The 125,295-nt window shown below is 38.6% G+C and overlaps 2 protein-coding genes across 4 annotated transcripts; one reads left to right on the top strand and one right to left on the bottom strand.

Moving 5' to 3' along the window:
• Window positions 1-12,811: 12,811 nt before the first annotated feature.
• LOC5571728 lies at window positions 12,812-97,129 on the bottom strand. Of its 3 annotated transcripts, none has more exons than XM_021845032.1 (16): window positions 96,983-97,129; window positions 59,708-59,944; window positions 45,175-45,407; window positions 44,943-45,110; window positions 44,462-44,883; window positions 44,286-44,396; window positions 44,070-44,222; window positions 23,410-23,798; window positions 23,246-23,351; window positions 22,793-23,182; window positions 22,523-22,727; window positions 15,155-15,362; window positions 14,550-15,092; window positions 14,171-14,491; window positions 13,776-14,113; window positions 12,812-13,713 (listed from the first exon to the last, which is right to left on the bottom strand). In XM_021845032.1, exons 2-16 carry the CDS (start codon window positions 59,773-59,775, stop codon window positions 13,364-13,366), a joined length of 4,005 nt encoding a protein of 1,334 aa, XP_021700724.1. In that variant the 5' UTR covers window positions 59,776-59,944; window positions 96,983-97,129; the 3' UTR covers window positions 12,812-13,363. The 3 variants fall into 3 exon arrangements, with proteins under 3 accessions (XP_021700724.1, XP_021700725.1, XP_021700726.1); XM_021845033.1 differs by lacking the exon at window positions 96,983-97,129 and adding an exon at window positions 72,155-72,351; XM_021845034.1 differs by lacking the exon at window positions 96,983-97,129 and adding an exon at window positions 61,941-61,961.
• A 17,556-nt stretch (window positions 97,130-114,685) lies between these two features.
• LOC5571726 (zinc finger protein 845) lies at window positions 114,686-121,420 on the top strand. Its single transcript, XM_001659822.2, has 3 exons — window positions 114,686-114,847; window positions 114,907-115,048; window positions 120,863-121,420. Exons 1-3 carry the CDS (start codon window positions 114,781-114,783, stop codon window positions 121,281-121,283), a joined length of 630 nt encoding a protein of 209 aa, XP_001659872.1. The 5' UTR covers window positions 114,686-114,780; the 3' UTR covers window positions 121,284-121,420.
• Window positions 121,421-125,295: the final 3,875 nt, after the last annotated feature.

Genomic DNA, 125,295 nt, shown 5'->3' on the forward strand with positions numbered 1-125,295 from the left:
CTAGGAAAATTGCAAACATCTATCTAACTTTACACCACACAAAAATACAAGCGACAGAAAAAATGACATTTGGACATGACCTCAGAAAATCCGGAACATCTCCGGTGTCCAGTGGCCAATATGCATGGTCAAGGAAGTTCCTAAAACTGGACCAAATTTGCCGTCGACTGCTTCCAGATGCATCCAATTTCATCCATTTTTCATAAAGTTATAAGCATTTGAATTTGGGCAAAATTTTGCCTATCTCAATCATTTTGCCTATCCCCTGTAGCTTCTGAGGACTGTAGGAACTTTCGAAAACTCTCAGGGTAACGATGAAAAGATGATAGTTTTTGGAAATTTTCTACCAAAGCATTTGCTATGTTTCCAGGATCTCGTGTTAACACAACATCTACTTTGACGCTCTTCTTTTCCCTTGGAGACAATTTATTCTTCTCCAGAGCTTTGCCGAAAAAGCAATCTTTTTGAGTAGTTAGACTTCAAAGATATCCGCAAATCAAAAGGTTCATGCCCACTAGCGCCAGCTGTTGACAAAATCTCGAAACTTTTGGCTCAAATAATGTTAGCTCTTGTGCTACTGAACAACTTTGCCGAAGACGCCATCTTTCTAAGTGGTCAGGCTACTGAGCTATCCGCAAATCAAAAATTTCATGCCCACTAGCGCCGCCTAGTGGAGAAAAATCGAAACTTTTGGCTCAAATAATATTAACCCTTGAGCTACTGAACAGCTTTGCCGAAGACGCCATCTTTCTAAGTGGTCAGGCTATTGAGCTATCCGCTCGCCATCTTTCTAAGTGGTCCGTATCAAAATGTTCACCGCAAGTCAGCCCTTGAGCTACTGAACAACTCTTCTGAAAATACCAACCTTCCAAAACATCAGGATCTAGAGATATCATATGTTGCAAAGTCTGCATTCTTATCCCTCAAGGTTCATATAATGCAAGCCAGAAAAAGCGCCCTTACCGTTCAAGCTCTCAACTAAAAAATGATCTTAAACTCCTAAAGTTAGATCATACTTACCTTACCAGTCAGGCTAAGGTCTGGGTGGCCTCTGCTGTGCGTAGGAGACGTCTCCATTCGACTCAGTTCATGGCTGCCCGTCGCCAGTCACGCATTCTGCGAAGGGTCCGCAGATCGTCCTCAACTTGATCGCTGCGCACCAAGTCGTCTTGTTCCGGTCGGATTATTTTCAAGAACCGGGTTCACCGGGTTCTTAATCGACATTCTGGTGACATGCCCGGCCCACCGCAACCTCCCAATTTTTGCGATACCAACCATCGTCCGGTTCTCCCAGCAGCTGGTGCAATTCATGGTTCATTCGCCTTCTCAACGTACCGTCTGCCATCTGCACTCCGCCGTAGACGGTCCGGACCTTTCGTTCAAAAACACCAAGTGTGCGTTGATCCTCTGCACGTAGGGTCCATGTTTCGTGCCCATTAGTGTGGGACAAAATTTAAATTCTCGCTCCAGTCCACTTTTTGGATCGCATTTAGGTCCCAAACAACTGTGCAAAATTTCAGCTTGATCGGAGAAACTATATTTTAGCGCCAGCCGTTCAAAGTTTGCTTGGGATTTACTATGGGAAAACTTACCTTTACAAAGAAAAATCGCCAGAGGTCACACATTGTCTTCTATAAAAATTCTGAACACAGACACTTCGTTTAAGGATGACGTCCGCACTGTGGGTGCCCTACATACCCGAAGCTCCTCTTCATTCTTCGTTGGCTGGCTTGTCAGGTGCCGAGGTCGGTCCGACGATTCCGGTTAGAGGTTAACTTTCGGATCATCGGCGCCCCGACGACCCAAGGCCATACCGCACTAATTTCTTCTTCTTCTTCTTCGTCTTTCTTCGTCAGGCTGATCTTTACGCTTCATGTCGTCAGGCTGATCTTTACGCTTCATGTCGCTGCTCTACTCTCCACTTCCGCTGTAGTGCCGACATTATCTGCGTTACTATCCTGTTCACCGCATTCCATTAATCCACGTCGTTGCACATCCGTTGGATGACATTGTCAACGTTTACATCTTCATCAAGAATGGCTTTCATCTCCTCTCGTTCCAGGCCGAACCGCGGGCATGCAAAAAATATATATTCCGCAGTTTCCTTCGTGTTGATGCATTCGGTACAGGATGACGAGCTTGTATGATCGAATCTGTGCAGATATTGTCTGAAACAACCATGTCCAGACAAAAACTGCGTCAGGTGAAAATTTACTTCACCATGTGGTCTTCTTATCCACATCGACAGACTTGGGATAAGACGATGTGTCCATCTGCCAGTCGTAGCTTGATCCCACTGGTGTTGCCATTTTCTGATGATGTCAGCACGTTCTCTTTCTCGGACTCCTCTTGTGTGGCGGTCCGTGTAGCACTCGCGATCTTCCTCGAGAAGAAGGCTGATAGGTATCATCCTTGCTATCACACAGACTGCCTCCGATGAAATGGTGCGGTACGAACTTGAAACCCGCATAGCCATCAACCTATACGTACTGCTCAGACGCGATCGATTTCTTTCGGTCTTCAGTGCAGTCACCCATGCTGGACCTGCATATCTGATGATCGATGTTGTGACGCTCGCTAGCAGCCGCTTCTTGCTGCTTTTAATCGCAGAGTCATTTGCCATGATCCGGGATAACGCCCCTATCGCCTTTGCTGCTTTTTCACATACATAGTCGATATGTTTGTTGTAGTTAAGTCGATCATCAATCATCACCCCCAGATGCTTAACTTCTCGCTTCGAGTCGATGATGCAATCACCAACCGTGATTCTTGCCTGCTGCACAACCTTACGATTGCTTATAATAACCACTTCCGTTTTGTGGTGAGCTATCGCCAGCTTTTTGTCCCGCATCCAATCTTCTACAGTCTCGATCGTCTCGGTGGCGAGTACCTCCACCTCCTCTCTTGACTCACCGACTACCAATAGCACCACGTCGTCCGCGAAGCCAACAATCTTTACGCCCCTGGGAAGATTTAATTTCAAGACACCATCGTACATAATATTCCACTGAGTCGGGCCAAGAATAAAGCCCTGAGGAACGCCCGCCGTAATTTGAATACTTTTTACTCCTAGGTGTGTTTCGTATATCAGTAACCGGTTCTGAAAATAGCTCTTCAGAATCCGGCATATATACTCAGGTATTCTCATGCTATGCAACGAATCGGTGATTGCTTTCCAGCTAGCGTAGTTGAAAGCGTTCTTCACGTCTAATGTGATCACCGCACAATAACGGTTTCCTCTCCTTTTCTGCTTCTGAGCTGCCTCCATGGTTTCCACAACTGTTTGGATGGCGTCTACAGTAGACCTTCCTTTCCGGAAGCCGAACTGCATATTCGACAGTCCGTTCTCGTTCTCCGCATGCTTCGTAAGCCTGTTCAGGATTACTCTCTCGAGCAGTTTGCTGGATGTATCCAGCAAGCATATCGGCCTATACGCTGAAGATTCGCCAAGCGGTTTACCCGGCTTTGGCAGCAACACCAACTTTTGTCGCTTCCAGGAGTCTGGAAAGCTGCCATCGTCAATTCAGTTCTGCAGTGTGGTCCTGAACATATCGGGATTCTCGAGGATCGCTGTTTTTAGAGCCAGATTTGGGATTCCATCTGGTCCTGGAGCCTTCTTTGTGTCCAAGGCTTTCGCCACACCGATCGACTCCTCGTTTGTTACTCGAGATTCTTCGTAGTCTCCATCCTGCACTCCGTAAGGAGTGGGCGGCCAGGTTGTGGCATCGTGCTGCGGGGACAGTCCGTCAATAATAACCTTCATTCTCTTCGGGCACTTTTCCGGTGGCATGGTTGGTCCTTTTAACCTCGCCATGGCTACTCTGTACGCGTCGCCCCACGGATTCGCGTTTGCTTTGTCGCAGAGTTCTTGAAGACAAGCTTTTTTGCTAAGCCTGATTTCGCTTTTCAGTACCACTCGTGTCTATTCCCGCTCTTCTTATCACACCCTCTTACGCAATGTTGAACAGTAAACACCTTGCCGTAACCCTCTGCAAGATTCGAAGGGACTCGAGAGTGTCCATGATACTCGGACTGCACACATTACTCGCTCCATCGTCGCTGTTCACGATCGATTGTATCATAGGACGATTTAAAATCCATGAATAAATGATGTGTGGGTACATTGTATTCGCGGCATTTCTGCAACAACTGGCGGATGGCGAATACTTGAAAGTAATATCGAACTGGGTGCTGAAACTCCGCTGAAGACAGTACTGTACTATCTCTTAACTCCAAATTAATGAAATTTCATAAACCCTGGGTCTCCTATATGTTCAATATGTTCAATCTAATCTAATTGAAAAATCGTGAATTTTGAGCCCTCGAAAGGTGTCAGTGCATGATTTTTAGGAAGTGGACCCTTAGGGTCCCTACAGGAACCGATATTGGGTGACCATGTTTCCTAAATAATCACAATAGTTTCCAAACTGAAATAGATGACATATTCTTTAGAATTGATCGACGTTCCATTATTGTTTAAATTTTGTTGATGAAATTTCCTTGCATTTTCTCCATGTTTTTCATTTTTAAATACCTCATGTCGGGACTTAAATCCGAAACCATTACTGAATTTAAAGTTTTTAACGCATTAATAAAAATATAACTCATTTGTGATTTTTTTTATGTATCAAAATCAATCGAACGATGGTGAAAATACAGAATTTTGAATCTTTGATGTCGGCACACAGTACTGTGAAGGTTAATCGCAATTTAAATGACTCAGACAATTTATTAAGGATAATTCGTCAAATGATTAAGGGCTAAAATACTCGCTAATAGTTGAACGCGCCATAAGGAATACATGGAATGTTCAACAATAGGCGATATTTCTAGCAGTTCAACAATAGGCGATAGGGTTACTCGCTATATAAGACATATTTCAAGGGATTTCTTTTTTAATCCTATTTCGAGGTTGCCGTAAAGATGGATGTGATCAGCAATAGAGATATCTATTTATGAACTTTTTTTTTGTTCAAGACAGGATCAAAGTTTCCTTTGTACCTTGATAACAGTGTGAAAGAGATTAACGGGTAAACAAATAAATAAGTTTCACCAAATTAGGATGACAGTGCTGCCTATCACTGAACACCTAAATATAAAAAAGAAATGAAATGTTTAAAATGATACTAAAAAAAAATCTTTTTAGACATAATGTTTTGAACAACGAATAGTTCAAAACACTACATGAAGAACAAAAATAAGCGGATTTAAACCGAAGGTCATGGATAATTTCACAACAAATAAAACTACAACATTCTGTCCAGTAGCATCAATAGCATTGTTGTTTGTATATATATTTTTCTCAGATTCTCTGTTTCTGTTTGTTTTTTTTTAATAATAATACACACATACAAATAAAAGTAACAAATACAATATGACTTAAAAGTTTTACATCAAAAATGGCATAGATTTTGAACGTTTCCCTCTTGCACAGTTTCAGCGTCAATCAATACTCCATTTTAATCTTTGGTATCCATTGTTCAATGTCATAGGGATCGTGATACTCGGTGATACTAATCCGTTGAGATAATCTACTGTATGAACATCGGTTTGGGATCTTGAATCTTACTGGCTGTTCCACACTCTATGAATGGCATGAGAACTGATCGTTTTGAGAAGGATTTAATTGAAAATTAAAGTTTCTGCTTCGATGTGGCCGATGCCAATACTCACCACTGTTTGAAGAACATGAACATTTCGGAGGAGTATGACACAGCCCTATAAAATTTGATCGTGCCTTTATCGAAGATTGAGAATTGAATATGATCAAGCTCTTGCTTTCAAGCTTCATGAATATGGCTTGATTGTGTAGCTATGGCGTTGGTCGATCCCTTTACCATCGTGATTTCACCATGATCTAAATTAATTAAAATGCTAAAGTCATTGTTGTTTTGCCTAACGATGTATGTTTTTGTTTCATTTCGGTTTTTAAAAGGACCAGCCTTATTCCTCATACCAGATGAGAGCTTCTACTAGATTTGTGGTTTCTTTGTTTGTTCGCTACTTGTTACAGTTGAAACTGCAACTAAGGTATGCTTTGGTATTTTCGGTTGCTTCATCAGTTTCATCTTTGTATTTGGATGCGATACATTTCTCCATTTTATGGATATTTGGATGGCGGAATAAATAAAATGACACTCACACAAATATACTTAATAACGGCAATCTACTGGTCTATCTAGTGGGAAATTACTTTCTGCGGTGTATTCAATCGTGTTGCAGATATCAATAGACGTTTTATCTCACACTTATCTTGTTGGATGCTGTGACACTCGTCGGTATTGCATTAACTGTTGATTATAGTGAGTGAGTAATGAATTGAATGTGACTCTGCTTTGAATATATAAGTTGAAAGATTAGTATAAAACAATGCACCGATTTGCAAAGATACAGTTAGCTTCAAAATAGCAGAAAATAGTCGTAAACTGATTGTACATTCTTTGTGCGACCTAATCTAACGAAATCTACTTAAAAGTAGACCATCACTAATCCAAAATGGAAGCCTAATCACAATAGACAACCTATGAGATAGAGGGAAGATAGTACAGGATTCAAGATTACACATGTTTTGCATGCTTGAGGAACAGAACAATTATGTGGCGTGAGCTCCTTCGCTTTCGATAGTGCGATTGATTCCATACGTATTGCTATGCAAGTATTCTTGAGAGTAAGGTTTGAGGGTATTTAAAATGACATGACTTCTTGCCTATTGCGATACGATACATTGGTACACTTCACAAATGCTCAAAATCTATAGCTCTGTCTAAGTCTAGATATAGATAGTGACTCCGTTTAAATGGCTTACAACTATAGTATCTGCTGTATAGTTGCTGGCTCGCCTTACTTGGTTCCATGCATACACCTAATAGTACAAGTTTTTCTTGCTTCCGTATTCTGCTTACCGATTAATGATTATGTTTTAGACGAATTCTCTATACGCTTAAGATTCTAAGATTTTATTCATGTGTTAATTTTCGAATTTAATGTAATTACAGTATCTAAGTAAAATGTTGCTTACAAACCATCGCTTGGCTGTTTCATGCTTGAGTCATCGCGCTATTGTTCCATAATTACACATACTGAGTGGAAGCTATTCACAGGACTCCGATTTACATGTACTTGATCGAAAAGAGCGTTTGGCGCATTTGCTAATGAATTCATGCTATCGCTATTATGTATCTAAATGTGATCAGCTATTCCTCCGATTTAGCAACAATTGCCGCATGTTATTCCAAAGTTGCGTGTTACGATATAAATCTACCCTTCCCACGTTACAAAGGTAGGAATTACGATATAATAAGAAAAAAAATTAAAAATAAATCAAGATAAGATTTTTAGTTCGAATTTAAGTTTGATTCATTCCTTTTTTACTGTTAACGCAGTTCAGTTACCCCATAAAGTCTGATCGCGATAAAAGGCAACTAAAGCACGAGTGCTCAGTTGAAAGCCATCTAGATAACTCCATTGCATTAGGCAGATCTTTTCACTCATGATCAATCCTTAGATTTTACATTTCAAAGAAGTGTGAAGAAATTAATAAAATCCATTTGAAGCGTAAACATTTTATTTTTCATTTGAAATTAAAGTAGCCTCCCCACATCTTGATATCGAAGAGACCATCGAGATAGGGTGATAGGTCCTCCTGCAATCTAGGGGGTTGTTGTCAGGGCCTGCTAGCCAGCCGTAAAAAATCAAGCAACGAATAATCAACGAAAGAAAAAGAACCGGGACAATCGACGAAGACTACAGGGACGTAAGGGACTAGCAATTGAAAGCTAGTGGAACTGTAAATCTCTCAACTTCATCGGTAGCACAAGCCTACTCACCGACGTACTGAAAGACTGCGGATTCGGCATCGTAGCGTTGCAGGAAGTGTGTTGAAAGGGATTAATGGTGTGAACGTTTAGAGGTAACCATACAATCTACCACACACGAGCTAGGAACAGCTTTTATTGTGATATGCAGAGTCAAGTAATCGGGTGGTGGCCGATCAATGAGAGAATGTGCAAGTTGAGGCTCAAAAGCCGGTTTTTCAACTTCAGCATAATAAACGTGCACAGCCCTCACTCCGAAAGCACTGAAATGATAAAAACGCTTTTTAAGCGCAGCTCGAACGCGAGTACGACCGCTGCCCAAGCCACGACGTCAAAATCGTCATAGGAGATCTAAACGATCAGGTTGGCCAGGAGGAGGAATTCAGACCGACTATTGGAATGTTTAGCGCTCACCGGCTGACAAACGAAAATTGTCTACAACTAATTGATTTGCCCGCCATTTGTAGCACCTACTTCCAGCACAGCCTTCCATACCGATACACCTGGAGATCACCACAGCAGACAGAATCACAAATCGACTACGGTCTGATTGATGGACGGCACTTCTCCGACATTATCGACGTCAGAACCTATCGTGACGCTAACATCGACTCTGACCACTATCTGGTGATGGTTAAACTGCGCCCAAAACTCTCCGTCGTCAACAACGTACGGTACCGACGGCCGCCCCGATATGATCTTAAGCGTCTTAAGGAACCGGATGTCACAACTGCGTACGCGCAGCACCTCGAGACCCCATTACCGGAAGAGGGTAAGCTGGATGAAACCCCTCTTGAGGACTGCTGGAGAACAGTGAAAGCAGCCATCAACAATGCAGCTGAGAGCAACGTCGGGTACGTGAGCCGGAGTCGACAGAACGATTGGTTCGACGAGGAATGTAGGCAGATTCTGGAGGAGAAGAATGCAGGTCGGGCGGTCATGCTGCAGCAAGGGACTCGCCAGAACGTGGAACGTTATAGACAGAAACGACAAAAGCAGACCCGCATCTTTCGGGAGATAAAACGCTACCTGGAGGAGACGGAGTGTGAGGAGATGGAACAGCTGTGCCGGTCTCAAGAAACACGTAAATTCTATCAGAAGCTCAACGCATCCCGCAACGGTTTCGTGCCGCGAGCCGAGATGTGCAGGGATAAGGATGGGAGCATTTTGACGGACGAGCGCTACTTTGAGGAAGGTTATGGATACCATTCACCAGCTCACGAACAATAAAGCTGCTGGTAATAATGGTATCAGAGCTGAACTCATAAAGATGGGCAAGAATAGACTGGCCATTTGTCTGCATCGGCTAATAGGTAAAAACTGAGAAACAGAACAGCTTTCAGAAGAGTGGAAGAAAGGGGTAATATGCCCCATGTACAAGAAAGGTGACTAGTTAGATTGTGAGAACTTCCTAGTGATCACCATTCTAAATGCGGCTTACAAAGTATTATGCCAGATCATCTTCCGTCGTCGGTCACCTGTAGCAAACGAGTTCGTGGGATGTTATCAAGCCGGTTTCGTTGACGACTGATCGACAACGGACCAAATCTTTACTGAACGGCAAATCCTTTAAAAATGTCGTGAATACCAGGTCCCATCGCATCACCTTTTAATCGTTTTCAGGGCAAAATACGATAGTATCGACCGCGTAGAGCTATGGAAAATCATGGACGAGAGAAGCTTTCCCGGGAAGCTCACGAGACTGATAAGAGCAAAAATTGTGTGAAGGTTTCAGGCGAACACTCCAGTTCATTTGGAACCCTCCGGGGATTACGACAAGGTGATGGACTCTAGTGTCTGTTGTTCAATATTGCGCTAGAATGTGTTATGTGGAGAGCCGGTGTACGATTTTTACGAGATCCAGTCAATTTGTTGTCAGCCAAACATTTGAAAAGGTGGCAGACCTGTACACATGCAAGCTGGTGGGACCAAGCGTGACAAGGCTCGCCTAGGTAGCAGTGTTACGATAGACGGGGATACTTTCGAGGTGGTCGACGAGTTCGTCTACCTTGGATCCTTGCTGACGGCTGACAATAATGTTAGCCGTGAAATACGAAGGCGCATCATCAGTGGAAATCAGGCCTACTATGGCCTCCACAAGAAGCTGCGGTCAAAAAAGATTCACACCCGTACCAAATGTACCATGTACAAAACGCTTATAAGGCCGGTAGTCCTCTACGGGCATGAAACGTGGACGATGCTCGAGGAAGATTTACAAGCACTTGGTGTCTTCGAACGTCGAGTGCTTAGGACGATCTTTGTTGATGTGCAGGAAAACGGTGTATGGTGGCGAAGGATGAACCACGAGCTCACCCAACGCTACGGCGAACCCTGTATCTAGAAAGTGACCAAAGCTGGAAGGATATGATGGGTAGGGCATGTTGTAAGAATGCCGGATAGCAATCCTGCAAAAATGGTTTTCGAGTCAGATCCGGTGGGTACAAGAAGGCATGAAGCGCAGCGAGCTCGGTGGGCGGATCAATTGCGCATCGATTTAGCGAGCGTAGGGCAAATCCGAGGATGGAGAGAAGCAGCCACGAACCGAATATTGTGGCATGAAATTGTTGATTCAGTCTTATCGGTTTAGATGTTAACTAAATAAATGAATGAATGGACACCTCGTGACAGGTTCAAGGACGATGCTCTTGTCATTGAAGCAAGCGAAAAGACAACCTACGCAGCAATTCTCAGGAGAATGAGGAAGGATCCAGAGCTGAAGATGCTGGTTGAAAGCGTGATGAGAATCAGGCGCACACAGAAAGGAGATATGCTCTTTAAGCTCAAAGATGATTCGTCGATCAAGAGTTCGGCCTATCGAGAGCTTGTCGCGAAATCGCAGGGCAACGAGGCAAGTTAGAAAGTCTTATCCCGTGGGAACAGAAGACGATGTGACACTGTTGTCTAAATGAAACCTGTATGGAGCACCGCAGTCTATCCGGCCGAGAAAAGCGTACGGGGGTACACAGCTAAAAATATGTTGTAGATTTTAGTTTATTTTCATGCACATATTTGGAGCTGTCAACGACAAATCGCTTATTTTTCAATCGAATGCACTTTAAATTTACACGATCATGTAACATTCAAGCATCTTTAGTTGAAAATTGAACGTGATGCTGTAACAATAGATGATTTTGGTTTACTTTTACTATACTGCTTCGCGACTAAAAATGGGTAAACCAACATGCGAAGTTCGATTTTTGACCAACTTCGCCGCGTCGCGAGTCGCTTCGCTATAGAGCGCATCTATGCCCTCCGCCGTGTGCATTATGCGCACTATTGAGAATCGAGCTGCGACGCGGCGAAGTTGGTCAAAAATCGAACTTCGCACGTTGGTTCACCCATTTTTAGTCGCGAAGCAGTATATCTTCTTCTGTTTACGCTACATTGAAATTTAAATATTTTTATCTGTGTATGCAAATAGTGAAGATCCGGTTAGGATTCTGCGATTAGTCGCAGCAGCAAAAAAACTCGAAGCTGGTAAAGTAAAGGTGGAATGATCGTTCTTTACTGTTTACTATCGCCCGCTAAAACTGATCATTCGGGAGATAAATTTGGCGGAAAGCAGCTTCAGATGCATGGATTTCGGCCACCGGACAATAAACTGCAAAGGCCCAGGCAGGTTCGAATACTGCAGGGAATGTGATGACGTTCGCAGGGACTGTCTGAAGACAACCAGGTGCATGCTGTGTAATGCAGAGGATGGTAAAATTACGATATCTGCCGAACAAAGCTCCCGGTCCAGGAGGTATCCCTAACGATGCGCTAAGGGCAACAATCTTGGCGTTCCAAGATACATTTAGGACAGCGTTGTAAAAGTGTCTACCGGAAGGCTGCTTCTCAGACAGATAGAAGGTGCAGAAGCTGATGTTGCTGTTAAAATCATGAAAACCATTATCAGAGGCGAATGAACCGGTCGATTTAAAACCTCTATAATAAATAAAAAAAATAAAACCATTATGAGATCCTTCTTCATATAGACCAATTCTTCTTCTTCTTTCTGGCGTTACGTCCCTACTGGGACAGAGCCTGCTTCTCAGCTTAGTGTTCTTATGAGTACTTCCACAGTTATTAACTGAGAGCTTACCATGCCAATGACCATTTTTGCATGCGTAATATCGTGTGGCAGGTACGATGATACTCTATGCCCTGGGAAGTCGAGAAAATTTCCAACCCGAAAAGATCCTCGACCGGTGGGATTCGAACCCACGACCCTCATATAGACCAATATGCTAGCTGGATAATCTTAGTAAACTTCTGGAGAAGGTCATCGTCGGTAGGCTGACGATCTACACGGAATGCGAAAACGAATTGTCGAAAAGCCAGTTACCTGACAGTATCCAGCTAGCATGTTGGTCAATATGAAGCAGGATCTCCTGGCGGTTTTTCCGGTTTAAGCAACTCCAGCTTCTGCGCCTTCCGTAAAAAGACTTCGATGATGAATGTTATTCAAACGGTCATCGCGTGCGCGGAGGAAGCGTCCAAGCAGAACAGGAGAGGCAATCGATATTGCGCAGTGGTAACGATAGATGTTAAGAACGTATTCTGCAGGGCCAATTGGGAGGCTATCGCTGTAGCCTTACACAGAATGCGTGTAAAGCTCAGCAAGCAACTTTCAGATCCGGGTACTGGTTTACGACACAAGCCAGGGACGAATGTCAGCCAAAATAACGGCGGATGTTCCACAGGGATTTATACTTGATCCAACACTGTGGAATATGATGCACGATGGAGTGCTTACACCTTGACACTGGCGAATTGATTCGAGATCGCCGGGTTCGCAGATGACGTCGTTCTTGCAATAACTGGTGACACTGTGGAGGAGGTGGAGATGCTGATGACGGAATCGCAAGACATCATTGAATCGTGGATGACTGGAGTCAAGCTGTAGTTGGCTCATCACAATACATAGGTGTTGCTGGTCAGCAATTGCAAGGCGGTTCAGCAGTTCGCAGTATCAACGTCGGAGGACACTTATCGAAGCGCTCTCTAAAGCACCTCAGATTAATGGTCGACGACAGGCTAAACATCAATAGCTACGTAGACTGGCCTGCGAAAAGACAGTGACAGCAGCTAACACGTCGATGCAAAGGAGATGGCTTGAAGACCCGATAGCACACATAACAAAAGAACTGTAACAAATGATTCTCTGAATAAGGTCTCAAACGGATCGAAACGTTGGACAAAATAAAATAACAGTTTTTAATTTTGTCAAGACTGAAAAGCCAATCCAACATCAACAAGAAACTACAGTCGAACAACCAACGACACATCCTTACGATCATAGTGCAAAGCAATGTACTATTACTTGCACATTTTTCTTCTTCTAACAATAGCAAGTCCTTTGGTCCTTTGATTGTGTGACCAAACTCAACTCAAACAGGATTCCTGTAAGGGACTCAAAAAAAAGAATGAAAAAAAGAGCATCACATAATCGATGGAGCAGTTATACCTAATCATACCTATGATATAGTATGGCAAAATGGTGGGCATAAAATCATACAGCAATAAATATGAAAAAAAAAGCATTCAAAATTTCAGACTCCGACGTCTTACTGCTTCAAATCGAACACTTTTCCACAGTTTTCCTGTTTTCCGTAAGCAATCGCTTCCATGGCTTTATCCGGTTCGGGAACGTTTCCTCCCCGCAACTTCAGCGTAATGACATTAGCCTTGTTCTCCAGTGCAATCGCCAAATACTGACCCCCTTTCAAGATTTCGCAAGTAGTGATCTTCTCTTCTGGAGTGTAGACGGCAAGTGACTTGCCACTGTCCAGCTCCCACAACCTGATGGACATGTCCCGTCCTTCCTTATCCTCGGACAGCAGTATTTTGCCTGTTGGATCGAGCTTCAACAATGTCACTGGTGCGCTGTGTCCAGTCAATGTGCATCGGCAGTTTCCTACGGAAAATAATGGATTTTATTGAAATTTGTAAAAAAATACAATGTTATTAGCACTTTACCTGTGACCAAGTCCCATATCAATATCCGGGCATCCTCCAAGCCAGCAATGACACACGTGTTCGTTTGGGAAATGGCTAACGAAACGGTGTTACAAGATGGTTTCCACTTTTTGAACAGCGTACCGCTTTGTAGATCGTACACCACAATGAAATTGGGACTGGGCTCGGCAAGTTCCTTGGCCACCACACATACGTACGATCCTTCATGTGTAATGGCCGACAATGAGGTGATGAAGTCATGATGGGGTATTCGAAGATCGTAGAGCAGCTTCTTTTGCGATAAGTGCCATACGAGTAACGGGAACGGCTTTTGAGTCTCATCGCCACACACCAGGATTCTGCATAATTATAGTGTTTAGTATGGAACATTCTTCAAAAATAAAACAAACATTTACCTGCCATCACCAGACACCAACAACGAGTTGAGGAACCTGTCCTCACCGGCCTTGAATGTCGTAACGCAATCTCCTGATTCTATGTTCATCAAATTAACATACATTCGATTTCTTGACAGGCACACCAGATGTGACGCGTCATGCAAGCCAAAGTACGGCATTTTTTGATTCATAACACCCTTTAGAGTGACCTTGAATTTTCCCTCGTCTAGATCAACGATCCTGATCTCCCGTTTGCACAATACAGCAACACCATTCTCGCCGACTGGACAAATCGCTGACGGCTGTGGCACTCCCAACAATGTGCGTACTTTACTGCACCTGCAATGTAAATCAGTATAAGATAATCCCTTAACTCGAAAATTTCTTCATAACTTACTTTGCAACATCCCATACACAAATCTCCTCTCTTTCAGTGCTTAGAGATATTACGAAGAATCCGTCAATATTCAGGTTCATTATCAGATCATATCCCACTGGAGCATCTGTCTTCTCAACTTCGCCTTCTTCCGTTACTGCACTCGGTTCACTGTATTCCAGCTTCTGTAGATAAGTTACTGGACTGGCATCGATGAACTGGCGCCACTTCTTCAACACTTCGTTCCCAGTCAAGCTCGGATCGACAGTCTCCATGTACACATACAACAAGGAAAACAACTGCTGGCCATCGTAGTTCAGAGCCTTGAAGTGAGTCTCCAAGAACTTTTTCAGCACCAGCAGATGGCCCAGCGCTGGATTGTCGCCATTTTCCGTTAAGTTAACTAAACAAATATCATTCAACAAATGAACACAGCCGGTAGCGGTTAGTTTTGCGTGAAGCCAGCTCAGATCGGTGAGGAAAGACGAAGAGGCAAAGGATGCTGCGCTGGCTTCTAGCTTGTACTTGTGGTATGGGAGTTCTATGAATTTCCTAATGTTGAAGCTGAAACGATAACCCACAGTTACGATAAACATCATAAAATGTAATTATAGTTCTTAAGTTACCTTTTTTCCTTTCCTTTCTTATCGGTATAGCAGTCCGGTTGCTTCTCGAAGTAGTCGTACAGTGTTTTGTGCGCGAGCTGGATGTCCTTCTCATATCGCTTCCTAGCTACTTCTCTGAGCGTTTTGTCCACAACGATAATATTCTTGTTGTGCAAAAATAATGGTCCCATTTTCCAGCAAAAATGTGTCCATAACTTAGTGGTGGACCCTGTGGATATGAAGGTTTTTTGGTAAATAATCATAAAGAAAAAAAAGTGAACCATGCAACAAAATATGCCTACAAAACAGCCCAAAATACATGAAATTTTGAAATCAATGCTTTGGATTTAAAGTTTCAACCCACCGCGGGGGTACAGGAGATATAACTTTATTTTTTTTTAATTGCTTTACAATAATGCCATCTAGAATTGAAAACATGAAACTGAAGATCTGCGGTTTCATGTTTTCAATTCAAGATGGCATTATTATAGAACAGTTAAAATTGCAAAAAAAAAAAACAGTTTGAAAGTTCCATCTCCCATACCTTACTTACTATTCTTATGAAGGAAACAAAATTCTTTCAAATGTTTAGCCGTTTTGATGAAGGATTTAAAGAGAGCCCATGAACATTTGCAGATTATATGAAAATTTTTAAGATGAACACTAAAATAATACTACTCAAACCGGTAGAACTATAATGTTTATATCAATTCATACTAGAATTCTTAAACCTTGTTAGGAACCGTTCAATTTTTTGTATGAAAGTTTCTTTGTCGAAAGGTTTTAGGATATATATTGAGTAATTGTGTACAACAAAGTGCAATTCAAAAGTAATTCCGCAATACCCTGATCACGGGACTCTGGAAAAGTACGTAAATCCGATAATTGCTATCCATACTACGTGACACATCAATCTTCAAGAGTAGCATTAATCAGATGATTGCAAACTATATCATGCACCACTACAATCTTCAAGATTTTACGCCGGAAGTACTTTATATAAGAGGGTCATTTAGAAGAACATACTTAGTACTTGTTAATGACTCTAAACTGCATGCAATTACTCAATTTGCATCATATTATACTCCCAACAATAAACCTTCAGGATGTATATGTCGCATGATATGGTTTGACATTGAATTTGAGTCCTTTTCCATGGTACCAGCATTGACTCCAGAACATCCTGGAAGTACTTGTAAATGACCCTATATTGCAAGAAATTACTTAATATGCTTCAAATTATACTCCTGGTGAAAAACCTTATGCATGGTATGGTTTGAAATCATCGGATTGACGTCCTTTTTCAGACATGTGAATGGCACTATTAATTCATTTATTTATGTGGTCCTTCATCAATCAACTTGTTAAAATCTCGCCAACAATAGGTATATAGTCAATTCACTCGGTTCATGGCCGCCTCTCTCCATCCTCGACTTCGGCCCACGCTCTCCAGGTCCTGTTGCACATGGTCAAACCACTTTACTGGCATAGTCTCACGCCTACTTGTTCCGATCGGATTTAAAGCGAACACCATCTTTACAGGGCTGTTATCGTTTATTATTAGGCCACCTTCTAGATACTGAGCTCGCCACAGAGTTGGGCGAGCTCGTGATTCATACTTCGCCGCCACACACCATTCTCCTGCGCGCCGCCGAAGATCATTCCAAACATTACATTTATTTCTTATATCTGAGTGTTCTGTGTTAGACAACACTATCATCCTAATTTAGTGAACAAGATGATGTTTTTTTTAACATTTTGTTAACATATATTACATTTCATTTGCCGTAGCAGTTCATATTTTTTACAGATGAGTTGATTTTACATGTTTATAAGAGAAAAAAAATGTTTCATTTTACCTCACCTAACTTAACCTAAATATACACGCATTAATCGTGGCAAAAGAAGATCGCAACGATTTTTGTCTAAAATTATTAATTATTTTATTTGACTATTGTTCCATTGTTTCAACATTCGATATTTTACGTAACTCATTGGTGGTAATGTACCAGGGAAGAAGCTTCAGAATCATTTTCGAAATTTTATTTCCTCTGCAGAGCTTTCTTCCTGGTATTAGAACCGATAGTCCATATTGGTACAGCATACAACATGGCTGGCCTGAAAATTTGCTTGAAGATCATAAGCTTGTTCTTAAGGACAAAATTTTAATTTTCTATTAATAAGGGGATAAAAACATTTTACATATTTGTTACATATGGCTTGAATGCCCTCAATGTGATTTTTGAAAGTTAAATTTTTATCTAGCATGAGCCGTAGATACTTAACTTCATCTGACCAATTTATAAGAACCTGAGAGAGACTCGCGAAGAGGAAAAATATTAACGTCAAGGAAAAATATAAAACGCCCAGATTCCGCTGTCACGAAACTTCAAATGCAGCCGGCCGTTTTTATAGCTGCAAAAGTGAAAAGTATTGTATTCACAATAAACTGGTATTAAAAACCTCAGTCGGATGAGCAGTTTTTTCCAAAGTTGCTGATAAAGCTAAACACAAGATTAGTTATATTTAATGCCTGCAACTTTTGCTGGCCTGAAATTTCACTCAAAAGGTTATATATGATTCGGTGTGATGCAAACGTAATCATTTTTTGCCGAGAGGTTCTATGAGGGTTTGAACGGCTTGCGCATGATTGGTATAAACATGAAGTGGAATAAGTAAAAAAAACTCAGCAATCACAGAAAAAGAAAACCGTCTTCGCGAGTCTCGTTTCAGACACGGTAAAAAGAAACAAGGTATTATACTCCGAAAAATGACATTTGGCAGTGACGTCATTCCTATTGCAAACTCGAACGAGTGCAAAAGAAAGCAAGGCCTGCTCTCCTTTACTATCCTCAAGGCCTCATGCTTGACGATAGGAATGACGACACATGTTTTGATGGAAAATCGTTGTTTACACGTGGGAATAGCCTACCTTGTTATGTCTACCGTGGTTTCAGATAAGAACCCCTCTCATCGTGACAACATGCCTACTTGAAAGTTTCAAATAAAGAGCTTTTGGTTAATGTGGGAATATTATAAGATAAGCTTTGGAAGCATTAGGAGAAATCTTCCATTTTTGCAAGTATAAAGAAAAACTATCCAAACTTTTATGCAATCTACTACAGATGACATGCAGGCTTCGTCCTTTGAATGAGAGGCCTGTGTCATCCGCAAGTCAAGAATTTTGACATCCCTGAGGTAACTCAGGTAAGCCAGATGTGAAAATATTGTATAATGTTGGTACCAAAATGCTTCCTTGAGGAACAGCTCTTACAGGAAGTCTTTCACACTTAGAGTTCTGATAATTAACCTGAAGTGTACGATTTGACAGATAAATTTGAATTATTCTAACAATTTATGTTGGAAAATTAATAGCACGGTAAATGGCTGGGCATGGCGTACCATTACCTCGCGTACCTGCAGGAATAAAATAGACCCCTTTGTGTGCTCCTTAGCCTCTTGCCAAGCAACTCCTATCCATACCTCCTCGTGGTACTGGCCGAGATACGAGTAAGTGTGAACTCTGGTCGTATGCTGACAGGGAAGGCGGGCGCCTCTTTTCTGAGGGTGTAGCTTATTAGAGCATCTGTTCCCCATGTCAGGGGCGGCTGATCATCGTCCGAGTGCCGGAGAAGAACTCTAAGCCAAATTGCGCACTATGGCCTTCCGAACATTTATGGGTAAATCTAGCGGGTCGGTGTCAGGCCCTGCAAGCCAGCCGTAAAAAAAATCAACCGACGAATAATCAACGAGAGAATACGAACCGGGACAATAGGCGAAGACCACAGTGACGTAAAGGAACTAGCGATTGGAAGCTCGGTACGTGGAACTGCAAATCTCTCAACTTCATAGGGAGCACAAGCATACTCGCCGACGTGCTGAAGGACCGTGGATTCAGCATCGCAGCGTTGCAGGAAGTGTGTTGGAAGGGATCAATGGTGCGAACATTAAGAGGTAACCATACCATCCACCAGAGCTGCGGCAACACACACAAGCGGGGAACAGCTTTTATAGTGATGGGTGATATGCAGAGGCGCGTGATCGGGTGGTGGCCGATCAATGAGAGAATGTGTAAGTTGAGGCTCAAAGACCGGTTCTTCAACTTCAGCATAATAAACGTGCACAGCCCTCTCTCCGAAAGCACTGATGATGATAAAGACGCATTTAACGCGCAGCTCGAACGCGAGTACGACAGCTGCCCAAGCCACGACGTCAAAATCATCATAGGAGATCTAAATGCTCAGGTTGGCCAGGAGGAGGAGTTCAGACCGACTATTGGAAAGTTCGGAGCCCACTGGCTGACGAACAAAAACAGCTAACGACTAATCGATTTCGCCGCCTCCAAGAATATGGCCTTTTGTAGCACCTACTTCCAGCACAGCCTTCCATACCGATACACCTGGAGATCACCAAAGCAGACAGAATCGCAAATTTCTTATTGATGGACGGCACTCCGACATTATCGACATCAGGACCTATCGTGGCGCTAACATCGACTCTATTCTTTATCTGGAGATGGTTAAACTGCGTTTAAAACTCTCCGTCGTCAACAACGTACGGTACCGACGGCCGCCCCGGTATGACCTAGAGCGGCTTAAGCAACCGGATGTCGGAACTGCGTACACGCAGCACCTTGAGGCTGCATTACCGGAAGAGGGTGAGCTGGATGAAACCCCTCTTGAGGACTGCTGGAGAACAGTGAAAGCAGCCATCATTAATGCAGCTGATAGCAACGTCGGGTACGTGGGACGGATTCGACGGAAAGATTGGTTTGACGAGGAATGTAGGCAGATTCTGGAGGAGAAGAACGCAGCGCGGGCGGTCATGCTGCAGCAAGGAACCCGGCAGAACGTAGATCGTTATAGACGGAAACGGCAACAGCACACCCGCATCTTTCGGGAGAAAAAAAACACCTCCTGGAGGAGACGGATTGCGAGGAAATGGAACAGCTGTGCCGGTCTCAAGAAACACGTAAGTTCTATCAGGAGCTCAACGCATCCCGCAATGGCTTCGTGCCGCGATCCGAGATATTCAGGGATAAGGATGGGAGCATTTTGACGGACGAGCGTGAGGTGATCGAAAGTTGGAAGTAGCACTTCGACGAACACCTGAATGGCTCTGAGAGCACAGGCAATGAAGAACGGAACAACGGAGGAAATGCCTTCGTCAGTACTGCGGGCGATGGAAACCAACCAGCCCCTACTTTGAGGGAGGTTAAGGATGCTATTTCCCAGTTCAAGAACAATAAAGCTGCTGGTAAGGATGGTATCGGAGATGAACTCATAAAGATGAGCCCGGAGAGGCTGGCCATTTGTCTGCACCGGCTGATAGGCACAATCTGGGAAACAGAACAGCTACCGGAGGAGTGGAAGGAAGGGCTTATATGGCCCATCTACAAGAAAGGCGACAAGTTAGATTGTGAGAACTTTCGAGCGATCACCATTCTAAATGCGGTCTACAAAATATTATCCCAGATCATCTTCCGTCGTCTGTCACCTGTAGTAAACGAGTTCGTGGGAAGTTATCAAGCCGGCTTCGTAGACGGCCAATCGACAACGGACCAGATCTTTACTGTACGGCAAATCCTCCAAAAATGTCGTGAATACCAGGTCCCAACGCATCACTTTTTCGTCGATTTCAAGACGGCATACAACAGTATCGACCGCGTAGAGCTATGGAAAATTATGGACGAGAATAGCTTTGCCGGGAAACTCACAAGACTGATAAGAGCGACGATGAAAGGTGTGCAAAATTGTGTAAAGGTTTCAGGCAAACATTCCAGTTCGTTTGGATCCCGCCGGGGACTACGACAAGGTGATGGACTTTTGTGTCTGTTGTTCAATATTGCGCTAGAAGGTGTTATGCGGAGAACCGGGCTCAACAGCCGGGGTACGATTTTTACGAGATCCAGTCAACTTGTTTGTTTCGCGGATGATATGGACATTGTCGGCCGAACATTTGAATAGGTGGCAGACCTGTACACCCGCCTGAAACGCGAGGCAGGAATGGTTGGACTGGTGGTGAATGCGGCCAAGACAAAGTACATGCTAGGTGGTGGGGCCGAGCGCGACAGGGCTCGCCTAGGTAGCAGTGTTACGATCGACGGGGATACGTTTGAGGTGGTCGACGAGTTCGTCTACCTTGGATCCTTGCTGACGGCTGACAATAACGTTAGCCGTGAAATACGGAGGCGCATCATCAGTGGAAGTCGGGCCTTCTATGGCCTCCACAAGAAGCTGCGGTCAAAAAAGATTCATACCCGCACCAAACGTATCATATAAAAATCGCTCATAAAGCCGGTAGTCCTCTACATGCATGAAACGTGGACGATGCTCCAGGAGGACCAGCAAACACTTGGAGTCTTCGAACGTCGGGTGCTTAGGACGGTCTTTGGCGGTGTGCAGGAAAACGGTGTGTGGCGGCGAAGGATGAAGCACGAGCTCGCCCAACTCCACGGCGAACCCAGTATCCAGAAGGTAGCCAAAGCTGGAAGGATACGATGGGCAGCAGCTGCAAAGATGGTGTTCGCTTCGAATCCGGTTGGTACAAGAAGGCGTGGAGTGCAGCGAGCTAGGTGGGCGGATCAAGTGCGTATCGATTTGGCGAGCGTAGGGCTTAACCAGCAGGGGGGTGAAATGAACCAATAATTAGCTACCCAACATTGATTCACCATGGCGTCCAGTGTCCAGTGTTTATGTTGATTCTTTTAGGACTGACAAAACATGTGATTTTTTGGAAAGGAGCCATCAATGATACCTCACTGATGCATAAAACATGCAATATTCATACAAAAAGCGTTACGAGGGGGTGGGTGGGTGTCAAAAATGACCATTTTTGGCGTTATGGAATTTATGAACAATCCCCATGGTTTATCGTGCGTCAACCGAACAACCATTCGTTGTCCCCCCTCAACAAATTTTGAGAAGTGAGTGAGAAAATTATTTAAAGATTTCAATTAATTATGATGGAGAGTTAGAAATTCAAGATTTATTACGGATTCACACAATTTGTGTGTTTGGTATCGCATGGGATGTAGTTGGTCAGCTTTAGACAAAGGCAATATTCTTAAAAACGAACAAGATTATGAGGTAATGCCATAATCCCACAATGAACCATCTTTGCATTTAAAAGTTTCCTATCAAGCCTGAACAGCTATTGCGTAGGATTTGATCACTTTTCATTGTTAAAGTCTTCAAAATTGATTCCATATAGGGGACACTTTCAGGAAATAAATATAGGTCCTACCTATCAAAAACTGTCATTCAAAGATGCAAGGTCTGTTATTCCAAACTTATCATATTTTTGATAAAATGCTGAGCTGTACTTATTCCAAATGTTTTTTTCTCTCCAATTAGTCAAAGGAATGTCCAAAAAATACCATTAGCTTACCTGTAACTAAACTAGAATTCCTAATAAGCGTAATAATCTCCGTTTCGAGTAGACCCTCGCGCGCCGCCAGCAGCACCGACATAATAAACCTGATAAAATCTCCAGTGAATTTTACCTCTAGAATCTCGAACACCTTCTCGCTGATGTGCGACACCGATGTATCCGCTAATTCTGTTACTCCAAGCCAAGCAAGCCACCAAAGAATCTGTATGCAAACAAGAAAAAATATTAATATTCTAATCCAGCACATAAAAACTTCCGGCGCCTAACCTTAGCTTGGACCGAGATTTTTTCATCAGACTTTTTCCAGCTATCAGGTAACTGTAGAGCGCCATTCGCCGAGTAGATGTCTCCTCCTCCGAAGCACAACACATCCTCCCACTGTTCCTGGGTGAAAGGCGTCAAATACAGAAAGCTTTCGGCATCGGCAATTTTCTCCTTCAACCGTTTCAGTACAGCGTCATCTGCTCCGAACTGGTCGTGACTGGTGCAGCTGGACGATACAGTCAGTACTAGTTTCACATTTTCCAATAGTTCGAGGGGCAACCAGTCCAGCTCGTCTAGATCCCGGAGACTATCTACGGAATCGATCAGAATTGTGATTTGCTGTTTCGTGCTCTCAATCAGTTGTTTAAGAGCATCCGAGTATGATTCAATGGTCTGGAAATTAAAGATGGGGATAAATAAATGTCTATCTGATTGTGTGAATGATTGTGTGCTTACATGATGGCAACGAGTTGGTACATTTTTCACTAGTACTGAAATTTGTTCCGTGATTGATCCTAATAGCGAAGTGACATCAGAACTCATAGCCGTCAGATTGGTGTATCTACAAATTATAGAAGTCAGAATTTGAATTATGACTAACAGAACCTTCATTCATCTACCTTAGAACTAAATGAGAATCCGGCAGCCACGTATGGATATTTTGGGAGATCTTCGCCACCAGAACGCTCTTCCCGGCACCGGTCTTGCCGTAAATCACCAACGGTTTCCGCCGTTTACTAGTGAGGTACTCCTTCACGCGGTCCGTAATGGAGAAATTGGCGCAGTTTTCGTTCAGAACACGTGAATGGCGGTTGACTTCTTCGATCTCACTCAACAGTCGGCGATCGACTCCGTACGTGCACATGGGAATCGAATACTTGCTCATGTGCTCTTCGACGATCAGGTCAATTTCGGTAGACAGACAGTTCTCCAGCAGTGTGGCAAACTGGTCCTGCTGCTGGGCTATGTTCGCCGGAATGCGAAGGATGTGTTTCTCGGTCAGGTGATTCTAAAAGGGTGGTAAGAAAAGAAAAAAAAGAGTTGTAATTCGCGTATTCCATACTCTTCTTGGGAACACTTTAAATCAAAAATATAGAAACGATAGGACACGTGTCAGCATTTGGGAATAATAATTTTTTATTTATAGCAAGAAGCAAATAACAAAATTCAACTTTGATTGTTTTAACCTGATTCTGTATGTAAAGAATAAGGAAAAACTTTTTGAAAAAAAGTCCGATCAGCGTTTGCGCGCCATCGAACAAAAATCTCTACATATGCTCTAAGGATGGTTCCTTTGTGTGTATGTAGGGAGATTAGGGGTATAATGGACACATTAAGCAATTACTTATTTTAAGACCATGAAATGGCAATACTTTTCAGTCACTTTCGGATGGTTTTAAAATTCGTAATTAGTACTACGTGCTGAATTAATTCATGATGAGAAAAACTATATCAAATTTCAGAAAAACGAGATGAAAAATTTGATCGAAAATATGGGTGGTAAAAAGGTATCGGGGCAAAATGAACACTTTTGTTGAATTTTGTAAAAACTTCATTAAGTCAAACGTTCTGATTGGTAAAATGGACCCACCCTCTATCATATAAGCAATAAAAAACTTCTCTAGATTACTTATTTTGCTCAAAAGTTGGATTTTCCCCACACCTTGCTTATAAATCAATTTGAAGCTGTGAAAAAATAAAGTCAAATATCAGAGGATAATTGTAGCAAAACAAAAATTTTTATACCGTCAAACAGCTAATATATACAACACAGATTTTATACAATGTATAAAATTTCAATGAAATATGCATATTCTCAGAGTGTCCATTTCGCCCCGTACATTCATTATGCCCCTAATCCCCCTAGATCTCAACAATTTGTCGACAGGGACCCAAATAGCCGTAACAATAAGCACGCAGACATTCAGCAAGACCAAGCTGATGGTTGTGGGTTTATATCCCACCGGTCGAGGATCTTTCCGGGTTGGAAATTTTTTCGACTTCTCAGCAGTGTTTGGATTTTGATTGGCGCACTTTTCTCTGATACTCTTGTTAGATTTTTGGCAATGTATTGCAATTTATTATGCAATACGTATTTATTCGACCAGGGAAACTACGGGGTGGTTGTGGAGGTCGAACTCAAAAATTGATATCAAATTTTTTGATTGATGCCTACACGCAAAAAAAAAAATTGCGGTAAAAACTACCATTTTACCCCTTAAGCGGCAATTTTCAGCAGAGCATAAATGCGCTTGATTTTACAATGTCTGTTGTCTAAATCAGGTTGTTGTAAATAATTTCTGTCAAATGTACCAGTAATGTGGTGGGATGTATCCTGCCGTTATACGCATAACTGTCCCATGTTCCAAAATATGCAATCGAGAAAAACGCGTTTGAAGATTTTAACACATTTAGGCCTCGTATTGACCAGGTGTGTGGTAAATTAAATTTAAATCATTACAATAGTATAAAGAATAGTGTGTTCATTAGAGTCAAGAGTTTGTATTATGGGAATAAAGTAAATTTAGCTACGAATTTCAAAGTGGGACTGTTATGCCTAGAAATACGAGGTTTTTGGCGAATTTCTACGCATAACAGTCCCACTGAAAGTAGTGACCAATTATGTGCTAAGCATACCCAGACAACCAAAATGTACGTATAACAATATCACCTGGAGGCTTTATATGTGCAAAATTTCACTTATAAGATGTCGCGAAAAGGCCTTCTACGTACAAAAGTGGAGGCGATATGCGTGCATATATTATGTGATGAATAATAACATACAATGCGAGTGTATAAATATTCTACCGAACTAACCTGTGATCTAATGCGACTTAACTTATGATAACAAATGTTGATTTGACAGCTGCTACGGATTGATTCGACTTACTTTGTACGAGTGTACGAGACGAAATAAAATGTTCAAATGAACTCAGAAAAGAAGTGGTTTATGCGAGGAAACTCATCAATCTGACGAGTTTATCCACGGTGTTGTGCGGGTTTGATGTAATTAGTATGAATAAACGAGTTGTAACGTGCACTTTCATGCGATTTCTGGTTGTCTGGGTACTGCTGTAGATTACCGTTCTTACGTATATATTGTACCAAATGTAGGGGACGTATAACTCAAGACTATGTTAAGGCGCCTAATGAAGGCTCAAGTGACATGTGCCAAACGGATCCACGTGTGGGGAAGTGAAGAAATACGATTTTATAGTATGGGATGGAAAGCAAAGTTTTCTGTATGTGTGATAATGAGAAAATGTATGGGTTAGTGACAGAAAGAGTGGATAAGTAAGTTAGAGTGTTTATAAGATGTAATAAATTCCTATATCGACTCTTCCAGCTACAGGCTTGACAGAAACTCATCTGCGAATTCAGGGTTATTCTGCGGAATTAATATTTAACTCAACATTCACGATACAAATCATCACACGATTTGACATTTCTTTGGACTAGGTTTGCAAAATCATGATATTAGATACATCGCAAATTAAGTTTAAGAACCGCCAACATATTTGCCACTTGCACCGAAGAACCAGTTATCCGTAATAACCCAGTATGTGGTCAGGTCATCTAAAACCTCTTGAACTATTCTTCTTTTGACTTGATTTGCAAATTCATCATGCTTGATATGTCGCAAGTCTCAGAACCGCCAATATAATAGCCACTTTCTCTGGGGAACAGGGTATCCAAAACAACCTGGCATGTTATAGTCATCCAAGAATTTTTGAGTTGCACTTCTTTAGCCTTGATTTGGGAATTTATGAAGTTTAATGTTGCCAACTAGATTTCAGAACCGACAGTTTAGTGGCCATTTCCCCCAGGGAACCGGCAATTCCGTACAATCCGACATGTGGTCAAGTCATTCAAATACATTTGAACCACCTTAAGACTTGATTTGAACCACCTTTGACATTGATATGTCGCAAAGTTTCAGATTTCAGGTACTTACTTACTTGCAGGTTTCAGATTCGCCAATATAATGGCAACTTCCACCAGTGAATCGGTATTCGGAACAACCCAGCATGTGGCCAAGTCATCCAATATCGGTCGAACTATTTTTATTTAGACTTCGTTTAGTAAATCATAAAGTTGGTTTATCACAAGCCAGCCACTTGAAATTAAAGTGGTTACTGATTCTTCACGTGGGATTATTTCAGTACTTCCCGTGATGAATCCAAAATTATGATAAATTTCTAATCGATGACCGCGGTTCCAAAAACTAGAAATTCTTTGAAAAACGGATATGAAATAATATTTTGATATTGAAAATTTCAATCAAATTTGACGTCAGGCTCGCATGAATGATGAATGCATCCCGATAATTCAAACACATAAAACGGGTTATGTTCCACATGGGGTGTAAAGCCAACATAAAAAGATGTTTAAAAGATTTTCCCAAATACCAGCTAATTCAAAACTGCCTACTGTATATTTTGCTCGAGTTTAGCGCAGCGAATTGTATAGTGTGACAGTTATGCGTAGAAATACAGTTGTGGGACAGTTATGCGTGAAAATTCAACAATGGGAAAAATGACTTGGCTTGCTTTTCATTGAGTTTCCGAACAAAGTTAATTTTTGGTGGGTGTTTTCTGAAACTATACGTAAAGATAAACTGTTTGATGACAAAAAGTCAAAATGCACAAAAAGTAACATGGGACAATTATGCGTATAACGGAAGTACCGTAAACATAGTAAATTGGTCTGAAATTCCATGGTAGTTTCAAGAATGGGCGTAATCAGCTAAAATAGTAATTTTTACCACTAAATTTGCTCCCGTGTAGGGGTTCCTGGGTCTGATTTCCTCCCGCTAGTTAGCAACTACTGGATTATATGCGAAAAGCATACAACTTATTTTGTTTCTGCAGCGAAATGATCCAATCGATTTTGGTCCAAATACACAGAGCTCTTTTGTAGAAATACCGTTTTGACTCATATTCTGAACACTTAAGGCCAGTGACTTTCAACGCATCTCATTTGCATAAATCAGATGATATTTGTGAAAATTTCAATTTTCTCGCAAAGTCTGACTGTTAGCTGTTGAGTGTGCCGATAAAAACGTGTATGAACTTGTTTAGTATTGTTTTTATGTCAAAGTATGAAACAATATTTTGATTCAAATGCCGAACACTGAGTTCATTCTGTCTCATATTCCGAACACCTTGATTCAAATTCCGAACAGCAGGGATAAATCGTATTCAAATGAATAATTTCGCAAATAAATTTATCTGAGCCAGTTCTACTGACCTTTAACTAGCGAATCATCACTTCTCCCGAAGTCTCAAATAGATTGGATTGTTTAAATTGAATTGCAATTGTCTGCCATTTCTTGTTAATTTGATGACATATTTCAGCGAAGCATTTCAACCAAATCGCCATACAAAAACCGAGTGTTCAGAATATGAGTCTGTTCGGAATTTGAGACAAAACGGTGATTAGGCATCTTTGAAGGTAGTCACACTATTTTGGGTCACCCACTATTATGGGTCATTCCCATTTAAATTGCACGCAAAACAAAGTGACTAATAATCGTGACAAGGTGACCCATAATAGTGTGACCACTTTAGTATTTTTGGGAATTGTTCCTAGGAACCATGTGGGAATTCTTTCAAACTTTTTTCTTGACGTACCAGTATCAGAGTTGCTCGCTGTCACTATCAATGCTTAAAATTTGCTGATTTGTACAGGCCAACTGCGATACAATTCGGATCAATCTACATAATATCAATGTCATGCTGTCTACTCCATAACAAGTGCATTGATGGCGATAGACTACACTGCGGAACACGTTTTTGTCTCCAGCACCAAAATACCGCTATTCACTTGATTAAGGGTTGCTGAATCCATTGCCGTTTTCAGAAATATCATAGCACGTCTAGTTTTTGAGGTATTGACTGTTGAAAATGCAAAAATTGACTATTTCAGCCAACTTGCATGCAAGTTTGCCAGCTTGTAAGGTAATATATTGGCTTAATTTGCCACAGAATTCAAACTTTATATGTATAACAATACTTATCATCAAATTTTGTATTACTTTCGATACGGAAAAGTTATTTTTTGATGGTTTAGAGAATTGTTGTATTTTTCCATATAGAAGAAACGAAGAATTTTGTATGGAGACTGCAAGCATGTTGAAAAAATCGAATTAATCGAAATTTAATCGCGCAATTTCAATCAAATTATGTCTGAAATGAAAGTTCAAGTTCTATTTTGCATGCATGGTGGATTAGATTACAAAAAATATGATAAATTGTACTTTAAATTTCATGTAAACATTAATAAAACCAGTGTTTTTTACAACTTTGGCGACCTGTAGCTGAAAATTGTGACGTGCTGGAACATTTCTGAGAATGGCACCAGATTCAGCAACCCCAAATCTACTAGAGACACATAATTTGATCCTTGAGACACGCACAAAAATGTCATTTTTGTTACGCTGTGCTATGGATATCACTGATGGGTTAAGTTAAGCCTTAAATTAAGCATTTAAAATGGCAATTTATCAGTACGATATTTTTGACAGTGTTGCAGATAAGTTGTTTGTTAATCACTGAAAAACAGTAATAGCATAGATAATTACCACGTGATCACTCATTCCGCAGTGATTATGATCTACAGTGCGATGTCGCATCACTGCTGCTGGTTGTCAAATCAAAGTGATATTGAAAGCTCGCAAGTGATAGTGATAGTTTTAGACCATCAGCCATCAGACCTGATATGATTGATATTAAGCAACTCTGACCAGTATATAATATCCTAGTAATACTTCTAGGCATTTCTACAGGTACCCTTTCTCTCTTAGGAATTCTTCATGAAATTACTTGAAACTTTTATTCAAATAAACTGCTTTAGGATTAGGAACTAAGCAAAGGTTTTCTCAAAGCAAATTTTCTAGGGTTCCATCAAGCATACATTTAACAATATCACACACGATACAGCCCTGAATTTCTCTAAAGGTCCATTAAAAAATCATATAAAATAATACTTCCCAAAATTATTAAATGAATACCACTGAAAAACATAAAGGATTACTTCGTAAAATTTTTCTTCAGTTCATGTTTATAAAAACAAACAACAATATATTGTTCTTAAGATTCCTCCAATATTTCATCAAAATATCCCTTACCCGTACCCGAGCTATTTTATATTTTCAAGCTCTAACCCTTCCCGAACCCGAAACAATATCTTAACACTAAGCCCAGACTCGACCCTAATCCGAAAAAAAATGTTGTTCAAACCCGAACCCGACCAGAAACCAGAAAATGTTTTGAAAGAATACCCCGAGTTAAACCCGAGTTGAAAAATGGCAAACTTATCATTTCTGATGAATATAGTTTGTTCACAATGCTCACTAAACCCGACGCAGACCCGACAAAACCTGACATTTTTCAAACTCGAACCCGACCCATAGCCGATAATCTTGTAACCTTTCAAACCCGATCAGAAAAATTTCTAATTTTCAAACAAAAACCAGCCGGATTCGGGTTCGGGTAGGGTTTTGAGTTTGAAAACCCATGGGCCGACCATCTCTAGTATGTACATTCCTGGTTGAGTGCTCGCCCGAGTCAGTCGACTATCGCGCTTTGTGACATACCGAAACCGAAGTTCACCAGTGTTTTTTCCAAGTATATGGTTTTTTTTCCTGGCTACGATTGGAAAGCATATTGCCGATAGTGCACCCGCACAAGGAGCAGCTACCATTGGCCGAGCCCAGTTTGGTAGACTGAACATCTTTAACCACATCACCACCAGCATTAATCGGTGGCAATAATACCACAAGAGGCACCATCTAATTCGCACCACGTGGCAGAACAAAGGCGATCGGCGTCATCGTTTCATCGCATCAAAACAAGCTGCAGAAATAGACGATCGCACCACGCCGGTACATCTGTCCTCGCAGCTAAAGCAGCAGAAAGGAGATTGTAGGTATTGTTCCTCTCCAGTTCCATACCATCCGCATTACTTGGTTGCTGTTAGTCCCCGTTGTTAGAGTGATATTCTCACAGTGGTCTCGAAGTGCTCAATTAATTGGCATATTTTTTGATAATTTTTTCAAAACATTTTGTTGGAGTAATATTTACACACCGTGTGACACAGTGGTCTCGGAGTGTTTTATTGCTCAATTAATTAGTTTTTTTTTCCGCTTTATTTTTTTTTTTTTTTTGTAAATAAATATATATATTTTTTTTCTCTTTTTTTATTATTACATTTTTTTTTTGTAAATACTTTTTTCGTTATTTTTTTTCTCTTCGTTAATTTTTTTTCTTGTTAATTTTTTTTTCGTTATATATTTTTTTTTCGTCAATATTTTTTTGTTTATTTTATTTTTTTTTTATTTTACACTATTAGGAATTTCTCGCCATACTAGTTATAGCACGTAAGTTGGTTTTTATTTAATTCCTTTGAAAACAGTGTGATTAAATTAAGTGAAGTTAGAGTTAGAGTTGCTCATTAGAGTGTTGACCTTCCTTTGCGGTAGAGCAAAAATTGCTCCGCAATGGAACCAAATGATACTGGCGGGGGCTCGCCGGAATATTTAGTCTCTTCTGACGATGAGTTAGTTTTGGGTCAGATAGCTCAAATTCTAAAAACCCAACATAGTGAGGCTATGGAGACCATCGATGATGATACTCCTTCTCCTCCTTTATCTCCCTCATCTGTGCCTCCAGTACACTCAGGTACTGCATTGTCAGGAGATGTTACGGTTAATCCCTCTCTTCATGATTTACCGCATTCGTCTCAAAAGCAAATGGTTACTAATTCTGGTCTGCCCGGCAGTTTAAGCCAATCCCATGCGTTTCTGGTTTCTGGTTCCTCCTCAAACCCGGCGCCCCCCCGCCATAAAGCTTACCCACCCGGATCTAAGGGTCCCTTTCTGGTTTTCTTTCGGCCCAAAGCGAATGGTAAACCATTGAACAAACTTCAAATTGAAAGGGATCTGGCAAAATCGTTTCGAGGTATCCTCGAGATAGATTCACCCAGCCGTGATAAGTTGCGTGTCACAGTCGGTGACCGCGACCAGGCGAATAAAATTGCTGCCTTTGAGCTCTTTTTGATGGAGTACAGAGTCTACATTCCCAGTCGAGAGGTCGAATGTTATGGAGTGGTCACGGAGCATAACTTGACTCGCGCAGACATCATGTCAGGAGCTGGTGGGTTTAAAAAATCGTGCCGTTCCGCTAGCCCCTGTTCTTGATGCAAATCAAATGAACAAAGTGTTCCCCGATGGCTCAAAACAGCCGTCAAATTCGTTTCGTGTGACCTTCTCCGGATCAGCCTTACCAAGCGTCCTTGTGATTGGGCGTCTTCGATTACCCGTCCGTCTCTACGTACCGACGGTTATGCACTGTGAAAAGTGCCAGCAGTTGGGCCACACTGCACCTTACTGCAGCAACAAACCACGCTGCGGTAAGTGTGGCGAACAACATGCCGATGGTTCCTGCAATATGGAGCCAAGATGTACCTCTTGTGGCCAAGCTCCTCACGAGCTCAGTGCATGCCCGAAGTACCTAGAGCGGGAGAAACATACCATAAACTCCCTGAAACAACGGTCTAGGCGATCTTATGCAGATATGCTGAAAAAGATCGCTCCGACTGTTGTTCCATCGGCCCACTCTATAACCAGTAACAATATCTTCGCATCCCTGCCGGATAATGATCAATGCGATGACTCTGAGGATGGGGAAGAGTATACCATAATTGAAACAGGAACGAAAAGGAAGCGTGCGGTTACAAAACGGCACTTGAAGCAACAGGCTTCTCAGAACGTTCCTGTTGTTCAAAACTCTCCTCAAAACCCTTTGGCAAAATCAAGAAATGGCGGAAATACCAAAAAATCCTCACCTCCAGGTTTCAAATTTTCAGCTGGAGAATTTCCGTCACTTCCGGGAACATCTAAAACCCCAGTTGCCCCAGTTTTTCGCCCAGAAACTCAACCAACTCGTCAGCAGGAGCCAAACAGTGCTTCCGGTAAACTGACTCTTTCTGGGATAGTGGATTTCATCTTCGAAATGTTTCAGATTTCACCCGAAACGAGAAACCTAATCAACATGGCACTTTCTTTGGTGAAACCTTTTCTAAAGCAAATAGCTTCAAAGTGGCCGATTCTTGACTCGTTCATATCTTTCGATGGCTAACTTATCCAATGAGGTCGGAGATATGATCGAAGTGCTACAGTGGAATTGTAGAAGTCTTATAAAAAATATGGAGGCGTTCAAATTTTAGTACACAGCACTCGCTGTGACATATTTGCTCTTTGTGAAACATGGCTAACTTCTGATAAAAATATCTCTTTCCACGATTTTAATATTATTCGTCTGGATCGAGGGGATGGATATGGAGGGGTGCTCTTGGGGATTAATAAGCTCCACTCCTTTTACAGAATCGACTTCCCCTCGATGACAGGCATTGAAGTAGTTGCATGTCATATCACAGCTCGAGGGAAAAGCCTCAGCATAGCCAGTGTATACATACCGCCAAATGCTAGAGTATCTCGCAGAGACCTTGCCGGCAATATGCGAAGCTATGCCTGCGCCATGGTTGATCCTAGGAGATTTTAATTCTCACGGTACAGCCTGGGGGTCACCGAGGGACGACAATCGCGCAACTTTAATATATGATCTTTGCGACTACTTCAATCTGACAATCTTGAACACTGGGGAAGCAACACGAATAAAACCTCCAGATCCCCCAAGTATGTTAGACCTCTCAATCTGTTCGAATTCATTATCATTGGACTGCATGTGGAAAGTAATTCAGGATCCCCATGGTAGTGATCACCTGCCTATCAAAATTTCAGTTACCAATAATTCGTGTCGAACACACCAGATCGACGTAGCGTATGACCTCACGAAGCATATCGACTGGGGAAAATACGCTGAAGCGATCTCCGTAGGTGAGCAATCGGTCGATATACTTCCACCGCTGGAAGAATATCAATTCTTATCCGCGTTGATTATAAACAGTGCTCTTCAAGCTCAGCGTAAACCGGTTCCAGGATCTTCAGTACGACGTCGGCCGCCCACCCCGTGGTGGGATGGCGAATGCACCGGAGTCTATTGCGAAAGATCAGATGCGTTTAAAGAATATCGGAAACGTGGTACGCGCGATAACTACGATCGGTATTGTTCTCTTGACCGCAAGTTCAAGAGCCTCGTGAAAGCGAAGAAACGCGGTTACTGGAGAAACTTCGTCAACGGATTATCACGGGAAACTTCGATGCGAACCTTGTGGACGGTCGGTAGAAGAATGCGGAACGTACAATCGGTAAACGAGGATCGTGAAAGCTCTTCTCGATGGATATTCGACTTCGCCAAGAAAGTTTGCCCGGATTCTGTCCAAGTGCAAACGATCACACGAGATTATCCAGACGAAAGGAATGAAATGGACTCAACCAGGCGTTGCAGAATTCGCTCTCATTTGAGAATGAAGCACGATCAAAGCAAGCAAAGAAAAACATCCCATCTGTTGCGGTCCACGATCGTCATTGTATCGCAAGGTGTAACAAGTCTGATAAATGGAAGCAGCGAGCGAGAGCCCCAACGAGAGAGCGATGATAAATCCATTTTTCTCGCTAGTTTACCGTTGGGGATAGTTGTTTTTCTTTACTGGCACGATATACAATCCACGAACTTCCAATAACAACAGTATCCCCCAGGCTTGGAGCATGTTTAGAGGGGTTTTATCATGCACTACTATCCCCCCAATCTGATCAAACTTGTAGTAGTATACGATAAACAGTCTCTCATAATGTGCAGCATGTTATGATAGTTACAGAGAGCGATACGTGAGAGATTCTCTCAATTTTCTCAGGATTCAATTCCTGGACTCAACTTTTTCGATGGCAGAATTCTCACTTGCTCTCCTTTCATGTAACAATTCTGCCCCAGGTATGGACAGGATTAATTTCAACTTGCTCAAAAACCTCCCAGACGTCGCAAAGAGACGCTTGTTGAACTTATTCAATGCATTCTTGGAGAGCAACATTGTTCCGGATGATTGGAGACAAGTGAGAGTTATTGCCATCCAAAAACCAGGAAAGCCTGCTTCGGACTACAACTCGTACCGTCCTATTGCGATGTTGTCGTGTCTTCGAAAGTTGTTAGAGAAGATGATTCTCTTTCGGCTGGACAAATGGGTTGAATCGAATGGCCTTCTCTCAGATACTCAATTTGGATTCCGCAGAGGCAAAGGAACGAGCGATTGTCTTGCGTTGCTTTCTACTGAAATTCAACTGGCCTATGCTCAAAAAGAACAAATGGGCTCAGTCTTTTTGGATATTAAGGGGGCTTTTGATGCAGTTTGCGTAGATGTCCTTTCAGACAAACTCCACGAGTGTGGACTTTCCCCGATTTTGAACAACTACTTGTACAATTTGCTGTCTGAGAAGCATATGTTTTTCTCACATGGAAACTCGACAACTTTGCGAATAAGTTACATGGGTCTCCCCCAGGGCTCGTGTTTAAGTCCTCTTCTTTACAATTTTTACGTAAGAGATATTGATGATTGTCTCATGAGAAATTGCTCGTTAAGACAGCTTGCGGATGACGCCGTTGTTTCTGTCACAGGACCAGAGGCGGACGATTTGCAAGGACCGTTGCAAGATACTCTGGACAATTTGTCTGCATGGGCTGTGAAGCTGGGTATCGAATTCTCTCCGGAGAAAACTGAGTTAGTTGTCTTTTCTAGGAAGCGTAATCCTGCGGATCTAGAGCTTCAATTCATGGGTAAGGAACTCTCTCAAGGTTTATCACATATGTATTTAGGGGTCTGGTTTGATTCTAAATGCACCTGGGGAAAACAAATTAGATATCTGTATCAGAAGTGCCAACAACGAATCAACTTCATGCGTACACTCACAGGAACATGGTGGGGAGCCCACCCGGATGATCTGATAAAGCTATATCGCACCACGATTCTGTCGGTTCTTGAATACGGTAGTTTTTGCTTCCAATCCGCCGCGAAAACACACATTCTGAAGCTCCAGCGTATTCAGTATCGCTGTCTTCGGATCGCTTTAGGCTGTATGAACTCGACTCATACCATGAGCTTAGAGGTGTTAGCAGGAATACTGTCTTTATCAGATCGGTTCGTGGAATTGTCGTTAAGGTTCCTCATCCGCTGTGAAGTGTTAAACCCGTTGGTAATTTAAAATTTTGAGAAGCTAATCGAACGAAATCCTCAAACAAGATTTATGACATTGTACTACGCGTACATGACTCTGGAGGTTAACCCTTCTTTGAATCTTTCCAATCACGGTTGCTTCCCTGACTTCTCAAGTTCCGCTGTAGTTTTTGATCTGACCATGAAGCAAGATATCCGTGGAATACCAGATCTGCCTCGTTCGGAGCAAATACCAAAAATTTTTGCAAGCAAGTTCGGTCACGTCAGCTGCGATAGAAGGTTTTACACAGACGGGTCAAAAACAAATGATTCCACTGGATTTGGTGTATATAACGAGTTTCATAGCGCCGCATATAAACTTCAGAACCCTTGCTCCGTGTATATCGCAGAATTAACGGCTATACATTACGCATTAGAGCGAATTGCCTCTCTTCCCTCTGATCAATATTTCATTTTTACGGATAGCCTTAGCTCCATAGAGGCTATTCGTTCAATGAGGCCGGTAAAGCACTCTCCGTATTTCCTCGGTGAAATACGATCTACATTGAGTGCTCTATCGAATGAATCATATACTATCACCTTGGCCTGGGTCCCTTCGCATTGCTGAATTCGCATTGCTCGATTCCGGGCAATGAGAAAGCGGACTCGCTTGCCAAGGTGGGCGCTATGGAAGGCGATATTTATGATCGACAAATTGCCTTCAATGAATTTTTTTCAATGGCTCGTCAACATGCATTGGTCAGCTGGCAACAAAAGTGGGATGCCGGAGAATTGGGCAGGTGGTTACATTCCATTCTCCCGCGGGTATCGAAGAAGCCGTGGTTCAAGGGGTTGGACTTAAGCCGAGACTTTATTAAGGTAATGTGTCGTCTTATGTCCAATCACTACTCTCTAGGCTCTCACTTCTATCGAATAGGGCTCACAGATAGCAATCACTGCAGCTGCGGTGCAGGTTACCAAGATATCAACCACGTAGTTTGGGAATGCCCCGAATACGGTTTTGCCAGATCTGATTTTTGTGCATCCCTCAGGGCCCAAGGGAAACCAGAAAAGGAAGACATTAGGGATGTGTTGGGTAAACTTGACTTTGTGTACATGAAGCTTATGTACAATTTTTTGAAACAAGCTAACATTCTTGTTTAACTCCCCTTCCTTGTCGGTCCACTTGTCCACCTTGTGTCCCCTCGAAACCCGTCTTTTTGTATCGTTACAGGTTGTCATTGTCCACTCAACGTTCGACCAGCAGCAAAGCAAACACGTCACACCTTAAAGCTGCTGAATGTCAACGGAACGATCCCATTGTCCTATCCCTTCCTTTAAATTATTGTTACCCCTAACCTCGACCAAACCGCGAGTTTTTCGGTTCCCCAAAACTAACATAGAAAATTAAGAAAACACCATGAATTTGTAAATAAAATCAAAAGAACTCGGCTCCGTAATGCCTAATGGCGCATGAGCCTAATAAATAAATGATCAAGTAAAAAAAAAAAATCTCTAGTATGTATGTAATGTAATGTAGACTATTATTGTCATCAAACTATTATTACCATCATACTACAGTGATCCATGATGAAATATTATGAAGTATTCCTGAAGATTCCATATGCATATTTGATGCCTGAGTTTTGCAAGGAACCTTCTAGAGAAATTTAGCGAAAAACTCAAATCATTCTCGATTTTTAATCCTTGTAGTAATTTTAGACAAATACCAAGTGATTATGAATTTGTACAGTCATTTTTGATTTAGAGCCTGTAGTGGCACAATTAAAATAGAATACATAGCGAAATACTTGAACAAGTTCATGTAAAATCCCCAGAATAATTGTAGAGGTGCTGGTTAAAATCTCAGATGAGTTTGGAAGAAATATTTTGAAAAAATATCTAGAACAGGGACATTTTTTAAATTTTCAAAGTTTTGTGAAACATCATTATGAAATTTCTTGAAAAAAATATTCAGGATTTAATAATGAGAATTACAGAGATTCCCTAAGTAATTCCTATAGAAATCCGTATGGTAAAATCTCTGAGTATCCATCTAAAAATCCATCGAGGAATTTCTACAGGATTTTTTTTTTAAATTTTCGTGGTGGATTCCTCTGGGATTTTCTTTAGTAAATTCGACTACAATTCCTTCAAAGATTGCTACAGGAATCCCTCAAGTATTCTCACGAGAATTCATTCACGGATTCCTACGAAAAAAAAAACGGACATTCCTCTGGGAAATTGCTACATCTGACAATTTCTCTGGGGATTCCTCCGAGAATTTTCTCTTCCGGGATTCTACCAGAAGTTGATTCCCTTTAGGTATCCCTTTAGGTATAACTCCTGGGGAACTCCTGGAGGAACTTCTGGTAGTATCTCTGGGAAAACTCCTGGAGGAATCCATGGAGGAAGCTTTGGAGAAATATTTAGAGGAATACATGGAGGACCTCCAGGAGGAATCCATGGTGGGAATTTCTCATGAAGGAGGAGAGATTTCTTATTCAATCCTCCAGATTACCAAGAGTTCCCGGAGAAATTCCTGTAAGAACTACAGGAGGAATTGCTAAAGGAATTCCTGGGCCAATTCTTGAATAAACTCCTTAAGGTTTTCTTGAAGAAACTCCTGAGAGATTACCTGGAGTACTTCCTGAAGGAACTTTATGAGGAATTCCTGAAGGATTTCTTGAAAGAATTTCTGAAGGAACACCAGGAAGAATTCCTAAAGGAGTTCGAGGAGGATTTCCTTAAGGAACTCCAGGAATTATTGCTGAAGAAACTCCTGCAAGACTTCTGAAAGAACTCCAGAAAAAAAAACTTCTGGAGGAGTTTCTTAAGGAACTTCTGGAGGAATTCCTGATAAAACTCCTGAAGGAACTTTTGGAGAAATTTCTGTAGGATTTCTTGGAGGAATTACTGAAAAACTCCTGGAGGAATTCCTTGACGAATTATTTAAAGGACTTTTGGAGGAATTTCTGAAGAAACTCCTTAAAGAATCCATAAAAGAAGCCTTAAGTAAAAGTGTTGCAACGATTTCTTACTTTCTGATAAGAAAATATCCGGAGTAATAATAATATGGTATTCTCAAAGATTTTTTCGGGATTTTTTTATGGGAAATTCCTCTAGGTATTTTTAAAGGTTTTTTTCTTATCATTTTTTCTCCAATAGTTTCTACAGCAGTTTCATTGAAAATTTCTTCCAAAGATTGCTACGTAAAAACCTTCAAAGATTCCTATGAGAATTCTACGAAAATTTGTGTACAGACATTCCTCCGGGAGTTCATTAAGAATTTCCTTCAAGGATACATCCCGAAATTCCTTCAGCCCTTCTTCGAGGAGTTTCTTCAGGGATTCCTCCAGGAGTTACTCAAGGAATTTCTTCAGGACTTCCTCTAAGAATTCCTTCAGGATTTGCTTTAGGGATTTCTTAAGGATATCTTCTGGGAAATCCTCCTGAATTTTCCTCAGGAAATTTAAGGAGTTCCTAAAGGTATTCCTCTCGGAATTACTTCAAGGGTCCATCCAGGATATCTTTACCAGATTTCCTTCTCAATACTTATGAGCAAAGTTCATAATATTTTTGATTCTCAGAAGTTATTTTTTGATGATTTAGAAAAGTATTGTATTTTGCCATAAAAAAGTTTTGTTTGGAGACTGTTAGTATGTTGAAAAAATTGATTTTATCGAAATTTAATCGTGTGATTTCAACCAAATTATATCTGAAATAAAAGTTAAAGGCCTATTTTGCATGCTTGATGGATTAGATCACGAAAAAAATTTGATAAATCATACTTCAAATTTCATGTAAACATTAATTAAACCAGTGTTTTATACAACTTTGGCGACCTGTAGCTAAAAATCCTTCTGAGAACGGCATTAAATTCAGCAACCCCAAATCTACTAGAGACACATAATTTGATCCTTGAGACACGCAAAAATGTCATATTTGTTGCGGTGTGTAATATACCCATGAGTGTTTTTCCGAATTCCCATCAGGGATTCCTTCATAAATTCTTCCAAAAATCTCATCACGAGTTTTCACAGGATTTCCTCTTGGGGATTTTTCAGTTATTCATTTAGGGATGTTTCCACTTATTTCACTTATACCTGAAGAGACTCTTGAAGGAATCTCCTAGTGCCAGTTGGACATCGTCCTGTAGATGGGCTACATCGAGCCCGAAATCGGTCGACGAAAAAGGTAAATGATTAAATCCTTTTTATGTTTGTAAGAACAATAAGTGTTGTGTCCAGTCCCGCGTCGCGTCTTGTGAGTACCCTGAAGGGTTTCCTAGAGGAACTCTTGTAGGAATTTCTGAAGGAACTTCTGGAACAATCCCTAAAGGAACTCCTGGAAAAATTTCTGAAGGAACTCCTGTAGAAATTCCTGAAGAAACACCTGAATAAACTTTAGGAGAAATTCCTGAAGCTACTGCTGGAGGAATTCCTGAAAATAACCCTGAAGGAATTCCCGAAGGAACTCCTGGAAGAATGTTTGGAGTAACATTTGAAGGAATATCTGGAGGAAATACTGGAAGAATTTCCGAAGAACTTGCAGGAGGAATTCCTAAAAGAACTCCTGGAAAACATCCTGAAGAATTCCTGGAGGAATCCCCAGGAAACACCTGGAGGAATTCCTGAAGGGTTTCCTACAGGAACTCTTGCAGGAATTCCTGAAGGAGGATATCCTGAAGTAAATCATCGAAGATATCTTGAAAGATTTCCTGGAGTAAATCCTGAAGGAACGCCTGGAAGAATTCTTGAAGGCAATCATGGAGGAATTCCTGGAGGAATTGGTGAATGAAACCCTGGAGGATTTCCTTAAAGATCTCCTTGAGGAATTCCTGAAGGAACTCATGGAAGTATATTTGGAGGAATTCTTGGATGAATACCTGGAAGAACTCCTGGACTAATCTCAGAAGAAACTCTTTCAGAAATTCTTGGAGGAACTCCTGAAGATATTACTGAAGGAACTCCGTGATGAATTCCTAGAGATACTCCTGGAGAGGTTCCTGAAGGTACTCTTGGAAGAATTTTTAAAGGAAATCATGGAAGAATCTCTGGAGGAATTGTTGAATGAAACTCTGGAGTATTTCCTTAAAGATTTCCTGGAGTAGTTCCTGAAGGAACTCTTGGAAGAATTATCGAATGAACTCATGGAGGAATTCCTGGAGGAGTTCTTGAAGGAAAATCCGGGGGATTTGCCGGAACATCTCCTAAAGGAGTTTCTGAAAGCGCTCATGGAGGAATTCTTGAAGATATTCCTAGAGGATTTTCTTGAAGGAACTTCTGGAGGAATTCCAAAAGAAACTCCTGTCAGAATTCCTGAAAGGAGGAGGAGGAACTTCTGCAGGAATTCCTAAAGGAATCCCTTAGTAACTCCTGGAGGATTTTCTGAAGCAATTCCTGCAGGATTCCCTAGAAAAGCTCCTGGAGGAATTCCTGAAGGAACTCTTGGAGGAAGTTTAGGAGTACTTCCTGGAGGAACTCTTAGAGGAATTCCTGAAAGAACTTCTGTAGCACTTCCTGAAGGAACTCCTGGGGGAATTTATGTAGGTAGTTCTGGAAGAATTCCTGAAAGAACTTCTGGAGTCTCAATCACTATTTTTGATAGTATTACCAGAGATCGAGATGGTTGAACAAAGGCCAGGTTTTCCAGAATCGATAACCCTGCAGCTAATCTTTAAATTGTCCGTATCAACTACATTCTCAAGGAATTTACAGCAGTCAGCCAAGCACGTCACTGTTTATCCATGGAATCCTCCAACAACCTAAATTTCCAGTACCGGTGATATATATATAGTCAAAAATTAAATGAGCATGAGCATAAATGACCGTACAATTCGTAGTTGCTACTCCGTGATTGACCAGAACAATCGAAGTAGCACAGAGATTTAAAAAATGGGGCTTGGGAATATGCACAAATCGAGAGCTTAAAATATTTAAAAGTCAATAATGGCGCCGGCCACGTCCTTACGGTCATCGGGCAAGGAAAGGAATGTGAGTGTGACTACCGTTGTTACTAGAGACCGACATCAACTCTGCATATCCACGGTTGTCATGGAAAGGATATTGGGTTAGTGGAATAAGGTAGAGATCTGGGAGTCACCAATGTTTGGTGATGCAATCCAAGATATAATTGCGTCTAACCAGATTCGCGATATTATTCGATACTCGCATGTACGCCAAACAAGTGTTCATCACTCGCCCCCACAAGAGCAAGCGACGCGATCAATAGATCAAACACTATTAACGATCCGCGGCGGTTTTTCATTTCCCTACGCGAACGACGCGTGGCATGTTCAATCCTGCCCTCATTGCTTGCCCCCGCAGGAGCAAGCATGAAGGTCGAAGGATCAAATACTACTGACACTCGCGGCATTTTTTTACTACTACGGAACGACGCGCGACATGCTTGATCCTGCCCTCGTCACCCGCCTCCTCAGGAGCAAGCATCAAGGTCGAAGGATCACACACTACTCATATATATTCAAAAATTAAATAGAAAAACTAAGAATTTCCCAAAAAATTTGTACCGGGTATTAGCATTAGATATTCCCAAAATTAAACCACCACTTAAAACATCCTTCAAGAGTATTTCAAAAGAAAATCTAGAGTTATTCTTGAAGGTGATTTATTTGATGAGTGCATGGAAGAAGGGGCCCAGATAGCCGTAGCGGTAAACGCGCAGCTATTCAGCAAGACCAAGCTGAGGGTCGTGGGTTCGAATCCCACCGGTCGAGGATCTTTTCGGGTTGGAAATTTTCTCGACTTCCAGGGGCATAGAGTATCTTCGTACCTGCCACACGATATACGCATGCAAAAAATGGTCATTGGCACAGTAAGCTCTCAGTTAACAACTGTGGAAGTGCTCATAAGAACACTAAGCTGAGAAGCAGGCTCTGTCCCAGTGGGGACGTTAATGCCAGAAAGAAGAAGATGGAAGAATGTTTGAAAATTTTGTGGAGAATAATTGTATATTCTGGGAATGTTCTCTAGACAATAAGGAAACCTTATGAAATTTCTATGGGAGATTCCACAAGAACAAGCAGAAGAATAATTCATAATTAATAATTCAGAAATTAATATTAATACAGAGATCCCATATAAAATTGCTAGTGGAATACTGAAGATTTCGTTGAATGAATCTTACGGAAAACCCCTCTGGAATCACCGGGAGAATTTTTGGCCGTTTTCTAATAATTCTGGAGACATTCCATTATGGAATTATTGAAGTTATGTGTAATACCCTAATATGATACGGTAATCGCATACCGCAAGGAACTTGATTCCTAAAAATGATTCAAAATGTTTTCTAATCCAAATTTCAACCGCAATGCCCACACCGTAGATGAAACTGATTTTGCACAAATTTTTCACAGATGGAAATAGAACCAACAAAACTTCGACTTGGTTGAATTTATTCAAATTTGCGCACTAGTGCACGCAGCAGGCTCTGTCCCTATAGAGTCGTTAAGTAAAAAAATGTTATCGCAAAAAAATCAAAACTGCGTTTCATCTTCTTCACAAACGTTGATAAATAACAAAAATAAAAACAAATCACCTCACAAGTCACCTCTCTTCATATTGGTAATGCACAGAGAACTCACACGCCAGCTGCCAGCCGTGCATCCACCGGAGAGTTCCAAATATCGTCGCCGACGATATTTTTTGACAGCTCGGTAACACCCCGGTTTGACCCCGGGCCAGGCACGGTAGCTTTGGTGTGAACGCTCGAATATAAAATACATACATGAAAGTCATTCAAAACATAACCCGGTCGGGCCCCGGACGAGTCCCGGCCCCGGCCCGGCACGGCGCAATGAGAATAGCCCTTTATGAAATATCGGCCCTTGAATTAAATTGCAGCCTTTTTTGCTTGCTCGTCACCCAAATTCCGTTATTGGGAGGAGTTTGATACGGATCTGCATTGATGGCAAGGGCGACGTTGATGTAGTAAACTGTCCAAACAGATGCTATCAGTGTCGCAATGGTTGAGATTCACCTGCATTATCTTCATTATCATCAAAAGTTAGTTACTGTGAAGTGGTCGTAGAACACTAAGCTGAAAAGCAAGCTTTGCCCCAGTCAAATTATAATTTGCAGTCTTAAATAGGGTAGTTTGAACTTTTCATAATATTTTAAATTCATTTTAGACTTGTACATTTTTTTCATCTTACCTTCAAATCACTCTGAATATTGGTCAATCTCCGAACCATTTCTACCTCGGCAGATGTTGAATTTTCAGTGACTTTCAATGGTGAGATCGAATTTTGGATCCATAAACACCGCTTAGAGAGCTCTTGGTTGATAAGAACCGTGTTGTTGATTTCCTACAAAATAATGTCATGCCATTAGCAGAGCATAACACATTCACATAAATCATAATGTATCACCTGTTCCACTACCGTAGTCAGATAGGAATCCCGCAGCTCTTTGGAAAAGACATCTATTAAAATTTTCAGCAACGCAGAGAGTTCCTTCTCCGATTCATCCGCCGTTAGATTCTAAAATCTCACAAAACAACGTTACAATCCGTAGGCCGAACACATTCTACCGATAAATCACTCACCGAGTTATTTTTGACATTCAAACGGTAGCACGCCGGCTGTGACTTGTCGTCCAATGTGTACCACTTCTCCAGAATGGCTCGGTCCTCTGCCTTCAATTCGGCCGTTTGCAGCACCGTGGCAAAGTCCTGACTTTCTATTGTCAGCGGAAGTAACGGGTCTCCCAAGGTAGAGCTCAGGAACAGAATAGGAATTAAGTAGGAATCGCACGACTGGCGCGCGATCTCAGCCAAACAGTTTGCCGCCAAATCGTGTCCGCCTTGCGCCTCCAGAGGACCACTGAGCCACTTGGTCACATTGAAACTGTTTCCCTTGGTTGGTTCCACGTGCAAATCCGAAACGTGCAGCTCAAAACCTCGACTTTGACACTTTTGGACCAAACCCTTGAACACATCGCGCATCACGGTCTTCTCGGTTTGATACGCTGAAACAAAAAGAATTGGTTAGTTAAATCATGCAACTGAGATACTCGGATAAACTTACCATCGTCGGCAGCCAGAATGTAGAGCACAATTTTCTTGTATTTATCCGTGCGGCGGCTAGAAGCTGGTTTCCCGTACAGTGGCGTCAAGCTCTGAGGAAGGTTCTGCTGCATCAACGCAATATCACAAGGTGGTGAGGCAGCCATTGGGCTATTGGACGTTGAATCAGCTGAGCAATAGAAATATAATTAACGCAATAGTTTTTCTACCTATTGTGCAACGTTGTTACTTACCAGAGAGTGTTACCGATTGTACATTCTGCAATGCCTTCAGTTGCGCTTTGCTTGCTTCCGTAGAGCCACCTGTTGCCGCCGGATTGGCCGCTCCTCCTACACTGGCAGTCGAGTTGTTTGATACCGGCCCCGTTCCGGACCCATCGGATGTTACCTCCGGTGCTGCTAGTGGAGCTTCCTTCGTATCGTTGGATTTGGTTTTGTTCTTTTCGGCCAGCTGGTACGATGGCGATCTGTAATATGGTGAAGAAAAATGTGAACTCAATTAATGTACTATAAAAACAAGCTGCTCATAATAAATGAAAACCTGTAATCAGAAAGTAAAGATATTATCAAAATGGCCTTTTTTACCATCCCCTAAAATATGCCTTGTCTCAAACAAAATGAGGATACCTAAAGCAATAAAATATAACCATTTGAATGATCCTTGATTTCTTATCCAGTAACTTCCATCCCTATTTCTTCGCAGTGCCAGCCGAAGCACGAGAAACCTAAAGTCTAGGAGCTTTGGCAGTTTGCTCACTAAGAATTAAATTTGTTTCTGCAAATCTGGAGCGTCTTTATCCCATGTCAGGAGTGGCTCACAATAGTTGTTCCCATGTCAGAGGTGATGAATCATAGTCCGAGTAAAACAGTTTCCCACGTCACATTGTCAAAATCATCATAGGAGATCTAAACGTGATTTCTTGCCCTATCAGAAAAAAACTGCTGTTGAAATTTTGACAAATGCTCCATTCTTACTAGAGTCTTAAGAACGTTAAGAACATGCCGGTGGTTATGCTGCAACAAGGAACCCACAAAACGTGGAACGTTATGACTGGTAACGAAGTTGAGGTGGGTGTAGGAAGTTGAGGTAAAAGCAGCAGAATTATATTGAGCTGTTTGGTAATCCAATCCGCATGGTTATGAAATTAATTAACTTATTACGCGTGGTAAAGATGGACAAATTTTGATGAAATTATGAAAAAAAACACGTGCTCGGCTGGGATTTGAACACAGGACTCTTGTATGTTAGACGAGCGCTTTACCAACACGTCTAGCATACAAGAGTCCTGGGTTCAAATCCCAGCCGAGCACGTGGATTTTTTCCATAATTTCACCCATAATTTATCCATCTTCACCACGCGTAATGAGTTAATTAATTTGTCTACGTCAATTTAACGGACGATGGAAACCATGGAAACTTTAAAGGAAAGTAAGGATAGTTGAGGAAGCAAAAGCCGGCCTGATGTGAAATGCACTTAAGACAAATAAAAGAAGCAATATTACGGGAGACGGGAATACTTTCGAACACTTTCCTCCAAAAACGAAAAGTGTAAATAAACAAACGTCAAAATGTGCTTCTCTTGAATAAAACCAACAAATCTTATCACGTTCTTCGAGAAGATCAGTTTGTCTTCATCAAGATCGCCTAAAGCCTAAGAATTCTTAAGTGATACTTATTGCACTTGCACGAGTTCAGCAATTTTTTGTTGATTACGACCAATCGCTAGAATTTCGCTGTTTTGATCACTAGATTTGTGCTTTTGAAAATTTAGAGGTGGTTTTAGTTCATCTTCACCTTATGATGTTTTTGACTTATAGTGGATGGCGAAACAGTTTTTAAAACTTCACATAGTGTCAAAATCTCAACCATTGTTGAACTTCCGTGTTCCTCTAATATTTTTAGGAAAGCGCTCAGCATTTGGGCTAACATTTTGTAATAGGGAGGTTAAAAATATTCTGTCGATGAAAGTTTCATACAACTTCGATAATAATCGAAAGTTTGGCACCGTGATACAGAATTGGGAATATTTTACCAGATTTATCAAAATTTTGAATATTTCCGAGAGTGGTGACAAAGGTGTAAAAAAGAATATTCCGCTACAGATACTCGGTCAGTTGTTCGAACTAAAACAAAAGTCGGAAAATTTTCCAACCAAAGTAATTCTTTCGTTTCCAAGCAAAATTTTGAAATATCAAATACAGTTCGTCTTCAAGCAAAGAATTTTAATATATTTGACAAAAAAAACATAGAGTTGCATTTAGATGAAAAATTGTCATAGTTTAACGTTGAAATAAATGTTTTGCTCAATCAAATAAAACAAATATTTTCAAATTAGAATAAAAATTTAAAAATTAAATCTAAATTATTGAAAGATTAACCCATACAAATCTTACTTCACGTTTTTCGTAGGAATGATTTAAGTGTGTAAAAACGAGATTTCAAACGGAGTAATGATGAAGGACAGGTGTTTCGCGCAACAATTTTATTCCAAAAAGTGCTCCGCGAGGTAAAAAGGCTGAAAACCACTGGCCTAGGCTACTTTAGCTACATGCGTTGTGCTGTATGCACTGGACTCTCCCCGAAAAAATACCGTAAGGGTGTTTCAGGGAGATAAGGGTCTGAGGTCAAGGGTAATGTCGGTGCACTGTACACCACTTGAGCAATTCAACAATAATTGCTCCTGCTTACAGAACGTTTGACACTGATAGCATAGCATAGACTGACTGTACATGTCAATGATTGCTACTCTGTGATTGATCGGAACTGGTAGGAATTGCACTTCGAACCAAATAAATAAGGAATGAGACTTTCCGCTTACTCTCGAAGTGCAAATATAAGAAGATCTCATATTATTGATCAATAACAGCGCCAGCCAAGTCCTCACAGTCAGTTGGGTTGGGGAAGGAATGTTAGGGTGTAATGATTGTTGTTTCTAGAAACCGAGAATACCTCTGCATCTCCACAATCGCCACGGGAAGGATTGTTATTAGTGAGGAAGGAAAAAGATCTGGGAGTCACCTTTGGTCGGTGATGCGATCCACGGATAAGGGGGAAATATACACTCTTAAAAATAATGAAAATTACTCAGGAAGGAATTCTGGTTATGACTGAATGACACATGATGTATGTGATGGAACGACACAAATGTAATGTGATGGAACGACAAAAAATGTAATTTAACATGTTAAAGGACACGAAAACGATGGAACTGTGGTCGACATTTCCCGAATCAGACACTAACGTATTTGAAATTCGAAACAAATTTACGTCATTCGGCTCGCTTCTTTTATGTGCATCCCAAAAGATGTAAATCACATTATTTTTTGGTACTGTGTACGAAAAAAAAAGCTTAATACTATTTTAGCATTTTTTCTCGCGGTGAAAATATAAAAGATTAAGTATATATGTCGATATTCGCAATATCGAACTAATCCTCCTTACAGAAAGTTTTACACTGATGGTTCAAAAACAAAAGATTTCACTGGGTTTGGTGTATATACCATCATCTTATTTTGGGTCCCTTCTCATTGCTCCATACCAAGCAATAAGAAAACGAACTCTCTTGCTAAGGTGGGCGCCATGAAAGGCGATATTTATGACAGAAACATCGCTTTCAACGTATTTTCCTCAATTGTTCGTCAACTTGCTTCGATCAGTTGGCAACAAAGATGGATAATAAGGGAGAATTAGACCGATGGTTACATTCCATTCTCAAACAGGTATCGAAAAAAACCATGATTCAAGGGGTTAGACCACAGTCGAGGTTTTATCAAGGTAATGTATCGACTGATGTCTAATCACTACGCTCTAGGCTCGCATTCCCATCGAATAGGCAGTGTCGTAGCGTGCGATTGGCCAGGTTGACCCCCGCCAAGAGTGCTAGCCTTTGGAGGGTTCTTCTTTTTCTTCTTGGCATTACGTTCTCACTGAGACAAAGCCTGCTTCTCAGCTTAGTGTTCTTATGAGCACTTCCACAGTTATTAACTGAGAGCTTTCGTTGTCAAATTTTGCCATTTATGCATTTGTATATCGTGTAGCAGGTACGACATTCGCACAGAGTCCTGTGGAAAATTTCAAAATATGTAATTTTAAATTCTCATAAAATCCTGGAAGCGAAGTCCTAAGTAGGTTCCACATATAATTTTATAACAGTAAGGTGCAGTTGAGTGAAAAGCATTGAATAATGATATCACTGTGGAACACGTTTTTGTCTCAAGCATCAAAATACCGCTATTTACTTAATTAGGTGTTACTTATTCCATTGCCGTTTTCAGAAATATCATAGCACGTCTTGTTTTTAATATATTGGCTGTTGAAAATGCAAAATTTGACTATATCATTTAACTTGCATGCAAGTTTTCCATCTTGTATAGCAATTTATTTTCCACAGCTTTATAGCTTGATTTGCTACAGAATTCAAACTTCATGTGTATAACAATACTTGTCAGCAAAGTTCATAATACAATCGATGCTCAAAAGTTATTTTTTGGTGTTTTAGAAAAGTATTGTATTTTGACATATAAGAGAAACGAGGAGTTTTGAATGGAGACTGTAGCATGTTGAAAAAATCGATTTATAAATTTATAAATTTTTGTGTATTTTTTCGTTATCCGGTACCAACTGAGCATATTTCTCCCTTATTAGAAATTCGAATTATCGATGTACACAAAGGTTTTGGACAATTTTTGAGGAAACTTAAAACTTGTAGGAAATACTTCAAATGTTATTTGATTGGTCTTAACCTGTCTTCAGAGAAATTTCCACAACAAAAACTTATGCAAAATTATAAAAAATGAAAACGAATACCCTGAAAACTTCTCTTTCCAAATTTAACTAATATTGCGCATTTCTTTAACCACTGGACTATCGCAGACGGTCTTACAAGTGCGAAGACGCTAAGAAAAGTGCGCGATTGCACAAAATCGAGTCGATGTCTTCAGCGGGTTTATTCTTCGCAATCCTAATAATAAGTGCTCTGGAGACACCAACAATATACGATGCAATCCCGCAACTATAGTCGCTTTTTCGCACTTATTAAGCCACACTTTGCAGTCCAGTAGTGAAAATAGTACACAATACTATTGTGAATTGTGAAATCATGCGGGTTTCCCAATCCCCAATCTTTTTTAAATTGGTCTTTCACCTTTTGCGACACAGCCCAGTCGAAAAATTGTTTGGCGTTATTAATTTCTGCTAACTTTCTAATACTAGCATCTCTAGCCATTCGCTTATTTTTGTTTTTCCGATGCTTCGATTGAAATATGGGTTTTCAAAGAAAAGGCTTATATGGTCATTTTTCACAAAATTGGCCATAACTCAAAAACGAAAAAAAAGTACATTTCACAAATTTCAGCGATTATTTTGAAATTACCTTCTCAAAAATATATTTTTGAAAGTTTTCCACTAATTGGAACATAGTTTTTCCAGCTTTTCTTTACAAGTTTTCTCAACGGTGAAAAATTTTGTGGAAAACTGTTTCCAGTTAATATATTTTTTTTATTCCTGAGAAAATTTGCTTTCATTTTCATAAAAAAAAACTTTGTTTCTACGATGCTTCTTTCTTGAGTTATTATTTTTCAAAGAAAGGCTCAAAATGGCACATTTGCACATTTTTTACAAAATTGGCCATAACTCAAAAACGAAAAATAAGTACATTTCAAAAATTTCGGTCGAAAGATAAAAGGTCGAAAGAACAAAAGGTCGAAAACGATTTGCATGGTGGGAAATTTTTCCTTCTTTGAAAAAAGATTTTCGACCTTTGGTCCCTTCTTTTTTGTTCTTCAACCTTTTGTAGGGAATATTACTCTGAGAAAAATGACTAGTAGATTCACTGAGTAGAAATAAGTGGTGACAATCTTATTTTATTATGGTTTTTACATTACCATAACAAGGAATACCTCTTTTGTAAAATGGTATAAACAATCTAGGCGTTGTGAAGCATTGCATTTGCCACCGAAAAGTGAATCTTGTAGGAGACTGTAGAAGAAGCCTAAGGTAACTTTACTCTTAAATATTCACTACAATAATGACTATGGAAAGTAAGACGCTGAAATTGATCATGATATCATGATCATGGTACACTTGCTAGTTTCGCGAAATTGTTGAACAGACAAGGAAAGTGACGTTTTTTAAGGATATATGAATGTAAACCCGACCAGACGGAAGAAACAAGATTATAACAAAATGTGTTTCCCTGATATGATTTTTTTATATCACCCGTTGTTATAAAACATGTACCGTTAGTAGTTAAAATAACAAAAATTCTAACAAAATTTGTACCAAATTAAACTAAAATGCAACAAACTCTGTTACAATTATATCAAAATTATTACAGAATGTGTTGCAAAAATGTTACAAAATAACAAAATTATTGCAAACTATGTTACTGTTTTTGACATTGGATGTTATTTGCAACAAACTTTTAAATGCGATGTCAAAAATATAACAAATGTTGTTATAAATGTGTTACTAAAAATATAACAAGATGAGAACAAAGCTATCTTGATAACAACATTTTATCAACTTCTGTTATTTTTAACTGCTGCTGATAGGAATGTGTTATAATCTTGTTATGTGGTTCTGGTCGGGAAGACCTGAAATTAACTAGAGCTACTACTAAACAGCCTAATTTTGTTAAGACTTGACGACAATTGACATTTAAGACTCTAATCTTACGTAAAAGACAGGAGTAATCAGAATAGCACTTAAATGACAAATTATTCAAAATCATTTCGACTAGACAGTATTAGTAATGACACTACAAAAAAATCTTATGGAGCTGCTGATTTTCACAATGCTTCCTTTTCTCAGAATCAAGGAAATATGGGTATTTAAACAAATTAAATATGGGTATTTTAAAAAAAAACTACCACTTCACAATACTAATAAAAAACAGTGTTCATGTGGGCACCATAGCCTAGTCCGTCTGAGTATTGGTCCTGGTAGAGGGGAAACTTGGTAAAAGCCAGACCGAGGGTTCAGCCTTGACAAGTTAAGCTGTCAGGCAGCTCCAACTAAAAACCATAAAAAAAAATGCTCAGAAAATTCGAAAATATGTAATATTTTATAAAACCACTTACATGTTCATCCAATAGTTCAATGTATTGAAAAAAATTGCCTTTGACAAATTCTTACAGAATAGATTTTCAATAAAACACTTTATATTTTTTTCTGATACAATTCTTGTAAACTCGTATAAAAAAAACCATAGTTGGTTATTGGCCAGAATAAGCCAGGGCACGGAGAGTTCGCCATGGGCACCCTGAAATCACGCTATGACCCTGCGAATAGGGCTCACAAATAGCAATAATTGTAGATGTGATGCAGGCTATCAAGATATCAATCACGTGGTGTGGGAATGCCCCAAATACGCCAAATCTTTTATTTTGTACACCTCCAGAATAGGAGTTAGAGTTGTTCTGGGTAAACTGGACCTCAAGTATATGGACCCGAGGAGGAACAAATAACTCCCCAATAACTTATGCATACCATGTTTTGGTATCATACCAAAATTAGGTATTGTTCAGTTGTCAATATCTCAATTTGGTATTATAATGGTATTGAAAAAAATCTGTGAAATAATTAAAAATACTTCATTGATGTATTAAACAGCTATTGAGGTCTGCTGGAGGTTTTGAAATACTAATGAAAAATTTCACTTTTATATGAAAATTCATCAAGTATTATTGAGCTATTACAATACCTGATTTAGTTATCAATTTGGTGTTCGTAGAATATGCTTGAGATATCATTTGAGGTATTTTACCTCTTATGCAGGGCTCATTCATACCTCATTCAGGTTGTAAGTATTGGAAATTATCTGGTATAGAATACCTTAGTTTGGTATTTAGAAGTTATTTTCTTCTGCTCGAGAGGCCTTGAAAATAAATGAAGAAGTAAGAACAAAAGGTGTTAACTCATTATATGCCATGGAAGGTCTGTTATATCTTGAGGCGTTCACCAGCATTCAATTTCCAATTGGTTCTAGTTTATTTGAAAAATGTTAATATCAATACAACTTCATACCGTACAAGATTACAGACGACAGAAAAAATATGATTTGGACATGTTCTCGGCAAATCCGGAACTTCTCCGGTATCCGGTAAGATACTGAAATTAAACCCAATTTTCCATCGAATGCTTGCAAATGCATCCAATTTCATCCATTTTGAAAAATTAATAAGCATTTGTCCATCCTCTGTATAGAGGTTTAAAAATAAATGATTTTTTTTTTTCAGATAAATTTAAGCAGATCAGTAATAAAACAGTCATGATAAAAAGGAAGCAATGACAAATTGTAACACTGCGGAACACGTTTTTGTCTCAAAATATCGCTATTTACTTAATTAAGGGTTGCTGAATCCATTGCCGTTTTCAGAAATACCATAGCACGTCTAATGTTCGAGATACTGGCTGTTGAAATGCAGAACTTTACTATTTCAGCCTACTTGCATGCAAATTTGCCACTATGTGTGGCAACAGATATGCGACAGATATTAAACTTCATGTGTTAAATAATGCTTATGCACAAAGTTCATAATATTTAAGATGCTTAAAGGTTTATGGTTTAGAAAGGTATCGTAGTTTCCTATATAAAAGAACAAAGAATTATTTATGGAGATAGCAAGCATGTTGAAAAAATCGATTTACCGTTTTGTCTCAAATTCCGAACAGACTCATATTCCGAACACTCAGTTTTTGTATGGCGATTTGGTTGAAATGTTTCGCTGAAATATGTCACCAAATAACAAGGAAATGGCGGTCTATTGAAATTTAATTTTACCGTCTCCAATATAATTTATACCGCGGGAGTAGTGATGATTCTCTAGTTTGAGACCAGTAGAACAAGCTCAGATAAATTTATTTGCGAAATTATTAATTTGAATACGATTTATTAGTGGTGTTCGGAATATGAATCAAAGTGTTCGGAATATGAGACAGAATGAACACAGTGTTCGGCATTTGAATCAAAATGTTGTTCCATACTTTTACGTAAAAACAATACTAAAACTCATTAAATCAACATTACTATTGTCACATCCAACAGCTAACAATTAGACTTTGCGAAGAAATTGGAATTTACACAAATATCAGCTAATTTATACCAATCAGATGCATTTGAAGTCACTGTTGGCCTTAAGTGTTCGGAATATGAGTCAAAACGGTATTCAAAATTAAACCTTGCCATTGAAACCAAATTATATCCTACATGTAAGTTGAAATCCTTCTCTGCATGCTAATAATAATTCTAAAAAAATGATAATTCATACTTCAAATTTCATGTAAACATCAATGCAACCAGTATTCTATACAACTTTGGTGAATGTAGCTCAACATGACATGGTGGAACAGTTCTGAGAACGGCATCAGATTCAGCGACCCATAATCTACAAGAGACATATAATTTGATGCTTGAGACACGCAAAAATTTCATTTGTATTACGCTGTATAAGCCTTAAAACTAAACCTTAAAAATCGTTTTCCATATAAAATTCAATAATTCACTCTACCCACTGTTGCTTACGCTTAAGTCCCAGTATCGACAGTGCTCCTCCACCAGGATGATAAATCACCAACCAGTGACAGTCATCCAAAGTATGGAAAAGTTAGAAAGCAAACAAGAAGCCAAAAACAACAGATGGCAGAGCTCGTTTGCTGCTGCAAGATGACTTCCCTCAAACTATAATTATGAACACACTGATCACATGGGCGTAGTTAAAATGGGTCTAGCTGCCGAATACGAAAACGTTGATGAAAAATGTGCAGGTTATACCTCAATAACCCCATGGAAAATACACTATCCGCCAGAAGTATGGAATCGCTTCACCGAGTACTGCAACATACAATTTGAATATTGCAACACCTTTCCAAAAGTTCGAAATTATAACTGCAGCCTATGCTTACCGGTGGTTCGAAAATGTTTGGGATGTTGCAATATTCAAAAAGAGTGTTGTAGATAATGTGATATCATACTTATGACGAGTAGTAAATATGCTGCAAAATAAAACTTACAATATGCTGCAAAATAGACTTACGGCTTCGGCACCATTCAAATATTATCGGCAACCAAATTTCAAACGCCAAATACACAGTATTTTTCTATCAAAACACACCAATGAAAACATTCAGATGATTCTTTGTTCTGTCAGCTTCCCGCTGATGAGATTTCAGACACGGATAAAACAATTTCGCCAGAGATGTCATCAATTCAAATGAACACGCCTCAAAATGCGACTGATTTGGAGCTGCCGAACAGATTCGCCTGCAGCTCTTTTGGGAAAGTTGCCGAAGAGAATGAGGCTGCCGACAATAGTCAAACTGACAAGAGATCAGCGTTGTAAAAACGTTTCCAGCAAGATTTTAACAAGTCTGTCGGTGTGAATCGATAACGGATTGAGCAGCGCATAAATGTAAACTGACAAACACGTAATTTGTCTGCTGATTTCCGAAAAAAAATACAATAGAAGCACGGCATCAGCTTAGCCTGCCGAGAATACGTAAGTTTGTTTATATGTATGCCAAAAAGAACATTTTTACATTGAAAAATAGGAGAAATGGAAGTTTCACATAAAGCAGTTTCATACAAGAACAGGTAGCTTTTTTCTCATTATGCCAAAATTATATCAAACGTCTGTATGTGAAATGTCCCACCTTCATGTTTGAACAGTAACAAAAAGCGGAAAAACGTTAAAAATCGATGAATTTCCTCAGATAACCAACCAAAACCACCACAAATATTGACATTGACGATATGACGTTGAAGATACGCCTGTTTACACCTATGCCGGGCCTTCGTAGATCGGTAGCAAGCGAAAAAAAACAATCTTGACGTCAACCCAGCGTACGTATAAACGCATGCACCCATTATAAGCTGGATAAGGTAAATAAACAAATAGAGGAGTGATATAAAATATTCATTTGCATTTCGTCCGTTGATGGAAAACGCCAATGAACGGTAATTTATAGGAGCGAACGGAAAATCATGATTACCCACAAGCCGGGCGGCTTTGGGTAGCTGTTGTTTTCCCCCTAATCATCAGGCTATCTCCTCCCATCGGTTTAATCGCTAATGCTTAGCCGGGTGTTATTCGGGGATAAGAATATTCACCCCCAACTCATCATCGATCGGGACGGGAAGTAAGCATTTGTTGATTGATGTTGCCGCAAGTAGGATATGTAAGTGCGAATTTAGCTGGGACGACGAAAGTGTGTCCAGCGATGAGCCATCAAACAGTTAGCCGACTTCGATATTTATGTGGAGTTTTGTGTAAATATATTCATTTCTATAATGAGATTCTCACTTACGATATCCAGATCATTTAGAATTTTAAAGAAATAATTTAGAGATAATAGACTCTAGAAACTTGTAACAACTTGTGTTCCTAACGGATGACTTCAAACGAGTTGTCGTACACTACGTAACAAAAGGCCTTCCGCCAATTGTGGGCAGTGATGCCAATGCTCATCACATCATCTGGGGCGGCTCAGGCCTGATGGAATACTTAAGTAGTACAGATCTTGGATTACTTAACATAGGCAATCGCCCAACCTTCATAGTATCTAATAAAAAAGAAATGTTAGCCATAACACGTATCAGATGAGGAATCATTATCTGATCATCGCTACATCTTCTTTGAACATTGAAATGTAACTGCGCAGACTTTGCGTTTTAGGAATCCCCGGCCAACAAACTGGGAACTCTACACTGAATTGATTGCGACCAATTTTCATGGATATTCTTCGACCATTAAAAATCCAAGTGATTTGGATAATGCCGTTGATACTACAACATCCGACATTATGGAAGCTTTTGAAGAAGCATGTCCTCTGCGGTCTGTGAGGACTACAAGAGGGACCCCATGGCGGAACACAAAACTGTGTACAGCCCCCTTTGCATAGAATCTGTGCTGCATGAAGAGAGGCCGATTTTGTGTACTCGGCACTCATTTTTGAGCGGATGAAGTTTAGCGTGTAAATCGTTTATACACTCCCGTGCAAATATTTGGGTTCACCCCCTCCAAAACATACAAAAGTGTTCTGTCCATATCTCTGTGATTACACGTCTAAGTGAAACTGTCTAGCCCGCATTTGAAAGGGAAAGAGTTATTCTAATATTGGTTGTATTTTTCCAAAAACATTCTTTGAACTTTGTATACCTAATTTTTACTTAAAGTTGTGACATTTTTCAAAAAACGCACTGAAAAATCATTGCCAATTTCCTCAGCATTGGATCGACCAAAATTTTAAAACAAGGTGTCATTAGAATCGTAATCTTATATTCTTTGAAGAGCACTCATGATTTTTTTTTGCGGAAAAATCTAAAAGCTATTCAAAATCAATGAAAGAGTCATTCAAATCATCGTGCAAAAGTTTGGGTTCACTCTTCAGTATGGTGTATTGTGCAAAAGTTTGGGTTCACCTGAACTTACTTAAAACACGAAAAATCTGTGAAATCTCAAACCAATCATGTACGCGCCATTATTTGCGCTCGAAAAAGCTTTAATCTATTAATATCGGTTGAAAAATGACATAGATACTGACAAAAATGATGTGCATGCGGCTCAGGTGAACCTAAACTTTTGCACGATGACTTGACTGACTGTTTCATTGATTTTGAATACTTTTCAGATTTTTCCGCCAAAATTTTGGGGGGTTTCTTCAAAGAATATAAGATAACGATTCTAATGACACTTTGATTTAAAATTTTGGTCGATCCAATGCTGAGGAAATTAGATATGATTTTTCAGTGTGTTTTTCGAAAAATGTCACAACTTTAAGTAAAAATTTTGTATACAAAATTCAGAAAACCCTTTATGGAAAAATAAATATAAAGTAAGGTTTACTCTTTGCCTTTCGAATGCGGCTTAAAGAGTTTAAATTGAACGTGTTATCACAGAGATATGGAGAGAACACTTGGACTGTTTTGGAGGGGTGAGCCCAAACTTTTGCACGGGAATGTATATATTCACTGCTGCTCAAACATGACGTTTAAATGGACTTTCTCACCCGTAAAGTTTACGTCATTGTTTAGAGTTCTGTTTGATCTTTCGACCTTGACGCTTGCTTTTGCCGGAGCGAGCCCCCTTACGGATCAAACATGTCGCGCGTCGATCTCGTAAGTGAAAAAGTGGCGTGATCGGGGAGTTCGGTTGGAGTAAGTTAAAAAGTGCCGCGATCGGTTCGTTCTTTTTGATCTTTCGACGACCTTGACGCTTGCTCCTAGGCAGTGCGTCAAGAAAGCCCGAGCTGTCGTCCGTGTTTTTTTTCGGGTCGCGCGCCTATTTTTTTTTTTTCTGAGTGCTAGCCGAGCAAACGAGTGAAGCTGAAAGTGGATTTTGGCTGCTCAGTCAAGGATAACGGATCAATTGGTGAGCTCGTTTCATGCTACTATTTCTAATCTATAAAATATGTATGACTGCACATTTAATCGTTACAATGGTGGGATGTAAATATGATGTTTCAACAAACTATGGATGGTTCGTCACTGTGAGTGTCGACACAAACTCTGATTCATGATTTATTTATGTTTAACATTTTTTTTTCAGAACACCCCTTATATACCTTTATTTTTGTAATTAAAAAAACTTTGAATGGTTCGACACTACAAGTGTAGACTTGCGAAAGGTTCACTTTATTCAACAAACTTTGGATGGTTCGCCACTGTAAGTGTCGGCATAAGAATAAGAGTGTTCTATGATGTCCCAACCAATTGAGTCTTTTGTTTCTTTTCAAATGAGTAAAATATAATAACACATGCTTTCGTACTGACAGCTGTAGGAATGTTACATTTAGGTATTTGTTCAACAAACTTTGAATGGTTCGTCACCTCAAGTGTCGGCATAATTTTCCTCTACATAGAAATTATATGAACAATTATATTTACGTATAAGCATGTATATATCTCACAAATCATTGTTTATCATGGTCTAATCGCTTATCAAAGTGAATCCTTTGACCCAACGATCCTCCCCATTAACAAACATCCCTCCCAGTAACCTTTGTGGAGATGCAGAGGCAAACACGGTCTCCAAATAGCAAAGGTTACACACTAACATTCCTTCCCTCAATCCCACCTGACTGCAAGGACGTGGCCGACGCCGTTATTGACCTTGTATAAATAGAGGCACTGAATTATGCACACTGAAGAAGATTATGGCCAATCCCAGCTGAACTTCTAGTTGATTCTTTGTGCATTTTCACTGACTTCGGTCAATCACGGAATAGCAACCATTGATATGTGTAGTCAGTCTAAGCTAAGCTAAGCGTAAAGTTTACGTCATTGTTTACTGGATTAATTGTTAAATTGGTGGGTCATTGAGTCAGGTCGGGTGGTTTTGTGTAAATGAAGGTAGGCAAATTTCAAGTCATTGAAAGTTTCCGGAATCGGTTATTATGTGACTACTATGTCGAAAAATTTTAAGAAAAACGCATCAGTGTGAATCTTTCGAGAAACGATTAAATTGGATAATAATGTTTTCTGCATTTAATTGATACTTTGAATGGCCATTTTTGGGTTCCGGGACACCTAGATATGTGTTCTCCCAAGTAACATTAGTAGGTGAACAACAGTTTGTTTAGTTGAAATAAGCTTAAGAAGGCTTTTTTGCTTTGTTGCTTTGTTTGCTCTTATTGAACAAAAATGTTTGTTGGGCTAGTATAATGACAAAAAAATATTGCATTCCGGTAAACATTCGTTGAGCGGTTCATTTTGCTTTCATTCAGGCCTATACGGGTTAATATAATTCAACTATAACAAATGATACTTACTCTTCCGACTTCTCCGAAGCATTGTCCTTATCCTTCTTTGTTTGACCCGAACTACAGTAGTTGCCCATTTTGCTGCGGCAGTCCGTAAGCCTAGCGCTATTGTGCAAACTGCCTAATCCTCTGAACTTTTACTTCCAACGATCGCAACTATGCGCAGCTTCCTCACTTTTTGATTTTCACCTTAATCACTATCATTGCATATTTTGTCACATTTCTTTAAAACCTGAAAGCTCTCATCTATGAAGTACCACCCAAAAAAAATAACATTAATCAGCAAACCCCGGTATAAAATTACAACCAAATAAGCACGTTCAATCCGGGAGCACGTCAATAAACTGGCTACAATCACCAAGTATCTTTGGACAGGTTCACGCTAGCTTCTCTTATCTTCCGGACCACTTCACTGCACTTGGCCCAACTTCCCTTATGGTCATCATTTATTTCTTCGACACTTCGCTCAATTTTCCGCTTCATCGATCCGCTCCAGATGGAGCACTAATGCTGCAACGTCAGATAACACGGTTTTCACTTCACATGGCCGTTTGCCGAGCCCTCTTCGTAGGCTTGATATGCCTCTCCGCACACACACGGTGCTCCCCAGACGGTTATCATCAGAAAAAAATCTACTGGAGATATTTTTGTGATACTGCACTGCACTGTAGTTGTTGAGAGTTAAACTATTTTCGATTTACTTGAAACAACCAATTGTGTTTGTTTAAAAGTGAAATTTACTCATCACTTTTTGTAAGTTTTTTTATCCATAGTTCTTTTGCCTGAAAATGTCAAATTCAATGCTGAAATTGACAGACATCTACTTTTTTGAAAAGTTATCCATAATAGTGCCCAGCAAACACATGATCGTATATGATAGGATATAAGAGTTCAAAGGTGGAGGCGATATACGTATACTTTGCATGCAGCCTTATGGCACATGTACGTATATCGCCTCCACATTTGTACTTTTATGCAACATTGTATACGAGTTTGTGTTTACTGGGTGGCAAACAATCAGCTCCTGGTGCATATTCTGGATCACTACTTCAAAGTGTTAATATTCATTGTTTAAAATCAACAATCGAAAAAAGTGTTGTCCAAAGATGAATTTATACTGAACCTAAGCGAACGAGTAGTGTTTTTTTATCATCTTTGAGAGCTTATGAATACTGATATGCCACTTCTTACAGAAAACGACGACATGTTGATAACTTTGTAATACCAACTTATATTTGTCAAAACACCATTATTTTGGGATTGAATGTTATGCTTAGCATTTCAAATAGTAGGAGAAAAATAATATGGCTTGGAAAAAATATGTTTTACGTCAACGTGTATATTTTGACCTAGTTATTTTGGTGTTGAACGCCAAATTGATCCATAACCGTGTGCTATCCGTAAGTATGTGAGCATGATGCATTAAACTTAAAAAAATGCTTCGGATTACGAGTCTTCGTAGTAAAGCTAAGGTTTTGAATTCCATGGAGTGTTTGAACACATTAACAGTTGATTAGCATAATTCTGAAAATGTGTTATTAAAAAAATGATAAAGCGCAGAATTTTTTGATATTTTATTTCAGAACATCTCCAAGATTGTTTCTTACAATAACGGTCTGGAAAGCACCGTGGCACAGGTTTTCTCACTCCCATACACTTTGATACTTTTCACGGTCCCTCAGCATTGAAGCATTCACTTTGATCCTCTATAGTAGAACCACCACCAACCAGCGACAGCCCCACACCACCCTCCACCAGGCTACAGCCCCCACGTCGAGACATGGCAATTAGTTGTCCCGTGGCACCGTTGTGGACCAATTTAGTTACTCCCCCCAATAAATCGAGGAAAAAACGATGTGCTGTATCTGTGTCCTTGATGGTGACGTCACATATTACTCGCCGCCGCCATATCGATGGGATTGGACGCTCATCGTTGTTCTTGTCGTCACATCGCATCGTATCGTGAGTATGATCAATTATCCGCTCATGTGCGATGAGGGCTTGCTTTGCTCAGTGGTCGAGGCTTTACATATTTACTGATTGATGGGGAGTATCGTGCTGGCGATGTTCCGCTTTGGACAGTCTGAATTGTTCTTTGAAAAAGACTAAATAAAAACTACAAAAAAATCATTCTTAATACAAAAATTTGATTACTCGAAATGTCCATACAAAATGTATGGGAGCCAAAAAACAAGCCAATCTTCTACGAATTAAGTTTCTTTCTGTTGGTTAGAAAATTCACCTTAAAATGCCGTTTGAAACCTTGGAAACAGTAGAATTTTTTATTATACTTAACTCATACCCAACAAAAATGTCACTTATCGGATTATAATTCAGATTCTGAGTATACTCTGAGCTCATTCGGGTGAAAACGGAGACTACAAAAGTCCTTCTGAGGGTTAAACTGATTCTGTTAGATACATTCATCACCTACAACATGGTCGAAGACCGTATTTAAATCGGACGTCTCAGTAACTAGTTATCGATTATTATCTGAATTTAAAATATTTGGCTTAAGTTATGATTATAATTATAGTTATTTTACCAAACACTGAGTCGTCTGATTTGAAAACGGTACAGCTCATATCGCGAATCCCCTTGAACAAATCTGAACAAGAAAACAAATCTGTTTGAAATTTTATTTGTACTACATTATGAAGCCCATGTATAATCTCAACGTGACTGCTATGCAGTTACATTTAGCAATGTGATAAAACAATTTAATACTTTTTTGTCATATTTTATAGAACGATTACTTAGATTTCATTAAGTTGGTCAAATGTATTTATGATTTAATGATGTTCAACGGTATTTACTCGAACTCGTCAAAAATGTGAATGTGACAAATGTGCAGCTAGTATAGTGTAGTTTGTTAAAACTGCACATAAAAATGAGTTGTTTGTGAAAATTCTTTCAGTTCGTCTATAAAGTCAAAATATGCTATTTACACTATGTAAATGTTATTTGAAAACTTTCTGAAGAATGTGTCACATTTCTTCAGAAAGTTTTCAAATAACATTTACATAGTGTAAATGTAAATATTCTCGAAGTTTTTCTATACGACCTACTAACTGAGTAAATGTTTTGGATAAGTAAAACGACATTTTATTTCTAGCAAATTATAACTTTTGACACCAATCGCAATTTTCAAACCTGCTCAAATAAAGCACCAGGCGTTCTTTTAGGAAAACCTCCACAGGTTTCTTCAAGAAACCTCTTCTACTCTAAATATCTCCAAACAACATTAACAGGGATTCCTTTAGTGATTTCGCAAGAAATTTCTGCAGGAATGTCTCTAGTGATTCCTCCAGTAAATTTTTTACTGGGATTCTTCCAAAAAATTTATCCCAGAAATCCTCCAAGAGCTGTTTCAGAAAAGCTATGGAATTGCTCCAGATAATTTTGAAGCGATTTCTTCTGGTATTTCTTCAGAGATTCTTCTAGAGTATCAAGGATTCTTGTAGGGAATCTTCAATGCTACACTTTTTTAATTTTATGGAGGGATTAGTATGATAATTAAGGATTTTTTTCAAGAGTTACATTACAGGATTACTCAAGATATTTTTTCAGTGATTTCTTCAGAATTTCCTCTACGGAAACATACAAAGATATTCCCAAGTAGTCCGCTCAAGCTTCTTCCAGAAATTATTTCGGTAATTTCTTCTGGGGTTCCTCCCCGCATCGCTCCAGCGATTCTACCAGAAATTCTTGCAAGTATTCCACAACTCACAAATTCCTCAAGAAATTCTTGCAGGAATTCTCCCAGAGCTACCACAAGAAAAATCGCGCCATGAACTATTTTAAAGATTACTCCAAATAATCCTCCAGGGATTCCCCAGGAGTTCTGAGCCTCCAATGAATCCTTTGGGGATTCCTCCAAGAGTTCTTCTTCAAATTCCTTCAGATATTCTCCTATGAATTTCTACAGGATTTCATCCAGAAATTATCCTGACAACTACGTCAGGGATTATTGTAGGAAAATCTCTACAAACATTCCTCCAGTAAATGCTCTACATGAATTCCTTTTCGAAAATCTCTTAATGTAATCCTCCAGAGATTCCTCCTGGGATTTCTCCAAGAATTATTCGAGGGATTTCTCCAGAAAAGTCTCTACAGGAGTTTTTTTTCAGGGATTTCTCTACAAATTCTACCAGCATATGCTCTACAGTGATTCTTCGTGGGATACCTCCAAGGATTCTGCAGAAATTCTTACAGAAGCCCTTCAGAAATTCCTACAGGAGTTTCTCTAGAGGCTCATCCAGGGATTCCTCTAGGAAAATCTTTACAGCGTTTCCTGCAGATTTCTTCAGCTTTTTCATCAGGAATTTCACAAAGGATTGCTTCATAAAAATCTCTCAATAATTTCCTTTAGAAATTATCCAGGGATTAGCTGGTAGACAATCAACTGCACATTTTAATGAAATATGCTTTTGTCGGCGCAGTCTTTATTATTAAAAAAAAAGTTTAAAAAAAGAATATAAAAAAGTCGTTGAAAAAAACAGCGTGGTCATAAAGAATATTCTATGTTCCAAGGATTTTTTCATGAATTCCTCCGGAGATTTCCTCAGGACTCCCTCGATAGGCTCCTGCAAGAATTACTTCACATATTTTTCCATATTCCTGGCGGGGATCACTCAAGGGGTTACTCTAGATTTTTTTCGACCAAGGATTGCGGGTTTGATTCCCGCTTCAGTTCGGGAAACTTTTCGCCAGGAACGTGTTTCGATTGCGAAATTAAGCGTTGCATGCTAGTCCGTTGGTTGGTAAATGGCTGGGCATGGCGTACCATTGGTACCTCGTGTACCTGAAGGAATAAAATAGACCCCTCTGTGCCTCTTGCCCAGCAACTCCTATCCCTATCTCCTCGCGGTACTGGCCGGGGTACGAGTAAGCTTAGGGAAGATGGGGTTTGGAACTTTGGTCGTATGCTGACAGGGAAGGAGGGGTTTGCTTTTGCTCTTGCTTCTGCAAACCTGGAGCATCTGTACTGCAGAAGAGGCTCACAACAGCGTCTGTTCCCCATGTCAGGGGCGACTGATCATCGACCGAGTGCCAGAGAAGGACTCTAAGCTAAACTGCGAACTATGGTCCTCCGAACATTTGGGGGGAATGGTCCTCCGGAAATCTAGGGGGTTGGTGTCAGGCCCTGCAAGCCAGTGGTGGCCGATCAATGAGAGAATTTGCAATTTGAGGCTCAAAGGCCGGTTCTTCAACTTCAGCATAATAAACGTGCACAGCCCTCACTCCGGAAGCACTGATGATGATAAAGACGCTTTTTACGCGCAGCTCGAACGCGAGTACGACAGCTGCCCAAGACGTAAAAATCATTATAGGAGATTTAAACGCTCAGGTTGGCCAGGAGGAGGAGTTCAGACCGACTATTGGAAAGTTCAACGCCCACCGACAGACGAACGAAAATGGCTTACGACTAATTGATTTCGTCGCCTCCAAGAATAAGGCCATCCGTAGCACCTACTTCCAGCACAGCCTTCCATACCGATACACCTGGAGATCACCACAGCACACAGTGCGTTGAATGTATGGAGATACGGGACAAAAATCAAAACTGGAAGATCAAGCCATTTGAGCACCTTGGTATGGAAGGGGAAGTTGTTTCTGGTCAAAAGAGCTACAATTTGCAAAAATGACATATAATATACGCATAATCGCAAAACTGTCCTAAGCGCCAATTTCGTTATTTTCCAAACAAAACCACATTTAAAATATGATATTTTAAGCATTAACTTGTTTTGGTGTAATGTCTGATTGAGCCAAGACCACATAGCGTTAAAAGATTTTCGTATTTTTTATCACAAACAACTCATTTTCATAATTGTGCTGGATAAGGAGTATATTTGAAAATAGTCAAAAACCTCGAAGAGTTGCAGGGAGTTGCAGCTGTATCTTTCAGACGTCTTAGGGGACACTCTAAGAAACATGTTTGTGCGTGATTTAGAGTGGAACTCGGAGGCACTTTTTTTGAATCGATAATCAAAATTACGTTTTAGCATTTCATAAGTTTGATTTCATAGCCAACTCAACCTGCCGAATTCTCATATTCAAAGTAAAAATTTATTGTTCTTCTTCTTCTTCTTTCTGGCGTTACATCCCCACTCGGACAGAGCCTGCTTCTCAGCTTAGTGTTCGTATGAGCACTTCCACAGTTATTAACTGAGAGCTTACTATGCCAATAACCATTTTTGCATGCGTAATATCGTGTGGCAGGTACGAAGATACTCTATGCCCTGGGAAGTCGAGAAAATTTCCAACCCGAAAAGATCCTCGACTGGTGGGATTCGAACCCACGACCCTCAGCTTGGTCTTGCTGAATAGCTGCGCGTTTACCGCTACGGCTATCTGGGCCCCTATTATATTTGGTGTTCTTATCACATCAAATATACTTCACCAACCTTCAGCCATGTTCTCTTTAGATTTTGATTGAATAGATTGGTTTCAATACTCCCGTGCTAGTTTAAAGGATTGCTGAAAACATGCGACAAAAACTAGTTTTTCTGCTACTCCGACAACTGTCACTTTCGACGCTTGTTGCAATAGTTTTAGTGCGTTGTATTGCTTCTTAATACTTGTTTCAATAAAGGATGCTATCTATAAATACTTGAGGATACTTATTATCGCCGAATAATACAACTTGAAATTTGATTTTTGTCTATGGAGCAACGCACTGTGCAGCAGACAGAATCACAAATCGACCACGTTCTGATTGATGGACGGCACTTCTCCGACATTATCGACGTCAGGACCTGGCGCTAACATCGACTCTGACCTCGATAGTTCTTGTGATGGTTAAACTGCGTCCAAAACTCTCCGTCGTTAACAACATATGGTACCGACGGCCGCCCGGTATGACCTAGAGCGACTCAAGCAACCGTATGTCGCAGCGGCATACGCGCAGCACCTCGAGGATGCATTACCGGAAGAGGGTGAGCTGGATAAAGCCCCTCTTGAGGACTGCTGGAGAACAGAGAAGGCAGCCATAAACAATGCAGCTGAGAGTACGTCGGGTACGTGGGACGGAGTCGATGGAACGATTGGTTCGACGAGGAATGTAGGCAGATTCTGGAGGAGAAGAACGCAGCGCGGGCGGTCATGCTGCAGCAAGGGACCCGGCAAAACGTGGAGCGTTATAGACGGAAACGGCAATAGCAGATGGAACGGCAACAGCAGATGGAACAGCTGTTCCGGTCTCAAGAAACACGTAAGTTCTATCAGAAGCTCAACGCATCCCGCAACGGCTTCGTGCCGCGAGCCGAGATGTGCAGGGATAAGGATGGGAGCATTTTGACGGAGCGTGAGGTGATCGAAAAGTGGAAGCAGCACTTCGACGAGCACCTGCATGGCGCTGAAAGCACAGGCAATGAAGGTCGAGACAACGCAGGATATGCCTTCGTCAGTACTGCGGGCGATGGAAACCAACCAGCCCCCACTTTGAGGGAGGTTAAGGATGCCATTCACCAGTTCAAGAAAAACAAAGCTACTGGTAAGGATGGTATCGGAGCTGAACTTATAAAGATGGGCCCGGAGCGGCTGACCATTTGTCTGCACCGGCTGATAGGCACAATCTGGGAAACAGAACAGCTACCAGAGCTACCAGAGGAGTAGAAGGAAGGGGTTATATGCCCCATCTACAAGAAAGACGACAAGTTAGATTGTGAGAAATTTCGAGCGATCACCATTCTAAATGCGGTCTACAAAGTATTATCCCAGATCATCTTCCGTCGTCTGTCACCTGTAGTAAACGAATTCGTGGGATGTTATCAAGCCGGCTTCGTTGACGGCCGATCGACGATGGAAGGTGTGCAAAATTGTGTAAAGGTTTCAGGCAAACATTCCAGTTCGTTTGGATCCCGCCGGGGACTATGACAAGGCGATGGACTGTCGTGCCTGTTGTTCAATATTGCGCTAGAAGTTGTTATGCGGAGAGCCGGGTTCAACAGCCGGGGTACGATTTTTACGAGATCCATTCAATTTGTTTGCTTCGCGGATGATATGGACATTGTCTGCCGAACATTTGAGAAGGTGGCAGACCTGTACACCCGCCTCAAATGCGAGGCAGCAAAAGTTGGACTGGTGGTGAATGCGTCCAAGACAAAGTACATGCTAGCTGGTGGGGCCGAGCGCCATGTACAAAACGCTCATAAGGCCGATAGTCCTCTATGGGCATGTTACGTGGACGATGCTCGAGGAGGACTTGCAAGCACTTTGAATCTTTGGCGGTGTGCAGGAAAACGGTGTGTGGCGGCGAAGGATGAACCACGAGCTCGCCCAACTCTACGGCGCACCTATTATTCAGAAGGTGGCCAAAGCTGGAAGGATACGATGGGCAGGGCATGTTGCAATAATGCCGGACAGCAACCCTGCAAAGATGGTGTTCGCGTCGGATCCGGTTGGTACAATATGGCGTGGAGCACAGTGAGCTAGGTGAACGGATCAAGTGCGCATCGAGCGCGGGGCAGAACCGAGGATGGAGAGATGGGACCACGAACCGAGTATTTTTTTTTTTTCTTTTGAATTTGTTTATCGGCATATCGTTTAATTTTGCTCGAAGTAAGAGGGAGCATGGAGAAGAAAGCAATGAATACTAGATTGATAGGTACCGTAAGGGAACGGCGAGAGAAATTGGATTAGATGTTGAAGAGGGCATACCATATGAAACAGTATTACTTGAAACGTCCTTCTTGTGGCTAACGTCCCCTATGGAAACGGCTTGGGTGTGTTTTGAGAATGACACTACCAAGACAGCCAAAAGGAAGCAGGTTTCAAGCGCCCTAATACTATTTGGCGATCAAGCAGGTTCTATCGATCGATGGCTTATATTATTGGGGAATCATTACACAATCATGGATGGTTTGTCCATATCATGTGTATTTCTCCCCGATAAGCCAACTCATGTGTAGAAGAAGTGTATAGCAATATTCATGTCCCTGAGCAGGCGCGCTGCCTGTTCGGGGAGCAATAAATCAATTAGTAGGGTTTCAATGCTAGTAATGGACCCCTTAGTAGCTGAAACTCATTCTAGACGCTTTTCCGCAATGATATCTCAGACGCATATACGTTTTGTGGAGTCTAACAACAAATTCAATGTCTTTACTTCATAGTACGTCTATGAAACATACAAAATCATTTGATTTTTCCAGCGAATCATGCATTTGAAAAACTGTTGTCCGAATGCCTATTATGGACCCTCCCGGGGTCCATAATAGGATTGTTTACAAATTTGACGTTGCGTATTATGGACCCTCCATTTGATTCCCATGCAATCCGGCTCGCTGCCAACGAGCCTATTATGGACCCACCTGGAAATGCGTATTATGGACCCTCTTGTGTGGTTAATTTACAAAACTGTTCAAATATCTGTATTTATGCGTCTCAAACCAAATATTTTGCCTGAAACTGCTGACTAACAATGTAATCGAAGTTCCCCCGGTGAATTTTCATAGGAATAAAGTTGTTTTGAGTGTTAATTTTATATTTTTCTGTAGGGGGTCCATAATACGCAAAGGGTCCATAACCGGCATCGACTCCCTAAATTCAAATCGGTGCTGTTCTATTTCGTCGCCGACCACTGGAGTCGATCGAACACTATTTATTATATTTAATAGATACACATTTTTTTATAAATAAATGCTGGAAACAATCTTTGGAAAATGAAAACAAAATATTATCCTTCGTAACAAACTATTTGATTTTGATTTTTTTTCGTCGGCCAGAGGGGGAGGGGGGAGCAACGGCCCTCCACTGCCATCCTCTGGCTACGGCCATGATCCTCACAGTATATATTTTGGACCACCGGCATTTACATTCGACACCTACTATTAGTTTAAAATGCTTGCGCATATTCTAATCCATCGATTAACTATGGAAAATCAAAGTATTTTCGAATTTTTATGCACATTCGAACAATTTCTGACGGCTCTAATTTCTGTGTGTAAAGTGTTGCAATACTTGCATGGATAAACCGATTAAATTAAATTTATGTCAGTAAAATAAAAACATTTTCCATGCACAAACGTTGTGGAACAGTCCTATATATCCAAATTACATGCAAGCTGAGCTGGTATTTTGTGTTAATTAAGTTAAAAAATGAACCAGAGGGTTCAAAATATATAGCGGTCCTAATTATATTGAATCAGAAAATTTCCTCTGACAACATGTATGACAACTATTACAGACTATTACTAAAACAAACAGTATTTGAAAATATCACTGCGGAACACGATTTTGTCTAAAGCACCAAAATACCGCTATTTACTTAATTAAGGGTTGCTGAATCCATCGTCATTTACAGAAATATCATAGCACGTCTAGTTTTTGAGATGTTGGCTGTTGAAAATGCGAAATTTGACTATTTCAGGCAATTTGCATGCAAGTTTTCCAGCTTGTATGGCCATTTATTTGCATAATTTTCCTCAGAACTCAAACTTTATGTGTATAACAATACTTATCAACAAAGTTCATAATACTTCCGATGCTCAAAAGTTACTTTTTGTTGGTTTAGAAAAGTATTGTATTTTGCCATATAAGAGAAACGAAAAATTTCGTAGCAGGACAGTTCGGTTTTGCGTCGTCCGATTGATTTTGATGACGGATTCGCGCGTATTTTCGTTGCCGGAGAATTTTTTCCCCTGTTTTGGAGCGCCTTGCTGGGTAGTGCTTCGTGAAGCCCAAGCAGGACAGTTCGGTTTTGCGTCGTCCGATTGATTCTGATGACGGATTCGCGCGTATTTTCGTTGCCGGAGAATTTTTTCCCCTGTTTTGGAGCGCCTTGCTGGGTAGTGCTTCGTGAAGCCCAAGCAGGACAGTTCGGTTTTGCGTCGTCCGATTGGTTTTGCTGACGGATTCGCGCGTATTTTCGTTGCCGGAGATTTTTTTTTTCATGTTTTGGAGCGCCTTGCTGGGTAGTGCTTCGTGAAGCCCAAGCAGGACAGTTCGGTTTTGCGTCGTCCGATTGATTTTGCTGACGGATTCGCGCGTATTTTCGTTGCCGGAGATTTTTTTTTTCATGTTTTGGAGCGCCTTGCTGGGTAGTGCTTCGTGAAGCCCAAGCAGGACAGTTCGGTTTTGCGTCATCCGATTGATTTTGATGACGGATTCGCGCGTATTTTCGTTGCCGGAGAATTTTTTCCCCTGTTTTGGAGCGCCTTGCTGGGTAGTGCTTCGTGAAGCCCAAGCAGGACAGTTCGGTTTTGCGTCGTCCGATTGGTTTTGCTGACGGATTCGCGCGTATTTTCGTTGCCGGAGATTTTTTTTTCATGTTTTGGAGCGCCTTGCTGGGTAGTGCTTCGTGAAGCCCAAGCAGGACAGTTCGGTTTTGCGTCGTCCGATTGATTTTGCTGACGGATTCAAGCGTATTTTCGATGCCGGAGAATTTTTTCCCCTGTTTTGCAGTAGTGTGTGATCCTTTGACTGCGACGCTTGCTCCTGCGGGGCGGGTGATGCGGTCAGGATCGAACGTGTTACGCGTGGAGTGCAGTGAAAAAGTGTATAGTATTTCACGGAAACCCCAGTGCGGCGACGGAGAAAAACTGCTTCACAAAAAAATGGTAAAATCGTTCTTTATTATTGTTTACTTTACTCACTTATTACCAATTCAAACTAAATACGTGCCAGGGTCGAAAATATAATTTTCGATTCGGGAAGTGTAAAAACATTGCATATATCCATTTGATATCTGGATGTTTTTATGCGGGGCTTTCTGTAAATGAAAATGACCTCAGAATGTGTGTGTATTTACTACCATTCTTGAAATGGGTCGTTGGAATTTCAGTAGAGCTATCACCTTTCATCTCCTGGGCTAAAATTGTCTGCAGATATAAAGATATCGAAGGGTATCATTAAATACATGCATACAATTTTCTTCCATAAAAGCACTGCCGGCCAGTGGGAGGTGGATTGTATCACACACACACACACACACATAAGAGAAACGAAAAATTTCGTATGGAGACTGCAAGCATGTTCAAAAAATCGATTTAACCTCTATTTAATCATTCAATTTCAATCAAATTATATCTGAAATGAAAGTTATATTCCTATTTTGCATGCTTGATAGATTAGATCATAATATTTTTTGATAAATAATTGTTTAAATTTTATGTGAACATCAGTGAAACCTGTGTTTCATACAACTTTAGCGACCTGTAGCTAAAAATTGTGACGTAGTGGAACATTTCTGAGAACGGCCTCAGATTCGGCAACCTCAAATCTACTAGAGACATTTGATTCTTGAGACACGCAAAAATGTCATTTTTGTAACGCTGTGTAATCTGTTCATAGAGATGAAATGTTCCTGACAAGAACAATTAAATAACAACTATTTAGTTTAAAAGTTTAAAAAATAGGCTCACACGAAAACAAAAATTGGCTTGCGTAAGCATTATTGTGATAAGAAACATAGTTTTTGAATTTCTGTGAAATCTTCTTCGTATTATTACTTACCCACTAGGACCGAGCCTTAGGGTTCTGTGCGCACTTTATACTCAAGATAGCCAATGAAATAACAATTACAAAAAGATCTTGGACCGTCCGGGAATCGAATCCAGACACCTTCTAATTTGCTTCCAGAATTATGGTTTTACGAGCAATAACACTGCGGAACACGTTTTTGTCTCAAGCACCAAAATACCGCTATTTACTTAATTAATTAATCCGTTGCCGTTTTCAAAAATATCATAGCACGTCTAGTTTTTTAGATATTAGGTTGATGAAAATGCCAAATTTGACTATTTCAGCCAACTTGCATGCAAGTTTTCCAATTTATTTGCTTGATTTACCACAGAATTCAAACTTCATCTGTGTAAAACAACACTTATCAACAAAGGTCATAACACTATCGATGCTCAAAAGTTATTTTTTATGATTTAGAAAAGTATTGTACTTTGCCATACAAGAGAAACGATTTTTTTCTATAAAGAATGCCAGCATATTAAAAAAAATCAATTTTATCTCAATTTAATCGTGAAATTTCAACCAAACTATGTGTGTAATGAAAGTTAAAGTCCTATTTTGCATGTTTGGTGGATTAGATCACTAAAAAGTTTGATAAATCATACTTTAAATTTTATGTAAACATCAATGTAACCAGTGTTTTATACAACTTTGGCGACCTGTTGCTAAAAATTCTGACGTGCTGGAACATTTCTGAAAACGGCATCAGATTCAGCAATCCCAAATCTACTAGAGACACATAATTTGATCCTTGAGACACGCAAAAATGTCATTTTTGTTACGCTGTGTAAGCAGTTGTAATTGGTGCAATAATTCTTAAGACACTTTCTATGCAACGACGAGGACGACGGCGCCAGCGGAGACAGTTGCTGCACCGACTGCAAAAGTGCAATGCAAGGTCAATTTAAGCATTTAAAGATGGTTAGTTCCGCTTGGTTCTGTGCTTCGTTTCATGTTGACGGTATAAGAGTCGATCGCGAAACGTGCTAAACTCGCACAAACACTTCTCGGAGCACGAAACGATTTATCGAAGGCGGACGTCTAACTCCCGCTCGCGACGCCGTTCGTTATCGGACGCCGAGTAGAACTGTTTTGCTTTCTTCACTAGCGCTCGATGATGACCGGCAGTCATTGGCGGGGTTTGCAAGTCCTGTATCAAGATGCACACTGGGTGCAAAACTTTTTAATTCTTCCTGTCGAATAGTATACTGCTTCGCGTTAGAAAATGGGTTAACCAACGTGCGAAGTTTGATTTTTGACCAACTTCGCCGCGTCGCAACTCGATTCTCAATAGTGCGCATAATGCACACGGTGACGGGCATAGATGCGCACTATAGCGAAGTGACTCGCGACGCGGCGAAGTTGGTCAAAAATCGAACTTCGCACGTTGGTTCATCCATTTTTAGTCGCGAAGCAGTATACCTACTGGGACAAAACCTGCTTTACAATTAAGTGTTCTTATGAATATTTCCACAGATATTAAAAGAGAGCTTTCACAATGATTTTGATCATTTTTGCAAGTGTATATCGTATGAGAAGCACGAAGATACTCTATACCCCGAAACAAATTACAACACGAAAAATATTCTCGGCCGGTGTTTAGCTTAGTTTTGCTGATTATCTGCACGTTTATCAAGTGTTTCGAGATACGCATCTTGCTCGATGCAAATTTGGTGTACAATTACATCTTTGGAATATGCAAAAACTAGCTTTAAGTCTGCGTCTAGCAAGTGAGAACGGCGATATCCCGTATAATTCTATCCCTTAAAGAAGAGGCGATAGATTTTTTGCGCATTTTTTTGTTGCTGGTATCTCGAGCTCTGTATGCATTTTGTGCGAAATATATGATGGTAAAACAAAACATATCGTTCACATAAAACTAAAAATATAAAAAAAAAATGGGTAAGCTACTTAAAACACATACAAAACTGTATTATCTTTGTCTCTGTGATAACACGTCTAATTCAAGCTCTCGATGGCTGATTCGAAAGGCAATTAGCTAATCTTGATTTTTTTTTATCTAAGGTCGGGATATATTTCAATAATCAACCTAGAAAACAAGTTTTGGTGGAAAAATCTTAAAATTGTATACAGTCAACTCTTCATAACTCGATTTTTAAGGGACTATCGAGTTGGGGAGGTATCGAGTTATATAACAAAAAAAAGGGCTAATGTGTCCCAGAGACGATCGAGGTAGCCATGAAAATCAACTTTTACTATGCTTCTCTAACTCGATACCGAGATACGAAATATTTGGTAAGGAATAGTTGACTCTACATACTATCCTAATTTAATAATTTCATCCTGCTACAAATTTATGTTTTTCAATAAGTATTTGATGTGCGTCGTCGTAGAAACAAGTAAAACCCCTTAGCTACAGTAGTATGACAGACAGGTTCTACGTTTCGTTCAACTCCTAGAGTGCAACACATTTGAAAAAAATTCACCGTACGGGGTGCTGTAACAAACTTCGCTAACAAGGTATACGAGCCGAGTGATAAATGAGTTTCACTTTATGCATCAACCCAAGATGATGCGGCGGCATTTCAATCTGTATCTGTAGGAGCATTTCAGCATTCAGCAGAGACTTTGCGCTTAGGTTTGGTCATTGTGGAATGCCGCCGGCTCGATCTGTCGGTTCGAAATTGCAGTGCACGATAGCGCACTGCATGTGTAGACTCAACTAATTATTGGATCCGTTGCTCGGCATATGGAATGGGCCCAGACGGTGAGTTGTGCCACCAAAGCAAATGTTGGACGAATTGCTACACTAGTTGTTAAAAATAAAGTTTGAATGCTAGAAGGTCATGGGCATGTTGATATCTGGAAACTGTTGTCATTCTGAGACATCATTATGCTTTTTTATCTTTTTCCTGGCAATACATTCCAACTAGGGTAGAGTCCTGCTCAGTGTATCATGAGCACAGTTCAAACTTTGAGGTATTGTATAAACATTCGTTAATTGTGCCCTTTTTTAGCCTACTCGTATCGTCCGCGACTACAAAGCAAAGCCTGCTGAAGGTGTCTGGATTCGATTCCCATCCCGTTCGGACCAGAATCTTCCGTTAATGGAAATTTTCTGTCCATAAAGTATTATTTTATTTAGTTTTTCTCCTCAAGACCGCTTTTTGGGACCAATATTATACGATATTTTCATATCTGAATTACCTCAGGGATATCAAAAATCACAGGTCACTCCACCAAAGAACGAAGCCTGTGTGTCATCTATAGTCGATTGTAAAACAGTTTGGTTATTTTTTCTTCATACTTTGAAAAAGGTAAGATTTCTCCTAATGCTTCCAAAACTCAACTTATAATGTTCCCACATAAACCAAAAGCACTTTATTTGAAACCTTCAAGTACACATGTCACGATGAGAGGTGTTCCAATAAATTGTTCAGATGAAATTAAAAGGATAAAAATTTAACTTGAAAAATCACAGTGAAAATGCAAACAAATATATAAAATGTCTTTATCCACTTATTAACAGAAAATGAAAACTTTGTCTTATTAGCTTTTGATCTTCAAGCAAATTTTCAGACCAGCCATGTTGGATGCTGTACCAGTATGAACTGACTGTAATATCGAAAATAAAGCTCTGCAGAGGACTCAAAATAAAATTTTGAAAATGATTCTGAAGCTCCCTCCCTGGTATAGCACTAATAGCATATCCAATGTTTAAGCATTGGAACAAATGTCAACTAAAATTATTAATAATTAGAGACAAAGATCATTACAACCTTCTATTGTCACGATTAATGCGTTATATATTTAGATCAAGTTAGGATAAGTTAATTTAAAGCGTTTTTTTTTGTCATAAGCAAGTGAAATCAACTCACCTGTAAGAATGCTGAACTACCACGACAAATGAAATGTAATATATTGTTACCAAAATGCTAATAAAAGCTTAATTTAGTTTTCCACAGCCAGGACGGTTGTGTTGCCTAACATAGAAATCCTAGATATAAGAAATGAATGTAATAATTAAAATGATACTAATAAATAAATTTCAAAAAATGCAATTTTTAAAGTATTGTTATCTCAGACCATAAGCGGGAGGGGTAAAGCTCTAAAGTTCACACATAAATTTCATGCAAATCGATTATTTGGGTGTCGTGATTATTCTACATTTTGTCATGAAACTAATTACTATGCATGACAGTAACCGTTTGAAAAGGAGCAAAATAGAGCATAAAACGTGCCTTATTTAAATTTCAAGGTTGAAAGAAGGGTTCTGATAACGGTAAACCATTTCCAATTGTGAAAAGTCTGAAGAATCAAGGCAGCGTCCACCTCTCCCACCCCACCGTAATGTTTTTTGTAAGAAAAATTTAAAATTTTGTGTGAGCCGTAACGCTTGAGCCCACTTCCTCTCCCCCTAGAGTGTTACGAAATTTCTAGAAGGCGCGACGCCCAACTGCTGGGGTCCTTAGTTTTCGACCTGACCAATAACACTGCGGAACACGTTTTTGTCTCAAGTACCAAAATACTGCTATTTACTAAATTAAGGGTTGCTGAACCCATTGCGTTTTAAAAAATCTCATAGCACGTCTAGTTTTTGAGATATTGACTGTTGAAAATGCAAAATTTGACTATTTCAGCCAACTTTCATGCAAGTTCACCAGCTTGTAGGGCAATTTATTCACTTAATTTGCCACAGGATTCAAAGTTCATCACTTATCGTCAAACTTGACAATGCTTTCGATGCGGAAAAAATATGTTTGATGGTTTAGAAAAGTATTGTATTTTGCCATATAAGAGAAATGAAGATTTTTGTATGGAGACTGCAAGCATGTTGAAAAACAAGATTTAATATAATTTTAATCGAGCAATTTCAATCAAATTGTATCTAAAATGAAAGTTAAAGTCCTATTTTGCATGCTTGGTGGATTAGATCAGAAGAAAGTTTGATGAAATATACTTTAAATTTTGTGTAAACATCATTAAAACCAGTGTTATATACAACTTTGGCAACCTGTAGCTAAAAATTGTGACGTGCTAGAACATTCCTGAGAACGGCATCAAATTCAGCACCCTCAAATCTATTGGAGATACATAATTTGATTCTTAGGGGCCCAGATAGCCGTAGCGGTAAACGCGCAGCTATTCAGCATGACCATGCTGAGGGTCGTGGGTTCGAATCCCGCTGGTCGAGGATCTTTTCGTAAAGGAAATTTTCTCGATTCCCAGGGCATAAAGTATCTTCGTACCTGCCATGCGATATACACATGCAAACATGGTCAACCGGCAAAGAAAGCTCTCAGTTAATAACTGTGGAAGTGCTCATAAGAACAGTAATCTGAGAAGCAGGCTTTGTCCCAGATGGGACGTAACGCCAGAAAGAAGAAGAAGGAATTTGATTCTTGAGACACGCAATCATGTCATTTTTGTTATGCTTTGTAAGAGATCCGGGATCAACCTGACTGGAATGAAATGTTTGACTGAGTCAGGATTCTCCAACTTTTTTTTAATACAACTTCCAAAAAATGAAGGAATGAAGTCCTTTCTATCCACCAAGGAATGCAGTGCTGACCAGATTTTGCCACATCCCGATTTTGTCTGCCCTCGATTTTGTCAGCTTATTGACCCGATATTGAAAGCCCATTAGGAAGAGTATATTTTTTGTCATGTTTACCGTGTTCTCTTTGAAACTGAACTTGTATTATGGTATGGGACGTCAGGAATCTTCAATAATTACGTCACGCATAATTCGGTTTTTGAAACCAAAGGGCTTAAAATATAATCTTATGTGAAAAAACTATGTTTAATCTCTCAGTCTGTCATTGTACTCATCGTTTTATTATCTGATGGTCTGGCCTGTGACCATTGTCCACATAAATTTTAAAATTTGTATATGGTGAAAAGACCACAGGGGAGGGGGTGTCTAAAAATCCGAAAAAAATGACCATATGGTTAATGAACAACCCTTATATTTTGTCTGCAAAGTTTTTGAAAATTTGGTAGGTTTTACACTTCAGAAATACACCCGAAACATTTCTGCAAGAGATCAATTCTCGCTGAAATTACTCCGCCATCGGCACACATCGTTAGAATTCCAATGGTATGTCACTGATCGCTAGTATATGCTAGAACTTGGTCCTTTTGATTTTCTTAAATTGGTGGACCCCTCATACGCCAGCTAGCTAAACAGTTTGAGAAAAAGCCATTTTTTGATAAATCTTTGGTATTTCTTCACGTGATATGTCCCATATTTCCCTTCGAACACATAGCAGACTTAATGTCATCGTATAAAGCAGTGATTCCCAAAGTGGGCGAATTCGCCCCCCGGGGGGCGATTTTCAGGCTAAAGGGGGCAAAAATTTGTAAAATAGAATTTGGGGGGCGAAAAAATTCAGAAAGGGGGCGAAAAGGCTAACAAGGGAGCATTTGAAAATAATTACTGATAATTTTTTTAGGACTCACACCTGAAGGTTAATCAATTCCAAACTGATTCCAGGAATATTTAACCTTGGATCGATATATCTCCTCCAATCAAAGTCATTTTAAAATTATGATGGACTACACTTGATAATTGTCAAACACATGCATTCAGGTTTTTTTTTAATATCATTGAAGTTTTAAGAATGGTCGGTATTTGAGATTTTCACAAGGTTGGATGATAGGTCACAGATAACATTAAAACACAACATATTTTGGATGTACAAAACATGTATCTGAGAATTTTTAGAACTTTTTGCAAATGCTAAATATTTTATTAAAGGATTTTTTTATGTGGCAACTTTGAGGTTAGGAAGCTATGTATTTCTTTCATTGGCATCCAGCTTTTTTACAGAAAACAAGAAGATTCGATTACACTCTTTCTTTTCATTTCTCATGGTACAAATCATTTAAGAGACATTTTTTTCTTGCTTACATACCCTTTTATATATTGCATTGAAATATGAGTTGAAAAACATTCTGGATTTTTATATATTCATATATTAGTTTGAATGAAAAAAAAATCGTTTCCAGATACGTCAAACTTTTATAATTCACAATTGCTTAAAATTATTGCAGTAGTTGTAGAAATTAAAGATAAATGGTCGGTGTTTAGTCAGACTGGACCAAGTGCTTTTTAGTAGTTTCAAGGAAATGTGCTCCAAACATTAGAAACAACACAATATTTGCATTTACTTGCTGTAATATTAAAACTTGTCTATTCGATAAAAGTTCTGTATCAAAATAGCATCGTAAAAACCAAAATTGGCGCAGTAGTTAACGTATCTACACAAGGCCAGAATAACATGTAGTCCGGTATGTCTGAACACCGACCAAATCAGTATGGAATTACCAATAACGAACCGTTTCCCCAACTACGTCACAAATTACGCTGAACTTGTATCAAAAACTGATTCAGTAGCCTATAATGCACGCAAAATATTGTTAAAATTGCTGTTATAAACTGCAATCTAGTAAATCATTCCTAATAATTTTGAGACATCGATGTTTAAGAAAATATTTTTAAATGTACATAAAAGTAATTGTATGATGATATGCGAGTCAAAGACATTTTTTGACGTACAGCACTAATTACATAAAATATTGAAATCACATATCAGGGGGGCGATTCCAGATAAATGTTGGCCTCAAGGGGGCGAAAGTTGAAAAAGTTTGGGAAGCACTGGTATAAAGGAAGGATTTTTTTTCACATTTTTTACAGGTCGCCAAAGTTGTATAAAACACTGTTTTCATTGATGTTCACTTGAAATTTAAAGTATGATTTATCAACTTTTTTGCAATCTAATCCACCAAGCATACTAAATATGTCTTTGAATTTCATTTCAGATGTTATTGGATTGAAATTGCACGATTAAATTAAGAATAAATCGATTTTTTCAAACATGTGTGCAGGCCTCCATACAAAATTCTTCGTTTCTCTTATATGGTCGGCGTTAAGTCAAAGTGGACCAAGTGACATTTTTGATATTTTGAGAAAAATGGGTTCAAAGTCTAACGCTCTGTAATTTTTGAACTCGTTTAAATTTCGGTTCAATATTTTTACACGTCTTTATGTTACTTTCAAACAATATAATGTGAAGTGATAATCATGAAAAATCATAATCCAAACCTCTAATAGAACGATTATTTGATGGACTATGTGTACTTGGTCCACTCTGACTGAACCAAAGACCACCGTTCAGTGAGCTGGTTCACTCTGACTGAACAATTTCTTGAAAAATAACAATCATTTAATGCTCGCATGGTCAAATTGGGTGCATATCTCTAAGATAAACAGATTATCAAGACCCTTCGACACCAGTATCGTAAATTCTTAAATAACCCATATAGTAAATACCAAAATCAGTGGCATTACGATAGCTTGAAAATTAAGGTTTCGCAGGGTCAGGGCATTGAAGACCAGAAATATTCAAATATGCGTTCAGTCAGAGTGGACCAAGTGAAAATCTTGAGTACTGACCTAAATATACTGGTCCAATAAGCGGATCGTAGGACATGCCATACATACACCATAGAACTACCGTAAACTTCTATCGGACTCTGAAATTGACTCAAAAAATGCAGTAATCAATCAGTTTATTGCTTTTCAACACTTGGTCCGCTCTGTCTGCACAGAATTTGTTGCAATTTCTGACCACCCATCCAAATATGATAAATGGTCAAAAATCAAAATCAAATGCATCGAATCATGTAATATTTATAAATTTCTATTAATGGATAAATAGAAGAATGATTCGATGTCGAAAAATCTGACAAATCTCCTGAAATGTCTTCCATTTCCTCGTATTCCTAAGCGCGCTGATCATTTTCGCTGTTATGGTAAAGAGCACTTGGTCCATTCTGACTGCACACTTTTATCGATTTTTGTTGATCATCCAAAGTAAATTTATTACATATCTCTCGCAGTTTACAGCATACTTCAAATCTGATCAAAGTGTAACGGAGGTAAAAGTAATGTTGCATCTAATGAGAGAATTATCCAATTTTCTCAAGTTTTGTACTTGGTCCCCTCTGACTTAACGGCGACCATATGGCAAAATAAATACTTTTTTGAAACCATCAAGGAAAAAATTTGAGCATCGAATATATTATGAACTTCATTGATAATAATTGTTATACACATGAAGTTTGAATTCTGTGACAAATCAAGCGAAGGCATTTTTTACAAGCTGGAAAACTTGCATGCAAGTTGGTTGAAATAGTCAAATTTCGCATTTTTAATAGTCAATGTCTTAACAGCACGTCTCTATTATATAAATAATAAAAATAATATAAAAATAAAAATAATATATAAACATTTTTTTAAAAACAGCAATCGATTCCGCAACCCTTAATTAAGTAAATAGCGGTATTTTGGTGCTTGAAATAAAAACCTGTTCCGCAGTATAAATTAATCCAAAAAGTTCTGCGAAGATTTTCTTTAGAAACTTCGTCAAAAATGTAAAATTGTTTCCCCAGTAAGTTCTCAAGGAACTTTTCCAATGATTTGTACAGAAATTCTCAAACATGAATGCATAAAAAAAATGTTTTCTCTATGTTTCCAAGTATTTATTGACCCGTTTTTGGAAAATAAATCCTAAGTATACTTCAGAATTATATTAAGAATTTGCTCTGAAATTTCCTTTCACATTTTCCATACAATTCTTTTCAGTTGTGAGAGGGGCATATGAAGGCCCTGGTAAAATTTCTAAGATAAACTCCTAAAAACAAGATTAACTGTTGGGAATGTATTTAGCAACCTATTAAGTGAATAAATCTATGAATAACACTTAAGAGTTCATGGGAAAATAACCAAGTATTTGTAAGGTAAACAAAAAGATGGAGGATTTCTTGACAAAACGCTGAAAGAATTCATTTGACATTCTCAGATACTGGCTCCCTTGTAGGAAACCAGACAACCAAAATGTACGCATAACGAAATCACCTGAAGGCTTTGTACGTGCAAAATTTCACTTATAAGATGTCGCGAAAAGGCCTTCTACGTACAAAAGTGGAGGCGATTATGCGTGCATATATTATGTGATGATTAATAACATACAATGCGAGTTTATAAATATTCTCCCGAACTAACCTGTTATGTTTTGCGACTTAACTTATGATAACAAATGTTGATTTGACAGCTGCTACGAATTGATCCGACTTACTTTCTACGAGTGTACGAGACGAAACAAAATGTACAAATAAACTCAGAAAAAAGTATTTTATGCGAGGAAACTCATCAATTTGACGAGTTTATCCACGGTGTTTTGCGGGTTTGATGTAATTAGTATGAATAAACGATTTATAACGTAAACTTTTATGCGATTTCTGGTTGTCTGGGAAAATACGTGGAATGCAGAAATTTTTTGAGAAACTCTTGGAGATATTCCCATAATATTACCTCGAGAATATATAAAATTCATGTATGGAAAATTTCCTGAAAACAAAATCAAGATGAGTTCCTATAAATGTTTCTGGAAAAAATCATTGGAGAATGTCTGTAAAATTTCTAGGAAATTTACTGATGATGTCTTGAATATAAAATGGCTACATTTTGGGAGGAAATATCGAACAATGTTTTTAAAACGACTCATGAAGAATGCCATTGTTGAAAAATGTATAGGCGAATTACTGTGGTTGGCAAATTTCAGACGAACACTTGAAAGAGTTTTTCAAAACAATCTTAGTCAATTTTGTATATCCGTGGGCATTCTTTAAGTTTTTTTGCGTTTCGAAGCAATTTTTTTAAGAATTCCTCGATTAATTTTCTTTAAGGAGTCTTCGAAGAACTTTGTTGTCAATCTCTTGGTAGAAATTCCATATAGTTTTTAGGATCGTGGAGTAATTCTTGGAGAAGTTTCTTAAATAATTTCAGTAAAATAAACTGGAAAGAATACTAAGAGAAATGCTTTGAAGAACTCCTAGAAGATAACAAATACTTCGAGAAAATCCTGGATGGTTTTATTTTGAAATAACTATTAGTTTGTTTGCAAGATTCTTGGACGAAACTTGAGGATTTTAATAAAGAATTTGCATGCAGGATCTATCCTGGTTTTTCAATGTAACCTTTTAATGATGTCTATTAAAGATCTTTCGCAAAGACCCACGCCCATGTCTCAAAACCAAATGAATTGGTATCAACATATTGCTCGAGCAGAATTGCAGGCACTTCTTCGAACGTCGAGTGCTGTTGTTGTTTTGAGAGGGACTTTAACCCGGAAGTCATTCGTCCCTCCGTCTAACGTCGGGTGCTTAGGACGATCTTTGATAGTGTGCAGGAAAACTGTGTGTGGCGGCAAAGGATGAACCACAAGTTCGCCCAACTCTATGGTGAACCCAGTATCCAGAAGGTGGCCAAAGTTGGAAAGATACGATGGGCAGGACATGTTGCAAAAATGCCGGACAGCAACCTTGCAAAGATGGTGCATGTTTTTTCTAAAGATTTGTTTCAGATGTTAGTTTTATACGCTGTCCGATATTTTGAAGAAACCTCAGAAAACATGCCCAAAAAAAACCTGGATTACTTTCTCACGAATGTATGAACAACCAAAAAATTTGCTGGCTCAACCAAGTATATTAAGAACTACAAGTTTCTTGACATTTCATGTCAAAGAATATCTTTCGCGCTTGCAACACAATGTAGGAATGCCAAAATGATCGAAATGATAAAGAAACCTGAGCTAAGAAAACTGAAAACTGATGTGCATTGTACAATACATGATTTTCATAGTTTAAGCAGAGCCAAATGTTCATGTCTCTTGAGCATTTCTGTCTCAGTTAGACCGTAAAGCCAACTTGAGAGGCATTGATTATGAGAACCTAGAGAATGAGAACTATGGCCACCATTATTACATTACGGGAGAACAATACCTTTGGAACTCGCGAATTCAACCTATCATACTGACAACGGTTAGACGGTACATTACATCTCAGTGCAACAGCAGCGGCAGTCAAATTTCGCTATAAGAGAAAATTCAATTTTCACGGTTTCTCCACTTCACGGCCTCGCAAGTTGCAACCACTGCGGCCAGAAATTATAAATAAACACGGCAGTGATGTTGGCGAGAAGCGTTCTTCGTACTCGCACTTCTGAAACATACCTACTTGAACTAAGCTAGAGGGAGAGAGATAAAATGAAATCACATACAACGGATGACGATAAATTAGTATCGGTCCAAACAGTAGCAACGATTCCATATTAAAGTGCAACATATTTAACCATCGTAATTCATGGACTAACAGTTTCAGGGTTACAATAGGAGTACTCTGAAATAACAGTTGTAAGTCCATTTCTATATTAGCAAAAAGTTACCAAATAATGTTTGATCATTTTTTTCAATCATGATCTATTTGAAGACCTTATTTTTTTTCATTGCATCTAATTATAAAACTTAAGAAGAAAATCATCCTTTTTAGCATGGTTGATAATATTATCTTTAAAAATAAAATAAAAACTTAATCATTTGCGATTTTTGTATTAGTTTTTCGGAAAAAAAATACGTGATTTTCACGATCACATGAACAATTATACTTCAATGCAGCCTGTTTTGACCGCGAAGCATAATCATAATTAATTACGAAATAGTGCATAAGATAAGCTTTATTTGTCAATCAATTAACAATATTTGCTGAACATCATACAAAAAGTATGATGCAGCTTATATTTAAAAAAAGAATTTACAAACATATTTGAAATTATTCAAAAACACTATAGAACAAATTAATTTAAAGTGAAAAATATGTAACCACAATTAAACACCTTAACCTTCCAGTCGTCGCGCAGTTTGACATTGTTAGAAGACCCGCGCTGATGCTGTGTACGACCAAACGAATTTTTCTACGAGACTTGTACATATAGAATAGCGCGACTACTGAATCGGGACCCATGCTGTTCTCTCTACCTTTTGTTTTGTTCTAATAGTTCATGCATTCGTGAAGAGAAAATCTCAAATTCGAGCGAGCTTTAAAGACTGAAACCCAATTGATGTGACCACAGACGCCCTCGCACGGTAAATTTTTCAACTCTTAAAAATTTGTTACACCAACTGCCGTTTGAGCATATAACAAATGAGTAACCTCAGCGTTAACCCTCATCCAGTAGCTACAATTGAAGACCGATAATGCTCATGTAGATGACAAATAGAGCAATCAAACTGATAAAAGCAATTTCCATCCATCACAAAAAAAGCACACCACTGCCAGTACGAGGCAAGGTTAGAAAGGTCCACCCCACACGCCTCCAATTCGTTATGCTTCTCTCCACAACACAACACTTTTGCGAGCTTACCGAAAGGAAAGAGCTAGATATGGAAATCGCTCTTTCTCTCGATACGAAGCCTGTTGGTAGCAGATTTCCATACATCACCCACCAACCAACACCAGCACGTGCTCACAAACGAAAACAATCTTCAGCACAACGGGAGAAGTTGTGCCAAAAAGGATTCAAGCGTGATGGTCATAGCAGTTTCGCGACTGACGATCGAAATTTCAGCACACATAGATAACACCAAAGAAGATTTTTATTTCAAAGTATCACGATAAACTTATGTATGAAATAAGGTACTGCTAGAAAAGTTGAAACGGGTGAGGCAAAGTTTTGAATAAAATGCCAATAAATGTCACCTAAAATTTTTTTCCGTCTGTCGACTTAATGAACCAGTAATCAAACTTCTCATTGTTATCAAATTCCGCCATGATACCTTGCATTTCATTTTGCTCCAGCCGTTTCAACTTGTCCAGGGTACCATATGTTCATCTTTTTTTTTTTTGTTAGAAAAACATTTTCACTAATCCAGAGCTAGCTTTTCAGCTTAGTGTTTTGAAAAAAATAGAATTTGTATTTTCAATAGAAATATTCAGAACAATTTGCATTTTCATCAAAATTGAGTTGAGTTCGACATTCAACATATTTTTCAATGCTCTTTCAGCTGCCCTAATGAGATAATTAGATTTATTCAGAAAAAGTAGGAAAACATAGCCAGTCAAACTGTTCCATAATGAAAAGTAACCGCATATCAGTCCCACTACAGAATTCCTCACAGTGCTACACAAAAATGAACGCTTTTCTTTTATTTTTTTTTCAGAAAGATATCATAGTGAAGAGCAAATTGTGAAAGATTCATGTTCAAATCCTCTGGATTTTTTTGAATATTCGTATTGAAAACGAGTTTGGAAACTTCACACCCCATTTTCTCAATGCCTACTATTTACAAATGGGACTGACACTTGCGATTTACGGCAATGAACTAGCAGATTAAAAAATATATGTAAGGTACAGGTACAGGTTATTTGTCCATATTAAGTATGAATACTTGAATATTTTTAATGTTTTCGCTCCATTACTCCGTTTTAGGTTATATTCTTGCGTTTAATCTGATACTACTACAAAACTGGTACTACACGTGCTTTTTTTCTAACTGAAAAAATCAATTTATTTTAATATATTGTTTCAATGCGACGTGATCGTGCGATAAAAAAGATCGGGAAAATCTACGGAATAGATTGGAAAACGGTAGAAGACTAATGTGTCTTTTTGTATGGGGGATTACATGACGATGATTTACGACAGCCTACTTGATGACTTTACGAAGTTTACCGGGACCACTAGTGTTATCACTAAATAGGAATTCGTTAGAACAATGATATGGATTAATTTATCGAATTAAAATCTATAATAAGTAGAAATGTTATCTGTAAACGTTCAATTTCTATTCAATATGACTCAATCTTACAAAAAAAACGTGAACACCGTTTTCTTTCACACCTCAAATTCATTATAAAGTGGTAAATTTGTCTATGAAAATCTCGGTTTCCAGGCCAAGCTTGCGGGAACGCACTTTCTAAAACGATAATGTTTGAGATCTACTTTGCAAGGTTTGAAACGGTTTAGTATACAACAACACTATAACCAGTTCTTCCAGGTATTAACTTAATATGCTCCAAGCATGGGAGAACATTAAGTATATTCTAAACTATCCAAAACTCTACATTTATAATGTTGAATATCAAATCTTAACCATTTATTCTAAATAAAATGATTCTCATTATAAATAAGAAAAAGATAGCTTGGCGTTTCCCAAAAATATCTCTTACCCTGATCCAGTGACCCACTTGAATAAATCTGGCCACAGGAACTTCCTGGCCACAGGAAGTTTTTCTGACCAGTTTTAGAAACAAGATATGTGTACGATTATACTGAAATACAAATATTGAAATCCGTTAAATATTCACTGAGAAGTAGGAGTTTTTTTTTTACTTCAACTTGGGCCGACACGGGTTGAACGAAGTTGGGACCGTCCATAAATGACGTAGCATTTTAGGAGGAAGGGGACAGTAGGGTGTGGTTTATTTTTAGAAAGTTCTCAAAATTAAAAAAAAAATCGTTTGCAATTGTGAATTAAAATCAAATAAAAAGGGAAAGGGTTCAGAGCGCCAGCGACTTAAAGTTTAATTTACAAGTTATGAAATAAATTAAGTGATGTTTTCATTAATTCATAACATTGTAGTTTTTTATCCAACTTTGAAGCCCGTAGCATCATTCTCTTCAAAATTAAGTTTATGAAAAGATTTGTCTAAAATCAAAAGTCTTAGGTAAAAGTAGTTTTCTATACTTTTTTCCTCTTTTCGCTGTTTCATGTGTACTTGATCACAACTTCATAATTACTTAACCAATTTTTTTTTCTTTTTTTTTTTAATATCATCAGATTTACAAATCCTAATGATACAATTGACTTAAAACTAATAAACAAATATCTGTTAAATAACATTCAAATCTTACGAATAATTCAATAATTGCTTAATTCTTTTGTTAATAGTAGATCTAGACAAATTAAAATCAAACACATTATAACACTTGTTGAATACACGACACATACTAGCTAAAGGAGAATTGTAACAGTAATTAGTTCTCGATTCCGGTACGCGAAGAAAGTCGTTGGTGCGCAAAATTCGACTACGGATGTTGAAGTTCAATTGGCACAGTAAATTGGTACAGTTTATACGAGAAGTCAGCAGGTCAGCGATAAATGTCGCTTTCGATACATTTCGTCACACTTCAAGGAGATCTAGGTTTATTAGTTTACAGCGATCTTCGTAGTTCAGGAGGTTCAGCGGGTCATTCCAAGGCAATAATCTTAAAGCGAATCTTAAAAATTGTCTTTGAACTGATTCAATCCTGTCGACACCATTTTTATAAAAAGGAGACCAAACAACCAACCCATATTCAAGGATTGAGCGAACTAAGGAACAGTATAAAATTTTCAGACAATATACATCTTTAAACTTTTTAGTAATACGGAAAATGAAACCTTATTGAGCTGAAGCTTTTGTGGTCACATAAGAAATATGATCTTTGAAAGAAAGTTTCGAGTCTGAAAGAACTCCCAGATCTTTTACGACAGATTCTCTGTTCAAAACGGTACCATGTAAGATATAGTCTCTGATAATGGGATTCTGTTTGCGCGTAAATGTTATAACTGACCATTTTAAAGAATTTAAAATCATCCTATTTGAAGTGCACCAATCCGAAAAAAAATGTTGATTTGGTCTTGAAGAAAGTCTTCATCAGCTTCAGTCTTAATAGTAAAATAGTGTTTGAAATCCCAAACACGATAAGAAATGTTTTACCTAATCGCACATGACTTGTAGTGTGTAATTAGTGGGCCGGTTTCAGTGAGAATTGCTCAATATAATTTTCAGAAAAAAATCAACATTTAATTCGTTTTATTTTCTTTTTTTCATTTTAAATTATGTTATTGCGTTTTCTTTTTTAAATATCCAAGTCAAAAGAACTTTTAATTAATTTGTTTGTTTATACCGTTTTGCTTCAAATAGCCGGACACTTCGAAAGCATTTTCTTATTTTTTGTAATGTTTTAGTATATTTAACTATATCTTAGAAGTCGAATCTCTTATTTTTAAAGTTTATTGTAAACATCAATTCATCATAGTAGGCTTCAAAAATATTAAAATAAAAATAAAAATGATTTGAACCGAAATTATCAAAAACAGTTTTTTTTGGTCTAACAAGGGAAGGTCACGATGGTGTTACACGGGGTTTTCAACCGGAATATTTTTGTTAGATTCTACATGTCGAAATATAAAAAAACCCTAAAGCATTTCGGGTGATGGACCAGTGGTGTAGCCAGGAGGGGCTCTGAAAAGGTATATTTTGAACGAATAAAATATTATTGAGTCTATTGGAAATTTGTCAAAAAGATTTTTCTCAGTTTATATTACGATGATAATGAACAGAATTGACATTAATGTATTTTTGTAATGTATTTTTATACCATTGGCGTAACTAACATGGAATATGGACACCAAAATAAATTTGGTTTTTATTGAAATAGTATACCAACAAGAAACCCATCCCTATTGCGCCTTCTTCTTCTTCTTCTTTCTGGCGTTACGTGCCCACTGGGACAGAGCCTGCTTCTCAGCTTAGTGTTCTGATGAGCACTTCCACAGTTATTAACTGAGAGCTTACTATGCCAATGACCATTTTTGCATGTGTATATCGTGTGGCAGGTACGAAGATACTCTATGCCCTGGGAAGTGAGAAAATTTCCAACCCGAAAAGATCCTCGACCGGTGGGATTCGAACCCACGACCCTCAGCTTGGTCTTGCTGAATAGCTGCGCGTTTACCACTACGGCTATCTGGCCCCGATTGCGCCTATGGCATCGAAAAAATACATTTTAAACATACATCAATGTCAATTCTGTTCTTTACCATCACAATAATTACTAAAAAAATAGTTTTGTCAAATTTCCAATTAGCTTAATAATATAATGTACCTACAAATTGCCCCTTTTAGAGCCCCTCCTGGCTGACTTAGATATAGTGCACAAAATGCCATTTGACTGAAATATTTATTAAATTTATGAGCATTTCTGTTAAATGAAAGTGTCCGGAATTCGAAGCAAATGTGTCCGGAATATGAATCAGCTTTAAAAAGATTTCCGGATTTCAAGGGAAGACATATCATGAAATTTTAAACTATTTTAGTGAAATTTGCGTCATGTATTGTAATTTTCTTTGCATTATAGCAAACAAGAAGCTATGAACGTTGTAAAACTACACTAAAGCTTGAATCAATATACGAATTTGCTGATAAAATTCAAGTTTGAAGAAGAAGTGTAGTGTGTCCGGATCCGGATCGAAGTGTCCGGATTTCGAGGCATAACGGTACAGATTGAAAACAAGTAAATTTGCTTTGAAAGCATGTAAAAAGATCTGGAGTTAGATAAGTATTTATGAAGTCTTTTTTCTTTCAACTAAGACTTGTTTGGAATTTAAATAAATTTGATACTCAACAAACTCTTCATAAATTTAATTTTGAAGAGAATGGTGCTCAGAGCTGATTTAGTTAGTAAATTACAAAGTAATGAAAATTTTACTAAAGGTCATATTTTATAACTGGTAAATTCACCATTAAATCGCTTGGGCCACCGCTAAATTTTATATTTGGGTCCAAAATTTGAGGGTTTTTTACTTTTTATGTGATTTGAATTCAGAAGAGCACCCGAATTTTTGGTTTTGAGAACTTTCGAAAAATAAAACGTATCTTAGAGGACGGTCTACGATGTTCTGACGAACCATGTATTAAGTGGGTGTTTAAAATCAGCCAAAAAATGCTACATCACCCAGCCAACAAATTTGTTCACGTAATTGAGATTCAAATCAGTAAAGTGAACGCTTATTCGGTAATAAAAGATTGTTTAAAATGCACAGATTCCCTCTATGTGGACATAAGTGGAGGCCATATACGTACATTTCAGAAAATGCAGTGTGGGAATTACAACTTCAAACGAGTATAATTTCGTATATAATAGTATTTTGCACTTTGTATGACTTAGTTTTAACAAACAAACAAAAAATAAAAAGTTGAAACGAGTAGATGCAAGTCACCACGCAATGATCTTCAGATCGGTAATCATATTGGCTACCACTGTTCCGTTCAGCCACTGTTGAATGATACGGAAATCTGACAAATATAAATTCAATAATATAGCTTATCTGCAGGTATGTACGCCCATCCCATCTATACTGCCACCCATGTTCAAGGGTAGTTTTTCATCGATACATTTCGTAAATATATCAGTTATCTACAATAATGATACATTAGTAATTATAATTATATTACTAATATATCAGCCAAAAAAAAATGTAGACATAACCGAGTTTGTGTATTTGGTAACACCAAATTGTTCAAAATGCATGAATTCCCTCTATTCGCACAAATTTGGAGGCCATATAGGGTAACTCGGTGTAATGTGCCCCCAATTTAAGAATATCAATATAAATATAAATCAATATAAATTCCAAAATAGTGTATCAGGATTATGGATAAAAATTTTGCGTACGATAGGCAAGCCTCATTGTGAATGAAGTCCATACTTTATTATTGTAATTTTTACAAAAACTTTTACCGGAAGACGACCGTTAATCTTTTTTAAGCGAAATTAAGCATAGCAGGTGATAGAATTATCTTTGGAAACATTTCTACAACGCTGTTTCTATGAGAGAGGCATACTGCACGGTTTGTTTTGAAACGTCATGATTTGTATCGTTTTCAAAAACATCTTGTACTCTTTTAAGAAAGTTGCGTGCAGAGCATGCCCAACTAAATAAACAACACCATGACATAACAGATTTTAGATGTAATGTGTTTGCTACTGTAATAGAGCACTTTTCCCTTCGGGACGTATTACACTATTTAACCTTACATATGTTTAAGACGATTCATCATGGCCAATACAACTCAAAGCAAATTGATTTGGCGTTTACTGTGACTAATGCGTATGACTGTGTGTTGCACTTTGTATGATTTAATTTTTACAAACATAGCAATGGAACGCAAATAAAAATCGTGAGACAGGCTGCAAATTTGCGACCATCTGTTTTCAAGTTTTTACAATAAAAGTTATACTATTTAATCAGTAAAACGCTGAAGCATCGTTTCCTGTGAGATTTTCATCGAGTAAACGTAAGTATGCAACTGTTACAGCACCGTGAGTCCGGAGAGCAAATACGGTCCAATTTATGACCCCAGACGCTGACCCAGTACATCCACCTCATAGTGAAGTGGTTATCGAAAAAAATAAGCAGAAATCTTATGAAAAGTGATGTCATTGCGTTTGTGATAACCTTCGATGTTTTCATATCCAGTATCAATTAATTATATGTACCGCTTGTTCGGTTTATGCTTGGTTTTGAGATGCATCCAGCGATGTTCACTTCTCCCCCTGTATGATTTTATATTTACATCCGATGAATTAATATCCAATCTCTCATTCAAGATTATAATAGAATCAAATCAGGTACAGTAGAAATCGCAAGGGAATGATACTTTGAAGTTACATATTTTGTTATATGAAGTTGGAATTTGTTTAGATGCAAACTTAAATCAGATTAAATTACTGACTTCATAAATAATTTCAATTAATTCAATTTTGCATCATATCCAATTCCAACGTAAACTGCACATATATACAATTTAAAATTCTCATCCTTAAATGATCTCTGGTTTGCTGGGCATTTATGGACGTTCACTTTCACCAAACTGAATACGATTCACACAAAATCGAGCTCTCCGGGATAACAAATCAGGTGAATAGTTTTAACACATTCGGAGAAATCTGTTCCTGTAATGATTTCATTGCAAACTATATGACACATAAAAAAGCTCCACAATAGCATCCTTGTGAGTCGTGAAGTTTGAGAAAATGAATCCATAATCAACACAAAATTAATTTTTCTGGACGTGTGAAAATAACACAAGGTGTGTTGGTTCAGAAGAACCCGATTTTTTGTAACTTTATTTAAGCAAGTATTTGTTGAGACACAAATCACATTTCATGAAGCATGATCTAATGCATAAAAGATTAATAAGGACTGTGACATATTTCAAATTCAAACAATGATAATTTAAAAACTTAGTACTGAAAATGTTAAAAAATGCGAATGCAAAACTTTACTACTTTGAAACCTCAATTTACGTAAGAATTGAATTTTTTACGTAAAATGAATTCTTGCCCTTGCAGTTCAGTGTGTACGAAGTTTCATAGATTGACATCAAAAAGACTTTGAGTGAGTGAAATCTTCTGGTGTTTTAGTAAGACTTCAATTTTCCAGGTTCACAGAATATTCAAATATGATGCAAACAAATTATATTTATATAACATTACGTTAATGAAATTATGAGGAGTTTACGCAAATGGAGGTTTCAGTTCATTTACAACAGTGCTTCCCAAACTTTTTCAACTTTCGCCCCCTTTAGGCCAATATGTATCTGGAATCGCCCCCTGATATGTGATTCAAAATTTGCAGGAAGGCGCTATACAGATCAATATTTAATCAAAAGCGTAACCATTTGCGTGTATTACAGGCTACTCAATCAATTTTAGATACAAGTTCGGTCCACTTTCAACTTTTTAAACGCAATAAATGCATGGGTGCCAACTTGTAATATAGTTGGGCGGCGAAGCTTTCCAAAACTGAACCAAATGGAATGTTTTCCAAGCAAATGCACTTCTTTTCACAAGAACATGTCATATTGAGGTGAACTGAATCGATTTTGTTGGCATTTCTGGGTTTTTGGAAGATCTCGCCCCCCAACTACGTCGCAAGTTAGTGCGTATGAATATATGTAATATGATTGGTTAACTACAGTGATACCTCCATGAGTCGATGTTCCATGACTCGATATCGACTCATGGAACCATACTAAAAACATAATTTCATGGTTACTATGATGGTCCCTAGAAGCAGCTTTCCAAAGAATTGCTGTTCCATGACTCAATATTTCCATGAGTCGATGGTCCCTTCAATATCTACTCATGGAGGTTTCACTGTATAATTTCATATGGATTTATCTGCGATTTCTAAAATAACTGCAATAACTTTCAAAAATTGTGTTTAATAAATAGATGTCGATTTTCGCCTGCTAAATTTCTCAAATTTTGTTTGTAAAATGATTTGTATCATAACAACAGATAAGAATCAGTGCCAACGAAATGCATCTACATAAAAAGTGCAACCGAAACATAAACATGGGTACTGTACATTTTTTCCGTAAAATGCCAATATAAGAAATACTAGCTTCCTAACATCAAAGTTCCCATACAAACAAAAAAATCCCATATAAAATATTGAGCTTTTACAACAATTTTCGAAAATTCTCAGATACATGTTATTTTTGACTAATCATGTTAGCTTTTTCGCCCCCTTTTTAGATTTTTCGCCCCCCAAACTTTGTTTTACAAATTTTCGCCCCCTTGAGCATGAAAATCGCCCCCCGGGGGGCAAATTCGCCCACTTTGGGAATCACTGATTTACAAGATAAAGGACACTGTTGAATATTATCCATTTAGATCAAAATCAACAACTAATCACTGAAACGTCCGATTTGAATGACATCTTCGACAAATTTGTAGCTGATGAGTGTATCAATCATTATCCGCGCCAACCATCAAAATACATGAAATAAAGCAAAAGCTGTTACCGGTTGTATGAGTTTCTTGGATTCACCATACTGATTCCTATACAAACCTTAAGGAGTTTGTGCAATCTTTTTTTTTAATAAAATGAACTTCAATTTACATCTACAAATTACCTGAAGTGCTTTTTGCCAGCAGTGTATTTATCAAGCGAAGTACGGGGGACTTTAAAAGTTAAGCGCTCAATTAAAATTTCTCCTAATTACCAAAGTAATTTTTATTTTCATTCGATTTGCAAGGGAGGCGTTACGAAATTTGCTCTAATTGTCAGCAGCGTTCTGTTCAAGTAATTTCGGTACCTAGCGGAATCATTTCTTGACCGTTACTTGTCCTGTCCTTTTGCATAGTAAATATGAGCAGCGTACTACCCATTACAATGCTATCGTTTTTCAAAGAGTTTCAAAGGGTTGTTCGAAGGCAAAAGTAACCGACTAATTTTCAATTTATTTTATGAATACATAGTAAGTTTTTAGGGTTAGTGTGTTTAGTAAATTTGTGTAATATCTGGAAGTGAACAACTTTGCCGAACAAATGAATCACAAAAAGCTTATCGAAATTGAAATAAAGTTATAAATTCTGAATTGTTTAAATGTTGAGAATATTGCGTGTAAATACGACAAATGGTGAATACGCAAAGAAAGCTCTAAAGTTATTAATGTGGAAGAGCTTGTAAAATAGGGGCCTTCCTTAGCCAAGTGGTTAGAGTCCGCGGCTACAAAGCAAAGCCATGCTGAAGGTGTCAGGGTTCGATTCCCGGTCGGTCCAGGATCTTTTCGTAATGGAAATTTCCTTGACTTTCCTGGGCATGGAGTAGCATCGTAGTAGTAGTCTCTGTCCCAGTGGAGACGTTAATGCCAAGATGAAGAAGCTTGTGAAATGCCAAGTTGAGATGAAGACTCTATTCCGGATGGGTTGTAAGGCCAAACACAAAATAAAGCATATGACAATCTTTATATACAATTCTGTGCGAAAAATCATGATATTCAAGCCGTCACACGACAACTGCCTATCGGAATCTGTCACCGAGTGTCTGAAAATGATCAGAACCGCTTCATAATTCAGGATCTGGCATTTATTTACTTCTGGGTAAACAATTATGAACTTTGAGCCATCGAAAGGTGTGAGTGGAATATTTTGGAAATGTCCCTTCCTTCCTATCGAAACCGATATCCGGTGGCTATGTTCCCGGAATGACCAATAGTCTCCAAACCCAAACTGTAACAGATGATACCTTGTGTCAAGTAAATCAATGCTCCATTGATTTTTCAAAGCTTTCGGCAAGGTTTCTTGCATTTCCCTAATAATTTTGATTATGAAATACCCTAGGTGCCTGAACTAATTTGGACCTAAGTCTAAAACCATCATCGTATTAGAAATGTTCAATGCATGATACAAAAATATAACTCATTTATGAATTTTCCTCAAAAATTCCTTGAAAGCGATTCAACAATTGCGAAGTTACAGAATTTGAAACTTCGATGTCGTCAATCAGTACTGTAACGGTTGAAAAAATAACTGCAATGTGATGAATACACTACATACAAACAAAACTTCAGGTCATTTGTAGTTCTTCAAACAAATCTCAGCATATTCGGACTATCAGAAAACGAGATGCAGAGACCCATAGTTTGGCATTTTTATGAAAAAACAGCACTTCTTACTAACTTCGGTCACTGACTGTATTATCTTAACGTACAAAATATTTGTTGAACCCGCTGGATCTAGACTTTCTAGAATGTGATATCCATAAACCAGTTATCAGTCTTCACATTTTCTCGTTGTGCACCGATACATCGCCACCACGTGAAAAACGTGCAAACGTTGCCCGTCACTTGATTACAAACATGTGGAGCGAAGAATAAGAGCACAATCACTTGACTTGACGCGGGAGAGCAACCAAACACCACCAAGAGAGCTGCGAGGCCTGGCTGCGAGTGTATGCGTTTTTGGGTGACACTGGTATTCGCGGACCCGACCAACTCGCGTCCCCCTTCCCATTTTTCCTGCACTCTCTCGCTAGCTGGGACGAAAGATTTTTCCACCATAAATTTTTCATCAATCCGATACCCCTGGGTTCAATCCGTTTCATTAATTGACACTATTCCATCTCGTGCTTGGATTGATAGCTTGATACAATTAACTCTTCGAGGCCTTATCTTCCCAACGAATGCACTTTCTTGTAGCGGTTTGCATTTCACGTATGCCAATATCTCCTTGAAATTGTTGCACTGATAGCTTTTCACTTCTTTTGCAATAGGCGTGAAGAACCTTGACACAAGATCACCAACAATATTTTCCTTTTCCCAGTTATTCCTCAAACACTTTTCTGTTATTTCCTAGCTCCATCAGATGACAATGTAATGTTTCATTGTTGTACAGACCGATTTTCCGATTTAATTTGTGATTTCCACTGTGAATAACGCGAAACGAGACAGCCCCGTAGACGACGACCGTCTCAGAGTTAAACGTCCACGACAATCACGACCGCGACTCGATGATGACGGTGATGAAAGTGTCTCGACGAAAATGAGACTGTGAGATGTTCTTGTGCACAGTTCGGGGCATATGCTGCTTGCTGTAGTCGTCAGCTCGTCGGTGTGTGATAGCAGAGCAACCACGGCCGAATCGACGTAGAAATTTTCCAGGTTATCCAGCATTGGACATGCGCACCACTTCTGCAACATGGGGCCCCATTCAGCGCTCAGTACGCCAAACGTATTTTCAGATTTCAACGAACACATGAGTCTATAAACGGCCACGGTCGGTTCAAAAGTTAGCGTTATTAGAAAGCAAACAGGACAGTGGACAGTATTTGTTTCAAGGCCGTCAACGGTCGGTGGAGACGCATGGTTGCCGGTGAGAACAAGAACAGGTGTGCAAACACTTTGGTAATGAGACAGGAAAACAAGACAAGAAAGACTGATACTTTGCATTTTTTTTTTCTTCATAAGTATCATTTTAAACATTACATTCATTTCTTATATCTAAGTGCTCTGTGTTAAACTATCATCCAAATTTGGAAAAACCGAATTAAGCATTTATTAACACTTTGTTTCCAACATATTACATTTCGTTTGTCGTAGCAGTTCAGAACTTTTACATGTGAGTTGATTTCACCTGCTTAAAAGAGACAAAAAAATGCTTTTAAGTAGCTAAACCTAACTTGATCTAAATATATAACGCATTAATCGTTGCAATAGAAGATTGCAACGAATTTTGTCTAAAATTATCCACAAACTTATTCGACATTTGTTTGAATGTTTCAACATTGCATATTCTTTGTGATTAATTAGTACTATATCAGGGACCAGTGGCGCGGGAAGTAGGTAGGACATGTACTACGCACGAAAACATTTGGGTAGGAAAGTCAAAGGATTGCCCTAGCCACGATTCAAAAGAATATACATACAAACGATATTCACATTTTTAATATGATTGATAACAAAAGATGATCCAATGAATGATCATTAAAACTACTGGTAGTAGGTTTCATTTTAGAGGCTTAACCCCCCCATACCATCTACTAGAGCTGCGGCAACACACACGAGCTGGGAACAGCTTTTATAGTGATGGGCGATATAGGGTAACCAATATATTTTGGACCCCTATATATTTTGGACCCCCTGGGCCATTTTCCTGCAAATTTCCCAGTTTTAATCGAAAGACCAACAATTCGCATGCCATTTGGAAAGATAGGATCATTCCGCACTTGCATCAATCGTTTATACATAGACTAAGTGTTTATTTTATCTGAAATTAATTTAATTTAATCGGTTCATCCATGCAACCGTTACAAAACGTTACACACAGAAATTGAAGCCATCAGAATTTTTTCAAATGTAAACAAAAACTTTTTTCATATTTCTGAACTAAAAGCGAAGAATTTCATCGGTTTTCCATTGTCAACCGATTGATTAGATTATTGGCAAGCATATTATGCAACCAGTGTCGTGGACTTTGTCGCCAAACGATAAAAAATGCCGGGGGTCCAAAATATATACTTTGAGGGTCCAACATGTATTGGTGTGTCCAAAATAATGAAAAACAGTGCATCACAATTCAATTATTTTCGACGTTTTTTTGATCCTTCATGACCGTATGGGCATTTTTATCTCGTAGAGGAAGTTTTTCTCTACATTTTGGCATATTCTTTGACTTAGTTACGCTGTGCAATTAATTAATTGGAACAAAAAACTAAAATCACTTCCTTAAGGGGTCCAAAATACGACCGTTATCCTACAGTGGCGCGTGATCGGGTAGTGACCGATCAATTAAAGGATGTGCAAGTTGAGGCGCAAAGCCCTGTTTTTCAACTTCAGCATAAAAAACGTGCACACCCCTCACAATCGGAAGCACTGATGATGATAAACACGCGTTTTACGCGCAGCTCGAACGCGAGTACGACAGCTGCCCAAACCACGACGTCAAAGTCGTCATAGGAGATCTAAACGCTCAGGTTGGCCAGGAGGAGGAGTTCAGACCGACTATTGGAAAGTTCAGCGCCCACCGGCTGACGAACGGAAACGGCCTACGACTAATTGATTTCGCCGCCTCCAAGAATATGGCCATTCCGAGCACCACTTCCAGCACAGCCTTTCCTACTGATACCTGGAGATCACCATAGCAGACAGAATCACAAATCGACCACGTTCTGATTGATGGATGCCACTTCTCCGACATTATCGACGTCAGGAATCATCGTGGCGCTAACATCGACTCTGACCACTACCTGGTGATGGTCAAACTGCACCCAAAACTCTCCGTCGTTAACAACGTACGGTACCGACGGCCGCCCCGGTATGACACAGATCGGCTCAAGCAACTGGATGTCGCAGCGGCATACGCGCAGCACCTCGTGGCTGCATTACCGGAAGAGGGTGAGCTGGATGAAGCCCCTCTTGAGGACTGCTGGAGAACAGTGAAGGTAGCAATTAACAATGCAACGTCGGGTACGTGGGACGGAGCACAGTACACCCGATTCTGTTTTTGCACGGATTTTTTTTTACACGGCCGTGCAAAAAAAGTTTCCATACATTTTTTTCCGCCAAAACCTTAATTTTGCATGAAACGTCGAGAAATGGTGTTACTTTTTTTGCACGGTTTTTGAAATTTTGAACTGAAAACTTTTTTTGCACGGTACGCATCCCCCGTGCAAAAACAGAATCGGGTGTATTTTGATCGGCCGAAATCGTGAACTTAATTCTGTAGCACCTTTAAACGTGGTTTTTTCGGAATGGTGTCTACGGACGAAAATTTTCTAAAAATATAGCGCATATATTGACGGTAAATGTTAGTTCGCAACTTTGCCACGGGCGGCGCTACGAAAATATTTTTTTTTAAATGACGATCTTTAAATATGATGTCTTCGGCAAAGTTGTAGATAATTCAAATACAAACAACTTTGCCAAAGACACCTAGTGTGTATTCAGCCGCATTTCTAAAATACGGGAGTATTTTATAAACGACCCCCTAAAACTAGTTTTTCTCGTATATTTTGAAAATGCGAAGTTTCCGGTAGCAACAATGTTCTACAAAATTGTGTAAACAGTCAAAATGAATCATTCTCTAGAAGACACTAGGTTTCTAAAGACCAAGGAAAAGCAGTTATAACTATTTAAGTGCAAAAATCAGTCATTTTTGGGGTCCGTGTATTTATTCGGGTGGCAGCTTGTGGCAGATGAAACCTAGTAGGATTCAAAATACATCATTAGTAGTTGTAAATGTCGATAGTGTCATTAGTATACACGAGTATCCCTTTTACTTAGAGGAAGTTCCATCAATGACTCTTATTACCCTGAAGTACTTAGTTATACGATGGATAGAGAGCTATGTGACTCCAAACGTCTTCTTTTTCTTCTTCTTGACACATTCTTCATCTTTATACACATACACTCAATAGGTTCCAATTACTTTTATGAAGAAAGTTCTCTATTGGTCTTTACAAAATGTCTCGCCATACAACTATTTTTCGCTTGCGTTTTAGCTATTTTTCGTACATAGACACTTTAAAAAGACACTACACGTTAATGCTTCCAGTGGGCTATTTGCCCTTTGAAGGAAGAACCACACTAGACAACGGACTAGCATGCAACGCTTAGTGGCACAGTCAGAAAACATTCCTCTCGAAAAGTTTTCGGCCTGAGGCGGGAATCAAACCCACACTCCTTAGCACGATGCGGCTAAATGCCTCGGTGACACTAACCGCACGGCTACGAAGCCCACTATGGCAAGTGCAAGCTATGCAAATTTGGAGAAATATTCTGTTGAGAAAAGACTAAATCATTGAATCACTATTCTTGTTTAAATGTTAACGCAATTCTTATGGTTGCAACACTCATTTACAAAATGATCGGATATTGAGGCTCTTATCTAATTTTGGATTTGAATTTGATACATCACTTAATTTGCTACTCACCGCATCGTGCTTGCACGTGTCATAGTGTATATCTCAAGTAAACACTAGCCTGCTAGTTCAAATTTTTGGTCTTTTAGTGCTATTATTCGACCAATTAAGCGTGTCAGCTGTATAATGCTAGCACGCAGAGCGAATTGAAGTGCTATTTGGTTACTTGCGATGTACGAAAACGCAAAAATAGTTGTAGGCATTGGCGTAAATACGGGGGGGCTAGGGGGGCTTAGACCCCCCTATAAAAGTTCAAGCCCCCCCTAGAAAAGTTTAACTCTCATGCTAAGCATACACCTTACTCAAGGGTTTTTTTCGATCAGAAGAGTCAAGCACCCTCTAGATTTGAGTTCAAGTTACGCTAATGGTTGTAGGGCGAGTCATTTCGTAAAGCGTCATTTCTCGAGATTTAAAACTTTCTTCAAAAATGTATTTGAAACCTACTGGTTGTGCGTAATGATGAAGAATGTGTCAAGAAGAAGAAAAAGAAGAAGTATGGAGCCACATAGCCCTCTACCCATCATATAACTAAGTACTACAGGGTAATAAGAGTCATTGATGAATCTTCCTCTAAGTAAAAGGGATACTCGTGGATACTACTGACACTATCGACATTTACAACTACTAATGATGTATTTTGAATCCTACTAAGTTTCATCTGCCACCAGCTGCCACCCGAATAAATACACGGACCCCAAAAATGACTGATTTTTGCACTTAAATGGTTATAACTGCTTTTCCTTGGTCTTTAGAAACCTAGTGTCTTCTAGAGAATGATTCATTTTGACTGTTAACATAATTTTGTAGAACATTGTTGCTACCGAAAGCTTCGTATTTTCAAAATATACGAGAAAAACTAGTTTTAGGGGATCGTTCATAAAATACTCCCGTATTTTGGAAATGCGGCTGAATACACACTAGGTGTCTTTGGCAAAGTTGTTTGTATTTGAATTATCTACAACTTTGCCGAAGACATCATATTTAAAGATCGTCATTTAAAAAAAATATATTTTCGTAGCGCCGCCCGTGGCAAAGTTGCGAACTAACATTTACCGTCAATATATGCGCTATATTTTTAGAAAATTTTCGTCCGTAGACACCATTCCGAAAAAACACGTTTAAAGGTGCTACAGAATTAGGTTCACGATTTCGGCCGATCAAAATACTGTGCTCCGTCCCACGTACCCGACGTTGCATTGTTAATTGCTACCTTCACTGTTCTCCAGCAGTCCTCAAGAGGGGCTTCATCCAGCTCACCCTCTTCCGGTAATGCAGCCACGAGGTGCTGCGCGTATGCCGCTGCGACATCCAGTTGCTTGAGCCGATCTGTGTCATACCGGGGCGGCCGTCGGTACCGTACGTTGTTAACGACGGAGAGTTTTGGGTGCAGTTTGACCATCACCAGGTAGTGGTCAGAGTCGATGTTAGCGCCACGATGATTCCTGACGTCGATAATGTCGGAGAAGTGGCATCCATCAATCAGAACGTGGACGATTTGTGATTCTGTCTGCTATGGTGATCTCCAGGTATCAGTAGGAAAGGCTGTGCTGGAAGTGGTGCTAGGAATGGCCATATTCTTGGAGGCGGCGAAATCAATTAGTCGTTGGCCGTTTCCGTTCGTCAGCCGGTGGGCGCTGAACTTTCCAATAGTCGGTCTGAACTCCTCCTCCTGGAACGATTGGTTCGACGAGGAATGTAGGCAGATTCTGGAGGAGAAGAATGCAGCGCGGGCGGTCATACGGCAGCAAGGGATTCGGCAGCGTTATAGACGGAAACGGCAACAGCAGATCCACCTCTTTCGGGAGAAAAAAAACGCCGCCTGGAGGAAAAGGAGTGCGAGGAGATGTAACAGCTATGCCGGTTTCAAGAAACACGTAAGCTCTATCAGAAGCTCAGCGCATCCCGCAATGGCTTCGTGCCGCGAGCCGAGATGTGCAGGGATAAGGATGGGAGCATTTTGACGAACGAGCGTGAGGTGATCGAAGGTGGAAGTATCACTTCGACGAGCACCAGAATGACGCTGAGAGCACAGGTAGTAAGGGTCGGGACAACGGAGGAAATGCCTTCGTCAGTACTGCGGGCGATGGACACCAACCAATCCCCATTTTGAGGGAGGTTAAGGATGCCATTCATCAGCTCAAGAACAGTAAAGCTGCTGGTAAGGATGGTATCGGAGCTGAACTCATAAAGATGGGCCCAAAGAGGCTGACCATTTGTCTGCACCGGCAATCTGGGAAACAGAACAGCTACCGGAGGAGTAAGGGGTAATATGACCCATCTACAAGAAAGGCGACAACCCGAGGAGGAACAAATAACTTCCCAATAACTTATGCATACCATATTTTGGTATCCTACCTCAATACCTTAATTTGGTATTATAATGGTATTGAAAAAAATCTTTAAAACAAATAAAAATACTTCATTGGGGTATTAAACAGCTATTGAGGTCTGCTGGAGGTATTAAATTTTTATTGAAAAATTTCACTTTTATATGAAAATCCATCAAGTATTATTGGGGTATTACAATACCTGATCTAATTATCAGTTTGGTGTTCGTAGAATATGCTTGAGATATTATTTGAGGTATTTTACCTCTTATGCAGGGCTCATTCATACCTCATTCAGGTTGTAAGTATTGGAAATTATCTGGTATGGAATACCTGAGTTTGGTATTCAGCAGTTATTTTCTTCTGCTCGGGAAGTTAGATTGTGAACAGCTTTCCCGGGAAGCTCACGAGATTAATAAGAGTGACTACGACAAAGTGATGGACTTTCGTGCCTGTTATTCAATATTGCGCTAGAAGGTGTTATGCGGAGAGCCGGGCTCAACAGCCGGGGTACGATTTTTACGAGATCCAGTCAATTTGTTTGCTTCGCGGATGATATGGACATCGTCGGCCGAACATTTGAAAAGCTGGCAGAACTGTACACCCGCCTGAAACGCGAGGCAGCAAAAGTTGGACTGCCACCAGTCCAACCAGTCCAGAATGCGTCCAAGACAAAGTACATGCTAGCTGGTGGGGCCGAGCGTGACAGGGCTCGCCTAAGTAGCAGTGTTACGATAGATGGGAATACGTTCAAGGTGGTCGACGAGTTCGTCTACCTTGGATCCTAGCTAACGGCTGACAATAACGTTAGCCGTGAAATAAGGAGGCGCATCATCAGTGGAAGTCGGGCCTACTATGGCCTCCAGGATCTAGGAGATCTTCCAATCATTTCTACAGTATTTCTTCCGTGTAATTTGAACAAGGATTTATTCCAGAGTGTTTGAAAAAATAGCTTGAGGATTTTTTTTTTCAAGAAATCCTGCGAGAATACCTCCGCTTATTCAAGTCAATTCTTTTAAAAAAAAAATATCCACGCTTCCTCTCAGAAATCCGAAATTTCCTGATAGGTTCTTGAACAAATATATTTACATATTTACATATATATATATATATATATATATATATATATATATATATATATATATATATATATATATATATATATATATATATATATATATATATATATATATATATATATATATATATATATATATATATATATATATATATAAATCCCATGCAATTTTGAAAAGTTTGTTCAAGTTTTCACGCCAGTTTGCACTACAACAATGTTTCCAATAATTCTTCCGATCATTCCTACACAAATTTCTATGAAAATTCGGTCCAATGTTTATCGAGTATTTTTTTTAGAAAATCCTGTAGAATACTATCCCGAGGTTCCATCGATTTTTGTTTGTGGCCTTAGGCAATTATATAGAAAATCTTCTAGAAGGATTCAGGAGTTATTTCAGCGATCCTTGTTCATTAAGGGTGACTTTCAAACTTACACAAATTTTATCAGAGGTTACTCTAGGATTTTCCTTAGAAATAGCTCTTGCATTTATTTTGCAAAAACATATCCTTGGCATTTCCCTGGAGACATTCCTGGAACAACACCAGAAAAAAAATAAATCCTACTGGGAAAAATCTCAAAGAATTACTTGAGATTTTTTGTAGAAATTTTAGACGGAATCACTGGAGCGGTTGCTGAAGGTGTATAAATCCTAAAACACACCATTAAGGGAAATCGCTAGAAATTTCTGGCGAAGTTATTATTTGAATTTTAGAAGATGTTTTGACCGCAAATCTTAGAGAATGTCCCAGGAAAATGAGAGGATGAATCGCTGGATAAAATCTTTGAAGAGTTAGGACTTTTTTGAAAAATGTTTTAAAGAATGCTTAGAGGAATTCAGATGATTTATGAAATAATATTTGAAGAAATTCCATTTCTGTGGTTCTCTTTGGGAAAATCAAAGTGGCATTCCTGAAGTATCCTAAACAAAATTCTTGGAGAAATTCCCTAGGAAAATTCTTGGAAAAATTCTTGGAAAATAATCACAAAACGAACTCATTTAGAAGCTTTCAGAGTATTATCTGATCATTTGGACAAATATCTGAATATATTTCTGTTGAAATTCCTAGCGAAAATCATGAAAAAAAACACATGCAGTGGTACTTGTCGCAATGTTACGAGAAATTTTCAAAAAAAAAAGTCTTTGACCCTAGAGTGATGTACACAGCTAAAAATATGTTGTAAATTTAAGTTTATTTTCATGCACATATTTGGAGCATCAAAATAAATCTAAATTTCAACGACCAATCCATTATTTTTCAATCGAATTCACTTTAAATTTACACGGTCATGTAATATTCAACCATTTTTAGTAGAAGATTTAATGTATATTCATTTAAATTTACATGATGCTGTAAAAAGACACGAATTGGATTTATTTTTACAGTAGACTTTAGTTTACATCACATTGAAATTTAAATATGTTTTTCTGTGTATGTTCTGATGCTATGAAGAATCAAACTCTTATTTCACGGCTCCTATTAGCATTCGTTTTGTTTTTTAGTCCCTGTTTAGTCTTTTCTCGGCCTCTTTTTAATTCTTTTGAGGTTTTTTTTTATAGCAAGAGGTCTATAACTTCCTACTTTAAGGCACTCAGTCGCTACCAGCCCTGCAAAGACGAAAAGCTTTCTTAACATTGTGGTAACTACTAGCATGGAAATAAGAATGTTATTTGTTTCTGTTAGGGGAAAAATCGAATGAAAATATTGCTAGAACGCTTTAAACAGTAGAATTCCCTCAACTCACCAAAATGTTACTTACACACAGATGAAAATAATTAAATTTCAATGTAGTGTAAACAGAAGAATATAGTAAAAGTAAACCAAATTTATCTATTGTTACATCATCACTTTGAATATTCAACTAAAGATGCTTGAATTTTACATGATCGTGTAAATTTAAAGTGCATTCGATTGAAAAATAAGCGTTTTGTCGTTGACATTTCAATTTATTTTGATGCTCCAAATATGTACATGAAAGTAAACTGAAATATACAACATATTTTTGGCTGCGCACCCTATGCGTTTAAGCCCCTCAAAAATAGTAACATTCAATTACAAGTCCAAGGTTAATTTTTCGTAGCTTCACTGTGCACAAAATATTTGCCAACGTTTGTCCTTCCCAATGGGAAGTTCCCATGGTTTCAAACGTTGACGCGCCTCTGTCAGGGACGGAGCTTCAAAATCATTTTAAAAATTTTCTGCAGAGCTTTTTTCCTGGTATTACAACAGCTAGTCCATACTGGCACACGAGAAAAAAAGTCGGTGGTAAAAATAACTATTTTTACTGACTAGGCCCATTCTTGAAACTACAATGGAATATCCGAACAAATTACTACGTTTATTATGCATCCTTCCACATTACTGGTACATTTGACAGAAGTAATGTTCATCAATCTGATTTCGCCTACTGACATGGTAAAATCAAGCGAATTTTTGGTCTGAAAAAAGACGGCGCCAGCGCTAAGATAACCCCCTTTTTATTAATTTCTTTATTAGTATCATTTCAAACATTACATTCATTTCTTATATCTAGGTGTTCTGTGTTATTAGACAACACTATCATCCTAATTTGGTAAAACAAATTTAAGATTTTATAAACATTTTGTTGCCAACATATTACATTTCATTTGCCGTAGCAGTTCAGATTGTTTATTTCACCTGCTTATAAGAGAAAAAAACGCTTTGAATATTCTTAACCTAACTTAACCTAAACATATAACGCAATAGAAGATTGCAACGATTTTTGCCTGAATTTATTAATGATTTTATTTCACATTTGTTCCAATGTTTCAACATTGGATATTCTATGTAACTCATTAGTACTATACCAGGAAGGAAGCCTCAGAATCATTTTCAAAATTTTATTTTGAATTCTCTGCAGAGCTTTTTTCATGGTATTACAACAGCTAGTCCATATTGGTACAACATACAACATGGCTGGCTTGAACATTTGTTTGAATATCAAAAGCTTGTTCTTAAGACAAAGTTTTGATTTTCTATTAATAAGGGGATTGAGACATTTTACATATTTATTACATTTGGTTTGAATGCCCTCAATGTGATTTTTGAAGATTAAATTTTTATCTAGTATGAGCCCTAGATACTTAACTTCATCTGACCAATTTATTGGTTGCATCGTGACAACATGTCTACTTCTTCTTCTCCTTGCATTAACGTCCTCACTGGGACAGAGCCTGCTTCTCAGCTTAGTGTTCTTATGAGCACTTCCACAGTTATTAACTGAGAGCTTTCTTTGCCAAAGTTGCCATTTCGCATTTGAATATTGTGTGGCAAGTACGATTATACTCTATGCACAGGGAAGTCAAGGAAATTTCCATTACGAAAAGATCCTGGACCGACCGGGATTCGAACCCAGACACCTTCAGCATGGCTTTGCTTTGTACAGGGTGTCCGCAAATTATCCGAACAGCAAAAAATTGGAAAGTTGATCTCACATTGAAACAATGAAAAATAATGTCCATGCTTGTTACTGAGATAGGCAAATTTAAATTTTTCGGAGACGTTTTTCCTGAGGGCCGCTAGTCATACTGGGGATGTGTTATCCCTAAAACCTAAAAGAGATGAATCCAAATGTCCTATTATTATTTGAAGTAATCTACAGGTTAGTGGCTTCAAGTTACACTGGAAATAGAAAATTGTACGGTTCAAATCCAGTGAGTTCTATGGACATTTCTCTTCCGTCATAAAGCTCGGAATACAGCTCCCTTTAAGACACCTCAATACATTTGGGTTGGTTTTGCAATTATTTGAAATCGGAAATGTGTCAAACTTATTTCTTAAGAATATATATGCCAATGTTTTAAACCATGCAAGAATATTGAATTTATTATGTTTGATTGGATAGAGCCAGGTCTTCAAAGTTTGTACGGATAATTCGCGACACCCTGTAGCCGCGGAATCTAACATGTCTACTTGAAGGTTTCAAATAAAGAGCTTTTGGTTTATGTGGGAATATTATTAGTTGAGTTTTGGAAGCATTAGGAGAAATCTTCCATTTTTGCAAGTATGAAGAAAAAATATTCAAACTTTTTGCAATCGACTGTAGATGACACGTAGGCTTCGTCCTTTGGTGGAGAGGCCTGTGTCATCCGCAAACAAAGATTTTTGACATCCCTGAGGAAACTCAGGTAAGTCAGATGTGAAAATATTGTATAATATTGGTCCCAAAATGCTGCCTTGGGGAACACCAGCTCTTACAGGAAGTCTTTCAGATCTGGAGTTCTGATAATTAACCTGAAGTGTACGATTTGACAGATTACTTTGAATTATTCTAACAATGTATGTTGGAAAATTAAAGTTTTTTAATTTTACGATCAAACCTTCATGCCAAACACTTTCGAATGCTTTTTCTATTTCTAGAAGAGCAATACCAGTAGAATAACCTTCAGATTTGTTGGAACGGATCAAATTTGTTACACGTAAAAGTTGATGAGTAGTCGAATGTCCATGGTGGAATCCGAACTGTTCATTGGCAAAAATTGAATTTTCGTTGATGTGGACCATCATTCTGTTCAAAATAACCTTTTCAAAAAGTTTACTGATGGAGGAAAGCAAGCTGATTGGATGATAGCTAGAAGCGTCTGCAGGATTACAGGTACAACCTTGGCATTCTTCCGTTTGTCAGGAAAATATGCTAAGGCGGCATCCACAAATTACGTAACGCTCTAGAGAGAGGGGGGAGTAGGCTCAAGCTTTACGGCTCATACAAAAATTTAAAATTTTTCATACAAAAAGCGTATCGGAGGGGGAGAGGTTAAAAATTTCCAATTTTAGCGTTACGTAATAAATGGACGCTGCCTAATTGAAAACATTTGTTAAATATAACCACCAATAATGATAAGCTTCTCTCTGGAAGTTTCTTGATGAGGATGTAGAAAGTTCCATCATCGCCGGAGGCTTTCATACTTTTGATTTTTCTCACTTCTCACTTCTTTCAAATCCAAAATAGTTCTCACTTCTTTCAAATCAGTCTCCCAGTAATTTAAAAAAAAAAAAGTTCTCATGATTGAGAATGCTTTCGAAATCCTAAGTACCGTAATCCGGGGTAACATTGATCAGCGGAGTAACATTGATCGGTATGATCCTTCTCGTAAAAAGATCGAATCATCATTCATTGATGAAGTATTTTCAAAGCATGAATGGTGTAATGGCATCGCCGAAAACGATTCCGTTGTCAATTCTTTCATAAGTTTATTCAATTAAGCAACATTAACGAACTACTATTAAGAATGCAGAATTTCCTTGGGAAATTGCCTACCTTTAGGCTTATTGCCTGTATTTTTTTAAATACAGTTAACTCTCCCTTACTCGATATTCCGTATCTCGATATCGAGTTAGAGAACCATAGTAAAAGTTGGTTTTCATGACTAACTCGATGGTCCCTTGGAACGCAGTTGCACTGATTTTGTGTTCTGTAACTCGATACCTCTCTAACTCGATGGTCCCTTCAATATCGAGTAAGGGAGAGATAACTGTAACTCAAAAAGTAAATGAATTGTAAGAGCTTGGTCTCCATTTTCGGCTTCAGGGGCCATATTTTAAGTAAGACATTTTCAATATTACCGAACGTTGTTTACATGGGAGATCAATGTTACCCCATATCAGCTAAATACAAAAAAAAACTCTTAAACATTTGTTTAAACATACTTTAATCTTTTGAAAACCAAAATACAGTACATATTCATGAGCAGTGGGTGCCAGTACTTGTTTTAAAAATATAAAACTGGCGATATTTGCATTTTCAAATGAAAAATTTATGAAATATCCCAAAAACTGATCACTGGATTACGGTAACTTGATTTTCAATGGTACTAGAGAGCTCTAAATTAAAATTGGGTCCTAAAATGTTTAATGAATTCTTGTTTTTATTTAATAATACGAAAGAGCATGTTCTTGCAACTACTTTAGCCGTTTTTCTAGCTCAAATAACGGTCATAACATTTTTAAACTTCAATTTTAAAAATGGTTCCAAATATGAACCTTGACACTTGTGATCATGTTTGACATTCACTGTTTAGACAAAAATGCCACAGGGCTTATAGTTTTAACACTGGGGTTGTTCCTATCTGACATTTCGGAAGGGACAATTCAAGACAAAATTCAAAAATAATAAAAAAATGTTTTTTGAACTTAAACAAATGAAAATCATTTAAAAATTGAGTAAACATGTGTTTTTTCCCTAAACTTAAGCGTTTGATACTAAAATTGGGACAGGGCTTTAGGACCCTATTGTTCGCGCTTTCAAACTGCATAGCAAGTTTTTAAGCTTTATTTCGCAATTTAGTTAGAAATAACTTGTTTTCTTCTTTCAATGCCGGAATTGGCTCCTGAGATTTTTTTTCCAAATTTTATATAATTTCCAAAAGGGCTTAAAGCCAGAGTCCAATTGAGAAATTTTAATTTCAAAATTTTGTTTTTCATTTGAGTTAAATGTTTTTTAATTTGTTTTTGTAGATCCTGGCATATAATTTTCATAGGAGGTCGTCCATAAATTACGTAGCATTTTAGGGGGAGGATGGGGGCTTCACGGATTTGTGACGAGGGAGAGGGTGAGATCCCAACAAGTGGACGTAGCATTTTGAATAATTTCGGTAAAAAGAGTAGCGCTGAAAAAACTCACAAACAATTTTTTTTTATCTAACTTCTTTTTCTGACTTATTAAACTTGGGTTATAAAAAGATAATTCAGCTCCAAAATATTAATATCATTTATTTAAAAATTTTCTAAGAAATTTTACGTTTTCCTGATAAAAAAAAACAATCAAACAGATTTACTGAAGCTTTAAGGGGTCGTCCATAAATGACGTAGCTTTTTAGGGGGGAGGGGGGTCTTTACGAATTTGTGACGATGTGTGACGAGGGGGAGGGAGGGGTCCTAACTAGTGGACGTAGCATTTTGAATCACGTCGGTAAAATGAGAGGCGCTGAAAAAAATGGCATACAATTATTTTTTTATCAAAGTTCTTTTTTCTTTGTTTGACTAAAGTTGGGTTCTAAAATGATGATTCAGCTTCAAAACATTCATATGACAAGATTGAAAAAATACTAAGAACTTTTAGATTTTCTGTAGTGCAATCAAACAGATTTGTTTAATGCTTTAAATAATTATGTGAACCTTATATTCCTGTATTAATTAATAAATTTATAAATATATAAATTGAAAAATAAATAAATTAATTGCAAATCAAGGCTTTAACGACCTGGAAAGGAAGTTTTGGTTTCATTCATATTTTCTGTTAGAGCTTATTTCTTAAAAAAAAAACAAATGTTCGATTTGGCAAATATTAGATTAAAACAAGATATTCATTCCGTGAATTATGCTTCCAATGTTGCAGAAGATCTCCACCCAATCAACTCATCGATTTGTTTTGATATATCAGTGCTCTTGTTGGAATAGCCTGAATAAAACTTAATGGAAAAGCCTGGACAACAGATACGAGTGTTATCGAAATTGTTCTATCATTCAATTTTCTTACTAACTCGGTAATTTGAAGAAAGATTATTTTTAGTATTTAATTGTTTCGTTATAGGTTGTGTAAGATTATTTATGTATGGGGAACTATTAAGTTGAATAACTTGTATATTAATCGCTTAGATTTTCTGAACATTCCAAATATTACAAGTGTAATCTTTTCTACATCTGGAACCTGATTGCTGAATGGATTTGAATTTGGATAATAATGACGAATATCCATTTCAAATCAAATATATCTTATCTTGATCATTTTCGTTGAAATCTGTTTCCTAACAACGAATGATTAAAAAACAATCCTCTTATATAACTGAATGTCTTTTCAACATATTATAAAACCTATTGTACCCTAACTCGTTACTGTTAGCTTCATCAATCCAATCAAAGATTTTTTTTATCTTTTTTAAATTTTCAGCTGTAAACTATTTTTTCATGGTAACAACAGCAAAACAAATACAATTTAGCTAACAACTTAAATAGAAAAAAGTTCATTTAAAACTGTTTTCCAAATTACTTTTGAGCGCTACTGCAAATCAAACAATTATTCGTTAGATTATCCTTGCGTTTCAGTCAGTAATTAATATCAAAATCTGTTTTGAACTTCTGAATTCCAATTTTTTGTTTTAATCCAATTGCTAAGGAAAACAAATAAAAAAAAGTAGGGGGGGGGATTGCTTGATATGCTACGTATTTTCCAAGGGGGGTATCAGCATTTGTGACAAAATGCTACGAGGGGGGAGGGGGGTGTAAAAAATCAGTGAAAAAATGCTACGTCATTTATGGACGGCCCCTAAATAGTTATGTGAGTATTATATTGTATTCATGTCTACACTATTTTATTTGTAAATAAACAAATTAGAAGTTTAATAATTTGAGTTAAAATCAATGCTTTATCCACTTTTTAATTTTCATTTTCCATTTGTTAACAAGACATAGAATCAACCGATTCAGTTTTATTCATAAATTCTGTTGCTCCAATTCTTCAAAAGAGTACAATATGCTCATTTAGGCAAATATTAACGTTATTATAGTAAAACACGAAAAACAAGATATTTAGTCAATGCGTTAAATGTTGCAGGACAAAGTCAAATCATCGATTTGTTTTGATATATCATTGTTCTTGATTGAACAGCCTGGATTATAATGAGGACATCAAATTCGAGTTTCATAGAAATTGTCCTATCATTCAGATTTCTTAATCACTCGATAGTTCAGCATTTTTATTATTCCATTGTTTCTTTGTGAGTTGTGTGTGTGATAAACCACAATAAGATGGTTGTATGAAAATCGCTGCATTCTTAAACAATTCAAATATTACAATTGTTATTTTTCTCTATCTGGCCAATGGATTTGAATTTAGAGAATAATGAGGAAGATCCATTCCAAATTAAGATATTTGGTTAATCATATTCACTGAAATCTGTCTCTCAAACTCGAATAATTAAAAAAAATTGCATAACAAAATTTCTGTTTAATCTTTTTCTTCTTCTTCTTTCTGGCATTACGTCCCCACTAGGACAGAGCCTGCTTCTCAGCTTAGTGTTCTTATGAGCACTTCCACAGTTATTAGCTGAGAGCCTTCTGCGCCAATAACCATTTTTGCATGCGTATATCGTGTGGCAGGTACGAAGATACTCTATGCCCTGGGAAGTCGAGAAAATTTCCAACCCGAAAAGATCCTCGACCGGTGGGATTCGAACCCACGACCCTCAGCTTGGTCTTGCTGAATAGCTGCGCGTTTACCGCTACGGCTTTCTGGGTCCCCTTTCTGTTTAATATATTATACAATATTTTGAACCCTTACCAAAGACAAATTAAAGACCTCCATGTCCCTTGTAGTTGCCCAAAATTTTATGGCTCATGAGGTAATCTAGAATGCCGTGAAAAGTGTACTGCGATCAGTCAAACTTGGGTACCTTTTGTACTACCGAGGGACCAAATGCAGTACTAGAAGTGGTACCCAATCTGAGCCCGAGTGTGACGGACCTGCCCTTACTCTGATGTTAGCCATATCAATTTGAACAAGATTTTAACTTTTTCTACATTTTCAGCTGTAAATTTGTTTTAGGTTTTAACAACAGCAAAAGTAAAACAAATTAAATTTAACCTATATAATGTGGGAATCAAAATTATGTAACTTACGTTAGTTTAAACTGTTTTCCAAATGATTCTTGAGCGTTATAATATATCAAACTATAATTCTTCAGATTATCCTGACGTTTCAGTCAGTAATTAATATCAAGTAATATCTAACTGTGAGTTGAATGTCTGTATTTTAATGTTTCAAGTTAGCCCAATTGCTGAGGAAAAAATCGGATTGCGCTTAATCTCGGTACAGGTCGGACTCGATTATCCAGCGACTCGATTATCCGAGATTCCTCCTAGAAATAATTTCTGGCTACGCCACTGTTTCATATAAATAAAACAACGATAAAAGATAATATTTAAGTTCTTTTATTGCAGGTTTTATTTTTTTTTTCGGTGGTCCGATTATCCGGAGTGAAAATAAATCGAAACTGCTAATAATCGAGTCCGACCTGTACTTGTTTTACCAAGATTTCGGCAATCCAAGTTTTGCGCTGGGCACACTAAATAAAGACCTTAAAGCACCTTAAACAATCGAAAACAAAAAAGAATTTGAAATATGTTAACAGTTATTTGAGAAATTTCAATTTGCAAAACTACTATTAATTGGTAGTTTATGATTCATGTGGCTCTATTCAATATTTGTCAGGACACTTTGATTCAGTGTAGCGCATTTTGTTTTGTTTACGCCACGCCACCCAATTTGTCACTCACTTTGAACCTTGAACCACTTCCAGGTTGCGCTGCGCAAAGTGCTCATTAAACAGAATTTGAATTTAAATTTGAAACTTCAAAGATGCCGAAAAACTATTTATCCTCTCGCTACAACCGACTACTGCATCAGGAAAACAAATATTGGGATGGTAAGTTAAAATATTGCGAAAAGTTGTTGAAAATTATTGAATTCGGCATTTTCTTCCAGAGCTGTTTTGTAGTTTGTTTTGGTCTCCATTTGCCGAAACCGGAACAGGGACTCGTACAAGAAGCGGTTGCATTCTGGGGCCCGCCAGAAAATCTTCATCAGACACTAGTGAAGACGACCTTGCTCCAGTTGAGATTAAGTTGTAAGTTATTTGTCACGGGATGTTTAGGTCTGCTTATGTTTATCGTATTCTGCCGTCTGTTTCCGGTCCGATCGACTGCCGCTCTTGGGCGCACAGTGGGATCATGTTAGATAAAGATAATCAAAACCTCCAGGGGGACTTAGACAGCGTTTCATGACATCGATGTCTTTCATAACTCAGAATGTTGATACCAAGGGACTGGCAGCACTATACCAACCAACACAATGTTTCCGTAACCAGCATTACAAGGCTCAAGCCGAAGGCCCAAGCTGACAGCCAACCTCAATGCAGTGTTGCATAATTTTGATGCTGGCTGCAAATGGGGTGGGGTCCCTTGGTTGATACAACGGTGGTTTTCAGATCATGCTCGCCGGAGCCCTTGATGCACCATAAAGACTCACTGTTATCCGCTTACTGAAAAGCAGGGTAGGCCGTCATTGAAATTTGTACGCGTCGTTGATGATTGTTGCCAAATCATGTCACAATTTTGAATTAAATAAAATCAGTTGATGCATCTGAACAATTATCAGCACAGTTTCTGCATGTCAGCGCATATAGTGATACTTTTCCGGATCAAAATGATCTTTGAGAACTGAGATTTATCGCGAGCTACTATGCCAGCATGACTGCCAAAACGAATGACGGGCTACTTAAGGCCCAAACGCAATGATAGCGGAACGGCAACGGAAAGCGGAACCGGTTCAAGCTGGAACTGAAAGTTTGAAATTTCTGCAGTTTACAAACATGAAACGATTCACAGCCTGACCCAAAAACATTTGTGCACAAAAAGCGTGTGTGTGCTAATAGCTGATTCTTTCCAAATGGGGGTATTACAAGACCACGTGGACAGTTTCGAAACAAATTATTTCTATATATCGGTCTCATGTACCGAAATGCTCCGCTATACTGTAAAACCATTCCTTAGAAATTATGTATTCATTAGATAACCAGCTTAACGCAAAAGTGGGTGTGGTCGGGCTCTGCATTCATTTGTTGGCTTTTTGGGCTTATGACAATAGGGACATTTAGGTGAAGATGAACCGAATCCAGGCTTCAGTTTTTCATGGGTACGAATCTGTAGAACCGGACGGCCCTTCGGGCTGAAAACACTCGCTGGTGATCAAACGATAAGGCTTTCAGAATGAATAATTGTCTGGTGGTTTGTGCTCTTCAGGCTTTTAGTGCACCAGATTTCGCTCATTTAAGAGAATATACGTATTCAAATGTTTATCATAAAATAACTATTGAGTCAATCAATACAATGTATATATTACAATGTAGCTCCAAGCATGAGTAATCAGTTCCAAACTAAAAAGAATTTGAAAAAAACTTGCATAAAAAAATATTTATTTGCATTTGTTACTGGATCTGAGTGTTATTCCCACTCATGGTACACAGATTTTATGTCGAACAAACTACAAAATGCGTTATTTCGAATTTCGTTATTGATCGTGATATTTTATATGGTCAAACAATAGCTACTACTTCAATAAAGAAGGCTGTATACTAAAATCGACATTCTTTAATTTTTGGATGAGCGGTTATTGGAGCGCACATGAATATATACTGACCCAATAGCCCTCGTGAGCGGTCATGTGTTTTAAATATAAATAATCATTTTATCATAACAAAATGTCAGATATAAATATTTTTGGAGTGTTGATACGAATATTGTATTTTATTGTAGTGGATATTTGAAGCATCCTTTAGCAGATCATAATGACACTAGACATTGAAACACTGTTTTTGAGCTCAGATCAGGGGTGGCTCATATTGCCCCGTATGTTCATATAAATGTAACCTTGGAGGGAGAAACCGATACGAAATTTGTGTGCGTCAAGGTGAGCCGAGATTCTGCTGTCACGAACTGTCACTGTGAGCTCAGATCTTAAATAATGGACAAACATGATAAAAGTTCGTAATTGATCAAAACATATTTTTGCATTTTATCAAATGTGAAAAAATAAAACTATTGAAAAGCTATTCATGCCCAGTGCCGTAGCGTGCGGTTGGCCAGGTTGGCCCCCGCCAAGGGCGCCAGCCCTAAGGGGGCGCCAAAACGTGTGACTCGCTTGGTAAAATTTAAAAGAAAGACACCGACACGTTAATGCTTCCAGTGGACGTTTTCTTTTTGAAGGAAGCACCACACTAGACAACGGATTATTTTTGAAACAACATTAATGGTTATGAACATTCTATTTGCATGGAATGTTAAAGAATAAAATGCATTTTTTTTTAATTAATGACGATATTTGTGATTCCATTTTATATTGATATTTTAAAAGGAAACTTTTAGAGATCATGTTGTATAAGGCTCTTAAAAGAGTATAAAACTATATCATCTGATCATTCTAAGAATTTTGTTTGATTCCACTGGCAATTTCCTTAAGAAAATAAACATTTTGTGGGTTTACAAAAAATCTTAACTATGTTTTTAAAACTAGTAGCATCTTCCGATACAATTATGAGTTATTGATGAAATAATTCGAAAATTCTGACAAAATTCCAGCTGACAAAAAGAAAATAAGTTCAGAAGCACTTCTAATGTCTTTGGAAATATTGGACAATAACTTTGAAACTCTACGAAAAAATAAATGCTGTTTGACCTCGTATCAGCATCTCTCTGGCTGTGTAGATCACACCTAGCGTGTGAATGCTGGTACAAGATCAAACAAATAGGTTAATAATAATTGCCAGAATTTTCTTAGGAATAATTTAAAATGTATAACGAATTATTTTGTGGGCTTCGTAGCCGTGCGGTTAATGTCACCAAGGCATTTAGCCGCATCGTGCTAAGAAGTGTGGGTTTGATTCCCGCCTCAGACCGACAAACTTTTCGTGAGGAACGTTTTTCGACTGTGCCACTGGGCGTTTCATGCTAGTCCGTTGTCTAGTGTGGTGCTTCCTTCAAAGGGCTAAAAGCCCACTGGAAGCATTAACGTGTAGTGTCTTTAAAAAAAAAATATTTTGTTTATTATATTCAAAAGATATAGAAATTTCCTTAGGGATTTTTTTAATGCGTCTTTCATAAAATAAAAATAACGCTTCACATATTGTCTTGCAAATACATAAGGAAATATGTAAGCTTTTTATGATACTTTTATTAAAGTCATTTATTTCAATAAAAGTTATACAGCAGTCACTCCAGAATTTCACAAAGAATTTTCAATTGAATTCAAAAAAAAGTCTCCACGTAAATTCTTATCATGTTAAAAAGTATGTGAGAGTTTGACTTGGGGGCGCCCAAATGGACGTTCGCCAAGGGCGCTTTGAGGTCACGCTACGGCTCTGTTCATGCCTATTCAAAAGTAATGTCACGATAGCACCTTTTATTCTGATTGAATATAAAGTATTCAAATACGCATCATTTTATTTTTTCCATTAAAAACTTAAATGAAATGCATAGAAAACGTTGGCCCTTTTTCCATGTTTGTCCAGAAAGAGCGAAGGTACACAACAAAAGAAAACTAACGATTTTCATCAAGTCTGCCTTGATTGTCGTTGGCAAGCTGGAGTTTTCTTGCAGTTTGAAATAACTTTGTGTCATATTTCGTGTGTAGTATCTGTGCCTCCCTCCCAGAATGTAACTATTTTTTGAATGTCAATGTCTTAACCACGGTATACTCAACAAGGTAGGCTATTCCCACGTGTAAACAACGGTTTTCAATCAAAACATGTGTCGTCATTCCTATCGTCAAGCATGAGGCTTACAGGATAGTAAAAGAGAGCAAGCCTTGCTTTCTTTTGCACTCGTTCGAGTTTGCGATAGGAACGACGTCACTGCCAAATGTCATTTTTCGGAGTATAATACCTTGCTTCTTTTTACCGTGGTCTTAACTTCATGTCAAAATGTGATTTTCAGATTAACAATACTTACAAGGGAAGGTCACGATGGTGTTACACGGGGATTTCAACCTGACTATTTTTGTTGGATTCTACATGTTGAAATATGAAAAACCCCAAAGCATTTCGGGTGATGGACAAGTGGTGTAGCCAGGAGGGGCTCTAAAAGGGGCAATTTGTACGTTTATTATATTATGCTAATTGGAAATTTACCAAAAATATTTTTTTAGCATTTACTGTGATGGTAGAGAACAGAATTGACATGAATGTATGTTTGAAATGTATTTTTTCCATACCATAGGCGTAATCAGGCGTAACCAAATTTGTTTGGCGTCCATTAGAGAAGGGCAAAAAGATTCGAAGCCGTTCAAAAGATCCGGATCACTCAAAAGAACGAATGATCCGTGGCTCTTTTTTGGCGAGAGTCGGTTCATTTTATAAGCATGGATCAGACAAAAAGTGACCGGAAAATGAACAATTATTCGATTATTTTCCCCTGTTCTCCTTTGTCTGTTTCTCGGCTTTATTGTAACGTTTGCTTGCTTTACACGCCAAGGCACACATGCAAATAGGTAAAGTATGCTGCATCTTCTCACTCTCAGCATACACCGCCAAACAACTAATTTGACCCGCTCATTTGCATACAAGCAGATGAAAGATGAGTGAAAAAGTATACACGTGAATGGCAAAGCATATTTTGCTTCCTTCTTTCGATTCGGGTAAGGGAAACCGATCGTGTGTCGTGAGTTTGAGAGCGAAAGATACGAGAGATACGCATGTCGCGCACCAGAAGTGAATCGCTCTTTTTTTCCGTTCGCTCGGTTCAGTTCGCTCTTCCTTTGCGAGCCGCTGAGCCACTGAACCTTTCAAAAGATCCGGTTCACTAAAATGAGTGATTCGGATCGGATCCGTTCTCTAAAATGAGCCGTTTTGCCCATCTCTAGTGTCCATGTTCCATGTTAGTTACGCCAATGGCATAAAAATACATTGAAAACATACATAAATGTCTATTCTGTTCATTACTATCGTAATAAATGCTGAGAAAAATCTTTTTGATTAATTTTCAATTGACTCAATAATATTATATTCGTACATAACCAACCCTTTCAGAGCTCATCCTGGCTACACCACTGGCCCATCACCCGAAAGGCTTTGGGGGTTTTCATATTTCGACATGTAGAATCTAACAAAAATAGTCTGGTTGAAAACCCCGTGTAACACCATCGTGACCTTCCCTTGTTAATGCGGGTTGGCTAGATGAAATTTCAAATAAAATAGATCAACGCCACCGAAACAATATTAAATTTTGATTAGTCAATTGCTACCAAATTTCACTGGCCTTTGTTTCTATGAGTTGCTTAGAATGGGTTAATTGTAAGGAAATTGAATTGAATTGAAAAACATTGGAAAAATCTAGCTTTATATCTGAAAATTGAATTCCCTCTGATGACGTGCGTTGGTTTATTGTTCGCTCTGGCTGAACTAAATTACAGTTTTACGTGTCCTTCCAAAGAAATGTTGTGATCTAAGGTTTCAAGGGACTGTTCAAATCACTCGATATTTTTATGGTAGAAAGGTTATGATTATTTGAGTGCTCTGGTGTAAATAACTCAATTCAGCTCGGTTTAGCAGAACCCCGACCATTTATGAATTCGCCGTTATTTGAGCGGGAAAATTTGTCAAAGTAATAGCAAGAACACGTTCTATCGTGTTATTTAATAAAATCAAGATTTTATCAAATAGGCCCTATTCTGATCTCCCATACAAAAAGTGTACGGGCACGGCCAGGGTAGACGCGAATTGCGAAGCGAAACGAAAATTGCACGGGAAGGAATAACAATTATTAATAATGAAATATCAAACTCCAATGGATTTTCGCGTCGCTTCGCGTGACGCGTCTACCCTGGCCGACACCTGCTTCAAAATCATTGAAAATTAGAACACTTTTTGAAAGAAATTAAAATCTTGCAGCCACGACGACTGGATCTTCATGGAGTACCCAACCGCACCGGATCAGGCAACATTTTCTCGAGACTCGTGCACACCGGACACAAGTCGCACTGAAACGGCCTCACATCCTTCCGACGATGAATCCTTCGACGGTCAGCTTAAGTCTTACAAATGTGAAAAATGCTCCAAACAATTCCAACATGCACATCAGCTACGTACCCATTGGACCACACATGCGAAAGATCGTTTGCACAGCTGTGATTGTGGTAAGAGTTTCAAGACAAGGGCTTATTTGGGGATTCACCGACGAAATACGGGCCATCATAATTGGACCATAAAGTGTCATAAGTGTGGTAAGCCGTTCGCAAAGGAACGTCACATGGCACGCCATAGCGCTGTGGCGTGTGAGAAGTTCTTGGCGAAGCAAAAGACCGCTCAATGAATTACTCAAATGTCCAGATGAGAATGGATTTTACTCGATGATTTTCTTTTTCTTTTAACATTAATTCTTGTCTCATTTTATCATGCATTTGTTAACACGGTTTTAAGGTTTTTAATAAAATACCATAACGAATACTTATAACCAAATATTGATAACTTGTTGAGCAAAAATGATGTTTGCATTGATTGCACTCGAGTGATTCTAAACAACAGCTCCAAAATTTGGTAAATTTTTTAATTCATTTTTTTCTATTGAGCTGAAACTTTGCACAGTTTTCCAGTTCCATCTAAATCGTCATTTTCCGATATCAAATCTTCAAGTTGAGTCACGACCAACTTTTCAAAAGGGTGTATGTGAAAATGGTTCAAAAATATTCAAAAAGCTGCACAGCAAAAACGGTTCGTTCGATTGTTATACAACTAAAGAAACAAAGTTAGACAACTAAATAAAGATTGAAAAAAAAATACACACAGTAAAAAAAAAATTTTTTTGCATTAAAAAACATAATTTTTGACACAAAAACTCTATCTATTTTGACACAAAAACCCTATCGGAATACCAACGTAATTTTTTGAGGGAAAACGGTCCATTATATTAGCTATCTACCATAAAAATTTGGTGATGGTAAACCAATAAACAAAAAAGTTATGACATTTCAAACATGTCACAATTTTCACATTTAGTAGAAAAAAAATTTTTTTCGGTGTAAATTATTACGGGAACCGCAGTTTGTTGCTGATTTTATTGTTAAGGGCCTTGCGTGAATTAAACAAGTCGTTTTCATGTATTCATTAGTATTATGTATATTATATGTATAAATATTATATGTATATGTATATATGTATAAATTAAAATGAATTAACAGATTACACGAAAATAAATTTTTTTTTACCAGGATATTTTTTTTAGAGTATGATCGATGAGTTTCTAAATGTTATATATAAACTTTAAAAGTTTTGGATTTGGGTATGCGTTATAAGATCGTGAAAACATTTTATTAATACTTATTTATTTATTTATTGTTATTCAATTTTTTTACAATATCGAACACTTTTGCATCATCATTTTTTACCGTTAGAATCACCAAACTGATTGGTTCCCCACTACATACACCAATACAACAGCACAAAAACTGAAGTATTATAATCGCGCGTTGAAACTTATTCAGTGAATTCTTGTATATAGGGCTCTGCACTGTTTTGATTTTGTATGGCATACTGACGTTTACTGGCCTTGTTGTTTACAAATTTTATGTAAGAGTAAAAGAGAGAGGACGATTTTTGTGCAGTGACCCATAGCTAGTATAAATGACAGAATCATCAACTTCTTAAACTTTCTTTAACTGAAAACAGGATGCTTGTTTATCAAACATGCTTAATCTGCACCTAAAATCTCGGATCCAAATAGTTTTCTAAATAAAAATTGTGTCTAAATAAAACGTGCAGGCCAACAAAACATAATTGAGTAGGAGTTTACAAGTTACTTAGCACATGAAAAGCATTTTGAAAAGGGATTTTGACGGTTCGATTGGCGGCTTACCGCCTACTCGCATTTCTCCCTTTTAGGATCTCTACTCACAACAATAATTATTTAACACAAACTAATATCAGATGGGCCGCCATTCTGTGGAGTGATGTGGCCCCTTCCTTTCCTTGTTTTATTATAATTCCAGAACAACCGAAATGAAGAAGGAAACCTCCAAGCCATTGTGGAGAAGTGATGTCACAACAGGAAGATACGCATACCCGGCACGCAAATACCCCCACCTCAAGATCGTGGAAGGTCGTAAATCGGTTTGATTACATGCATAATAATAACTATTTACACCCTGACAGAACTGCCTATCTCAAAAATAGGTAAGAAGGGCGGGACGATGGTGCGAGCCTACCCACTCTGTCATCGGTGGGCGTCGGGCGTGCTAACGGGTATAGCATGGCCTATGGGGCTCTGCCTGCACAAATCATGTTTTCTTTCTCTTTCACTTTTTGTGAATTTGCTAACAACAATGCCATTAAAGTAAATCCAATACAGGAATGCAGTGCAGAGCCTCCTAACGCCGTTTTCGGTAAACGTATTTCTCAGCGTGGGGGTTTATAGGGATGTTTGTGTAAACAACGCAGATTGGCCATGGCTAGGGGGTGCGTTGATATTAGCAGATTAGCAGATTAGCAGAATATCGAACACTTTTGCATCATTATCAGTACAGTTCGAGTATAGTTTTGCTTTAATTTTATTTTCTGACAATGGAATGAAACAGTGAAATTTTTGGGTTCCTTGGATCGTTTTCGCGTTATTATATTGCTCGCTGAGCTCTGATGCCGTTAATTCGTACTCTTCAGTAGTAGTAAAACAAAATGATAATTTTGTTAAATCTTCTTCTTTTCTGCGATTCGTCCAATCAAATAGTTCTTTTGCAGTTTTAATTGGATGCTCACGTTCTTTGGCTAAACTTGCTCTTGTGGCCATGCGCTTTATGGTTCCTCCAATAGCATCACAAGGACCTTTGCCATGTGACGTAGCAAAGAAATGCCATTCTGCATCAATTCCGTACTTTGATTTAAATTGACATAGGCTCGAAAAATTCTTACGGTTTTTGTACTGCGATGCTGCTCCATCAGACATGAAATATATCTTTCTGATTTCTTTATCCTTATCAACGCGTAAAAAGTTAATCATTTTGGCAATGGACAAATTTACAGATACTGAGTCGTGTATTAAATCTTCGGAAATTACAATAAAACTAAAATGTTCAATTTGCGTACTTCCATTGAAATAAATAACGAATGGATGAATTGTAGCTTGTTGTACGTTCCAGTGATGGGACTGCACTTCATCTTGCAATACAAAGCTATAGTTTTCAGAAAAATCACAAATGACTAAAAATTCACCATCTTGTAATGTATTTTTCGTATATTTTAAAAAGCGGGATTGCTCTGTTTTAATAAAGTCGTGAGGAATTAAACTTTCTAATTTCAAGCAAAAAAATGACACAAACTCATCTACAGGTTTTACAATAGTTTCTAGGTCACACCTATCCGTGGTCACCCATTGCTCAAATGATAACTGATCAATATAATTTTCGTCAAACTCAGCGAATAAAGTATTTTCCAATGATGAAGAATCTGGACAATCCGAACAAGATCGTAGATAGCAATTTGATGTTGTATTTTTACACAAAGACTACCAGTTAACATTTTAATATCCTTTGATAAATTGATTCTTTTCAAACTATGTAAGATTAGGTTAATATTTTCGTATGTTGTGCACACACAAACATTATGTGTTCCTGAATTGGATAGAAGCTTGCATTGCCTTGGACGAAGGCTTGCAAATGAGGAAAACCCTACCTTAATATTTTCGTTAATTTCCTTGAAGCGTGTATACGCTTCTTTCAAAGTAGTCATCATTAATCGTTTTTGGATTGCTTGACGCTTTCCATCTTTTTTTACAGATACATAATCTTTTTGGTCAGGCATAGCTCTACTTACTTCATCGTCTTCAAAATATTGAATTATTTTTTCTTTTGTCTCATCTGTTAATGAAGTACTCGACCTAGCATTTTTGGTTGCAAGACAGTTATTTTTGAATTGTTTTGCCTCTTTTGCTGTATTTCTATTGGTTTTGAACTCATCAATGGCGTCTTGAATAGACCACGAGCTTGGCAGCATCGACAAAATCAATAATTTATCTTTCCTTGTCGTGGCTAGATTCGAGAACCTTTCCTTCATATTCATAATTACCTCATCGTAGTCTGTATTTTCCACATCCTCAGGTCCTAATTTGAAGAGGTTTCTTCGTACAGCTTCGTTGATTTCACGGTATTTTTTCTCGGGATAATTGACGTAACCCATCTTCGTCCATTTAATCGGAGTCACTTTTATTCCAGCTATCCCTTCGTTGAAGCGTTCGATGTTGACCTTCTGGATGCACTCATCTTCTGATTGATTTGTTGAAACAGATGTCGCTGATGGTACCGTGGCAAGACTATCTGCACTTGGTACTTCTGGTAACT

The sequence above is a fragment of the Aedes aegypti genome, chromosome 2 (genome assembly GCF_002204515.2).
Source record: "Aedes aegypti strain LVP_AGWG chromosome 2, AaegL5.0 Primary Assembly, whole genome shotgun sequence".
NCBI lineage: Eukaryota > Metazoa > Arthropoda > Insecta > Diptera > Culicidae > Aedes > Aedes aegypti.

Bases quoted from the DNA above. Each gene is read 5' to 3' on its own strand.
- LOC5571728 (XM_021845032.1), bottom strand. From the start codon at position 59,775: ATGGGCAACTACTGTAGTTCGGGTCAAACAAAGAAGGATAAGGACAAT. The intron at 44,884-44,942 runs GTAAGTTTATCC...TTTTTGTTTCAG, and splicing joins CATTCTGGCTGCCGACGATG to CGTATCAAACCGAGAAGACC. The intron at 22,728-22,792 runs GTTAGGCGCCGG...GTTTGCATACAG, and splicing joins AAATCTCGGTCCAAGCTAAG to ATTCTTTGGTGGCTTGCTTG.
- LOC5571726 (XM_001659822.2), top strand. From the start codon at position 114,781: ATGCCGAAAAACTATTTATCCTCTCGCTACAACCGACTACTGCATCAG. The intron at 114,848-114,906 runs GTAAGTTAAAAT...ATTTTCTTCCAG, and splicing joins GGAAAACAAATATTGGGATG to AGCTGTTTTGTAGTTTGTTT. The intron at 115,049-120,862 runs GTAAGTTATTTG...AAAATCTTGCAG, and splicing joins GCTCCAGTTGAGATTAAGTT to CCACGACGACTGGATCTTCA.